The following is a 144,179-nucleotide window of genomic DNA, read 5'->3' on the forward strand; positions in this document are numbered from 1 at the left end:
AAGAGGACACAGCAACTGACGCAGGACCCAAGACTTTGGAATTCAGGCCGACTGAGGGCAACCTGCAAGCAAATTACCCAAATGTAATGACTGCAACAGTGAATACACTTGGAACATCTACATTTATGGTAAGTGTACACAACTGTACTTTACTGTTTCTCAAGTGACTACCATTGTTTGAAATGTGCATATAACTCTGCTGATGCCACTTCCAGGGTTGCTGCCACTGAAATTGTTATGAAGATTCTTTTTTTCTTGCTTCCTGAGCATGTTAAGAATGAATTCTTTCTTGGAGAAGGAGCACTGCTTTTTTTAACCTTCTGCTGCAGATGTCATTACAAAGTGTCATGAGAGAAGGTATGCGATTCAAGGGATGTCTAAGAATTTCAGCCACCTTCTCCAGGCTTTCCAAGGGATTCAATGCTTGTTCGTCAACTTTCAAAAAAAAAGAAAAATAAATGCACTCCACAGTCAGCTGGTAAGCAGGAGTTTTCAAAAGCAGTGGCAGGGAAGTTCCAAAAAAGAAAGCCTGAACCCCCTCCCCGGAACAAAGGACAGTGTAATATGTCTGAATGACTATATGACTGACTATATGAGGGGTTTCTGTCCCCCCTCCCATGCTGGCAGTCCTTTATCCTTCCAGAAAGTCTGAACCTCCATTTCTCTCTTTGGTAGTAGATTTTTTCAGAGAGAGGGGTTCTGAAATTAGTCCGTCAAGGGTGCAAGTGCTTTTTGGGGGATTTCTGTTCATCTGACTGACCAAACTTTTTTTTTTACCTCCTGTCATCCAGCATTTGTTAGCTTGGGGTGAGAAGCTATTCTCAGTTCAGAGGAGGGTTGTATTCAAGGAAGAAGATTCTTGAAGATTACTTGTGAACTTCGATTTACTGAGCCAGTTTGTGATAAGTGCCCAAGTTCAAAATATTGTTGCTTTCTAATTGCCACCCCTTATTCCCTGTTTGATTTTCCTAGTGACCTTAAATTTAACAGCTGTATATTACCACAGTCCTATTGATCCAGATTTCTGGCTTTCCAAAAGGTTTTCTTTGTCCGGATCCCATTATTAGTTCTCTGCGGGATGTTCACAAAGTATATAGCCCCTATGATAGCCTACTACAGCCTGCAAGGTGTTCACACTTTCCTTATTTATATTACTTGCTTATCTTTGCAGAGTATTTTCAAAGTGTCACTAATTTCTCACGTGGGTAAGGGATTTGTTACACAGGCTGAGATTCCAAGACAACATTCAGAAAGACTTTCTACCTCCTTTCACAATTATTTTCTTGGGATTTCTGCTGGGTACCTCTTTTCAGAGACTTTTTTTTCTTCCACCAAAAAAAAAATCTTTATTTGCATGTATTCCTGAGGTTTTCCACTTATCCTCCCTTCCCAACTAGGGAATTTTTCATGATTTTGGGTCTCTTGGCATCTGTGATGACTCTTGTAAGACTCCCAGCATCAACATCCCTTTACTTTTCAGATTTCAGTTTTGGATGTGAAAATTGAAATTATGTGTGAGACACAGCAGATTTATCAGAGTCCAGGTCTCCCATTCTCCCTTGCTGCTCCAGCACAGTCATTCACAACAGACCCCTCAGACTTTGCTTGGGGAGCAGAGTCCATGAGAATAAAAATGCAGGGACTTTGGAACAAAAAAGACGGACCAAAACACGCAGAGGTAGGAGGTGATGATGTCCGTGTTCATTTTATCCTCAACTGTTGGTTTCATATCCAAACCTTGGATGCGACTTGGTCATTACAAAAACTCGTGGTAACCAAAAAGCTTTCAACCTAATCCCTTACCCATAATGCACCAACCCCAAACATATCCCAGATCTTGTTTGCCGCTTTTCTTGAAAAGATGTGATCAGCCTTAGCTCTCGAGTTTCATTACAGATAAGTGCAGTTTTTTCTCTTTAATCTCTTAAATTCTTCTTTTATGTATTATTGCGTTACCATTTTATAGTATTGTAACTTACCATCGTTGGTAGTTTTTTTTTTTTCTTGTCTATTATACATGCTAGTGTAGTCCTAATACCACTGTTGGTATTCTTTCTTTCCTCTTTATATAAAAAAAAAAAAAGGAATTAGTCTTCTGTATCACTGTTAATTTTCTTAGTCGCCAGCATGTCTGAAAAATGACCTTCCAGTTTTAAGAAGGGTCTGAAATGTGGGCACAAATTGCCTCTTTCTGATGCTCACACACTGTGTGCATTGTTTAGGCCCACGGCATATTCTCCCCTAAATAACAAATGCAGCAGCTACTTTGCCCTAATACCCCGTCAGGGGGAATCACTGAGGGACTCTCTCTACTTCACGATTGGCCACCTGGTCTACTTTATGCTACCCATCATTTCCTCTCATTCCGAATTCCTGCAGAAAGCCACCAGGCTGAAGAGCACAGTCATCCTCATTGCACCTTACTGGCCTTGTCAGATTTGGTTCCCCTTCCTGTGGCCTCATCTTCTTTACCAACCTTGGATTCTGGATCCGATTCTAGATCTCCTGTCACATCTGACAGATATGATTCATCCGGATATCTTAAACCTCAGGCTAATAGTGTGGTTTCTCCAATTTTGTTAATAGCCAGACAACCAATGCCCTCTTTCCTGTCTGTCATATCCTTTTATATTCCCATAAATCTTAAACAAGAAAGCTTGTTACAAGTGGAAAAAGTTTGTTTACTGGGCACAACAAAACATATTGATCCAATTTCAGCTGTAATACATAACATACTTGAATTTTTAGCAGTGATCTTTAATGAAGGGCAAGTTCCTCTACCATTAAGGTTCAATTAACAGTAATATCTAATTTTCATATTGCATTTGAAAAATTTTCTGTGGCCTCTTTTAAGCTTTATAAAACATTCTTGAGAGGCATTCTTCTATTGAGACCCCCATATAAAGATCCTACTCCACCATGGGATTTGAACTGCAGGCCTTAATTCATTTCCCCTTTGAACCAGCAGCTAAATGTGACCTTAAGTTCCTGACCTGGAAAAATCTCTTTCTAGTGGCCATTACCTCAGCCAGAAGAATTTTAGAGCTTAAAGCTTTGTTGTCTAAACCTCCCTACTTGATTTTTCATAAGGATAGAGTCCCATTACGTACCAATGCGTCTTTCCTTGCCAAGGTAGTGTCTGCATCCAGTAGCAGTCAATCCATTAATTTTCCAGTATTCTTTCCTAAATTTACAAACAAAGGTGAATATAGGTTGCATTTATTCGTTGTTCACAGACAATTACGTTTTTGCTTACATAGGACAAAATAATTTGGGTTAACAGATCAATTGTTGGTTTCCTTTGCAGGTTTGAAATTGGGTAAGCCAGTTGCAAAAGGAACTAACCAGATGGTTGACTGGAATGTATTTCTTTTATCTATGACAAGTTAGATCTATCCTTGCCTAAACCTGTAAGAGCCCATTCAACTAGGTGCATGACAACTTCTTTAGTGTTTCTGTCCAGGGCTTCAATGGATGAGGTATGTGCACTGCAACCTTGGCAAATCCTCATACCTTTATCACTCAATACAAGCTGGATCTGGTCTCAAGGGGTAGAGCAGCCTTTGGCTCAACTGTGCTCAGGAATATCCTTCCTTAGAGTCCACCTGATATTTTAGGTAGCTGGAGAGACTGTCCCAGCAGTTGACGATGGAATGAAAATTGACAGCATCAGATAAAGAAGCTAGGTACTCACCATGATGTGCCATCTGTGTTGACCATTTTTATTCCTCCTCTGCTTCCTGCCCAGCAACCCCCGAACCCTTATTTCAACAAACTTCTGGAAGAATGAGATATTGTAAGGACACCACTGTCCTTTATGATTGAGCTCCAGATATAGTTCCTTCTGTAGACATGCACAAATTTGTGTCTTTGTGTGTACATTGCAGATACCACTTTAGGTAAATCAGCAAACAAGATCTGAGGTATGTTAGGGGTTGGTGCATTATGGGTAAGAGAGAAGTTTGAGAGCTTTTTGGTTACCATGAGCTTTAGTAACTGCCAAGTCAGATGCGAAGCTCAGATCTGAACCCAACAGATGAAGAATGAAAATGGACAACACAGATGGAAGATTATGGTGAGTACATAACTTCTTTTTAGCTCTCATAAATTATCTCCGCTCTGTCATCTGTGGCCTCCAGGACCTCTACAGTTGTTTATAGACAGCACCACAGTGATGTTGTACATACAAAAAAGCAAGGGAGAACCAGATCTTACCTTCTGTGCAGACTAGCCATTGTAGCCTGGAATACAGCTTTACAACACAATCGCACTTTATCTTGCATTTCGTCAGAGCAAAATTGTGTGGCAGACAAGTTGACCAGGACCAGATCCTAACGAATCTGAAACTGAATCAGATGTTCTTCCAAGATTTGATCCATCTGCAGGGAACACCACAACTAGATCTTTTTGCCTCTGCTCTAAACAATCAGTTGGCAAAATTTCTGCTCCAGAACTCCATGCAAGAGAGCCTTAAAGACAGATGCCTTTTATTTTCCTTAGACAGGAATGTTTCTCTATGCTTTTCCACCCTTTCCACAAATGTCCAGGGTGGGTACTTCCAAAAAATTAGGACTCCCCAAAGAATCATGGTGGTGACTCACTTTTGGCCCAGGCAACAGTGTTTTTTCCTTCTTCTGGAAAAGTCCAATGGCGACTGCCACAAGCTTCCTCACAGACTACAGATGTTTGATACAGCCTGACTCCATACAACTGTAACTGGCTGCCTGGATGATAGTTTTTATACTTTTTAGTCGCCCTTTTTTCTTATTAATGAAATTAAGAAATCTTGCTACTAGGAAATCATATGTTCACAAATGGAAAAGGTTTTCTAGTTGGTGCCAAGAAAATATCCATCAACCATTCAGTTTGTGTTACTGTACAATGGCCTATCTTACTCCTCAGTCGAGGTTCATTTGTCAGACATTTCAGCATGTCTGGCCAATGGATCCCCTCTTTCAGTGCTGCCTCATGTGAAAATATTTTTGAAAGGAATGTTTCATATGAAGCCTCCTAGAAAACAGCTGGCTCCTCCTTGGGATTTTAATTTTGTGTTAGAAAAACTAATTCTTGCTCCACTTGAAACAACTCGTCAGGCTTACTTGAGGTTCTTGACACGGAAAACAATTGTATTTATTGCTATGACCTCTGCAAGAAGAGTAATAGAGTTTCCAAGCTCTTATGGTGGATCAACATTATCTCATTTTCCACAAAGAGTTTCTCTGAGAACTAATTATTTTATGCTTAATTTGGTATTCGAGTTTACTGTAAGCCAAGGTATCTATCTCCCTGTCTTTTTTCAAGAACATAAAAAATAGAGAGAAAAGATGCTCCATTGCTTGGATGTCCACAGTCAACTCTGGTACTATCTTGACAGAGCATAAACTTTCTAAAATTCTGATCAGTTATTCGTATCTTTTGAAGGTAAGGAAAAAGTACAACCAGTGTCCAAACAGACAGTTTCTTAATGGTTGTCCCATGCTATTTCCTTTTGTTAGTACCACCATAGTAACTCAATTCCTGGCAGGGTGAAGGCACAGTCTATGAAGCAACCTGATTCTGTATGTGTGTGTGTGTGTATATGTATGTATGTATGTATGTATGTATGTGTGTGTGTGTGTGTGTGTGTGTGTGTGTATATATATATAGATATATATATATATGTATATATATATATATATGTATATATATATATGTATATATATATATATATATATATATATATATATATATATATATATATATATATATATGTATATATATATATATATATATATATATATATATATATATATATATATATATGTATATATATATATATATATATATATATATATATATATGTGTGTGTGTGTATGTTGCTAAGTACTACAAACAATCCTACATCCCTTCTGCTCCCATTTTCTCTCTAACCTTGGTATTTTACCTGTATAGTTTAGGTACTGCAGCAGTGATCGATGTTGAGCATAGCGCAGTTGTGTATCTAAACTTAGCTTAAGATTTTCAAATAAATTACTGCTGCACTAACCACTTCCTTTCTCCAAACCCCTTATTTTTATGATTTTTCTTTCTGTGGGTGAAGACATTGATTTTTGTATTACTAGAACTGATGTCTTTTGTTGCTCTTGTTACACTTTTTAAGTTTGCATGAAAGGTCTGAAAAGCTGCTTCTCTGTGCTTTTTCAGCATTTGTTTCTGATGGTGAGCTTCATCCAGAAGAAACCTCTAGTCATCCTTGTAGCTCATTTACTGTCTTGTGTAAAAATGGTTCCCTATTTTTTTTCTTTTTTGCCTTCTATATTGTAGCAGCCCTTGTTCTTGAGACCCACAAGAACACTGCTGATGCATCCACTGGGCATCGGTGCTTGGCTTCTCCATTTCTAGTAGCTGCTAGTAATACTTTCTTTTGTGTCACTGTGGTTATTGTCATCTCTTCTTTCCAAATACACAGCACAAGGAAAATTTACAATGACAAATGGGCATGTTTTTCAGTGTGGGGCACCGCTAAGGGCTTTGATATCTTTTCTGCAGTCCATGAATACTCTGCTCTGCAGATAGTTGTCATCTTGTTAAAGTACATTTGGCTGCCTTGTATTTTGTCAAGGCCAAGATTTTAATTAATTATCTTTCTTAAAAGTGTGAAAGGCTTTCGAAACTACAGGCGCATTTTTGTTGAGGCCTTCACTGCAAGATTCAGTACAGTAGACTCCCTGTTATTCGGTCTTGCTGGCACTGGACCTTAGGCTGGATAAATGATGAATGGCTGGTTAATCAGAAAAAGCAAATAGCATAGGTTATATATAGGTTAATATAATAGGTTATAAATCAGCTAGAATAACAGGATTTATGGTAGTATTATTTTTTCTAATGAATATGAAGTCTAAAACTCAAATGTCTGTCTTTATTTAGCCTAGAGGAGGTGAAGTGCTGTTCTTCTGTGCTGTCTTTTGCTAGGACTATGGCATAAATTTGATGGCCGTTTAAAGAGGAGGCCAGTTAGAGAGGCCAGATAAGAAGCAGCCCATTGTACATCTGTCGGACTATTTGACTAAGAACCCTTTTGAGCCTGCAAGTGCAGCAAAATTAAGGATCCTTACTTGGAGATCATTTCTTGGCAGTCATTATTCTGTCAAAAGGATTTTTGAACTTTAAACCTCTTTTTGATGAACCACTTTATTTGGATATCTCTAAGGATGGATTTTGCTTAGGGTCAGTCTCACTTTTTATGCTTGAAGTTGCAGCCTGCTTGTTTTAAAGCATTACATATATTTGCTTGTATTTTTTAGTCCTTTTCTTAGTCAGGGGAGTTCTTGCTGCACTAAGTAGGTGATGTCCTTCTAAGCTCATGTTGTAGTATTCTAAACATGAGGGGGATCCTCTGCCTGAGGCGACCCGAGCATCCGGCTCATCTACAAAAGCTTAGCCTGGCTGCTGTATGATGCGTGTGACGTCATACGTAGGTACCATAAACTGTGGGCCATAAATGTGACGTCTGCACTAACTGACCTCAGAACTTCTCTGCCACCAGTCGAACGTCATCTTGCTCGCTCAGCTCCATGCCGAGTAACTTCTGAAAGATAAATACCCCATTGAGGAATCTCTTTTCTAGCTTGGTTGCTGTTTTGTCTTTTCTATTAGTTAATTCCGTCCATGTCATCTAGGAAGGGAAAATTAAGTGCAGACATCAAATTCCACACAGACGGCCATGACCTCTGCCTCTTCTGTTTGGGGCCTACCCATGACTACAAAGCGTGTTCCATCTGCTAGTCATTTGTTCCTAAAACAGTGTGTGGCCGTCTTTCAGTCCTGAACTTATTCATTGAAAATCAGTGCCTGAAATGTCTTGCCTTAGGTATGGAAGCGACACCGTCCATCTCAGGCGAACCATTGAGAAAGAAGGCCAAAGTTTCTAGGCCAGAAAAAGCGACTGTGCCTCCAAGCTTGGACGTCCCGCCAGCTGCCGATTTAGGGGCTGAGGTATGTCCGATGACATTGACAACTTTGGCGGGTGCCTCTTTGGCTGGCAAGCATTTTCTCAGTCCGTTTTTAATGCCTTTTTGACTCTTAGGCCTACTTCCTCCCAAGCTCCTGCTACTCTACCATCTTTGAGCCCCTGGCCTCCTTCCCTGGGTCTGTTAGCCCGGCCTGATAATTAAGAGGAGGACTCTTCCTCTTCTTTTGATGAGTCCCTGTCTTATACCTCTCAACTGGCATCTCCCTTGGGATACTGTTCTCCAGAAGAGGATTCCTTAGAGGGTGATTCCCCACCTGAAGACACAACCTTTGGGGAAACAATTTTAAAAATGAGGGAATATTTTAAATGGGATTCCACACAAATGACAGAAGTGCAAAAAAAGGTATTATGAAGGAAAAATGTAAGTGCAGATGTCAAAGTCCACACAAAGACCGCCATGACCACTGCCTGTTCGGTTTAAGGCCTACTCGTGACTGCAAAGTGTGTTCCATCTACCAGTCGTTTGTTCCCAAAGCACCACATACCTGTCTTTCAGCCCTGAACTTATGCTTCTGGCCCACCTCATAAGTAAGGGTATCTCATCCAGGGGCAGGAGGTCATAACATTCCTGTCTTCTTCCCTTGTAAGGCCAATTATGGAGTACAACGCCCTGTTCGGTATATACCTTGCAAAGCCCATGCAGCAGCTGGAGAGACCACAGAGGTTCCTCACCAGGCGAATCCAGGGCCTCAAACATCTACCCTACACAGATAGGCTAAAAGCCCTGTCCCTCTACTCATTCTCATACAGACTCCGCAGAGGTGACCTCTGTCTGGCATACAAAGCAATCTCAGACCCCACTTTGATGGGACTGCTGCATATCTGCAAGTTAAGCTCCACTCGAGTAACCTGCACGCGTGACCTCAACCTGGTCTCTGTGCATCAATAGGACTTGTTGGCGGGACAGATTTGTGTCCCAGAGACTCCCTCATCTGTAGAATAGACTCCCTCTCCACGTCAAGCAGAGTACCTCATTACCCCTTTTTAAGCACAACCTGGATAACTGGATGGGAAACAGAAAATACACCCCTGGGATTCTGCTTGTGTCCCTGCTGGACAGGGGCTTTGGGTGCTTACTTGTCTAAACATGGGCTAAACTCTTGGCTAGGCTTATAAGGGCCTTAGAGCCAATAGCCTAGTAACTTCCTATGAACCTGTGCAGATGGAATCCTCCTCTCCCTCAGCCATTCCTCCAGTGATCCCAGCCTACCTGTATGCCTTTGCCTCAGCTTCAAAAGCTCCAGAATCTCAACCTCCAGCTCCAAAGAGACCAGACAGGTTCTATAAAGTTCCTAATGACTTTTTAAATTACCTCATCAAGCCTCCTATGGCAGACCCAGCCTGTCATAACAAGCAATCCGGACAGATTCCATCTTCATCCTTACTTCCATCAGACAAAGATAGTAAAATGATGGACAGACTGGACATGAAAATGTACACTTCCACCCTAGAGCCATCAATTACCAAACTCGTATGGTGAAGTAGGTTCATAGGTAGGTACTAGGCTATCTGCCCAAGGGCATTTATAAGCCTAGCCAGAATGTGTTGGCTTTCGCCTCCCTTTTAAATTAGTTTCCTGGGCCTCTGTCTAGCAGGGCCACTGAAGTGATCCAGGGGTAAATTTACGATTTCCCATCCACTCGTCAAGATTCCTCTTGAAAAGAGTCAGCGAGGGGCTCTGCCTAATATAGACTGGGATTTTGTTCCAGAGTGAGGGAAGTCTCTGGGACAGGAATCTATCCCTCCAGCATGTCCTGTTTATTGTTATGCTGAGGTTTAATTCACTAGAGCATGTGGCTCTAGGAGATTTGGTTTTCTTGAGGTGGAGCATGTCCATTAATTCTGGGTTGGACATGGCCTTATACGTCCGGCAGAGATCACGTCTGAGCAGGCAGTAAGCAACCAAGTATAGCTGGAGTTTCTTTAGTCGAGCTGCATAGGGCATCTCTCTGAGGCTCATGATCCTCTTGGTGAGGTACTTCTGAGGTCTTTCCAGTTGTTGCAGGTGTCGTGTAAGGTTCATACCAAATGGGGCATTGTACTCTATTATGGGCCTAATGAGTGATGAGTAGAGGGGCACAATGACATCTCTTGATCTAGAGGTGAACCCCTTTGTGATTAGGTGGGCTACATGGAAAGAATTTCTTACCACTTTGGCAATGTGATTATCAAAGGATATGTGGTAATTCGTGGGCACTTGTTTTTTCCAAAGGGGATGACTATGCATTTTTTGGCATTCAGCTTGAGGCCATGGCTCTGACACCAGGTATCTGTCTCTGTAAGACCCTTCTGGAGGATGTCTGAGTCAGCCAGAGAGTTGCAGTCATCTGCGAACTTGGTCAGCCATAGTCCTCTCGTGCTTGCTTGTACCTGAGAAGTATATACCGAACATGAGGGATCCCAGGACCGAGCCCTGTGGGACGCCACTTGTAACTGGTTTAGAGTTGGACATGGCACCCACTACTCTGACCATGGGTGTTCTATCCGTGAGCCAGTTGGCCACCCATCTCGTGACATAGGGGTTAATGTTCAAGCTGGTGAGCTTGTCTATGATGCCAGAGTGGGGAATGGTGTCGCAGGCCTTAGCGAGATCCAGGTAGGCTGTGTGGGACTACCTTCCCTTCATCTTTGGCCTTGGTAACTGTTTCAAAGAAGTCGACTAGGTTTAGGAGGCAGGATCTGCCTTTAACAAAGCCGAATTGGATAGGGTCCAGTGTCTGGAGTTTCCCAATGTCTTTGTTTATGAGTTCCATGAGGATTCGCTCCATAGCCTTGCAGACCAAGCTAGTCAGGCTTTATAGGGTGATAGTTTCCAGGATGTTCATCGTGCATACAGCTGCAGTCATAACAGATGGGTTCTCCTGCCGTCCGGCGGGTCCTCAGTCGGCCGAATTCCAAAGTCTAGGTCCGGCGTCGGTTGTCGTCGCTTCTTCCCTGATCTCAGTGCGACAGGGGTATAAAGGAACTAGCCGATGCCATTTTCTTCAGTCTTTCTTGCCGCGCGGTGCCCGAAGCAGAAGCAGTTTGCAAGTGCCGGTCGGCCAGCTCCTGAAATTACGAAAATTTTGAAACCGAAGTCTTCTTAAAAGCTAAGTACCCCGTTGGGGAAACTTTTCTTGCCTCAGACCGATGTCAGACAAAGTTAATAATTGTATTTCATGTGGGAAGCAAATACCGCATAAGGATTTCCATTCCCTCTGTTACCTTGTTTAGGCCCAGACCACGACGTCTCGGTCTGTCGCTTTTGTGCTACATTCAACAAACGCACCATTAAGCATTGGGCGGAGTTCGCCCAGCATTATTTTGGAAAAACATTTAACTATATTATGTCGTCGGATACTCCGACTCCAGTTTTGTCTAAAAAAACGCAAAGATAAGGACCGACACACGAGGTCCGCAGCCTCTACCGACACCACGCCAAAGCCGACTACACGTGGCCCGGTTCTCAGCGAGGTGCCTACACAGTCCCTGACTACCGACGACACTTCATTGGCGGTGTCTCCTGTGCCCGAGGTCACAGGCTCCTCGGCCCACACCCCGACTACAGATACCGAAGCCACTGTTGGCGTTGAACCTCTAAATGTGGACAGGTCTACCTCCTCTCAAGGTGTCTTCAGACCTTCCTCTTCTTTTTCCATCAAGGCTTTCACTAAGTCTAAAGCAGCCATGCATTCTAAGAGACAAGCTACACAGGGCCCATCTCCAGGCCCCATGCCTAAAAAACAGATGCTTAAAATGGCTGAGGATTTAATTACTCTTATCAGGGGTTCTCAACCCCACTGGACAAAGGCCCAGAGTGGAGGAAGAATCCTCCTCTGATCAGGGCTCCATTATTTCAGAGCACTCTGATGATCAGGAACATTCTTACTCCCCTTTTGAAGACTCTGATGCAGAGGAGTCCATTCCTTCTGTATCCCCCCCAGAAGATTACTCTTTTGGGGAAACTTTGCATACCTTAAGGGAACACTTCCACTGGGAAGGCCAAGATTATTCAGATTCCAAGAAAAGGCTTAGGGAATTTCTCCTGCTACCTCAGCACAGGCCTCTGGCTATACCTCCTGTCTTGGACATCCTAGATGATGTTTACTCGGAGGCCTGCCTTAACCCGGATTCTCTGCCTCCAGCCCCAGTCAAGCCTGATAGGTACTACAGGGTTCCTGACTCATACCAATTTCTATACAAAAGCCATGCTGCTGACCCAGAAACCATCTCACAGGGCCCCAAGGGAATTAAGGCCTCCACTGCTAAAAATCCATTACCTTCCAAGAGAGATTCCAGATCCTTAGAAAGGTGGGGAAAAAAAGTATATACCTCGGCTACCTTAACCATGAGGGCCTTAAACTGTCAGTTCCATATGCTAAAATACCAACAGTTTTTATTATCACAATTGAAAAGTAAAATGTCACAACCTGAACAACCAGACTTGAAGGAGTTGCAGGATTTGATGCATAGTGCAGAACAAGTGGGTAAGCATACCTTGCAATGTGGTTTTGATGCCCTAGAGGCCTCATGTAGAGCTGCTGTTACAGGGTCAGTCATACGTAGACATGCCTGGCTCAAGGAACAAACCTTCCTGATCATGTCAAAGCTAAATTACTAGATGCCCCTCTACAAAAGGATGTATTATTCGGTGCTAATGCTGAGAAGGTATTAAGGAAAATGGAGGAAAAGGCTAAATCAATGCAAACTGTGAAAGATTTTCTACAGGTACAACCCCCACGTTTCAGTAGAAATTGGCCTTCCAAAAATTGGTCCTTTCCAGCCACAGACAGACCCCAAAGAGGTAGATATAGGCGCCCGAGAGGCAGAGGACAATCCCAAGGATCGTTTAGAGGCAGACAATGGCAAGCTCCTACACAAAGAGGTGGTGAGGATAACTCGCAATCATTCAGAAAGCAAGCCCAATGACTTTCCCCTTTGCATGCCAAGCAAGACTCAAATGGCAGCCCCCTTAGGAGGAAAACTGACATTATTTTCAAAAAATTGGCATATTGTCACAAAAGACAAATGGATCCTGGACATTATAAACAGAGGCTACAGATTCCATTTTCACACCCTTCCAAAAATGAGAGGCATGCCAAACCTGCCACACAATCAAAGGGCAGAGGCACAAAGGCAAATTACAGATCTCATAGACATGAAAGCTATTCAAGAGGTACTTACGCGCAAACAAGGTCAAGGTTTTTATTCCAGACTATTCGTGGTACCAAGGAAGGGAAAAGATTGGAGACCTATTTTGGACCTATCCATCCTAAACACATTTCTACTCGTACCAAAATTCAAGATGTTCACTCTACAGCAACGTCTTCCCATGCTGGGCAAGGAGTCTTGGCTGGTAACATTGGACCTCAAGGAGGCATACCTGCATGTCCCAATCAGACAAAATTGCAGAAGATACCTCAGATTTCTTGCAGGTTCAACCCATTATCAATTCTCTGCATTTCCCTTTGGTTTATCTACTGCGCCCAGAGTATTCACAAAATGCCTGGCATCAGTAATTGCCTACAGCAGACTTCAAGGGATACAAATATACCCCTATTTGGATGACTGCCTGATCCAAGCGGACAGTAAGCACATTCTTCTGAAACATCTGGCTTATGTAGTAATGTTGTTGAACTCTCTGGGATACACAGTCAACCAAAAGAAATCAATGCTAATACCCTCTCGGAAGATAATTTTCCTGGGTGACAACTTGGACACAAACACCCAGATGGCCTACCTCACGCCAGAGAAGCAGGGGCAACTAACTCAATACTTCATAGCACTAGCACATTGCACCAGGCTGACTGCAAGGAAAATCCTGCAGGCTCTGGGATTCATGGCATCTTGCATCTTACTAATCACATGTGCAAAGCTGCATATGAGGAAACTTCAATGGTACCTGAAAAACCTATGGTCTCAACACAGCCACAGTTTGGAAACAATAATACCACTAATTCCATGTCTACAAAAGGAATTTCTGTGGTGGGCTCAAGCATGCCAAACAAACACAGGTCTTCCATTCAGCAAGCCTCAAGCAAATCAAGTCATCACAACAGACGCCTCGGACTACGCCTGGGGGGCGCACATGACAGATCGGTGCATTCAGGGCAAATGGTCCCAAAAAGCAAATCACCTTCACATCAATCAAAAGGAAATGCTAGCAGTAATAAATGCTATTATAGCTTTCAAAGACCTTCTGCAACCAGGTCAACTATTGATAAGAACGGACAACACCACAGTTATGTGGTACATAAACAAACAGGGAGGAACACATTCATACCCCTTATGCAGACTGGCCATGTCACTTTAGAACATAGCCATGGACTTACAAATCGAACTACAAGCACAGTATTTGCCAGGCAAGGAAAACACGCTGGCAGACAACCTAAGCAGAAATATGACCGATCCACACGAATGGAAGTTGCATCCAAAAGTTTTTACAGAAATAATCCAAGCATGGGGAAGGCCAGACCTAGATCTCTTTGCCTCCCACAAAAATCACCAATTGACAAAATTCTGCTCAAGGATTTTCCATCCAAAGGCCTGGAGAGTGGGCGCTCTCTTTCAGTTGGACATCAATGACAGTTTATGCCTTCCCACCTCTTCCTCTGCTGCCCAAAGTTCTATTGAAAACCAGAGCAGACAGACCAAAGATGATTCTCATTGCTCCAGACTGGCCAAGACAACACTGGTACCCACTCCTGAGGAGCCTAACGCATTCCCCACCATGGACCCTGCCTCTAATGCCTCTTCTCCTGACTCAGCACAGCTTCAAAACTCTTCACAGACAGCTAAAAACACTCAATGTAGCCGCATGGAAGATTCCTTAGCATCACAACAGACCCTACTCTCCAAGGAGGTGCAGGATGTCATTTTGGAGGCCAGAAGGCCATCAACTAGAAAAGCTTACTCCGCAAAATGGAAACGGTTTTGTGTCTGGAATGAGAAAAAGGGCCAGGATCCTGGAAAACTGAATTTGCCTCAAATACTACAGTATCTAGCTGAGCTGCTAAGCAGTGGACTTTCATTCTCCTCCATCAAAATCCTTGCCTCAGCCATTTCTGCAGAATACAACACTGATCCACCCTTATTCTCTCACCCTCTCTTAAGACAGTTCCTCAGAGGGGCTGAGAATCTAAGACCCCCAAGGAAACAACCAATACCTGCTTGGGATCTCAATTTCATTCTGGAAAAACTGACCTTGCCTCCCTTTGAGCCAGCTGCCTCATCAGATTTGCAATATTTGTCCTGGAAAACAACTTTCCTTCTGGCTATTACCTCAGCTCGTAGAGTTTCAGAACTACAAGCTCTCATGGCTGTGCAGCCTTTTATCATCTTCCATCAGGACAGAGTTTCCTTACGAACCAACCTGTCCTTTATGCCTAAAGTGGTATCCAGGGTAGCTTTGAATCAGGCCATACACTTACCTACCTTTTATCCTAATCCTCAAAACAAAGGGGAGAGATTACTACATTCCTTGGACATCCACAGACAACTGCGTTATTATTTGGACAGAACAAAGCCTTTCAGAAAATCAGAACAGCTCTTTGTGTCCTATGCTGTAGGAGCTCAAGGAAAGCCAATTTCCAAACAGACAATCTCAAAATGGATAGCCCACTGCATACGCTTTTGCTATTCTTTTCATGGCAAAACTGTACCTACAGGCATCGGATCTCACTCCCACAAGGGCCACAGCTACCTCTGCAGCTTTCCTCAGAGGAGTTCCTACCAAAGATATTTTGGAAGCAGCCACTTGGAGTTCTGTGCATACCTTCTCCAAGCACTACCACCTACCATTATTCACCAAAACTAGAGCAGGCTTTGCCACTGCAGTCTTGCAGGGCATCCTGGCTCCTCCTAGTTCCACCCAGTGCCTACCACCCCTTTCTTAGCTTTGGGATTCTACCCATCTGTTATGACTGCAGCTGTATGCATGATAAACATAGTACAGTTTTGTACCTACCATAAATGTAGATGTTCGAGTGCTAATACAGCTGCAGTCCAGGTTTCCCTCCCTCCTTCCCCTCATGGGACAGGCCTATTGGCTAACACCTCCTCATACAACCTGATTGGGGTATTCTTTTATGGTGTATTTGCTTGCAACTACTGTATTTTGATTATATTGCATTGCTTTATTACACAAATGTATGTATTGCCTTCCTTCTGGGGGCACCTGACATCTGGGGCAAGAAAAACTGAAGAAAATGGCGTCAGCTGGTTCCTTTATACCCCTGTCGCACTGACATCAGGGAAGAAGCGACGACAACCGACGCCGGACCTAGACTTTGGAATTCGGCCGACCGAGGACCCGCCGGACGGCAGGAGAACCCATCTGTTATAACTGCAGCTGTATTAGCACTCGAACATCTACATTTATGGTAGGTACAAAACTGTACTTTCTGTTGTGGCACCACCTTTGTGGAGCAGGATGACTGTTGCTGTACGCCATTCTTTGGGTACATAGCATGTGGTAAGGCTGAGACTGAATAGCGAATTTAGGTGAGGGTTTAATTCCTTTTGGAGCTCATGTAAGACGCAGCCTGGGACACCATCCGGTCCCATTGATGCTGTGTTCTTAGCTTTGGAGAGGGCTGCTTTTACTTGCATGTCCGTGATGTCTGGGGCTCTGCATTTTTCTGGGATGGACACGGGCCCTTTTGTGGGTGGGGGGGTAAAGTTTGCACTGAACTTTTCAGCCAGGATGTTGGCATTGTCAATTGGTTCAGTATATTTTTTGCCATTTTGCACTAGCTCAGAGCATATCTGAGAGTTGCCACCTAAGTTTTTGACATGGCTAAAGAAGGTTTTGTGGTTATCTTTAGAGTCTTTGGCAATTTTTCTTTCGAAACTGGCTTTGGATGATTTTATGAGGGCTCGTAGTTTCTTGCTAATATTGATCAATGATGCCTTTCCTTTTTGGGATTTTGCTCTGTCATGTAGTAGTTTCCTCCTTCTGTTGTATAACTTATTTATGGTCTGGGACCACCAGTCTGGTTTCCTCCTTTTGGAGGAGTGAGTCTTGGTTTTACTTGGGATGGCTCGATCCATGCATCCCTGTAGATGCTCATAGAATGCACTTGTAAAGGATTCTGCGGTTTGGGTAGCATTATCTTTTAGCAAGGGGGCTTTGAAACTTTCCACCTCAGTCTTGAAAAGTGTAAAGTTTGCTTTTGAAAAGTTTTTCACAGTGGTTTCCTTGACTGGGGGTAGAGTCGGGATGTGGATGACCAGTGTGATTAGTTTGTGATCTGATCTCACCAGCGAGGGGTTTACCTCCGGTGTGGAACACTGATCCCCCATGTCGGTGATGATCAGGTCCAGTATGTTGTCACCTCTAGTGGGCGCAGTGACTAGCTGTTCCAGGGCATTAGAGTTTATAAACTCTAGAAAGCGTTGGGCAAAGGAGTTTGTATTAGAGTAATTCTCCCGGTCAGTGTTCGGGTAGTTGAAATCTCCCAACATCATGGTGTTTGGTAGGACCTTTATATTTTCCAGTGTTCTCAGGAATGCTGAGCGGGAGTCCTGAGACAAGGTAGGTGGTCTGTAGCAGGCTACAATCTGAAAGGCAGCCTTGCCCACTGTTAGTTGCACATGGATGGTCTCTGAGGCCTCGTATTGTGCTACTAATCTGGAGGTGTGGGTATCCTTTATTAAAATGGATATGCCCCCTCCTTTTGTATTTCAGTCCGGGTTCTGGTGCCGAAAGTTATGATATGAGTTGTAGCCTGGTAGTGCTGGGGTGCTCTCTGGAGCTTTGAGCCAGGTTTCTGTTACTGCACAGATATCGATTTGCTCCATGCTAAGGAGTGCCTCGAGTGCGTGCATTTTGAGGTTTAGACTTCTGGCATTGAGTAGCATTACCCTCAGTTTTTGGTTTCTTGTGTTTTTTATGGAGGCAGGTTTGTCTTTTGAGCCTTGCCTAAAAAAGGCACTATGTGGGTGGCAAGAGCCTTGGCCAGTATTTGAAAGCCTAAGGGTGACAGGTGCAAGCCATCTCTGACAAAGCAGGGTGGCTTTTCGAGCATGTCGTCCCAGGCTAACAGACACTGGATCCCCTTTGAATGACACCAATAGCTTAGCCAGTTGTTAAAACTGATCATTTTTTCCTTGTACTGTGGCATCATTCTTGGTGAGGGCAAGATGCTACAAAGGGTCAGGGTCATACCGGCCTGGGCTACATGATCAGAGAGCTCCTCTGTCTTTTTTCATGTAGTCCAGGGAGGTACATCTCAGGTTGTTCACGCCAACATGTACAATGACAGAGTCATATTTGTACTTGTTTTGGAGTGACCTGAGTGCTTGTGTTATGTGGCGGATCCTGGCACCCGACAGGCAGCTCACAGTAACCTTCTCCTTGTTCATTCTAGTGAGTGGGACGTGGTCGTGCCTGATTATGGAGTCACCTATTATTAGTGTATTGGGTGTGTTGTTTTGCCTTATGGGCTGTGGTTGCTTGGCACACTGGCTTTGTGAAGTATGTGATACGAGTTTTTTGTTTGAGGGTGGAGGTTGCTTGGGTGTCTGCTTTGGAGGTCTCTGCTGCTTAGGCAGGTTTTTATTTAGAGCCTCAGAGTATGTTTTTGAGTATTTATGTGTGTTGTTTGCTGACTGTTTTATGTGTGACTGGAAATGTGGTGCAAGTGTTTCCCTTCTCTTCCTGACTGGCTGTTCCAGCCTTTGGTTGAGAGAGCTTGGCCTCCAGTTTGGCTGTATAGTTGCATCTCTCACATACATTTGTGTTTGTTGGAAGGAGGAGAGGGTTGTCCGTGTACATGAGGCAATTGTAACATTGCCTCAAGATTCCCAGATTCATCAGCTGGACTGGAGAGTATACCTGAAACTGCCCTTTGGACATGCCTGTATGGATAACTGAACTGTTTACTGATTTCCAGGTAGGGATGATATAGGGATCCTTGAACTTTTGTATGGTAAAGGGGGAGATGCTGTGTTAACGTTTATTAGTGCTTACTGAGAGCTTGGAGTAAGTGCTGGGCTGTAACAGGGAAGTTTGAGTGCTTAGTTTCAGAGTTTGACTAGTTCTAAGGGAAAAATTGAAGAGCAGACTTCGTGAAGCCTGGAATAGTTTAACCCTAGCTAACCGCCTCGGTGCGCAAAACCGCGCTAATGCAGGTTTTAAGGCAGGGAGAGGAAAGAGCTAGGAATTAACCCAAAACAGCCAATAAACAACAAGTTGCTGGGTTGTGACCACTCCTCCAGGGACAAATAGGCTTCTCAAAGCTCCCCACTCTCACTGGTGAACAGAGAAACTTCCTCCTTTCCAAGAAAGGATATGGGCAACACAGGAACCTTATACCACAGTCCTGAATTCAGCAGAGCCTGAAAACTGGACTAGGCTAGCTTAGAAAAGGCGGGAAACAAGAATTTTTTTTTCCTTTTTTGACAGGGATACAATAAGTATCAACAAAAAACACTTTAAATGCTTCTATCAGGCTAGCGCACTTTAGTGTGTAGCCTACAACAGTTAAAAGTAGAAAAACGACTTAATCAAGCGCTAACAGCAGAAAACAGCGCAGAAATGCCAGAAATCACTTTTGAGCGAGTCTAGCAGTCGCAGGAGAAAATGCAGAGAAAAAAATACTTATATCTGGTGAAAAGTCACTCTCGTCGCTCTGCTGCTTGCAATACTCTGCAGGACACCACGAGGAGCTTGGCTGAGTAGAATATAAGCGTACGCTTCGGATCTTGTCTCACAGGTCATAGATCACATTTCCTCCATTGCTGCTATTCTCGCTAAGACACAAGTTGCCTCCACCCTCTCCCTAGCTGCTCAAGTCACTAGATATTCAATTAAATGCAGCTATGATCCTGTAGAAGCATTATCCAAGTCTGCTGCTTTACCCTCATTGCTCCGCAGATACTCCTGGTTTAGACTTCAGCCACTGCCAGATGATTTTAAGAACAAGTTTATGGATGCTCCTCTTGACAATACATTTTTCTTTGGTAAACACTCAGCAGAATTGTTTAAAAACCTGCAAGAAAAAAAGCAGGAAGCTGACGGACCTTAAGCATCTCTTTGTCTCACCTGTGCCCAAGTTTCACAGAAACTGTCCCTCCAAACCAAGTTTTGACAGGAAGGTTTCCGCACCACCCACTTCCAAATCTAGGAAAGGTGTCAGGAAATCACCCTTTACCAGACCAGTCTCTTCACAGCCATTTCACAAACAGCCTTTTCCTGACAGGTCAACCGCTGCATGACTGCCAGTCCCCTCCAAATCACCTACCCCTTTCTGCCCACCTCTGTCACTGTCCTCCCCTGTGGCAACAGATTACTTCAGACAACTGGGCCTTGTCAATTGTGGAAAAGGACTACTTCATGACCTGGTGGGAAATCCCTCTCCAAAAAGGTATCCCACAGCCTCCAAAGAACTAAACGCATCTACTTCCACAAGTCATACAAGGCCTCATTCAGCAGGTTAGAGTACAAAGGGTTCCTCCAGGACCAAAAGGGCAAGGCTTCTACTCCAGAATCTTCCTTGTCCCAGGAAAGGATGGCCCATGGAGACTTATCCTAGACCTGTCCCTTCTAAAGGCTTTCTTGCATATACCCACCTTTCTCATGCTGTCACTCCAAACCCTTCTTCCACTTTTGACTCACAGATCATTCCTGGCCAATCTAGACCTGAAGGATGTAGATCTTCACATCCCTTTCCCATCCATCCTACAAAAGATTCCTGCGTTTTGCTGTGCAGTCCTTGCACTATCAGTTTACTGCCTTTGCCCTTTGGCTTGTCCACAGCACCAAGGGTATTTACAAAATGCCTAGTCCTGGTGGTGGCCTTTTGCAGGACGAGGGGTATTCAGATGTACCCATAAATGATGATCTCATTCAGGCAGATCAACCAAACACCCTATTAAAACACCTTCCATTCACCTGGTTTCTCCTTGAATTGCTAGGCTTCACAATCAGCCACCTGAAATCCTCCCTTACTCCTACCCAAGATCAGATTTTCCTGGGCTGCAGATTGACAGATCTGTTGAAGGCCTTCCTTCTCCGGACAAGGTCACATCACTGACCACTTACTTCTAAAAACTACTCTTGACCACCTCCATCTCACCTGGGGAATTCCTTCACCTCCTGGGTCTCATGGCAGCCACGATCCCCATGCTACCCCTAGCCAGGTTACATATGAGGAAGTTTCAGTGGTACCTGAAGAATGTTTGGTTTCAACACGCCCATCCACTAGAGTCTCTCGGGTCCCATTCCTTTCCTGTCTCAAGAAGGAAATCCAGTGGTGGATCCAGCTTTTCTGCATATACCCACCTTTCGCATGCTGTCACTCCAAACCCTTCTTCCACTTTTGACTCGCAGATCATTCCTGGCCATCTGAATCCAGGACTACCATTACAACCACTCTCAGCAGCTCAACAGATATACACGGATGCATCAGACCTGGGGTGGGGGGTGACTATGAAAGGCCTGAAGGTTCAAGGGCAGTGGGACACTTGCCTTTGGGAAAAACACATCAACATCAGGGAGATGGCCGCTCTTATCCTAGCCCTAAAAGCATTCTTTCCCCTTATTCATGCAGGACCTCTCAAAATTTTTACAGACAATACCACAGTCCTGTGGTACGTCAACAAGCAAGGGGGGGACAAAATCCTACTTGCTCTGCAGGCTAGCCATTCAGGCTCGGGAAATTGCTACCCTCTCCAAAGTGACACTGCAGGCAGTTTACACCCCCTCACTAACCAGTGTTCAGGCGAATGCCCTCATCAAGTCACTATTACATAATCATGAATGGATGTTGCACAGAGATGTCTTCCTGGGCATTGTCCACCGATGGAGTATACCACAAATAGATCTGTTTGCCTTCCCTCTGAACAGACAACTACAGTTATTCTGTACAAGAGCCCCCCCCCCCCCTTACAGGCATGGAGGGTGGATGCCTTCACAATGTCATGGAAGGTGATGTTTCTTTATCCATTTCCCCCCTTCCCCCTCATACAGAAGGTCCTGCTAAAAATTCAACAAGACAGACCAAAAATCTTGTTGGTGACCCCCTTCTGACTAAGGCAGCACTGGTTCCCCCTACTTTTTTCACTGTCTAAGGCAATTACCACAAGTTACCTCACAAGGTGGATCTCATCACACAACAAAAGGGATCCCTCATCCACCCACACTTACAAACTTTTCATCTAACCCTGTGGGTGATAAACCTTTGATCCCTTTCAGACACCTTTATTCAGAGGACATGCTTTCTGTCCTGCAGGGGGGCAGGAAACCCACTACTAAGAGATCCTGTTTAACCAAATGGAAAAGGTTCTCCATTTGTTGTCTACACTGACAACTAGATCCCTTTAGGGCAGGTGTACCTCTAGGTTTGCCTTATTTGTGTGAGCTACTTAAGTCTGAACTGTCATATTCCACAGACAACTTAGATTCTACCTAGAGAAGACCAAGCACATCAGAAAGTCAAACCAGCTGTTTGTATCCTTTCATCCCAGGGCTCTGGGAAACAGTTTCCAAGCAAACAATTTCTTCTTGGATTTCCAACACCATATCCTTCTGTTACTCCTTCACCATATCCTTCTGTTACTCCTTCCATGGCAAACAGTTGCTTATGTTGTGAGGGCTCACTCCACAAGGGCAGTGGCCTCTTCAGTACCCTTTTTCAAAAGACTGGATATAGCCTCCATTCTAGAGGCAGCCACTTGGACATCAGTCCACACATTTACTAAACGTTACAAACTGGACAACATCTCTAGGTCAGGTTTTGCTAAGGCCATCCTGCATGGTTTTCCTCCATCTCCTCCTCCCATTTTACATGTTGAGCTTTGGTATTCTCCCTCATGTTTAGAATACTGCAACATGAGAATAGAAAGACATAGAATAGTTGTGTAAAATCTTATCATAACCATAGATGTCCTTCTCTTCCATGTTGCAGTATTCCTCTCCCTCCCTTCTACCCCCCTGCTAGGACATCTTATTTCTATTCCTTATTTTTTTTCCCTCACTGGATGGCATCCTTATCAACTATTCTTAAACTCGTCTGACTGGGGCATTCAGTTCTGAGGTCAGTGTGTGCAGATGTCACATTTATGGCACCTACATGTGACGTTCCATGAACTATACAGCAGCTAGGCTAAGCTTTTGTAAATGAGACAGACGTTCAGGTTGCCTCAGGCCGAGGATCCCCTCTCATGTTTAGAATACTGCAACATGGAAGAGAAGGACATCTATGGTAATGGTAAGAGTTTACACAACTATTCTTTCTCTGCCAGTTGAGAGAAATCATAAATACGCAGAGACATGCAGCATGTTTTTTTTTTTCCCCAAAACTGTGCGTATGTAAACATACCCTTACTAGACACTGAAGTTAACAAGTCTCATTCTACTGAAGGCATTGCTACCTTGTTGGTCTTTTTTTAAATAAATGCAGTTCTTGATGATATTTGTGCAGTATCTGCATGGTTTTTCGTAATTATTTTCGAAAACACTTCAAGTCAGATCACATTTCCAGATCTAGAACTTCCTTTGGAGATACTGTTGTCAAAAAGTATATTCTACTAGGGTCCACACAGTAGGGAGAGACTGAGACTCTGCCCTATGAATTACAGGGAATAGGACCTACTCTTACTCATATCTGGAGAGGGACAGCAGTGCCATGCATTATTGGATGGGGAAGGTACTTTCTTCCTGGGAAAATTTGGTTTGTAGAGCAGTTCTAATACCTGCAGATATAATTTTGTAAGTTATTTAAGAATGCCCTTAGTCTGACATACCTGTTATTCTTAACCGGATCCAGCCCATCCACTTCAACCAGCATGACTAGCTGCTGCAGGCACTAGTCAGCTCAGTATCTTAAGACTTCCCCAGTGTTTAACATTCCCCTTCTTGCTTTATTTTATGCCTCTACTTTTCCTTCAGATGCTATTCACTGTTGAACAAGCTGCCATCATAAATATGACTGCAGGCTAGTTTGATAGTTTTAATGCTATTTTAACAGCCTTTAATTTCCAGGTTTATCAGAACTGCTCCAAAGTACTTGGGTATATTTTTCTGCTGTTTTTAAATCGGAGCTAATATTTTTGGAACGTGTGTTTCTTTCAAAACTGTTTCTGCTGTTGTGACTGGTAGGATCATCGTTTTTGCAGTTAGAGGGATTATTCTGCATAGTATTCTCCAGAAAAGCATGACATTTTGTTGTAGTTTAAGGAATTATTTAACCTAGTTTTCTCCAGGTTTGAGGTTTTGCTTTTCATTTTCTAACTGGTTGTTAAACTTGTGAAACTATTTTTTGTAGTGTGTGTTGCACTTTATTGTTTATTGTACACTGGTACATTGATAGCTATTTAGTCAATGTTTAAGAAGTGCAACAAGTGTAGTCTTAAAATTCATTTCCAGGCTGCAGTTGTCTGTGATGTGTGCTTTCGATCACAACTGCTAAAGGTCGAGTGTGATATTTGCAACTCATTCAAATAGCAAATATTGGATGAAAGGAAGGAGTTTATTCTGAAGTGCCTCTTAATATTTCAGACTGTAAAAATTATGAATAAATCTGCCACTGTCAGAACAGATATGTGAACTGCACTTAAGCCTTATAAAACATGCATCCAGTAAAGTAAAAATGTTATTGAATCTGCAATGTGTGTTTTGCATTGGCTTGAAAAGACGTGTGAACTTGTGACCTTTTCCTCTGCAGTTTATAAAAAAGTGTACAGAGATGTTTACTACAAGATCACTGTTTTTAGTAATGCAAACAAATGGAATGTATCCTGCCAAGGATACCGTACATCAGGCCAGTATGCCAAAGCTTGGATGCTTCTGTACATCTGACCTTAAATCCAGGCATGAGGGGTGCATACTGTTACAGAAGGGGTGTATGGTTGCCAAAATCCTTAGACCTTTTTTGCCACCAGTCTGGGAAGCAAAACTTTCTTGATTCTTCAGTGCATCAACCATTCAAAAGGATTCAGATTGCCACTGCAAGTAAACTCCCAAGTGCCCCTTTGAAAAACCTTTCTTTATATTCTGTTTTATATATAAAATGTTAATGTAATCGAGAGAGGTTAATGCCTCTGTGGACGGCAGTGTCCCCTATAAAGCCACAAACTCAAGTGCCTTTTTTGCTTATGGCATGAGCACATTAGGGACTGTAACAGTTATCCAGCTTTGGTCCCGAAAACCCTAAGGAGACATATTTCTTCTCTAAATATCATTTATAGAAAGATAAATATCTTAAAGCTGCTGTGTAAGACACCATGTGTGCTGAAACTCCTGTCTTGCATGTCCCCTAATAACTGAAGAAAAACAAAAAAAATCAAAGGAAGATGACTACCTTTTGACTGCCACTAAAATTGCAGCCTCAGACTGTTTAATGTAAAACACACTTTAGTTAGTCAAAATTGAAAAGGTGCCAGAAACAACTAGCTACAAGTAGTTACAAGATGATTCATAGGTAGACAAGTCAGCAATGAGTAGCATATACTTTTAAGGCAGTTTTGAAGCACACTTAACAGTCTAAAAGGAGGGCCTTCCCAGTTTTCATCTGTCAGTGCCCAGTAAGATGAATAGGGGAGGTAAGACTGGGAGGAGCTTCCAGGGCCAGGTATACAGGTGATGAGACTGGGAGGAGCTTCCTAGGCCAAAAGAAATTAGAAGAAAGAGGAGAATTATGTAGGAGTTCATACTTCTCAACTGTCCTGATTTTTGCTGTATATTTTTGGTCCATTCCTTATAAAATTTTGGTTTTCTGGCAAATCACTGAGCATTGATGCCACTAAATAATGACCTACATTTGAGTTTCAGACTTAATGTCCTTTGGAAAGTGTATGCTAACACAAATCTTTTCATTCTAGCCACTTTGTAATCTTATGAGAGTAGTGTCTGTCCCTATTTTTGGGCTTCTATCCCCCAATTATTGTATGCTTTGTCCAGACTTCTTTTGTGAAGAGGTTGAGAGGTATGCAGGAGTTTGAACAACTGTCTTTCCCATGTCCCCAAATTTCAAAGAAAGTTACCAAGCAAGTTGCAAGCCATAAGACATCTGAAAAACAAGATGACAAGAAATCTGAAAAGAAATTTTAAGCAAGCTTAAAAGTGATTTTAAGGTAGCTAAAGGACAAGCCTTCCAGATTGTGACTACATTCTGTCTCTCCCATTCCACCATCTTGCTCTCCCCCTCTTCCAGTCTTTCAGACAACTTTGTTAGTCTTTTCCATTTGGAAGAAGATTATAACAGATACCTAGGTTTTGAAAATGATTCAGAAAGGACACGTTTCATTGGAATTTAATACACCCAATCTTAACAGAAAATTTGCACCACGGAGTGATACATTATGTTCCCCAAATAAAAAAGGAATGGGTTTCTACTGTAGGTTTTCCAGATGCTAAGAAAAGAAGGCATTTGGGAGCCTGTGCTTGTTCATAGGTTCATACTAGGCTATCTGCCCTAGGGCATTTATAAGCCTAGCCAGAATGTGTTTGGCTTTCGCCACCCATTTTAAATTTATTTTGCTATGCCCTTTTTCGAAGTTAGTATACTGTGCCTCTGTCTAACAGTGACACAGAAGTGATACCCGGGGTAAACCTACGATCTCCCATCCACTCATCAACATTCCTCTTGAAGAGAGTCAGTGAGGGACTCTGCCTAACCTGGACTGGGATTTTATTGCAGAGTGAAGGGAGCCTCTGGGTTATGAATCTGTCCCTCCAGCATGTCCTATTTATTTCAGTGCTGAGGTTCAAGTCTCTCGAGCGCGTAGCTCGATGGGATTTGGATTTTCTGAGGTGCAGCATGTCCATTAATTCCGGGTTGGACATGGCTTTATACGTCAGGCACAGATTGCCTCTGAACAGGCAGTATGCCACTGAGCAGAGCTGGAGTTTCTTTAACCGGGCAGCATATGGCATCTGTTTGAGCCCTTTGATCCTCTTGGTGAGGTACTTTTGGGGTCTTTCCAGTTGCTGCAGGTGTCTGGTAAGGTACATCCCAAAAGGGGCATTGTACTCAATTATGGCCCTGATGAGGGATGAGTAAAGAGGCACGATGACCTCCCCTGATCTAGATGTGAATCCCTTCATGATTAGGTGGGCTATATAACATATTTTTCTAACCACTTTGGCCACGTGGTTGTCAAATGAGAGATTGCTATCAACTTGGGTCCCCAGGTCCCTAATTACTTCTTCTGTACTTAATGGATTACCCCTATGTGGTAATTTGTGGGCACTTTGTTTTTGCCAAAGGGATGACTATACACTTTTGGCATTTAGCTTGAGGCCATGGCTCTGGCACCAGTTGTCTGTTTCTATGAGGCCCTTTTGGAGGATGCTTGTGTCTGCTGGAGAGTCTATTATGGCATCCAGTTTGCAGTCATCTGCGAACTTGGTCAGCCACAGTCCTTCCGTGTTGGCCTGTACCTCCGAGAAATATATACCGAACAAGAGAGGTCCCAGGACTGAGCCTTGTGGGACACCACTTGTAACTGGTTTGGAGTCTGACATGGCTCCAGCAATTCTAACCATGTGGGTTCTGTCCTTGAGCCAGTTTACAATCCATCTAGTGACATAGGGGTTTATATTTAAGCTGGTGAGCTTATCTATAATGCCCGAGTGGGGTATTGTATCGAAGGCTTTTTGCGAGGTCCATGTAGGCTGTGTGGACCACCTTCCCTCGTCAATGGCCTTGGTGACTGTTTCAAAGAAATCAACCAGGTTTAAGAGGCAGGATCTGCCCTTAACAAAGCCGAACTGGGTAGGATCCAGTGTTTGTAGGTCCCGATATCTTTATTTATGAGGTCCATGATGATCCTTTCCATAGCTTTGCAGACCAAGCTAGTCAGGCTTATGGGGCGATAGTTTCCAGGATCCGTTGAGGCACCACCTTTATGGAGAGGGACCACTGTTGCTGTACGCCACTCTTTGGGTACATATCCTGTAGTAAGGCTGAGATTGAACAGTAGTTTTATGTTTGGGTTTAGCTCTTCTTGGAGTTCATGTAGGGCGCCCGGGACACCATCTGGTCCCATTGATGCTGTGTTTTTGCTTTGGAGAGGGTGGCTCTTACCTGAGCATCTGAGATGTCAGGGGCAGCACTCTTCTGGGATAGATATTTGCCCTTTGGTGGGAGAGGGGAGAAGTTTGCACTGAACCTGTCAACTAGGATGTTGACAATGTCTGTGGGTTCGTGTATTTTTGTCATTTTGGACTAATTCTGAGCATATCTGGGAATTACCACCCAGGTTCCTAACATAACTAAAGAAAGCCTTGTGATTATCCTTAGTGTCCTGTGCAATTTTTCTCTGAAGCTGGCCTTAGACAATTTTATGTGTGCCCGTAGTTTTTGCTAATACTGATCAGTGATGCCTTCCCTTTTGGGATTTTGCTCTGTCATTTAGTAGCTTCCTCCTTCTATTGTATAGTTTGTTTATGGCTGGGGTCCACCAGACAGGACGCCTGCCTTTGGAGGATTTTGTCTTGGTTTTATTTGGGATCGTGATGATCCATGCATTCCTGAAGGTGTTCATAGAATGCATTTATAAAGGATTCTGCGTCTGGGCCATTATTTTCCACAGGCCCGGGGGCTTTGAAGGATTTCACCTCAGTTTTGAGGAGTCTGAAATTTGCTTTAGAGAAGTTTTTCACTGTGGTTTTCTGGGCAGGGGGTGGGGTCGGGATGTGAATATCCAGTGAGATTAGTTTATGGTCTGATCTTACCAGTGAGGGATACACTTCTGGTCTGGAGCATAGAGTCCCCATGTTGGTGATGATCAGGTCCAGTATGTTTTCCCCTCTTGTGGGAGTGGTAACAAGTTGTTCCATAGCATTTGAGTTTATAAATTCTAGGAACCTTTGGGCTAGGGTGTTGGAGCTAGAGTAATGCTCCCAGTCTATGTTTGGGTAGTTGAAGTCGCCCAATATAATGGTGTTTGGAGAGACCTTCATATTTTCCAGTGTTCTCAGGAAGGCCCAGTGGGGTTCCTGGGTTTGGGAGGGTGGTCTGTAGCAGGCTATAAACTGGAAGGCAGTTTTACCCACTGTTAATTGCACATGGATAGTCTCTGATGCTTCGTGCTTTGCCACCAACCTGGAGGTGTGGGTATCTTTGATGAATATTGATACTCCCCCTCCTTTTGTGGTTCGGTCCAAGTTTTGGGGCCGAAAAGCATGGTATGAGGTATAACCTGGTAGTGCTGGGGTGCTCTCGGGAGCCCTGAACCAGGTTTCTGTTACTGCACAGATATCGATATTGTCCATGCTAAGGAGAGTTTTGAGTGCGTGCATCTTGAGGTTTAGACTTCTGGCGTTGAGTAGCATTACTCTTAGTTTCTTATCCCTTGTGATACCTATGGAGGTGGGTTTGTCTTTTGAGCCTTGTCTAAAAAAGGCACTATGGGGGTAGCAAGAGCCTTTGCCAATATCCGAAAGCCTAGGGGTGACATGTGCAAGCCATCCCTAGCGAAGCATCGTGGCTTGTCGAGCATATCATCCCAAGCTGACAGGCATTGGATCCCCTTTGAATGACACCAGTACTTAAGCCAGTTGTTGAAATTGATCATCTTGTCTTCATATTGTGGCATCATTCTTGGTGAGGGTAAGATGCTACTCAAGGTCAGGGTCATACAGGCCTGGGCTACATGCTCAGAGAGCTCTTTTATGTCTCTTTTCATGTAGTCCAGGGAGGTACGTCTCAGGTCATTCACACCAGCATGGACAATGACTGAGTCATATTTGTACTTGCCTTGGAGTGACCTGAGTGCTTGTGTTATGTGGCGGATCCTAGCGCCCGACAGTCTGCTCACCGTGACCTTCTCCTTGTTCAGACTGGTGAGCGGGATGTCAGTGTGCCTGACGATAGTCACCTATTACAAGTGTATCAGGTGTGTTTAGTCTTAAGGGCTGTGACTGTTTGGCACACTGGCTTTGTGAGATATGTGTTGCACGTGTTTTGTTTTGGGGTAGCGGCTGCTTGGGTGTCTGCTTTGGAGGTCTCTGCTGCTTCGGCAGATCTTTATTTAGAGCCTCCGAGTATGTTTTTGTGTGATTGTGTTTGGTTTGCTGTCGTGGTAGGTCTATGTGAGACTGGAATTGTAGTGAGTGTGGTTTCCTTCTCCTCCTGACTGGTTATGCCAGTACTGAGTTGAGAGAGCTTAGCCTCCAGTTTGGCTATATGGTTGCATCTCTCGCATGTGTTGGAATTTGTTGGGAGGAGGAGAGGGTTGTCTGTGTACATGAGGCAGTTGTAACATTGCCTCAAGATTCCCAGATTCCCCAGCTGGACCGGAGAGGAGATTGACAACTGACCTGTGGACATGCTAGAATAATATTGGGAATTCCTTAATAATTGAAAACCAGGGCCAGTGGGGAGTGAGGGTGTAGTGCTTTTAATTTTTAGTGCTGACTTATACAATTGCTTTAGTGAGCAAGTGCCGGGTAACTTAAGTGCAATGTGTTACAGGTAACTTAAATGCAAAAAAGACACAGTAACTTTCTTTCAAGTGAAACAAGGAAATAAGTACAGTAAGCAATGCAGATAACACTAGTGATCCACAGAAGCGCGGAGAAGCCGCATATTAGGTGGAATTAGCGTTCCAGGGAAATAACAAGCAAACAAGCATATAAACAAAGCTAGATTCAGCAGGCCTGGATCTAGTCTATGCTACAGCAAACAAGGTGTACCAATTTCAGTAAGATACAGTTCAAATATTCAGGCACTATAAACCTTTAACCAGAAATTCCCAGCTCAGAAGGGCAGAGTCCAGCCTCTTCTCCCACAAGAGTGCAGACCACAAACCTTCTTAATGTAAAATAACTGGCCTGAAGCCCAAGTGCTTAAACCAGAACTAATACACTTTAAGAATAACAGACACTGGGCTCTCAATCATCAGTTCCCAACTTAGAAGGATGAAAGCTACCTGTCCTGCCACCACAGTGCATGTCACAAACCTTCCTAATGTAAAACAACTGGTCTGAAGCCCAAGTGCTTAATCCAAAAGACTTAGAATGATAGCTACACTTTAATCAAGTTACTACCAAGCAGTAATAAATACAATTGAATACTTTAGAGAATGCCTGGATTAGTGCTCAAGTTACACAAACAAAGCTAGATCCAGCAGGCCCGAATCCAGTCTATGCCACAGCAAACAAGGCACCAACTTCAGTAAGAAGCAGTTCAGATATGCATGCACTATAAGCCTTCAACCAGAAATTCCCAGCTCAGAAGGGCAGAGTCCAGCCTCTCCTCCCACAAGAGTGCAGACCACGAACCCTCTTAATGTAAACTAACTGGCCTGAAAGCCCAAGTGCTTAAACCAGAATTAATACACTTTTAGAATAACAGACACTGAGCCCTCAGTCAGCAGTTCCCAACCTAGAAGGATGTAAGCTACCTGTTCTGCCACTACAGTGCAGACCACAAACCCTCTCAGTGCAAAACAACTGGTCCGAAGCCCAAGTGTTTAAACCAAAAGGCTTAGAATGAGTTACAACAAGCAGTAATAAATACAATTGAGTACTTTTAAGATGATGCAAAAGTAACAAAAAGTAGGTAGAAACACAAGTACAGTAAAAGCAGATGAAATTTTTTTTTTTTTTTCCTGAACAAGTGCTGAGATCAAAGAAACAGATTTGAGTGCTGAAACTAGAAAAATGGCTAGTTATAAGAAAAAAAAAACTAAGCTAGAAGGCTTCCCTCCAACACAGAAGGGCTTGGGGGCTCAGAAGCCTATAACAGGAAAGGCAGGAAACGAGCTTAATTTTTTTTTTTTTTTTTTTTCTGTTTCCCAGATGCTCTCTTTGTACACAGTAGGGGTGCCTGAAATCAGAATATGATCTCACTGCACTCAGTTGAGTGAGCAAATGAGATGGGCTCAGAAGGAGTATCCAAACACAAATTTACAAGAGGGGCGGGCAGTTGCAAGGCCACTAAGATTGACACCAAAACAAAAACAGGGAGGGTAGGTGGGACTAACTGAAGAGCAGAGTGAAAACTTCCAGTTCAGTTAATATTCCTTCCACACAGTTAAAATCAATTTAAATACTGTATTTTTTTGAAAAAAAGAAAAGCAGATAAAGGTACTTAAATTCTCTTATATGTCCAGTTGAATATAGCAAGTTCTTAGCCGGCCAAAGCCGAGGTTTTTAAGCAGAAAATATTTCACACTGTACCACTTAAATTGGCAAGGACAGGAAAAAAAACTCAGCTTTGGCCGGCTAAGAACTTGCTATATTCAACTGTACGTATAAGAGAATTTAAGTACCTTTATCTGCTCTTTTTTTTTTCCAAAAATACAGTATTTAAATTGATTTTAACTGTGTGGAAGGAATATTAGCTGAACTGGAAGTTAGTCAGTGTTTGCTGAATTTTGTTATTTGCTAATAATTACAGGTGTGGGGGTAGTTACATTCTTTGATTTCCTGTCTTTGCCTATTTAAGTGGTACAGTGTGAAATATTTTCTGCTTAAAAACCTCAGCTTTGGCCGGCTAAGAACTTGCTATATTCAACTGGATATACAAGAGAATTTAAGTACCTTTATCTGCTCTTTTTTTTTCAAAAAATACAGTATTTAAATTGATTTTAACTGTTTGGAAGGAATATTAGCTGAACTGGAAGTTAGTCAGTGTTTGCTGAATTTTGTTATTTGCTAGTAATTACAGGTGTGGGGGTAGTCACATTCTTTGATTTCCTGTCCTTGCCTATTTAAGTGGTACAGTGTGAAATATTTTCTGCTTTTGTCAATTCTCAACACTTTTTTTCATTCCAAAATTCAGAAGACGTTTGGGAGCCTGCTTGCATTTGTAAATTCTCAACGCTTTTTTTTCATCCCAAAATTCAAAGTGCTGACCTCTTAAAAGCATTTTTCTGCTCAATTTTTTAAAAGTGTTTTTGGCTGCCCTGGACTTCAAGGATGCTTGTAATATTCCCATCCTTCCTCTTCACTGAAAATTCACAAGAGTTTGTGTGAGCAGCAGTTTCAGTTTACTGTTTTGCCTTTTGGTCTTTCCACTGCTCCAGGAGTGTTTATAAAGTTTATATAGCCCCTATTGTGGCATTCTGCAGATGCCGGGGTATCAACATTTAACTTTACTTAGATGGTTTCATGATTCAGGCCACTTCCTATCTCAAGATTTTTCAGGACTTAGAGTCATGGGCACGATCTTCTGGGGTCTGGAATTCACTGAATTTCAGCACGTCCAGCCTTCTTCCTTCCCATTGGTAGTCTTGGATTCTAGCTTATCTGAGTGATCCACCAATGTAAGTGTCAAATTCCACCTCCTATTCTAGGTGTTTCTACATATGCACTAGACAGATTCTGGGAGGCATGCACATGATTTGGTCAGAAAAAGATTGGAAAGAACATATAAACTTTAATTGAAAACATTGATTCTGGCTTTTCAATCTGTGTATCACCTGTGGTCCCCAGGAATACTTCAGGTCCTTACAAGACAACACAACTATTGTGGTACATCAGCAAACAGGGCAGCACAAAATCATAACCCCTGCACAAGCTACCAATGATTATTTGTGACTTTGGTATTCATCACAAGCTCTCTCTCCAAGCAGTTTACATTCCCTCAGTGCAGGTTGGTAGATTACCTAAGCAGATCAAAGGCAAAATCCCATGAATGGGTGTTGAACAGTGAGGTGGTCTTACAAACTGTCCGCCAGTGGGATATTCTACTCATGGATTTGTTTGCCTCCAGTCTGAACCATTATCTGAAAACATTTTGCTCCAGGACCCCTTGTAAGAAAGGCTGGGCAATGAATGCTTTATCCTTTACCTGGAAAGGGAAATGCCTGTATGCTTTACCCTGTTCCTGTGATATAAAACGTAATCTTGAAAATGCAGAAGCAAATTCCCATAGTTGTTTTTGTTCACCCATTTTCACGATTCAGGACACTTAAGATTCTGCAGGACAATCACTCTTTTCCTCGCATTAAAGGATGGAGTTACTCGCACAAAAGAAGGACCCTTTCTTTCACCACCAACCTGAAGAAACTCGAGCTCATGGTTTGAATGACAGACTTTTGATTTCTTTTAAGCATCTTTATTCTACAGGCACTTAAGAAAGGTAGAAGATCTGCAGCCAGAATCACCTGTATTTCAACATGAAAAATATTTTCTCTTAGGAGCCAAAAGAAAGACCCGGTAGGAATTCCTTTGGCCAGTATTTGTGTGGGCTGCTTAATTTGTGTCTGGCATACACTTCTGTTAAGGTACACTTGTCCGCTATCTCAGCCTGTCTTCTACAGATCCACCTTTTATTTTATTTTCTGAGGTCAAGCAATTCTTAAAGGAGTACCGCACCCACAGACTCAAAAAACATGTTTAAAACATCATGGCATGACGTTTCCTACTCTTTAACAGCACTCTGGGATTATTTACAGGATTTTAAATATTTTTATATGTAATTCCAGACTGTGACCACCTGGAGGCTGGCATATTGACGTGGTTTGGATAAATCAGGTTGCCATCCAGTATCCCAGAAATCATTGTTTGGATCAAAAATGTTACATCATGCAGGCCTCCGTTTGCCTAAATTTCCTGTCATTTCATAGATGTTGCATGCGTACAAAGTACTGAGTAAAATAGAACAGTGTAAGTAACATTCCCTGCTGCTGGATGACCACTTAAAACAGAAACAGTGCAAATGCAATTGAACACACTCAAAGTGCTGTTTACTGCTGCCTTTTTTTTCTAATTTAGTTTAAATGGCACTAATTTGTGAGACAATGAATTCCAGTCAGTTTACTTCTCCCCGACCCCATAACACTTAGCTTCCCTAGCTGTCAAAGTCCTGAGGGTAATTTGACCTGGTAATTCCATTGTTTGGCAGATCTCAGCAGGGTGCTTGACTCATGTAATTTAATCTTTGCTGTAGCATTTCCTTTGTTAGAGGGGACATTTTTTTGCTGCACTACAGCCATGGCCTTACTTGACTGCAATCTCATCCAGTAAGGTCTTGCACCAAGGAGCTAAAGAATAAAACATTTATGCTATTAACCAGTTTAGATCTTTATTAATTTAAGTGTTAAGGAATCACTTCATGCTTCCACCTTGTTAAAAATTGAGATTTACATGTGCAAAATGTGTTGGTATGCAGTGTTTGCCTTCATATGTTTTTACTCCACTGGTTGGTTTGCAAAAAAAACCTTTTGCAGTGTCCCTGGATTTGTCTTTGTACATACAAACCACATTGCTATATTTTCCCCTTCCTTTTTATTGTGTCCAGAAGTCACTTATAACAAAGTACATTTTTTATTGATTTTTTTTTTAAATAAAGAACATCAAGGTTAACTTACCTTGAATCAGATAATGGATGCCACTGCACAAAATCACTGTTGAAATATTTGTGCATGGACAAAATCCCTTACTAAATCTATTTGTCAGCCTCCAGTTCAATTGGTGCTATGGTTTTAATATACTGGTGTGTTTGCTCATGCCTTCCAAATATCTCCACCATTACATACCAGTTTTGCAGTGTAGTAACCACCTGACATGCCCATACAGCTTTAGCCATCAATATGCAGCTACTCCTGTTCATGTGAGTATGTGAATTCATTTTCAGACTTAAGGTGTGGAAGCTGCACTGAATAATTCTAGGCGCTTGTTCAGGTTTCACATGGTGCTTACTTAGAGCTACTCTCACGTTAAGCCACTATGAATATGTTGCACTGCCACCTCTGATACCAGGTTAATGTTTTAATATTTCTATTCCCGCACTGCCGTGAAGTTGAGGAATACATTAGAGAAACCTGTTGTACTCCTTTAAAAGACATCCTATTTTTCCGGCCTCCCAGAAAATCCATCCCCCAATGAGAACTGAGCCACGTACTTGAGAAATTAGCTTTACTACTATTTGAAACTGTTTCTTTGAAGTATTGTACATGAAAAGCCATCTTTTCTCGTTGCTCTAACATCTGCTAAAAGGGTCTCTGATTTATAAGCCCTGGTGTGTGTCCTTCCTTTTCTGGTTTTCCTTAAGGATTGAGTCTTTAAAACGAATGTATCCTTTATGCCTAAGATGGTTACAGAAGTATGTCTGAACTAATGTATTCAACTTACTTCATTTTTCATAATCCTCAGAATAAGGTGAATGTGTCCTCTACTTGCTAGATGTCCACAAACTGCTAAGATGAATATTGCTTTCATTATTAAATATATTTGAAACTTTTAATTGTGACTGGTTTGTTTAGAGATATTTAGCTCATAGTGTACTGGCATATGTATTTGGTGACACTGTGTAGGCCACTCCTAAATAGCCTTCAAGTCTTGGTCACACTTACCATTTGGATAATAGTAACATTACACAGTAGGATTGATCACCCTTTAAGGGCCTTTATAGTCTGGGCAGAAGGGGGCATAGCTAGTGAACCTGTGCCAGCCTTCCCCAGGAGTGTGTGTGTGTGTGTGTTTGTATATAAATCAAATCTCAGTGTTTGTGTGGTGTATATAAATCAAATCTCAAAGTGTGTGTGTGTCAGCTACTTAAGAACTGGTTGGGCAGAGAGGGTGCTGGAGGTTTTAGCTTAACCACTTGGCTGAGATCTTAACCCTATAGCTGTGACAGTGGGGAGTCTTATTGGGGATCTGGAGAAAGAGGGAGAGACCAGCCCCAGTCTGACTGTGATCTCTGTGTGCTCTTAAGGGAAGTTGTACTTTACTGTGTGTGTACTTGTCATCCTCCCAATGTGCACATCCCTCATTGGTGCTAGTGGTGAGGATCAAGGCTCCTTGATTATTGGGCCAGTGCAGGGGATTCACAGATGTACTAGTACAATTGTGTAAGACTTTACCATGATAGTAGATGGTTAGATAGGTCACTTTTTCTGTACATGCAACCTTTCTCCACCCCATCCCCTTTTCTTCTTCTTTCTCTCTTTTGGCTAAGATGTTATTCCCTATTTGTCTACCATTCCCCTGTGTACTTAATATTGCTTTAGTGTACCCTCTTAGTAGCCAGAGTCTGTAACTTCCTGGGGCAAGAAAGCTCTGAGGAGTTTAGTACCTATACATCTGTTCTATACCAGTAGGCACCCCTTGTACCTGGGTCTAAGAGTTTGACACATGCAGAAGGAGCACCTAAGCTTTGTCCTACTGACCAGAAATATGGTATCCGTGGCAAGATGCATCTCATTTGTTAACATTACTGCAAAAGTGATTTAATAGAACCTTTACTGTTATAAGTTCTTGCACAACTGCACTTTTGTAACATAAGTATTAAGCTGCATTCTGCTGGAAAGACGAGTTAAGCATAGGATGTTAAAACACATGGTAGACGTGAAACAGAAAACTGTAATTGATATGACCTGTGGCTAAAAGGTGTGATGCTATTCCCAACTTAGGAATCTAGAGTTATGAAAATACATTTAAGAGATTTGTGAAGAGAAAGCCAACTAAATGTGAAATTAGCTTTAAGAAGTGTTTGTGGTTTCTGTATGAAAATGATATAAGCCAAATGGCTGAAGGAACTGTAAGAGAGAAGATTCAAGAACGAGCTTGTGACCTACACAACTGTGAGCTGTTTCTGCAACTGTGTCTCTGCCTATGGTATAGTCTAAAAATTCAGCCAGTTTACTTGGGGCTGCTTAATTCTTTTTTTAGTTGAGAATAGCTAGAAAAATGATTTAGCTGTAGATGGTTATTTTTCTAGTAATCTGTTAAGAATGATAATTTGCATTTCCCTGTCCAAGTTCAAATTTCCATGTATATTTAAACGTAAACAATATTGCGTCTCTCATTCTTAAGTAAATTATTTTTATTTATTCACTTTTTAAAAAGCTCATGTGTGGTCTACTGTTTACCTGTCCATTAAAAGATAAGAGGATATTTACTGCTAAGTAATGACAAACTGCTGTCATCTACAGTTAATTGGCAAAGCTGTTTTGCTACACATTATTATTTGCGTTTATAAATATGTGGCTTATTAATAACAGTAAAATAGTAAATTTGAAAGAGCTGAGATCCACAGAGAGTACTAAGAAGAGAATTGATGAGCTAGATCAAATACTGCTCTTGGTGGCATGTTTGGTACAAAACTTGTTCTTAAGTGTGCATGGCATAGGCCCATGCCATGGGTGTCTGTTCATATTGCCTGCATGATCTTGACATCAAACTACTATTAATCAAATGTTTAGTGATTTATATTTGTGAGGTTTATTTTTTTTTTGGTTTGGGTTCATCTTTGTGTGAGTGATATTGTTTAGCAGCAAACATGATCTCTAGGAAAGGAGGAGAGACGAAACATAATGGGAGAAAAGATGAGCTAAAGCCTGGGAATGACCTTACTGGCTGCCCACATTGTGCCAATTGTTGAAAAGCAGATGCACCCACCCCAGGCTTCTGTATTGACATTGACAACTCTTTCTTCATCTTCAACATCAACAGTTGCAAGCATGCAGACTTACTTGACTCTGATAATTTATTGGGCTAGAGATATTGACACCAGGGCCTCATCTTTGATCACTACACTGATATCATTGGGGTAATTGTTATGCATCATCTGAGTCTTTTAGCTTATCTCATCTACTACAGGATATAGAAGTGAGATGTCGGCACCAGCAGTGAAGCCAGATGTCAGGACTTCCTTTTTCTTCCTTATCTTCAGACGAATTCTCCATGAATGTAGACAAAAAGTACTTCAACACCCCCTTGAGAGTCTCTTACCCTGGATACTGATAATGGGATGGAGAGTATTCTCAAATTTCCCTTTGTGACCCTGAATTCACAAAACTTTTAGACTTAAGACAGAGGGAGATGCATGATCATTTGGCCCTGTATCTCCATTGAAATAGATATGTCAGGAGAATTTTCCTGTCTCTCAATCTTCTTTGGTTATTCCACAGCAAACAAAATAGCTTGTCTTGCAAAAGGCTTGGCAGGAATGAGAGTTTGATACCTGTTCAGAGGAGACCAACAAGATCCTCTGCAACCCTTCTGTTTAGTGAGATTGCTGGTCAGAGACCCTTTTTGGCTAACTTCTTTTTGGTAGCTGTGGCTTTGAAGAAGAAACCTACAGAGAAGAATCCTGCACATCATCACCTGATTAACTCATTACATCAGAGTGATGCCTACAGATGTATTTGCAGTTACCTCCTAGTGATCTCTAGGCATCAAATATAGATTGTTCACATTTGCATCAATAATTATCAAACCATGCTATGTACAAGGTTTTAAAAGATTTCATCTTCAAGCTTACACACTGGCAAACTCAATTGCATTAATATTTGACCTCTGTCTGATGCAGGTAAAGCGATATTAACTACTGATCTTCGTGTTTCACTGATGCAGTCATCAGCTGTGGGTTATCCCTGCTGTGGTAGCCCTCTGCCAGCTGGGATACCAGAGTCAATGTTTTTCTGCATCTGCTGCTGTCACTTGCTGCCTGACATCAGGTCGTCAGTGCTATAAAGGAAGGCAGCAGACACCATTACATCAGTCTTTCTTGCCGTGGAGCCCGTAGCAGAAGCAGTTCGCAAGTATGCTGGTCGGTCGCTACCAGAGTTTGAATTGCAGCTGAAAACGTCTAAACTAAGCAAAGTACCCCATTGGGGATCCTTTTTTCTTGCACTAACCGATGTCTGACAAAGGTAACAATTGTCTCACTTGTGGAAAGCAAATACCACACCGAAACTTTCATTCATACTGTCACTTGTTTGGGCCCAGGCCACGACGTCCCCCACTGCTGGTTCTGTGCCCTCTTTAACATGAGAACCATTCATCATAGAGCTCTTTTTGTAGCCAAGTATTTTCATCATCTGTCTTCCCATTCTGAAATGGCATCCATCAGCCAGCAATCTGTAAACATTCCAAAAAAATGTAAGGGTAAAGATAGAGCTCAGATGGTGTTATGTACGTTGCTTTGATTGTAGTTTACAGGACCCTAGGTTCAAGACTTGGCAAGCTCAAATTCTTAAAATGGCGGAGGGTCTTATTGCTCTTATTAAAGGTAGTCAGGTCACACCTTCTAAAAGGAAAAGAGGCCTTTCTCCTGAAATACTGACAGAACAGGATTTTGAGGAGTCTGATTATTCAGATTTTGAAGAGGAATAACAACCTCTGACTGCTTATGAGGATTCAGATGCAGAGGAATCCATTCCTTCTGCCTCCCCACCAGAAGATCTTTCCTTTGGGAAAACCCTTCACACCCTCAGTGAAAATTTCCACTGGGAATCCTAGGACTTCCCTCAGTCTAAGAAAAGACTACGAGAGTTTCTATGCCTGCCCCAGCACAGACCCCTGGCCATCCCTCCAGGTTGATGATGTTTTCCATGAATCCAGCTCCTGACGCCCTCCCACCTGCTCCCAAAAAACCTGACAGGTATTACAGAGTACCAGATTCTCACAAATACCTTTACAGAAATCCTGCTGCAGACCCGGAGATCATTACACAGGGACCAAAAGGAGCGAAGGCTAGTTCTGCAAAGAATCCTTTTCCTTCTGGCAAGGACTCCAGAGCTCTGGACAGATGGGGTAAAAAGGTATATGCCTCTGCAACCTTAGCTATCAGAGAACTCAACTGTCAGTTTCACATGTTAAAATATCAGCAACACACTTTGGAACTATTAAAACAAAAGATTTCATCTTTTCCTGACTGTGCCAATTTGAAAGAGTTAGCAGATTTTTTTGCACTCTACTTGCCAAGTGAGTTACCACTCATTACACTGTGGATATGATGGCCTAGAAGCCTCAAGCAGGGCAGCAGTGTCAGGATCTGTCATTAGGAGGACATGCATGGTTGAAGGAACAACTTCTCCCTGATCATGTCAAATCTAAATTACTTCATGCACCCTTGAATAAGGACCGCTTGTTTGGTGTAAAAGCAGAAGAGGTGCTTAAAAAGATGGAAGACTAAGCAAAATCTATGCAAACAGTAAAAGATTTCCTTCAGGTACAACCTCCTAGGTTCAGCAGGAATTTTCCCTCAAAACACTGGTCTTTTCCTGCACTTAGCAGACAGGGGCAAGGTAAGCCCCGCAGAGACAGACCACCCAGACTCCTATCCCAAGGACAGCAGGGAATTGAACAGTGGACCACTTCCACTCCAAACCACTGGCGACTAACAAAAAATAACTCTGGCAATCATTACTTGAACTGTGCAGTAAAGCCAAAAAGTATATAAAATTAGACAAATCCCTCTACTATAAATCCACCCTAAACTCTACCAACCACACTCAACTTTCCTCACTTGTCTAGAGGAAAACAGTTTTTAGTACTTAATAAATAAGCACCTGTCCAGGCATGTCTAAGGGTCAGCTCCCGGTGTTTTCTCCTGTCTACCTGATGAATCTGGGCATCTTGGGGCAATGCAGCAATTGCCTCATGTACACAGACAACCCTCTCCTCCTACCACCCAACACTACAACCTGTGAGAGATGCACGTATATAGCCAAACTGGAAGGAAAGCTCTCTTCACCCAAGACTGGACTTGACAGTCAAGAGGAGAAGGTAAACACTTGCAGCACACCACACTCATCACATAGTCTCTCAAAACCTACACCACCAAAACACACACATAGAAACTGAAAACACACATCTACATTTGTGGAGGCTCTCAAAAAAATCTACCCAAGCAACAAGGACCTCCAAAGCAGAAATCGCACGCAACCTCCACCCCCCCAACACAACCCAAATGACACATAGCCCAGAATCTCAGTGTGCCACTCAACCACAGCCCATAAGGCATAACAACATACCCAACACTCTGTCATAAGTGACTCTATAGTCAGGCACACTGATGTTCCACTCACCAGGCTAAACAAGGAGAAAGTTACTGTCAGCTGCCTGTCAGGTGCCAGGATCTGCCACATAATGCATGCACTCAGGTCACTCCACAACAAGTACAAATATGACTCTGTCATTGTCAGTGTTGGTGTGAATGACCTGACACGCACCTCCCTGGACTACATTGAGACATGGAGGAGCTGTCCGATCTTGTAGCCCAGGCAGGTATGACCCTAGCCCTGAGTAGCATCCTGCCATCACCCAGAATGATACCACAGTACAAGGACAAAATGATTGACTTCAACAATTGTCTAAGCTTCTGGTGTTCTAAGGGGATCCAGTATCTGTCTGCCTGGGATGACATGATCGACAAACCATGATGCTTTGCCAGAGATGGCCTGTACCTGTTGCCCTTGGGATTCCAGATACTGGCTAAGGCTCTTGCCACCCTTATAGTGCCTTTTTTAGGCAAGATTTAAATGTCAAATTCACCACCGTAACAGGTACAAGCAAGCAAAATCTGAGGGTAATGCTACTTAATGCTAGAAGTCTAAACCTCAAAATGCACTCACTCGAGGCACTCCTTAAAATGGAGAACATCGACATCTGTGCAGTGACAGAGACCTGGTTCAAGGCTCCAGAGAGCACCCCTGCATTACCAGGCTATAATTCATACCACACCTTTCAGCCACCTAACCTGGACCGAATCACTAAATGTGGAGGGGTGTTCATATTCATTAAGGATATCCACACCTCCAGGCTAGTTGCTCAACATAATGCATCTGAGATTATGCAAGTGCAGCTTCCTCTGGGCAATACCGCAATCCAAATTGTAGCTTGCTACAGATCCCCCACCATGCCACAGGATTCCCACTTCTCATTTCTTGATGCACTGGAAAATATTAGGGTACAACCTAACACCCTTATAATGAGTGATTTCAACTACCCCAACATTAACTGGGAAAACTACTCGTGTGCCAACTCTTGTGCTCAACGTTTTTTGGAATTCATAAATTCCAACGCCATGGATCAACTTATCCACACCCCCACCAGGGGCAGCAGTATCCTAGACTTGGTCATTGCAAACATGGGCAACCGGTGTTCCATACCAGAGGTCAGTTCCTTGTTGGTCATATCCGACCACAAGCAAATCACCCTAGGCATCCACATCCCACCCCCTATTAGGGAAACCACCATAAAAAAATTCTCCAAAGCCAACTTCATTCTTCTTAAGACAGAATTGGCAAACTTCACGACACTCATGCTAACGGACAATAGAGGTACGACTGCTGAATCCTGTAAAACTGCACTTTATAAGCACTTACACGAGTGCATGGATCGTGCAATCCCTAACAGAACCAAGATGCTATCCTCCAAAAAAAAGGAAGCCAGTCTGGTGGTCCCCTGCCATAAACTCTACAACAGAAGAAAGAAACTGTTGCAAAAAAAAAAAAAAAAAAAAAGAGTAAAATCCCATGATTGGAGGAACTCCATGGTCAGCCTCAGTAAGAAGCTGAGATCCCTCATAAAATCCTCCACAGCTAGTTACAAAAACAAAATTGCCACTGATTCTAAACACAGCCACAAAGCATTCTATAGCTATGTCAAGAATCTCAGTGGCAACACTCAGATCTGCTCTGAGTTACAGCACAATGGCACTAAATATACAGAGCCAACTGATATTGCCAACATCCTGGCAGATAGGTTCAGTGATAACTTTACCCCTCTCTCATCCCTTAAAGGGCCCATCTCTATACCGGAAGAATGCAAAGTTCCTGTAATCACGGCTGCACAGGTAAAAAAACACACTCTCCAAAGCCAAGAACACAGCATCCATGGGATCTGACAACATCCCAGGCTGCGTTCTACATGAACTACAGAACGAACTGGCACCCCACCTAAGTACCATGTTCAGTCATAGCCTCACCTCAGGCTTTGTGCCCACTGAATGGCGCACAGCAATGGTTATCCCACTCCGCAAAGGGGGAGCCACCACAGACCCCGGGAACTACCGCCCCATTAGCCTGACGAGCCTGGTCTGCAAGGCTATGGAACGTATCATCATGGAACTTATAAACAATGACATTGGTAATCTCCAAACTCTGGACCCTACCCAATTCGAGTTTGTAAAAGGCAGATCATGTCTCCTAAACCTGATCGCGGTCACCAAAGCCGTAGATGAGGATAAAGTGGTTCACACAGCCTATCTAGATCTCGCCAAGGCTTTCAACACCATCCCCCACTCTGGAATTGTAGATAAACTCAGTAAACTAGGTGTAAATCCCTATGTCACAAGATGGGTTGCCAACTGGCAAGGTGGCTCCAAACTAGGATCCATAATCAAAACTCCTAACGATGTGGACATCCTACAAAAGGGCCTCACTGAGACAGATGCCTGGTGGCAAAAGCTCAATGCCAAAAAGTGCATGGTCATCCCTTTTGGTTAAAACCTATGTGCCCATGAACTAACACATTGGCGGTAGTCTGCTTAACACTGAAAGTGTGATAAGAGACCTTGGGACGCAGGTGGACAGTAGTCTCTCCTTTGATAATTACATTGCCACAGTAGTCGGGAAATCTTTCTACGTGGCACACCTCATCACAAAAGGTTTTTCATCCAGGGGTCATTGTTCCCCTCTACTAATCACACATTAGACCCATTATAGAGTAAAACACCCCTTTTGGTATGTACCTCACAAGACATCTACAACAACTGGAAAGGCCGCAGAAATACCTCACAAAGAGGATTACCGGCCTCAAACAGATGCCCTACGCAGACCGTCTCAAGAAACTCCAGCTTTACTCTGTCGCATATCGCCTACTCAGATGCGATCTTGCCTAACATACAAAGCTATTTCAAACCCAGAGCTGTTGGACATGCTCCACTTGAAGAAATCCCAATCCCTCCGAGCTACACGCTCTAGATACCTAAACCTTGTCATCGCAATAAACAGCACATGCTGGAGTATAGATTCCTGTCCCAGAGACTTCCCATACTCTGGAACAAACTACCTAGCTATATCAAACAAAGCTCCTCATTAGCACTCTTCAAGAAAAATCTTGATGATTGGATGGAAGATGGGAAATTCACTGTGGGGATCACTTTTGTGGCTCTGCTTGACGGGCACAGGAAAATAATTTTCTTGGGTGGCAAAAGCCAGGGTACTGTTTGGCTAGGCTTATATAGGCCCTAGGGCCAATAGCCTAGTAGCTACCTATGAACCCTAAGCAGTTCTGGTTCACTATTAACATTATCCTCCACCCAGGGAAGGTTGATAACCCCCAGCCGTCCATTCCCCCCTCTTCCAGTAGTATTGCTGAATCCTTCAGCAAACACTTCACTGAAACTATGACATCTCTAAGTAAACAACACTTTCCTACAACAGCCCCCTCAACTCCTAACCCTAAACCCCCCACTCCTCTTTTCTTCACCTCAGTACCTACCTCCAATATAAAAAGACCACACAGACCCTTAGCTATCCCTCCTGTTCTGGATATTGTGGATGATGTCTTTATGGAATCCAGTCTAACTCCTGATACTCCCTGCTCCCAGGAAACCTGACCAGTACTACAGAATCCCTGACTCGCACAAATTTCTCTCCAAAAATCCTACTGCTGACCCAGAGGTCATCTCCTAAGGACCTAAAGGAATAAAATCAACTACAGCTAAGAATCCCACCCTTCGGACAGGGTTTCCCGAGCTTTAGACAGATGGGGTAAAAAAGTATATACCTCCGCAACTCTTGCAATTAGAGCATTAAATTGTCAGTTCCACATGCTGAAATACCAGCAAAATACTATGTAACTTATTAAGCAAAAATTATCTACCTTCCCTGACTGTGCAGAAAGTAAAGAATTACAGGAGCGTATGCATTCTGCAAGCCAAGTTAGCAAGCATACCCTGCAATGTGGGTTTAAAGCCCTAGAAGCTTCTTGCAGGGCAGGAGTCACAGGTTCTGTACTTAGAAAAAGGCATGCCTGGCTTAAGGAGCAGACATTGCCAGACCATGTCAAATCAAAATTATTGGATGTACTTCTGAACAAAGAGAATCTGTTTGGCACCAAAGTAGAAGAGGTTTTAAAAAAGATGGAAGAAAAGGCTAAGTCTATGCAGACAGTCAAAGATATTTTGCAAGGGCAGCCTCCAAGATTCATTAGGCATTGCCCTTCAAAACATTGGTCCTTTCCAGCCTCCTCAAGGCCACCTCAAGCTAGACCTAGGGGAAACCGACCTCCCAGACTACAGTCTCAGGGTATGCAGAGATCTAAGCAATGGAATACCTCCACCGCTAAAACAGGGAGTGCTAAGCCACCCCTATGGAAATAATTCACAATGACTTCTCAATTCCTCCCCCTCACTTCTGCCCAATTGCTCGTGCCCCTGGGAGGAAAACTTTCCCACCATGCAAAAAACTGGACCTCTATAACCAACGATCAATGGGTCCTCAACATAGTATCCCAGGGGTACAAATTTTATTTCCACACGCTGCCAACCCCAACAGGGTTCCCAGACCTTCCTCCAAACCAGTGGACAGAGTCACAAAACCAAGTTCAGTCCCTGCTGTCCATAAGGGCAAATCAGCCTGTTCCTGCAGAACAGTTAGGCCAAGGTTTTTATTCCAGACTTTTCCTGGTCCCCAGAAAAGAGGGTACCTGGCGCCCAATCATAGATCTATCCATTCTAAACACCTTCCTGGTGGTACCAAAATTCAGAATGCCTACCCTACAGCAGCTTATTCCTATGCTGTCCAAAGATGCCTGGCTAGGCACCCTAGACCTAAAGGAGGCCTATCTGCGCATCCATATCAGGGACTCCTGAAGGAAATATCTACGCATTATCAGATCTTCTTCATGTTTCACTGTTGCGGTCATCACTCTTGAGTTATCTGCCTGCAGGTATCCCTCAGTCGGTCCGAATACCAGAGACTTGGTATTTCTGCATCGGTTGCTGTCGCTTCAGTACTGACGTCCGGACGTCAAGGGTATAAAAACAGGCAGCCGACACCATTACATCAGTCTTTCTTGCCGAGGAAGCAGTTCGCACGAGTGCCGGTTGGCCGCTGCATGAGTTTTCATTTCCGAATTGAATCATCCTGAAGTCTTCTAAAGCTAAGTACCCTGTTGGGGATCCTTTTTTCTTGCTCTAACTGGCTAAGTACCCTGTTGGGGATCCTTTTTTCTTGCTCTAACCGATGTCAGAAAAAGTTAACAGTTGTCTCGCCTGTGGAAAGCAAATACCACACGGAGATTTCCATTCTTACTGCGTCACCTGTTTAGGCCCAGACAACGACTTACCTCGCTGTCTGTTTTGAGCCTTGTTCAACTTCCGAACTATCAGTCGTCGGGCCCGTATTGTCATTAAATACTTTCGTTCTCTATCTCCGTATTCCGAAATGGCTTCGTTAAGCCATCCGACTACCGATCGTCCAACAAAAGTAAGGATAAAGACAGAGACAAACTGCACAGGTCCAAAACTGCCGACAATGTTTCCGTTAAGCTAGTCGACAGTTCGCTGGTACTCAGTGAGGCGCTTTCACAGCCCCTGATGCCCATTTCTTTGGATTTGCAGGCCGCTACGTAAACCCATTCGGAGTCCTGTATGCCATGAGACTCTTCTTTGACTACAGAACCTGCCGATGTCTCTACCTTGGATGGGTCCGGAGCCACTGTGCAGGCACCGGCTTCTGAGGAAGTTATTCGCATTACCGATATTCGACACAAACAGACGACTTCTTTCGCGTCTTCAGTTCTGTCCAAAACTACCAAGTTTCTAAGGCCAAGAGTACTAGCTATGCCTAAAAAACCGATGACCCAAACTCAAGCACCTGCTTCCTTGCCACAAAATCAAATACTTAAAATGGTAGAAGACCTGATTATGCTGATGAAGGGAATCCAGCCTTCCCCTGCTAAGCGAACGAGACCTGTAACCAGCAGCTTTTACTGACCAAGAGTTCGACTCTGAAGTTTCTGATTATGAAGACATGCCTTTATCTGCTTATGAGGATTCAGATGAACAGGAATCCATTCCCTCTGCTTCCCCTCCAGAGGATTTTACTTTTGGTGAAACCCTTCATACTTTGAGAGCATTTCCACTAGGAATGCCAGGATTATCCTCAGTCCAAAAAGAGACTGAGAATTTTTAGATCTACCTCAACACAGACCTTTAGCAATCCCTCGTGTTCTGAATATTGTGGATGATGTCTTTATGGAATCCAGTCTAACTCCTGATACTTTACCCCCAGCTCCAAGGAAGACCAGACAGGTACTAGAGAGTCCCTGACTCTCACAAATTTCTTTTCAAAAATCCTACTGCTGACCCAGAGGTAATTTCTCAGGGGCCTAAAGGTATACAAGCAACTACAGCTAAGACTCCCACCCCTTCCGACAGGGATTCCCGAGCATTAGACAAATGGGGTAAAAAAGTATACACCTTGGCAACTCTCGCCATTAGGGCATTGAATTGCCACTGTCACATGCTGAAACACCAGCAGCATATTATGGAACTTAAGTGAAAATTATTTACCTTTACAGACTGTGCAGAAAATAAAGAATTACAAGAGCTTATGCATTCTGCCAGCCAAGTCAGCAAGCATACCTTGCAATGTGTTTTGACGCCTTAGAAGCTTGCAGGGCAGCAGTCCCTGGTTCTATACTGAGAAGGCATGCTTGGCTTAAGGAACAGACCTTGCCAGACCATGTCAAACCAAAATTACTAGACGCTCCTTTGAACAAGGACAATCTGTTTGGCACCAAAGCAGAAGAGGTTCTAGAAAAGATTGAAGAAAAAGCTAAGTTTATGCAGACAGTCAAATATTTTTTTGCAAATGCAGCCTCCAGGATTCAGTAGGCATTGCCCCTCGAAACATTGGGCCTTTCTAGCCCCCTCAAGGCCATCTCAAACTAGACCCAGTGGAAACGGACCCCCCGGATTACAGTCTCTGGGTATGCACAAATCTAAGCAATAGAGAGCCTCTACTTCTAAAACAGGGAGTGCTAAGCCCACCCCCTTACAGAAAGAATTCACAATGACTTCTGAACTCCACTCTTCACCTCTGCCCAATTGCTCGTGCCCTAGGAGGAAAACTTGCCTATCATTCAAAAAACTGGACCTCCATCACCAAAGACCAATGGGTCCTCAACATTGTATCCCAGGGGTACAAATTTTACTTCCACAAACTGCCAACCCAAAAAGGGTTCCCAGACCTTCCTCCAAACCAGTGGGCAGAGGCACAAAACCAAGTTCAATCCCTGCTCTCCATAAGGGCAATTCAACCTGTTCCTGCAGAACAAATAGGTCAAGGGTTTTATTCCAGACATTTTCTGGTACCCAGAAAGGAGGACACTCTGTGCCCAATCCTAGATCTTTCCATTCTATACACTTTCCTGATGGTACCAAAATTCAAAATGCTCACCCTTCAGCAGCTTCTTTTTATGCTGTCCAAAGATGCCTGGTTAGCTACCTAGACCTAAAAGAAGCCTATCTGCATATCCCTGTTAGGGACTCCTGTAGAAAATACCTATGTTTCAGGGCAGGGTCTGTGCATTATCAGTTCTCTGCACTTCCCTTTGGCTTATCCACTGCTCCCAGTGTCTTCACAAAATTCCTGGCTCCAGCCATTCCCTATTGCAGACAGAGAAAGATTCAAATTTACCCATACTTGGACGATTGCCTGATTCAGGCAGACAGTCAAGAAAAGCTGTTGCAGTACCTGACATTTGTAAAGAACCTTCTAACCTCCCTGAGGTACACTATCAACGAAAATAAATCAAAATTAGTCCCCAGTCAAAAGATTGTATTCCTGGGAGCAAGCTTAGACACAGCATCCCAGATGACATTCCTTACTCCAGAAAAACAAGCCTATCTGACAGGCTACTTCACACAAACGACCACCAGAACCCAGCTGTCCGCAAGGAAAATTCTGCAGGCCTTCGAGTTCATGACCTCTTGCATTCTGCTAATTCCATATGCCAGACTGCATATGAGGAAACTTCAGTGGTACTTAAAAAGTATTTATTGCCAACATTCTCAGGATCTGGAAACAGTATCATACCTTGTCTAAAGACAGAGTTTCTTTGGTGGGAGCAGCATGCAACCACAACAAGGGACTTCCCTTTACTCAACCCCATGCCGCCCCGACCCTAACCACAGATGCATCACACTATGCCTAGGGTGCACATCTGGACGACAAGTGCATTCAGGGCCACTGGAGCCCAAGTCAAATTCATCTGCACATCAACCAAAAAAGAGATGCTAGCTGTTCAGCACGCTCTGACACCTTTCAAATCCCTACTCTCACCAGGACCCCTGCTAATAAAAACAGACAACACTACAATTATGTGGTACATCAACAAGCAGGGGGGAACCCACTCTGCAGGCTAGCCATGGCCCTGTGGAACACAGCCTTGGACATTCATATTCATCTGCAAGCTTAATTCCTGCCAGGCAAACAAAACTCTCTGGCAGATGACTTAAGCAGAAATCTACTAGACCCACACGAGTGGCAATTAGACCCCAGCATCTTCAGCCTTCTAACCCTGAAATAGGGGACCCCAGACTTGGACCGTTTTGCCTCCCCCTACAGTCACCAGCTCAGCAAATTCTGCACCAGGACACCTCACAGCAGGGCCTGGAAAGTGGATGCACCATCTTTCCAGTAGGTAAACTTCTCAATCTATGCATTTCTCCCTCTGCCTCTTCTCACAAAAATATTACTCAAGATAAGACAGGACAAACCAAGGGCAATCCTGATTTCCCTGGACTGGCCACGTCTGCACTGGTACCCACTACTGCGCAGCCTGTCACTGGTGCCTCCCTGGCACCTACCCCTGATCCCAATGTTCCTCATCCAGCAGGAGGGACATATCCCGCATCTACAACTGCAAACCCTGAATCTTGCAGCCTGGCTTATTCCTTGAATTCGCTTCCAGTGACCAGCCTAAGCAAGCAGGTGCTGGACATCATTTGTGAAGCCAGAATGCCCAGTACAAGGAAATCCTATGCTAAGGGGAAAAGGTGTTCCTGGATTCAGTCTAAAGGAGAGGACACAGCACCGCCCTCCTTACCTCTAATCCTGGATTACCTAGCAGATCTACTCCACAGAGGCCTATCCTTCTCCTCCATTAAGATCCATGCCTCTGCCATCTCGGCTCATTACAGCACTGAGCCACCTCTCTTCTCACCTTCTCATCAAGCAGTTCCTGAGGGGGCAAACAACCTAAGGCCACCAAGGAGAGCACCCACCCCTGCATGGGACCTTAACTTTCTACTGGAAAAGCTCACTCTTACCCCCCTTTGAGCCTGCAGCGTCAGCAGAGTTTTCTTCTCTTGGAATACAGCTTTGCTTCTGGCCATCACTTCAGCTAGAAGTGTCTGATCTACAAGCACGTATGGCTGTGGATCCCTTCATTATTTTTCATGCTGACAGGGTCTCTCTCAGGACTGACCCTTCCTTTATGCCAAAAGTGGTGTCCAGTGTGGCTCTCAACCAATCTATCCATTTGCCAACCTTCTTCCCTAATCCTCAAAATAAAGGGGAAAGGATCCTGCACTCCATGGGCGTGCACAGGCAGCTCGGATTCTACCTGGATAGGACTAAAGCCATCAGGAAGTCTGACCAGTTACTAGTCAGATGTTCTTCGTGTTTCACTGTTGCAGTCATTACATTTGGGTAATCCTGCTGGCAGGCTGCCCTCAGTCGGCCTGAATTCCAAAGTAGTGTGTCCTACGTTGGCTGCTGTCGCCCCTTCCCTGACGTCAAGTCATCAGGGATATAAAAGAAGCAGCCGACGCCATTTTCTTCAGTCTTTCTTGCCGCGCGGTGCCCGAAGCAGAAGCAGTTCGCAAGTGCCGGTTGGCCAACTCCTGAGATTTATGTGTTCGAATTTCAGATCCGAAGTCTTCAATAAAGCTAAGTACCTCGTTGGGGAAACTTTTTTCTTGCTCTAGACCGATGTCAGAAAAAGTAAATAATTGTATTTCTTGTGGAAAGCAAATACCTCACAAGGACTTTCATTCTTACTGTATTCCTTGCCTAGGCCCTGATCACAACTTTTCTGGTTGTCGGTTTTGTGCTAGATTTAACCAATGCACTATTAAGCGTCTGTATGATTTTGCTTTAGACTATTTTGGACGCTGGTTTAATTATCCAGAAATGTCGTTGGATAGCCATCCGATTACCGGAGTTCACAAAAATGCAAAAAAAAGGAGAGAGATAAACAACCGAGGCCCAAAACCGATGACGAAGCTTCTTCTAAGCCAGTCGCCGGTTCTCAGTGAGGTGCTTTTGCATCCCCTGATGCCCGCAACTTTAGAGTTGCAGGCCGCTACCGACTCCCACGTGGAGTCTGCCATGCTGCCGGAAACTCAAGGTACTGGAGCCTCGGATACTTTTCCCTCAGATGTATCCGGAGCTGCTGAGCAGGCACCGGCTTCTGAGGGTGTATTCAGACCTAAACATCTTTACATTAAACCGACTTCAGCTTCAAAGGCAAAGACTAAAGCACCTTCTAAAGCAAAGAAACAAACTCAAGAGCCACGTGGACAGGCCTGTATGCCCAAAAAACAGATGCTCAAAATGGCCGAAGACTTGATTACCTTGATCAGGGGTTCCCATCCCCCTCCTGATAAGAGGCCTAGGCAAGAGACTGACTATGAATCTTCAGATCAGATTTCTATTTCTTCTGATTCCTCTTCTGATCAGGAATATTCTCTTCCCCCCTATGAGGATTCTGATACTGAAGAATCTATACCTTCAGCATCTCCTCCAGAGGACTATTCTTTTGGGGAAACCTTGCATACCATGAGGGAGCATTTCCACTGGGAGAGCCAAGATTTCTCAGAATCTAAAAAGAGGCTCAGAGATTTCCTTTTACTTCAACACAGGCCTCTAGCCATCGTTTGTTAGACATTGTAGATGTGTTTTCGAAGTCTAGTCTTACCCCTGTCTCCTTGCCTCCGGCTCCTGTTAAGCCTGATAGATATTACAGGGTTCCTGACTCATAAATTCCTTTTTAAAAACCCTGCTGCAGACCCAGAGACTATTTCACAGGGTCCCAAAGGAGTTAAGGCTTCCGCTGCAAAAAAATCTACCCCCTCTGACAGAGATTCTAGGGCACTGGATAGATGGGGAAAAAAGGTTTACACATCTGCTACCTTGGCTATAAGGGCCTTAAACTGTCAGTTTCATATGCTCAAATATCAGCAACATATCATGGCATTGCTTAAACAGAAAATGTTGTTAAACTCTGAATGTGCAGAAAACAAGGAAATGCAGGATTTATTGCATGCAGCTGAACAAGTTGGAAAGCATAATTTGCAATGTGGTTTTGATTCTTTGGAGGCCTCCTGCAGGGCTGCAGTTACGGGTTCTGTAATTAGGAGGCATGCTTGATTAAAGGAACAAAATCTGCCTGATCATGGGAAAGTTAAATTATTAGATGCACCTTTACAGCATGATAGTTTGTTTGGTGTTAAGGCAGAAGAGGTGTTAAAGAAATTGGATGACAAAGCTAAATCTATACAAACTGTCAAAGATTATTTACAAGTACAGCCACCTAGGTTTAGTAGACACTGGCCTACAAAGAATTGGTCCTTTCCTGTGTCAGACAGACCTGAAAGGGGCAGATCCAGACGCCCTAGAGGCAGATCCTAGGCGCAAGGTTCATACAGGTCAAAGCAATGGGGTGCTTCTGCCTCCAAAGTTGGAGAAGACAAATCGCAACCTTACAGGAAACAGTCCCAATGACTTCCCCCTGTCTGCACCAAGCACTTATCTCCTGGCAGCACCTTTAGGGGGAAAATTGGCACATTATAACCCAGGACAAGTGGGTTCTAAACATAGTGTCACAAGGTTACAAGTTCCATTTCCATGCACTGCCAAAGGCAAACAGCTGGCCAGATCTGCCAAAAAGTCAATGGGCAAAGGCACAAAAACAAGTCTCATCTCTCATAGACATGGGGGCCATTCAACAAGTGCCAGAGCAAGAGCAGGGACAAGGATTTTTCTCGACTGTTCTTGGTACCCAGAAAGGACAAAGTCTGGAGACCAATACTGGACCTATCTATTCTGAACACATTCCTGGATATACCAAAATTCAAAATGTTAACTTTGCAGTAGCTTCTGCCCATGCTGGGCAAGAATGCTAGGCTTCTGACTTTAGACCTAAAAGAGGCATACCTGCATGTCCCAGTCAGACAATCATGCAGAAGATACCTCAGATTCAAGGCTGGCTAAATGCATTACCAATTCTCTGCACTGCCCTTTGGCTTATCTACTGCACCCAGGGTCCTTACAAAGTGCCTGGCACCAGTAATTGCATTCTGCAACCAAAGAGGAATACAAATATATCCTTACTTGGATGACTGTCTAATTCAAGCAGAGAACAAGGACGTTCTACAGCATCTGGTGTTTGTGAAAAGACTTCTAACATGCCTGCGGTACACAGTCAACGCAAAGAAATCAAAACTAGTACTCTCTCGAGATAATATTCCTGGGTGCAAGCTTAACTCATTCACTCCAATGGAGCTCAGAAAGTCTGCATTGTAATTTTCAATGGGCAGAGCCTAAGCCTTTAGACAGAATCAAATTATATTCTCACATTTCTAACAAATGTTCATATTTCTGGAACCATAGGGGTTATGACAGAAGTATAAATGGCACACCCTTCAGCACAAACTATTTTTAGTGGTAGTATTATTTAGGTACTAAGTCTTATTCTGAATTGTATAAGTCAAAGTAAATACAGTAACTATTACATTTGTAATATTTTGTAAACGACTAACATCTCAGCAATCACTCTAGCTACACACATACTGTCAGCAGCTTTTTATTCATCTGGATGAGAGCTTTCATATGAGGCTAAGAAGTTCTGTCTGTGTTACTTGGTTGTTGAGGTATTTAGAAAAATGTGAAAATTATATCTATATAAATTAATATCATAAAAACAGCAGTTAATTTCTCACTACTTGCATTAGAGATCAAATATTAATGCAGCTGAATTTGACAATGTGTGAATCTTTTAAAACCTTGTACATAGCATGGTTTTGGAGTTACTGATGCAAATATGGACAAGCAATATTCGACACCTACAGGTGTCGGTGGGAGTTAACTGCAGATGCACCTGGAGGCGTCACTTGGATGTAATGAGTTACAACTGCCCAGATGGCTTATCTCACGCCAGACAAACAAAGGCAACTGACTACCTATTTCAAGATGTTGGCGACAAAGGCCCAGTTATCTGCAAGAAAAATTCTGTGGACTTTGGGCTTCATGGCATCCTGCATCCTACTAATTCTATATGCAAGACTGCATATGAGGAAACTTCAATGGTATTTAAAAAGTGTTTGGACTCAACATTGCCACAGCCTGGAGACAATTTGTTTGTGGGTTTCGGCTTTTTCCCGGTTAGGGGTCGCCACAGCGGAACTCCGATCCGCTAATGATTGGCAGATTTTTACATGCTGGCTTGCTGGGCCTAACGCACAACCTTCAACAAAGGAATGCCCATTCACACATGTCGCCACACAGAAGACGCTCTAACTGAGAATCGAACGGGCAACGTCTAGCTGTGAGGTGACAACGGTAATTCCCTGCCTGCAACAGGAGTTACGATGGTCGGCCAAGGCTTGTCACCAGAACAAGGAACAGCCATTCACATTACCCCCAGTCAGGCAGACACTAACAACGGATGCATCAGATTATGCCTGGGGGGGGGGGCCCACATGGCAGAAAGATGCATTCAAGGCACATCGTCCTCAAACCAAATGAATCTACATATCAATCAAAAAGAGATGCTAGCTGTTCAAAATGCCCTGACAGCCTTCAAGGACCTACTTCATCCGGGACAACTACTGATAGACAGACAACACCACAGTCATGTGGTATATAAACAAGCAGGGGGGCACACATTCTTACCCCCTTTGCAGATTAGCCATGACTTTGTGGGACACAGCATTGACTTACCAAGTACATCTGCAGGCACAATTCCTGCTAGGAAAGGAAAATACTCTGGCAGACAAACTAAGCAAAGACCTCGTGGATCCCCACGAGTGGCAGCTGGATCCACAAGTCTTCAGCATGATAACAAGGAAATGCGGATGCCCAGACATAGATCTATTTGCCTCCCCTCACAACTACCAACTAAAAAGATTCTGCACAAGGACTTATCACAGACAAGCATGGAAAATGGATGTCCTATCTTTCAGCTGGAAAAACCTATCAGTATATGTCTTTCCTCCACTGCCACGTCTCCTCAAGGTACTCCTAAAAGTCAGACAGGAGAAGCCAAAGATGATACTGATTGCCCCAGACTTGCCCTGCCAGTACTGGTATCCAATCCTAAGGAATTTGTCTCAATGCCCAGCTTGGACCTTACCTCAAATACCCCATCTACTGTCCCAGCAAAACAATCCGATCTTAAACAGCCAACTCAGGACTTTAAACCTGGCAGCATGGTGGATAATGTAATCATACAAAACACACCTCTCAGTAAAGCTGTGATGGATGTCATTTTGGAAGCCAGAAGGCCTAGTACTAGAAAATCCTATGCTGGAAAATGGAAGAGAGTCTGTGCTTGGAACCAGGCACAAGGAACTGATACAGCTGTACCAAATATTCCTCAGATTTTGCAATACTTAACTGAGATGGTGGACAAAGACCTATCTTTTTCATCAATTAAAATTCATGCCTCTGCCATTTCGGCTCATTAAATACAGAGCCACCACTCTTTTCTCATCCCTTATTAAAGCAGTACCTCAGAGGAGCCAAAAATTTAAGGCCTCCAAGGAGATCACCAGTACCTGCGTGGAACCTCAGCTATGTCTTGGAAAAACTCTCCGTGCCTCCTTTTGAGCCAGCGGCTACTGCTGATATAAAGTTTTTATCTTGGAAAACAACTCTGCTCCTAGCAATAACTTCTGCAAGACTAGTTTCAGAGCTACAGGCACTCATGGCTGTGGAACCTTATATCATGTTTTATCCAGACAGGGTTTCTCTGAGGACAAACAGACATTTATGCCTGAAGTGGTGTCCAGTGTGGCTCTTCACTAGACTATTCATCTGCCAACTTTTTATCCAAATCCGCAGAACAAGGGGGAGAGAACTCTGCATTCCTTGGACGTACACAGACGGATTAGATTCTACTTGGACAGAACCAAAGTTTTCAGGAAGACAGAGCAATTACTAGTGGCATATGCTGCAGGAGCATATGCTGCAGGATTACAAGGAAAGGCCATCTCAAAGCAGACTATTTCAAAGTGGATAGGCCACTGCATTCGTTTCTGCTATTTTCAACATGGCAAGCCAGTGCCTAAGGGCATTAGGCCACACTCAACCAGAGCTGCAGCCACTTCAGCAGCCTTTCTCAGGGGAGTACCAACCAAAGACATTTTAGAGGCTGCTACTTGGAGTTCAGTGCACACCTTTACAAAGCACTATCATCTGCCACTCTACTCTAAATCCAGGGCAGACTTTGCCACTGCAGTTCCGCAGGGCCTCATAGTCGCTCCTAATGCGGTTTAACTCCAGCCTCCCAACCATAGCTTTGGGACTCTACCCAAATGTAATGACTGCAACAGTGAAACATGAACATAGTACAGTTGTGTACACTTACCATAAATGTAGATGTTCGAGTGTATTCACTGTTGCAGTCCAGGTTACCCACCCGCCATCCCCCTTTTTTCTGATGGAACTTATCTTTCCTTCTCTGATTTATACAACCTATGTGGTGTATTTGCTTGTAGATGAAGGTAGTTTATACTGGTGCATGTATTTTTATGTACATAAATTTTGGCTACCCTTTTAGGGGGCATCTGATATCTGGGGCAAGAAAAACTGAAGAAAATGGTGTCTGCTGCTTCTTTTATATCCCTGACGGTCTGACTTCAGGGAAGGGGCGACAGCAGCCGACGCAGGATCCATGACTTTGGAATTCAGGCCGACTGAGGGCAACCTGCCAGCAGGATTACCCAAATGTAATGACTGCAACAGTGAATACACTCTAACATCTACATTTATGGTAAGTGTACACAACTGTACTTTTTGCACCAGGGGCAGAGGGCAATGCCATTTCAAAACAATTTCCAAATGGATAGCCCACTGTATACCTTTCTGCTACAAACACCATGGGAAACCAACCCTTTAGGGGGTCACAACGCATTCCACTAGTTCAACTTCTGCCTCTACAGCATTCCTCAGGGGAGTCCCTACCAGGAACATTCTGGAAGCTGCTACCTGGAGTTCTGTACACACCTTCACCAAGTATTGCAACCTACCTATCTTTTCCAAATCCAGGGCAGCAGGTTTTGCAACAGCAGTCCTGCAGGGCATACTAGCCAGCCCCAACTCTTCTTGACTGCTTCCACCCTTTCTTCAGCTTTGGGAATCCACACAAGTGTGATGACTGCAACATTGAAACACGAAGAACATAGTACAGTTGTGTACACTTACCATAAATATAGATGTTGGAGTGTATTCACTGTTGCAGTCCTGGTTTCCCACCCTCCAGCCCCCTTGTCTCTCTGTCCTCTCTGTGCCTATTACTCACCCCTTACTGGGTTATTGGTATTTACTTCTTACTGGTTGTGTTTTTCCCACCATAACTTTGCTCCCTATTTGGGGGGCTCCAGACATTTGGGGCAAGAGAAACTGATGTAATGGCGTTGGCTGCCTGTTTTTATTCCCCTGATGACCTGACGTCAGTACTGAAGCGACGACAACCGACGCAGAAATACTAAGTCTCTGGTATTTGGGGTGACCTGCATGCAGATAACCTAAGTGTGATGACTGCAACAGTGACTACACTCTAACATCTACATTTATTATAAGTGTACGCAACTGTACTTTCTTTGCACTTACCTTTGTCTTATTCACTGCTCCCAGAGTTTTCACAAAATGCCTGTCTGCAGCCATTGCCTATTGCAGACAGAGAAATATTCAAATTTACCCCTACTTGGATGATTCCCTGAGTCAGGCAGACAGTCAGGAAAAGCTGTTGCAGCACCTGACATTTGTAAAGGACCTTCTAACCTCCTTGGGGTACACTGTCAATGAAAAGAAATCCCTGTCAAAAAATTTTATTTCTGGGAGCAAGCTTGAACACAGCATCCCAGATGGTATTCCTTACTCCAGAAAAACAAGCCTGACAGGCTACTTCTCTCAAATGGCCACCAGAACCCAGTTATCCGCAAGGAAAATCCTGCAAGCTCTAGGGTTCATGGCCTCCTGCATTCTACTAATTCCATATGAGGAAACTTCAGTGGTACTTATAAAGTCTTTGGTACCAACATTCTCAAGACGTGGAAGCTATCATACCTTGTCTAAGGAAAGAGTTCCTTTGGTGGGCAGCAGCGTGCTACCACAAGGGACTTCCCTTTACACATTCCCACTCCACCCAGATCCTAACCACAGATGCATCCGACTATGCCTGGAGTGCTCATCTTGATGGCAGGTGCATTCAGGGCCACTGGACCACAAACCAAATTCATCTGCACATCAACGAAAAAGAGATGCTAGCTGTTCAGATCACTTCTCTCTCCAGCATCTCTACTAATCAAAACGACAACACCACCGTAATTTGGTATATCAACAAGCAGGAAGAAACCCACTCTGTTAGACTAGCCATGACCATGTGGGACACTGCCTCCGCCATACATATTCACCTGCAAGCTCAATTCCTGCCAGGCAACCAAAACTCTCTGGCAAACAAATTGAGCAGAAATCTCCTAGACCTACATGAGTGGCAATTAAACCACAACACCTTCAGCCTTGTGACCCAGAAATCAGATACCCCTAAGGTGGACCTATTTGCCTCCCCCTACAACCACCAGCTCATCAAATTCTGCACCAGGGAACCTCACAGCAAGGCCTGGAAAGTGGATGCCCTATCCTTCCAGTGGACAAACCTCTCAATCTATGCATTTCTCCCTCTACCTCTTCTTACAAGAGTATTACTCAAGATAAGGGAGGAAAGACCAAGGGCATTCCTGATTGCCCCAGACTGGCCACGCCAACACTGATACCCACTACTCTGCAGTCTGTCACTGTTGCTGCCATGGCACCTCTCCCAGATACCAAATCTCCTGACACAGCAGGAGTGACAATTCTTGCATCTGCAATTGCAGACCCTGAATCTTGCACCCTGGCTTATTCCATGACTTGTCCTCAAGTGGCCAGCCTAAGCTAGCAAGTACTGGAGGTCATACTTGAAGCCAGACAACCCAGTACAAGAAAATCCTATGCTAACAAGTGGAAAAGGGATTGCTCCTGGATCTATACTAAAGGAGCGGATCCAGCACTGCCCTCCTTACCTCTCATCCTGGATTACCTAGCAGACCTACTCCACGGGGGCCTTTCCTTCTCTTCCATTAAGATCCATGCCTCTGCCATCTCTGCTCATTACAGCACTGAGCCACCTGTCTTCTCACACCCTCTCATCAAGCAGTTCCTGAGAGGGGTTAACAACTTAAGGCCACCAAGTAGAGCCCCTACTGCTGCTTGGGACCTTAACTTTGTGTTGGAAAAGCTCAAGCTGCCCCCTTTGAGCCTGCAGCATCAGCAGAGTTAAAATTCCTATCTTGGAAAACAGCCTTGCTTCTGGCCATCACTTCAGCTAGAGGAGTGTCTGAGCTACAAGCACTTATGGCTGTGAAAACCTTCATTATTTTTCATGCTGACAGGGTCTCCCTCAGGACTAACCCAACTTTCAGGCCTAAAGTGGTGTCCAGTGTGGCACTCAACCAATCTATCCATTTGTCCACCTTTCTCCCTATTCCTCAAAATAAGGGGGAAAGGATCCTGCACTCTTTAGATGTACACAGACAGCTCAGATTCTACCATGATAGGACTAAGCCCTTTAGGAAATCTGACCAGTTATTAGTCAGCTTTGCACCAGGGGCAGAGGGCAAGGCCATATAAAAAAAAAAAAAAACCTCTCCAAATGGATAGCACACTGTATCCACTTCTGTTATAGACACCATGGGAAACCACCCCCTCAGGGGGTCAGAACTCATTCCACTAGGGCAACTTCTACCTCTACAGCCTTTCTTAGAGGAGTCCCTACCAGGGACATTCTGGAAGTTGCAACTTGGAGTTCTGTTAATACCTTCACCAAGCATTACCACCTGCCTATCTTTTCGAAATCCAGGGCGGGCTTTGCAACAGTAGTGGGCTTACTAGCCAGCCCCAATTCTTCTGACCGCCTCCACCCATTCTTCAGCTTTGGGAATCAACCTGGTTGTGATGACTGCAATAGTGAAACACAAAGAACATAGTACAGTTGTGTGCACTTACCATAAATATAGATGTTCGAGTGTATTCACTGTTGCAGTCCTGGTTTCCCACCCTCCAGCCCCCTCGTCTGTCTTTCTCTTCCTCACTCCTTACAGGGCTATTTGTATTTACTTTTTACTGGTGGTGTTTTTCCACCATAACTTATCTCCCTGTTTGGGGTCTCCTGACATTTGGGGCAAGAAAAACTGATGTAATGGCGTCTGCTGCATGTTTTTATACCACTGACTACATTCCTGAAGCGACAGGAACTGACGCAGGAAATTCTAAGCCTCTGGTATTCGGGCCTACTGAGGGCTACCCCTGGCAGGATAACCCAACTGTGATGACTGCTACAGTGAATGCACTTCTACATTTATACACAACTGTACTTTCTCCCTTTGATTAAACGATTCCTCAGAGGGGCTTCAAATATCAGACCTCCCAGAAGGCCACCCACTCTAGCCTGGGACCTGAATTATGATTTGGAAAAAATAATTTTACCACCCTTCGAACCTGCTTCTTCAGCAGAACTAAGATGTCTCTCTTGGAAGACTGCTTTTTTCCTAGCTATCACCTCAGCCAGAAGGGTTTCAGAACATCAGGCACTGATGGCCATTGAATCCCTTCATCATCTTCCATGTAGACAGGGTCTCCCTGAGGACTAATATCTCCTTTATCCCCAAGGTGGTATCTAATGTAACTCAACCAGGCCATACGTCTGCAGCTTCTTTCCTAACCCTCAAAACAAGGGGGAAAGAATTCTGCACTCACTAGACGTGCACAGACAGCTCAGATACTATCTGGACCGTACTAAACCCTTCAGGAAAACAGACCAACTACTTGTCAGCTTTGCCCCAGGGGCAGATGGGGAAGCCCATTTCCAAATGGATGTCACAGTGTATCCATTTCTGCTACAGATCGCATGGGACCCCCCCCAAGTCTGTTCGAACCCATTCCACTAGGGCAGCCTCCACTTCCACAGCATTCCTCAGAGGAGTTCCCACCAGGGACATCCTGGAAGCTGCCACCTGGACTTCTGTCCATACCTTTACCAAGCATTACCACCTACCTCTAATTTCTAAGGCTAGGCCAGGGTTTGCATCTGCAGTTCTGCAGGGCATGCTGACCCATTCCTAGGTCTCTTACTAATCCTACCACCCCTCTCCTCAGCTTTGGGAATCCTCCCACAGGTGATGATTGCAACAGTGAAACACGAAGAACATAATACAGTTGTGTGCACTTACCATAAGTGTAGATGCTCGAGTGTATTCACTGTTGCAGTCCTGGTTTCCCACCCTCCTTCCGCCTTATATCATCTTTCTTTAGGAAGACATAAGTTTCTAACGGTGGACCACTTTACCGTATTTACTTGGGCCTCTGACTGGTTAGGGCAAGAAAAACTAATGTAGTGGAGTTGGTTGTCTTCCTTTATAGCACTGTTGACCTGACATCAGGCAGCAAGCGACAGCAGCCGACGCAGAAAAACATTGACTCTGGTATTCGGGCTGGCCAAGGGCTACTACAGCAGGGATAACTGCAACAGTGAATACACACAAGCATCTGCATTTGTGGTAATTGTACTTTGTTTTTATGAAATTAATTTATATAGATATCATTTTCACATTTTTCTAAATATCTCAACAACCAAGTAACACAGACAGAACTCCTTAGCTTCATATGAAAACTCTCAGCAAGATGAATAAAATGCAGCTGACAGTCTGTGTAACTTGAGTAGTTGTTGAGGTAATGTAAGAACCAGGGGGATGTTCTTAGTGTTTCACTGTTGCAGTCATCACACTTGGGTTATCTGCTTGCAGGTAGCCCTCCGTCGGCTCGAATACCAGAGTCTTGGGATTTCTGTGTCGGATGCTGTCGCCTCTTCCATGATGTCAGTTCGCCAGGGGTATAAAACATGCAGCTGACGTCATTACATCCGTCTTTCTTGCCGTGAATGAGCCTGAAGCAGAAGCAGTTCGCAAGTGCCGGTCGGCCGCTTCCTGAAATTTTCATTTTTCGAGTTTCAAACCCGAAGTCTTCTAAGGCTAAGTATCCCATTGGGGATCCTTTTTTCTTGCTCTAACTGATGTCAGAAAAAGTTAACAATTGTCTTGCTTGTGGAAAGCAAATACCTCACAGAGATTTTCATTCTTACTGCGTCACCTGTTTAGGCCCAGACCACGATGTCCCTTGCTGTCGGTTTTGTGCCTTGTTCAACGCCCGAACAATTAGTCATCGGGCTGTCTTTGTCGCTAAATTCTTTCGCTCTTGTTCTCCATATTCCAAAATGGCTTCAATAAGCCATCCATCTACCGATCCTCCGAAAAAAACGCAAGGATAAAGACAGAGACAGACCGCATGGGTCCAAAACCGCCAACAACGCTTCCGTTAAGCTAATTGCCAGTCCGCCGGTACTTAGTGAGGCGCCTTCGCAGCCCCTGATACCCACTTCTGCAGATTCGCAGGTCTCTACTGAGACCCATTCGGAGTCCGGTATGCTGCGAGATGCTTCTTCAACTATGGAGCCTGCGGATGTCTCTACCTTGAATGGGTCCGGAGCCGCTGTGCAGGCACCGGCTTCTGAGGGTGTATTCCATACCTACCGATATTCGTATTAAACCAAAAACTTCATTTTTAACTAAAACTGCCAAGTTTCTCAGGCCCAGAGTTCGCTCTATGCCTAGAAAACCGATGTCCAAAGTGCATGCTCAAGCTCCCATGCCACAAAAACAAATGCTTAGAATGGCTGAAGACCTTATTACTCTAATTACGGGAAGCCAGCCTTCCCCTGCTAAGAATTGAATTTCCTTCTGATTCTACAGACCGGGAGTCCGATGACTCTGACCCTTCTGATTACCAGGACATACCCTTATCTACCTATGAGGATTCAGATGCAGAGGGATCCATTCCCTCTGCCTCCCCACCAGAGGATTTTTTTTTTTTGGTGAAACCTTTTATACCTTAAGACAGCATTTCCGCTCAGAATGCCAGGACTATCCTCAGTCCAAAAAGAGACTTGAGGAATTTTTAGATTTTCCTCAGCACAGGCCTCTAGCTATATACTCTGTCCTGGATATTGTAGATGATGTCTTCATGGAATCCAGTCTTACTCCTGACACTTTACCACCAGCTCCTAGAATACCTGACAGGTACTACAGAGTACCTGACTCTCTCAAATTTCTCTTTAAGAATCCTACTGCGGATCCAGAGACCATTTCCCAGAGACCTAAAGGCATTAAGGCTACTACAGCCTAAAACCCTACCCCTTCAGACAGGGATTCTAGAGCTTTAGACAGATATGGTAAGAAGGTATATACCTCTGCAACTCTTGCCATCACGGCTTTGAATTGCCAGTTTCAGATGTTGAAGTACCAGCAACATATTATGGAACTAATTAAACAAAAAAATGGTGTTACTTCCAGATTGTGCAGAAAATAGATTTACAAGAGTTAATGCATTCTGCAAACCAAGTTAGTAAACCTACTTTGCAGTGTGGGTTTGATGCCTTAGAAGCATCTTGCTGGTCTGCTGTCACTGGGTCTGTACAGAGAAGGCATGCTTGGCTGAAGGAACAAGTCTTGCCAGACCATGCCAAAGCAAAATTACTAGATGCTCCATTTAATCAAGATAGTTTGTTTGGCACAAAAGCCGAAGAAGTTCTTAAAAAGATGGAAGAAAAAGCTAAATCTATGCAAACTGTCAAATATTTCTTACAGGTGCAGCCACCTATATTCAGTAGGCATTGGCCTTCAAAAAACTGGTCCTGTCCAGTCCCTCCCAGGCCCTCTAGTCCAAACCCCGGGGAAACAGACCACCAAGACTACAGTCTCAGGGTATGCAGAGATTTAAACAATGGAGTGATGTTTTTCGTGTTTCACTGTTGCAGTCATTACATTTGAACAATAAAGCCCTGAGCAGGGCAAGGTTAGAAAATTGTGAAAAAACCCACAGACTGCTCAGCACACTTCAGTTCACTTTATTCTGTGTTTCTGTGGATTAAAGTGAACTGAAGTGTGCTGAGCCGTCTGTGGGTTTTTTCACAATTTTCTAAGCTTGCCCTGCTCAGGGCTTTATTGTTTTGCCTGAAAAGCTGCTTCATTTTGTGGATTACAAGTTTTATTTGGAAGCTGCTGTGAATTTTGTTTTGTTTTTTCTTAGTTATTACATTTGGGTAATCTGCTTGCAGTAGCCCTCAGTCGGCCTGATTAACAAAATCTTAGGTCCTACGTCGCCTGCTGTCTCCTCTTCCGTGACGTCAGGTCGTCAGGGGTATAAAACATGCAGCTGACGTCATTACATCAGTCTTTCTTGCCGTGCGGTGCCCAAAGCAGAAGCAGTTCGCAAGTGCTGGTCGTCCAACTCCTGAATTTTTCATTTTAGAGTTTCAGAACCAAAGTCTTCAACTAAAAGCTAAGTACCCCATTGGGAAAACTTTTTTCTTGCTCTAATCCGATGTCAGTAAAAGGAAGTAATTGCATTTTTTGTGGAAAGCAAATACCTCATAAAGATTTTCATTCGTTCTGTATTCCTTGCCTAGGCCCTGACCACGACGTACCTCGCTGTCATTTTTTTGCCTTATTTAAACCACGAACTATCCGTTGGCGGTATATTTGCGCTTCTAAATATTTTGGTGCTCGGTTCAATTATCCTGATATGTCTTTCGTAAGCCATCCGTCTACAGACATTCCGAAAAAACACAAAGATAAAGATATAGACAGGCCGCCCAGTTTGCCAGTACTCAGGTGCTTTTGCAGCCCCTGATTACCCGCTACTTCAGATTTGCAGGCCTCAACTGAGACCCATTTGGAGTCCGGTATGCTGTGAGATGCTTCAACTGTGGAACCTGCGGATGTCTCTACCTTGGATGGGTCTGGAGCCGCTGTGCAGGCACCGACTTCTGAGGGTGTATTCAGGCCTACTGACTTGCATATTAAACCAACGCCATCTTCTGCTTCAATGCCTAAAACTCGAACCATGCCTAGAAAACTGACACCCAGACTGCATGGTCGGGACTCTATGCCTAAAAATCAAATGATAAGAATGGCTGAATACCTTATTAATCAGGGGAAGCCAACCTTTCCCCCTCTAAGAGACCTAGGACTGAGGTTGCTTATGATACTTCTGACCAGGATAAGTTTTCTGTTTCCTCGGATGACCAGGATTTACCCTTATCTACCTATGAGGATTCTGATGCTGAGGACTGTATTCCCTCTGCATCCCCCCCCCAGAGGATTTATTTTTTGGTGAAATCTTGCATACCCTCAGGGAGCATTTTCGTTGGGAAAGTCAGGATTTCTCTGATTCTAAAAAGAGGCTTAGGGATTTCTTACTCCTGCCCCAGCACAGGCCTTTTGCCATACCTCCTGTAGTACACATTGTTGGTGATGCCTTTTCAGAACCTAGCTTGGCCCCTCTTTACCTCCAGCTCCCAGAAAACGTGATAGATATTACAGGGTATCTGACTCTCACAAGTTCCTTTTCAAAAATTCTACTGCGGATCCTGAGACTATTTCACAGGGACCCAGGGCATTAAACCAACTACTGCCAAAAAATCCTACCACCTCTTATAGAGACTCCAGGGCGCTGGATAGATGGGGTAAGTAGGTATACACTTCTGCAACTTTGGCCATTATTGCCTTAAACTGCCAGTTTCATATGTTAAAGTATCAGCAGCATATTATCGGATTGCTTAAACAGAAAATGATGTAGATTCCTGATTGTGCTGAAAATAAGGATTTACAGGATTTACTGCATTCATTTGAACAAGTTGGAAAACATACTTTGCAGTGTGGTTTTGATTCACTAGAGGCATCTTGCAGGGCTGCTGTAACTGGGTCTGTAGTTAGAAGGCATGCTTGGCTTAAGGAGCAATCCTTGCCAGATCATGTTAAAGCAAAATTACTAGATGCTCCCTTAAATCAGGGCTGCCTGTTTGGCAACAAGGCAGAAGAAGTTCTTAAAAAGATGGAGGAAATAGCAAAATCTATGCAAACTGTTTTTTACAAGTACAACTTCCAAGATATAGTAGGCATTGGCCTTCTAAGAATTGATCCTTTCCTGCCTCTTCCAGACCTTCTCAGTACAAACCCAGCTCCAGCAGAGCACCCAGGCTTCAGTCCCAGGTTACGCACAGGACTAAGCAGTGGGGTACCTCCACTTCCAAATCGAGGAGTAATAAAACTCCCCCTATGGTAAACTGCCTCAATTACTTCTTTTTAAAACTTAGAAGCACTTCTCAACTGACCGCCCCTTTGGGGGGAAAGATTGCTCTTCATGCAAACAGCTGGGAACTCATTACCCAGGACAAATGGGTTTTAAATATAGTGTCCCAAGGATAAATATTTCACTTCCACACGTTACCAACAACAAGCGGGTGGCCAGACCTACCCCCAAATCATTGAGCAGAGGCCCAAAAGCAAGTACTTTCTCTCTTAAGCATAGGGGCTATTCAGTTGGTACCAGAAGAGGAAAAGGGACAAGGTTTCTACTCTAGACTTTTCCTGGTACCCAGAAAAGACAATTTATGGTGTCCTATCCTGGACCTGTCTACTCCAAACACCTTTTTGGTGATTCCAAAATTCAAGATGCTGACTCTTCACCAGTTGCTTCCTATGCTAGGCAAAGATGCCTGGTTGGCAGCACTAGATTTAAAGGGTGTATACCTGCACATCCCAATCAGGGAATCTTGCAGAAGATACCTACTCTTCAAAGCAGGCTGCACACACTCAGTTCTCTGCACTGCCCTTTGGCTTATCTACTGCGTCCAGAGTATTCACAAAATGCCTAGCTCCAGTCATTGCATTTTGCAGGCAAAGAAATATTCAAATATACCCATGCCTGGACGATTGTCTAATTCAAGCAGAATGTAAGGACATACTTTTGAATAATCTGGCCTTTGTACAAAGGGTGCTAACTTAAACGAACGAAATCACACCTGGTACCATGTCAACAAATTATATTCCTGGGAGCAAGCTTGAATACAACTTAGATGGCTTTTGTCACGCCAGAGAAACAAATTCATTTGACGACCTGCTTCAAACAAGTGGCCACAAAAACCCTGCTATCTGCAAGGCAAATACTACAAGCCTCGGGGTTCATGGCTTCCTGCATTCTTCTAATTCCATATGCAAGACTGCATATGAGGAAACTACAATGGTATCTAAAAAGCCTATGGTCTCAACATTATCAGGATCTGGAAGCAATGATTCCTATCATACCTTGCCTATGCCTAGAGTTCCTTTGGTGGGCAGTGGCCTGCCATCATAACAAGGGACTGCCAATCACTCTACCCCCTGCCTCCCAAACCCTAACAACAGAAGCATCAGACTATGCATGGGGGGGCTCACCTGACAGGGAAGTGCATTCAGGGCAAATGGACCCCAAGTCAAATGCAGCTGCATATCAATCAAAAAGAAATGTTAGCTGTACAGAATGCTCTGACAACCTTAAAGGACCACATTCTTCCAGGACAATTAATGATAAAGACGGACAACACCACTGTTATGTGGTACATATGTTATATATAATGTTAATGTATTAAAGACTCTGTTAGGTTAGGCAAGCTTCCCAGTCAGGTTAGCCAGCAGCCAACCCCTCATTTATCACTTATTTCAAATAACCCTTACTTCCAGCTTATATAATCTCTATCACTAACTGGATTATCTCCCCCTCTCCCTTAACCTGCTATCCCCTGTAGGAGACCTATTTGTTGCAATAAAGGGACTGGCTACTAGGTGGCACCTCAATATAAGCTTTCTGTTTATTAATTCCCTCTCCTATTCTTAACCATACCTCCCCAACTCTGTTCTCAGTTTTCTACGGACTTACTCTTTCACCATCTCTCCTGTGTCCTAAGGTATCTTTAATTACATTCTACTCCTCTTACATCCTGACTCTCTTCTTACTAGCCTCTCAACTTTCTTCTACATTCTCTCACTTTCAGACTTACCTGCTGAATTCTCATACTTCACAGATCGTCATCCTCGACATTCTACTCTCTAGTCTCTACCCACTCTGTTCGCCCTTCAGGCTCACTCTGCTCCCCCTACCCTGCCCCAAATTCTCACCCGCCCCCAGTGCTCCTACATTTATTCCTCTAAAGACACACCCCCATTACACCTATTCCAATCAGACAATTCACATCATTAGCACTCCCAGCCCCCATTCTCACAACACACCCACTGATATCTCACCTCTCATCCCTCCTTGGTTTAACACCCCACTTACTGTCATATCTCCTACCTGCTTATAAAACCTAACTCCCATTTCTTTCCCACCTCACAAACCAATATAATGTCTATGTCAATCATCCCATACCAATTACAACTATTAATCTTGGTCTCACTCTTACCTCCTCTAACCACTACCTGTCTCTTAACCTCCTATGAACAACCTTTTTACTATACCCTTCTCTTCCCCAGCAAGCACACTTCAACACCAACACTACCTTTCTCTCCAAACTTCCTAAACTTCATTTGCAAACCCAGCTACCTACTAGCCAAATATCACAGACTAGTACACATTAAGTACACCAACCTAAAAACTAGAAAATTATTTGACTATTATTGTAAGCCTCTCCAGCCTAAACACTCCTCCACTCCTTACTAGACGGGGACATTCATCTTAACCCTGGCCCAAACTGTACCCTTACCACTGCAAACAATACAAAACTAGTACCCTACCACCTATCAAACCTTCCAACTCACTTTCCATAGCACATCTTAATATACACAGTATTTGCAATAAAATCACTCAAGTTCATGCCCTCCTAGATGTCCACCTATTTGATATCCTATGTTTATCAGAAACATGGCTAAAACCTACCATTAAAGACAATGAAATCACCCCACCTGGTTACAATATCATTAGACTAGACCGCACAGCCAAAAAGGGAGGAGGGGTAGCAATCCTCCATAAAGCAGAGCTACAAGTCAGCACTGTAAATCTTAACCTACCTTTGGACAATAGTGCTGAAATAATTATCTCCAAACTTCAGATCAATACACTTAAAGCCATAAATATCTGTATATATCTTCCCCCAGAAAATAACATCAGTACACTTGAGTATATCCTTAACTGGCTTTAATCTCCCACAAGAAACCATCGTCCTAGGGGACTTTAATATCGATTGGAATTCCTATAGTAGTACAAACCCCCACCACCCATATTAACTTGTATGTCTTCTCACAAACTAAAAACTCCCCTATCAGAACTAATAGACTCTACAACAAAGAAAGTACCTTGGACTGGATACTTACTAATACTCCTCAACAAACCTGTATAGCAGAAATCCTTCCAGATGACCTAAGTGACCATTCACTAATTTATATTATTAGACATAAAACCAACCTAACTTTCCCTAACACTTTCAGAACAGTGCGCTCCAAAAAGCAATTTAACCCAGAACTTTTCCAAACAGAACTTAAACAATGTAATTGGTCACCATTAAAATCTCTCCCTCTAAATGAAGCAGTAGAATACTTCAATTCCACATTCTTAACCATCCTGGACCACCACGCCTTAATACGCTCTGTTAGGAATAAAGCTAAACCAGCCCCTTGGCTCTCTAATAATACTAGGCAAAAAATCCTTCTCAGAAACAAATCCTGGGCAAAATGGCATACTACTAAGAATCCTACAGATCACCATACCTTTAGGGAACATAGAAATAATACAAAAAAAGCCATCCTGTTAGACAAAAAGAACTTTTATCTCCAATTACAGCAAACCTCCCACAAGGAACCTCGAAAATTTTGGACTAGCATTAACAAACTTCTATACCCAGGCCAATCTATCAAACCCAACCCATAAGGCTCAATCCCTGAGAATCCCACACAAACAGCTAATGCCTTCAATTCTTTCTTCACAGACGCCATCCAAACTCTTGCTAGCCACCTATCTCCTGATACCTCAAATCTGCCTACTTCTACTACAAACCCACCCCCATCATTTCATTTACAACCAGTGTTTACTTCCTTTATTTGCTCTCTTCTCCAAAAATTAAAACCTACCACCCCCTCAGCTGACAAACTCCCAGCAGAATTCCTGAAAAAAGGAGATAAAGCCATTGCCTATCCCATTTCCATTCTGATAAATAGAACCATAATTAAAGGCGCTATCCCATCCATCTGGAAAATTTCAGGGGTAACTCCAATGACTTTAACTTTCGTCCCATAGCTCTACTATCCCGTCTTGCAAAAATTATGGAAAAGTGCATCCATAAGCAACTACTTAACCACCTTCTCCATAACAACCTACTTGCCAACTGTCAGCCTGGATTCAGACCTTTCCACAGTACCACCACTGCCCTGCTATCCTTCACAAACTGTATCAACAAAAAACGCAACAAAAATATTCTTTCCTCTGCAGTCTAAGTTGACTTATCTAAAGCATTTGACATGGTTAATCACCAACTCCTTCTACACATACTGAAATCTCTTTCACTCGATCCTCTATCTATGAATTGGTTCACATCTTACCTAGAAAACCGACAGCAGGCTGTACTCTGGCAAAATAAGCTATCTAATCACCTTCCTATCTCCCTCAGGGTCCCACAGGGCTCCATATTAGGCCCACTCCTATTTTCCATTTATATTAATGACCTGCAGTCAGCTATTCCACACACCACCTATGTTCAATATGCAGATGACTCTACTATAATCTGTGTAGCCACTTCTCAAACTGAACTTCAGTCTCTTACCCAAAAAGCTTTCAATACTGTAGAACAATGGTTCTCACACCGCTGCCTCCTCCTAAACCCTAGAAAAACTAAACTGTTACTCTTCACACCAACCCGAAAGTCCACCCCTTTACATTTCACTCACACATCCAACAACGGTACTCTTATTTCTCTTGACCCAACCACTAAACTCTTAGGAATAACAATTGACAACAACCTTAACTTTGATACTCACATAAACATCACAATAAAAATAGTTAACAAAAAACTAGGATCCCTTTACAGAATCAAACCCTTTCTTACACCAGTAGCTAGGACCGCTATAGCCAGAACCCACTTAATCTCCACTCTGCTCTGAGTCTCGTATATACACCAATCTCTCTAAAAACAACCTCAACAAATTAGCAACATCCTATAATAATATTGCTAGATTTGCTACAAGCTCTCCTTTCAGAACCCATCACTGTTTGAATCTAAAACAACTAGACTGGCTAGAATTTCTTAACCAGCTTCAGTTTCACCAGCTTACAATAGCCCACAAGACCCTGTATCAACCCAGCAACACTCCAATACTCTTTAGCCTCGTTACACCTTATAATAATCTCAAGAATCTACGCTCCTCAAACAAACTGCTGATCAGTACTACCATATCCAACAACTCAGCAGGTGACTCCTTGTTCTCTAACTCTGTTGGAAAATTATGGAATAAACTACCCTCTGAAATCACATCTCAGATTTCTCTCTCACTTTTTAAAAGGAATCTAAAACTATTTCTCAATAAACACTGGCTATGCTCCTGTACTAACCCTGACTAACTTTCTTCCTTTACACTAATTTTCACCCTACATCCTTTATAATCTTCCCTTTAAAGTTTCAATATACTATATTATTGCATATAAAATGTATGTATATATGTATATTGTACCTTCTCACGTAATCACTATGAGTATTATAATTTGTACTTCTTTTAAAAAAAAAAAGAAAATTACACACTAATGTTTTTATGTAACAAACAATTGCTGTTTTTATAATATCTGTCATAACTTCTATATTAATTTTTTATGTTTCTCCCTGGGCCTCTATTGAAAATGGACATGTATCCAGCTAGACTAGCCTGGTCAACAAATGTAAAATAAATAAATAAATAAACAAGCAGGGGGGTACACATTCTTACCCCCTTTGCAGACTAGCCATGGCATTGTGGAATACAGCCTTGAGCTACCAAGTGCATCTACAAGCTCAATTCCTGCCAGGAAAACTAAATACACTGGCAGACGGACTAAGCAGAAACCTCATGGACTCACACGAGTGGAAACTAGAACCAAGGATTTTCAACATGTTGACAAGTAAATGGGGGAGCCCAGATACAGACCTGTTTGCCTCCCCTCAGAATTATCAATTGGACAAATTTTGCACAAGGACTTCCCACAAACAAGCCTGGAAAATGGATGCTCTGTCTTTCAGCTGGAAAAACCTATCAGTTTATGCCTTCTCCTCTGCCTCTGCTCTCCAAAGTACTACTAAAGATCATACAAGACAAACCAAGGACGATTTTGATTGTACCAGCCTGGCCACGCCAACACTGGTATCCCTTGTTGCGCAGTGTGTCACTGTTGGCCCCATGGCACCTGCCTCAGACTCCTACCCTGTTGTCTCAGCAGGAGAACCAGATTCTGCACCCCCAGCTTCAAACACTGAACCCAGCAGCCTGGCTATTTACCTAATCTCTCCTTTACCATCCCTCAGTAAACCAGTGATGGATATCATTTTAGAGGCAAGGAGGCCTGATACTAGGAAATCATATGCTGAAAAATGGAAAATGTGTCTGGAACCAATCTCATGGGATGAGCACAGCAGTGCCCATTTTACCTCAGATTTTACAATACTTAACTGAGATGCTTCACAAGGGCTTGTCTTTCTCCTCCATCAAAATTCACGCCTCAGCCATTTCAGCTCATTATAACACAGAACCTCTCCTCTTCTCTCATCCACTGCTCAAGCAGTTCCTCACAGGGGCCAGAAATTTAAGACCACACAGGACAGCTCCAACTCCAGCCTGGGACCTTAATTTTGTATTGGAGAAACTCACTCTTCCTCCTTTTGAGCCAGCTGCTACTGCAGATTTAAAATTCCTTTCTTGGAAAACAGCTTTCCTTTTAGCAATCACTTCAGCAAGAAGGATATCTGAATTACAGGCCCTTATGGCAGTGGAGCCTTTCATCATCTTTCATGCGGACAGGGTGTCAGGACCAATCCCTCTTTCATGCCCAAGGGTGGTATCCAGTGTGGCCCTTAATCAGTCCATTCATCTGCCAACATTCTTTCCTAATCCACAGAACAAAGGGGAACTGATACTGCACTCTTTAGATGTGTACAGACAACTTAGATTCTACTTGGACAGGACTAAACCTCAAAGGAAATCTGAACAACTGCTGGTGGCATTTGCTGCAGGGGCAGAAGGGAAGGCTATTTCAAAGCAAACTATTTCTAAATGGATAGGCCATTGCATTCATTTCTGCTATAAGCACCATGGAAAACCTATTCCACAGGGGATCAGACCCCACTCAACTAGGGCTGCATCTGCCTTTACAGCCTTTTCTCAGAGGCGTCCCTACCAGGGACATCCTAGAAGCTGCTTCGTGAAGTTCTGTACATACTTTCACCAAGCATTACCATCTGCCAATTTTCTCTAAATCCAGACCTGGCTTTGCCACTGCAGTCTTGCAGGACCTTATTGGCAGTCCTAATGTTATCTAAATTCCTCCTCCCATCCTTAGCTTTGGGAATCTACTCAAATGTGATGACTGCAACAGTGAAACATGAAGAACATAATACAGTTGTGTACATTTACCATAAATGTAGATGCTCGAGTGTATTCACTGTTGCAGTCCTGGTTACCCTTCCTCCAACCTCCTTACTTCTTTTGGCTATACCTCTACTCTCTTTTACTATGCTTAAAAGCTTTTTGGTGTATTTGCTTTTTTGTTGGTGGTATAACCTTGTATATTTATAGATTAAATTGCTTCTCATTAGGGCAGTACCTGACATCTGGAGCAAAAAAACTGATATAATGGCGTTGGCTGCATGTTTTATACCCCTGACGACCTGATGTCACGGAAGAAGAGACAGCAACCGATGCAGGACCCAAGACTTTGTTAATCAGGCCGACTGAGGGCTACTGCAACCAGTTAATCAAAATATGATGACTGCAACAGTGAATAAACTCGAACATCTATATTTATGGTAAGTGTACACAACTGTACTTTTTGCACCTTTCTGTTCGACTTTCTCACAGACGGTAAGGTGCACTTTATTATTTTGATTGAAAACCCTGTCCTTCATATTAGGCCTCCCAGGAAGTTTACTCTGCCTTCTTGGGACCTCAGTTATGTACTTGAAAACTTGACCCAGACTCCTTTTGAGCCTACTTTTTCAGCTTCCTTACAGCATTGTACTTAAAAGACTGTTACTTTTGTGGTTATTACTTTTGCCATGAGAATGTCTGAACTTTGGGCTGTCCTGACAATTCCTCCTTTTTTGTTTTTATAGAGACTCTTCATACAAATGCTTCTTGCATGTCCAAGGTGGTCAATGAGTTGTCTCTTAATCAGTCTATTCATCTCCCTTCCTTTTTTCCTTCTCTGCAGTTTGCCAGTGCGAAGGTTCTTCACACTTTGGACTTGCATAAACAGTTTGGGTATTTAGGTAAGACTGAAATTATTTGCAAATCTGAACAGCTTTTTTCCTAAGATCATTTATATTTGTTATTTTCATGACAGATGTCTTCAATGTAAAAACAAATTCTACTGAGGCAGTTTCCTCCTATGGTGCTTTTTTTCAAGGGTTTGAATAACGATTCCATTCTTGCGGCTGCTACTTGGTCCTCTGTTCATATCATTAAACATTACAAGTTGGATGCTATTCCCAGGACCAGTGCAGGCTTTGCCAGGGTTATCCTGTGTGAGTTTGTAGAGGGCTCTTATGTGTCTTCCTTCTGCTAGGTTTCCTCTAACGCTGTCATCCTATTTTTAGGAGAGGAATACTGCAACAGTGATATGGAAGTACATAATACAGTTGTGTAAAATCTTACAGTAACTGTACATGGCGTTCTCTTCATTGTTGCACTATTCATTCCCTCCCTCCCTCCTACCCCCTCTGTGTCCTAGATCTTTCCCTGTATTTTGTTGCCCTCCTGGCCAAGGGGTCCGTCTTCCTTTTGGATGCATATGTTGTTTTTGTCCCTGAGGGTTTTCTGTTCTTCTTGGGGCTTTTTCAGTTCTGAGTATGTGTCTCCTTATGTCACCTTTATACCCTACACCTTGTGTGGGGAGCATATGTGTGACGTACATTGCCTGTAATAACTAAAGCCAGATGTTGGCTGTCATTGGCAGGAGATCCCTTAGGTGAAGAATACTACACCATTGAAGAGGGCATCTACTGTTATGGTAAGATTTACACAACTGTACTTTATGCATGTACTGTAATGAGAGATCTTTGTGATTTACATCCTGCGCTTTGGCATTCCCTCCCACATTCTACCAACTTTGGCAGAAAGGGCTTGGAGGAATGTTGGGTGATATCTTTGTGTTTTGCATTTCATCTAGATGCTTGCTCTTAAGTGCCATCTGAGATCTGGAGGAAAGGTAGAGATGCATAACATGAAAGAAAAGGAAGATTTAATAGGGGGAAGTCTTAATTGCCATACTGACTAATGCCTGCAGTAGTGAAGTCTTGCTGGTTGAAGTGGATGGACAAGGATGACAAAGATTAATATATATTTCATTTGTTTTATCAAAAATTTAACCATTTCTAAAGAGAGGACCATGAAAGTGAATTTGAGGTTTTACTGTACTTAACTACATCTGACAAAAGTTTCAAACTGGATAATTGTTTGGCCTCTTTCTTTAGTTTTCTTTTGTAACTTTCCAGTTTTTCCTTTAAGACCCACTTTTATCACACGTGCCTGCAAAGATGTGCATTTCACTGCAGATTTATTTGTCCCCATTTTTGACTCCTTGACTGCCAGCTTCTCTTAACCTGTTGTTTTTATCCATCTTTTATTAGTTTATTTTTTCATTGGTTTGCTTTATCACTGGTATCCTTCTATAGATTGTGTTTACAGCTGGCAGACTTTGTAAAGTGTTGTTTTATCCATCTTTTAGACTTTGTAAAGTGTGCTTTATCTTCATATACTAACCAGTTTTATCATGTACCTCAGTGCACATCATTATACATTGCTTTCATTTGATTTGCCTGCATTTAGTCTTATTGTCTTATTTTGGATTTATCTGTTAATTTACCATTTTGTCATATTACTACATAGCCCTGGACTTTATCATTTTTAGTGTATTCTGTTTACGCTTTGCCTTTTTCCTTTCTGATGTACTTGACTAATTTAATTGTTGTATTGTGTGCATTTAGCTAATCTGCTGCATTTAATTTGTCTGCCATCAATCTGATCATCTAATTTCATTTTTCCTGTTAATTTACACATTTATTGTTTTACTGCCTTGTCTTGCATTTCTGTGTGTGTGTGTGTGTGTGTGTGTGTGTGTGTGTGTGTGTTTCCAGTTCATTGATGCTGATTTTCTATGTCCCATTTGCTATTTATGAGCTTTAAATCAGACTTTCTCATGCCTACCTACCCCCTGCACCATGTCCATTGCCAGAGGCAGAATTTCATTGTCTGCTGAAGAAGTCACAATTTCAGAAAGGATTGGGAAGGTCTCCTTGTCTTTTAACGCTGATGGGCTCCAAGTTGGTGGCATGGCCTTGGCTTCTTTCCACGGTCATGGGACGAAGCATCCTCGTATACTCAAAAATTCCCAGTAACATTCTTGGCTAGAAGATAGGGATGTAGCCTTCCTTCCTTCCTTTTTGTACTTTGGTGATATGCAGTATACAAAATAAGTCATCAGTTTTCTTAAACTTACTATGGCCCTGTGGCTTATCATTTATAGTAGAGACTGTGATTAATGATAGCTTAGGTCATTTTCTATCAAGTGTTCTGCTTCTCCTGTTCGCCTTTATCAAGTGCCTGCAGCCAGACAATATTAGAATTGGAGTTGTGATGCTCTTATTGCTTGTCCTTGTCCCAGGTGCCCTGCTTATCGTGCAACCTGTGATTGTGTCATTGCTACAGGAGCAGACTACATCCTCATCTGCTGGCCACCTGCTTGAGTAAGAACATTCCTTTTGGAGTTTATGGACTTCCTCAATGTCTATTTGCTGGTGACCCTAAATTATGTTGGACCTAATCATTTGTCCCAGTAAGAATTGTGTAGCTCTTGTTTAATTCCTGTGTGTTGTAGGATTTCAGGTTTGCTCAAGTTATTACTCTTGATACCCATTAATTTGGGTATATTTTGGACTTGGCATTCCATTTTAGTTTGTCTGCTGTTTTCCTGAATGTGGAGCTGGTCGTATGGTGCCAAGTTTATGTTGCAGTTGTGCTCCCTTGCTTGAGTTCCCCAATCATAAACTGGTGCTCTACAGAGATTTCTGGTTAACTACCATGATGTTCTGTGTTGAGCCCTCTCCCTTTTTTTGTGGAGACCAGTGCAAAAATGCAGATGGTATTAGTCCCTGCTTTTATAGTACAGTTTTAATGCATGTCTTCTTGGAGCACATCTCTTACTAGCCTTCTTGAGTGTCTCACCTTCTAGCTCATGATCCTTGATGCTAACATGCCTTCCAAAGTCTAGTTAGGGCTAGGTAATGGCTTGATTGCCAGTGGCACTAACTCTTATTTGCTGCAGAACAAACTTTGACTGGATGAGAGTTATTCCTTATAGTAGTCCAGGATCCATAAAAAGATAGCATTTCTGTGTAGGGAAATCTCCACTTAGGTTAGCTGATACACGCAGCACTCTTTGGGGTGGATGAGAGACTTTGCAGCCCAACCTGTCTATTAGGTGAGGATTGTGAACTTAGTTCTACATTTTTCTCAACTAAGCTTGCTATTTTTCATAGTAAAGAAAGATTGGCAGCATATTCATTGTTAGAACTTCAGCATTAATGCAAAAATCTAAGGTAAATTAATTCATGCATTGTCTGGCATGCTTCCAGAAGAGGAAGGTGGGCTGTTTTGTGTTGCTATCAAATGTTGAACTGAGCTTATGCTGTCTAGTTTTGATTATTTATTTTTTTCTTAATTTCAAGTATTCACCAGACAGCATGCTGTCTTGATGCCCATCCCCATCTTATTGGTTAATTATTACATGGAGGGCTCATTTTTTTTCTGTACAGTATCATCATGTCTGCTTTGAATTCTAACATCTTTTCATCACTTCTAATGGAGGGCTTTTTGATCTGGATTCTAAAGAGGACCACCTTGGGCACTGATGTTATTTGCCACCCCATGTCAAACCTTCCCTGTCTGGGTGAGGTATTGGAAAAGGTTGTATATGTAAAATAACTTGGCTCAGTCTGAGGACCCCCCCCCCCAGAAGTCTTGCTTCAGCTTGTGACAAGGTTGATCATGGTATCTTGTTGAGAATTATTACTGAGAGCTCTCTAGAGCCATCTTGAGTTGTTATATGTATTAGCTCTTCCCGACCTAACCTTTTGACTTTGGTGTGCAGCAAGGTTCCATTTGGAGCTGTATTCTTGTCACTGTTTATCTTTTGCATTTGAGTGGTCATATATGGAGAAGTCTTGAGTATCCTTGCTGTGCTGACAAAGTGCATCTTTTGCTTCTGAGTTCTTTAATTATGAAATTTCATCATATTCATCACTAGCCTTATCTATGTGGGTTATGTCCTGCCATGGATATAATAGCTCTCTTTATGTGGAGAATTTTTGTTTATTTTACATATTGGGGGCTGACAAAGTGTTGTAAAGTGGTTTTACTGTGTTTTTTTGTGTGAAAAAAAGTGAGTTTAACATTTTACCTGCTTTTGCTGTTTATTTTCCCCAGGAAAGAGACTTAATTTTTGGTGTAACCATGGAACAGAGTAGCAGTCTTATGGTCGGATCAGTCCTTCTTCCACCCACAAAAAGAAAAGGTTAAGCAAACGGCTTTTGTTAACAGCAGGCCATCGATTTACCTCAGCCACAGATGGGTGACTCTGCTATGGCCATAGCTCACTCCTCAGACTACTCATCTTTTACCCCAGATCTGTCTGCTGTAGCGCCTGCAGCCTAGGCAGATCCTCTGCAGCTGCTGCTGCAGTGCCCTTAGTGGGCAAGGGAGAGCCATTCTTGTCTGTCCTGGAAGAAGAAACAAGGAAGGTTTCCCTGTTTAGTCGTAATGATGTGCCCATACCTAGCGAAGCTGCTGCTACCATTAATAATACTGTTGGCCCCATTTTTTTGCTGTCAAAAAGAAACCGAAAAGTAAATGTAGATCTACTCCTGCTAAGATTTCCTTAGACAAAAGTAAATGTTCATCGTGCATACAGCTGCAGTCATAACAGATGGGTTCTCCTGCCGTCAGGCGGGTCCTCGGTTGGCCGAATTCCAAAGTCTAGGTCCGGCGTCGGTTGTCGTCACCTCTTCCCTGACGTCAGTGCGACAAGGGTATAAAGGAACCAGCCGACGCCATTTTCTTCAGTCTTTCTTGCCGCGCAGTGCCCGAAGCAGAAGCAGTTCGCAAGTGCCGGTCGGCCAGCTCCTGAGATTATGAAAATTTGAAAACCGAAGTCATCTTAAAAGCTAAGTACCCCGTTGAAACTTTTCTTGCCTCAGACCGATGTCAGACAAAGTTAATAATTGTATTTCTTGTGGGAAGCAAATACCGCATAAGGATTTCCATTCCCTCTGTATACCTTGTTTAGGCCCAGACCACGACGTCTCGGTCTGTCGCTTTTGTGCTACATTCAACAAACACACTATTAAGCGTCGGGCGGAGTTCGCCCAGCATTATTTTGGGAAAGCATTTAACTATACTATGTCGTTGGATACTCCGACTCCGGTTTTGTCTAAAAACGCAAAGACAAGGACCGACACACGAGGTCCGCGGCCTCTACTGACACCATGCCAAAGCCGACTACACGTGGTCCGGTTCTCAGCGAGGCGCCTACGCAGCCCCTGATTACCGACGACACATCTTTGACGGTGTCTCCTGTGCCCGAGGTTGCAGGCTCCTCGGCCCACACCCTGACTACAGATAACGAAGCCACTCTTGGCGTTGAAATTCAGAATGTGGACAGGTCCTCCACTCAAGGTGTCTTCAGACCTTCCTCTTCTTTCTCCATCAAGGCTTTCACAAAGTCTAAAGCAACCATGCACTCTAAGAGACCAGCTGCACAGGGGTCATCTCCAGGCCCCATGCCTAAGAAACAGATGCTTAAAATGGCTGAGGATTTAATTACTCTAATCAGAGGTTCTCAGCCCCCACTGGACAAAAGGCCCAGAGTGGAGGAAGATTCCCACTCCTCTGATCAGGGCTCCATTATTTCAGAGCACTCTGATGATCAGGAACATTCTTACTCCCCTTTTGAAGACTCTGATGCGGAGGAGTCCATCCTTCTGTATCCCCACCTGAGGATTACTCATTTGGGGAAACTTTGCATACCTTAAGGGAACACTTCCACTGGGAAGGCCAGGATTATTCAGATTCCAAGAAAAGGCTCAGGGAATTTCTCTTGTTACCCCAGCACAGGCCTCTGGCTATACCTCCTGTCTTGGACATCCTAGATGATGTTTACTCGGAGGCCTGCCTTAACCCAGACTCTCTACCTCCAGCTCCAGTTAAGCCTGACAGGTACTACAGGGTTCCTGACTCACACCAATTTCTATACAAAAGCCATGCTGCTGATCCAGAAACCATCTCACATGGCCCCAAGGGAATTAAGGCCTCCATTGCCAAAAATCCATTGCCTTCCAAGAGAGATTCCAGATCCTTAGAAAGGTGGGGAAAAAGGTATATACCTCTGCTACCTTATCCATGAGGGCCTTAAACTGTCAGTTTCATATGCTAAAATACCAACAGTTTTTGTTATCACAATTGAAAAGTAAAATGTCACAACCTGAACAACCAGACTTGAAGGAGTTGCAGGATTTGATGCATAGTGCAGAACAAGTGGGTAAGCATACCTTACAATGTGGTTTTGATGCTCTAGAGGCCTCATGTAGAGCTGCTGTTACAGGATCAGTCATATGTAGGCATGCCTGGCTCAAGGAACAAGCCTTGCCTGATCATGTCAAAGCTAAATTACTAGACACCCCTCTTCAAAAGGATGTACTATTTGGTGCTAATGCTGAGGAAGTATTAAGGAAAATGGAGGAAAAGGCTAAATCAATGCAAACTGTGAAAGAATTTCTACAGGTTCAACCCCCACGCTTTTAGTAGAAATTGGCCTTCCAAAACTGGTCCTTTCCTGCCACAGACAGACCCCAAAGAGGCAGATACAGGCGCCCGATGGGCAGAGGACAATCCCAAGGATTGTATAGAGGCAGACAATGGCAAGCTCCTACACAAAGAGGTGGTGAGGACAACTTACAATCTTTCAGAAAGCAAACCCAATGACTTTCCCCTTTGCATGCCAACCAGGTCTCAAATGGCAGCCCCCTTAGGAGGAAAGCTGGCATTATTCTCAAAAAATTGGCATGTTGTCACAAAGGACAAATGGATCCTGGACATTATAAACAGAGGCTACAAGTTCCATTTTCACACCCTTCCAAAAATGAGAGGCATGCCAAACCTGCCACACAATCAAAGGGCAGAGGCACAAAGGCAAATTTCAGATCTCATAAACATGAAAGCTATTCAAGAGGTACCTACGCACGAACAAGGTCAAGGTTTTTATTCCAGGCTATTTCTGGTGCCAAGGAAGGGAAAAGATTGGAGACCTATTTTGGATCTATCCATCCTAAACACATTTCTACTGCACCAAAATTCAAGATGCTCACTCTACAGCAACTTCTTCCCATGCTGGGCAAGGAGTCTTGGCTGGTAACATTGGACCTCAAGGAGGCATACCTGCATGTCCCAATCAGACAAAATTGCAGAAGGTACCTCAGATTTCTTGCAGGTTCAACCCATTATCAATTCTCTGCATTGCCCTTTGGCTTATCTATTGCCCGGAGAGTATTCACGAAATGCCTGGCATCAGTAATTGCCTACTGCAGACTTCAAGGGATACAAATATACCCCTATTTGGACGACTGCCTGATCCAAGCGGACAGCAAGCACATTCTTCTGAAACATCTGGCTTATGTAATAATGTTATTGAACTCTCTGGGATACACAGTCAACAAAAAGAAATCAAGGCTAATACCCTCTCGGAAGATAATTTTCCTGGGTGCCAATTTGGACACAAACACCCAGATGGCCTACCTCACGCCAGAGAAGCAGGGCAACTAATTCAATACTTCAGAACACTAGCAAATTGCACCAGGCTGACTGCAAGGAAAATCCTGCAGGCTCTGGGATTCATGGCATCTTGCATCTTACTAATCCCATGTGCAAAGCTGCATATGAGGAAACTACAATGGTACCTGAAAAACATATGGTCTCAACACAGCCACAGTTTGGAAACAATAATACCACTAATTCCATGTCTGCAAAAGGAATTTCTGTGGTGGGCTCAAGCATGTCAAACAAACACAGGTCTTCCATTCAGCAAGCCTCAAGCAAATCAAGTCATCACAACAGACGTTTCGGACTACGCCTGGGGGGCGCACATGACAGACCGGTGTATTCAGGGCAAATGGTCCCAAAAAGAAAAGCACCTTCACATCAATCAAAAAGAAATGCTAGCAGTAATAAATGCTATTATAGCTTTCAAGGACCTTCTACAACCAGGTCAACTATTGATAAGAACGGACAACACCACAGTTATGTGGTACATAAACAAACAGGGAGGAACACATTCTTACCCCATATGCAGACTGGCCATGTCACGTTGGAACTTTTAGTTTGCATTTTTTGATCTTTAAAGCTTTTCGACTACTGTTTGTGCCTTTATTACTGTTTTATTGCCTTATTTTCCTGTGTTTGTGAGCTTATATTGTTGATTGCACCTGTGGGCTAAAGTATTGCTTAAAAGTAACAAACAGTCTAATACACTCAAGTGTACCAGCCTTTGATAGCAATTTAGTCGAAAACAAAGCATTTACTGCTTTTTTTCCTGTCTGTTAGAAAAAAAACAAAAAAAAAAATACAAAAAAATATTTCTCCTTTCCTAAACTTTACTTGCTAGTTGTTCCAGTGATCAGATTTTGCTGATCCGGTTTCTGTGTTCCTCCATTTTCTTGTGTGGCCAGAGGTAGTTTCTTTACTCACCAGTGGGAGTGGGGAGTACTGAGCTGCTTGTTTGTCCTCAGAGGAGTGGTTAGAAGCAGCAACTGGTATAGATTGGCCATTCTGGGTCATTTCCTGTTTTTCCAGCCCCTGCTATAAAGCAGCGTTAGCTAGCTGCTTGCTGCTAAACACACATTAGGCGCCCGGTTAAGCAGATTTAAACTATTAGGGCTACCTAAAGTTCACTCTTCAAATTTTCCCTTAAAACTACCTTCCTCAAAGTATACTACTGTTCTATTTAGTGTATCCTACAACTATAAATTATCTCTACTTGACTCCCAAGTAGACTATTCACAGCACTTATCACCTCGATACAGCACTCTTGTTATAGAAAGTACCTAAAAAGCAAACCCCTGTCTATTCCTTCTAGCATGTCGAGGGATCAGTTGCTAATGTCCTCTCCTGCTCAGCTGGTGAACCTGGGATTATTGAGGCAATGTTACAATTGCCTCATGAACCCTCTCCTCCTCCCACAAAACACAAATACATCAAACTGGAGGCTGAGCTCTCTCAACATAGGACTGGCAAGATCAGACAGGAGGAGAAGGTAACCACACACACTATAGACCCAGTCTCACATAATACCATCACAACCTCAAATCATACACATAAACACACAAAGAAGGCTCTGATCAAAAATCTACCAAAACAGCAGAGGCCACCAAAGCAGACACCCAAACAACTACCACCTCAGAACACAACACCTGCAACACATAGACCACACAGTCAGAGTGTCAAGCAGTCACAGCCCTTAAGGCCAAACACTATGCCAGACACACTAGTCATTGGTGACTCCATAGTCAGACACACTGACCCCGCCTCACCAGATCTGAGTAAGGAGAAGGTCCAGTAAGCTGCCTGTCGGGTGCTACTAACCACATAACGCATGCACTCAGGTCTCTCAACAGCAGGTACAAATGCGACTCAATCATTGTCCACGCTGGGTGTAAACGACCCTGAGACGCACCTCCCTGGACTACATGAAAAGAGACATAGAGGAGCTCTCTGATTATGTAGCCCAGGCAGGTATGACCCTGACCTTGAGCAGTATCCTACCTTCACCAAGAATGATGCCACAATACAGAGATAAGATGATCAGCTTTAACAATTGGCTTAAACTTTGGTGTCATTCAAAGGAGATCCAATGTCTGTCTGCCTGGGATGACATGCTGGACAGCCCACGCGCTCGCAAGGGGCGGCTTGCACTTGTCACCCTGTTTTGGCAAAGGCTCTTGCCACCCCCATAGTGCCTTTTTTAGGCAAGGCTCAAATTCTAAACCTACCACCCTAGAAAAAAACAAAGAAAAAAAACTAAGGGTAATGCTGCTCAATGCCAGAAGTCTCAACCTCAAAATGCACTTCGAGAGGCCCTTCTCAGTATGGAGAACATCGATGTCTGTGCTGTGACAGAAACCTGAGCACTATCAGGTTTTACGGACAATACCAAGAAAGGAGGAGGGGTATCCATATTCATCAAGGACACCCACACCTCAAGATTGGTGGCAAAACCATCCAGGTGCAATTAACCATAGGCAAGACTGCTCTGCAAATTGTAGCATGTTACAGGCCACAACTCAGGAACCTCATATGGCCTTCCTGAAAACACTGGAGGGATAAATGTATCTCCAACACCATCATACTAGGTGACTTCAACTACCCTAATATAGACTGGGAACACTACTCAAGCCCAAACACTCTAGCCCAAAAGTTCCTGGAATTCATAAACTCAAATGCCATGGAACAACTAGTCACCATCCCACAAGAGGAGAGAACATACTTGATCTCATCATCACGAACATGGGAGCACAATGTTCGTATACCCTCACTGGTGAGATCTGATCACAAACTAATCTCACTGGAGGTCAAATGAAAAAGACCACAGTAAAGAACTGCCGACTTCACACTTCTAAAGACTAGTGTGGTCTCCTTCTACCAGCACCTGCAGGGCTGCATGGATCAGGCAATCCCAAGCAAAACAAAGACTCTTTGTACCAAAAGGCAGCGTCCAGTCTGGTGGACCCCAGCCATAAACAAACTCTACAACAAAAGGAGAAAGCTACTACAAGATAGAGCAAAATCCTTAAAGCTGATCACTATAAGTAAAAAGCTAAGAGCTCTCATAAAGTCATCCAAAGCTAATTTTGAGAAAAAAATAGCAAAGGACTCTAAAGACAACCATAAGGCATTCTTTAGCTATGTCAGAAACCTAGGAGGAAACTCCCAGATATGCTCAGAATTAGTTCAAAATGATGTGAAGATTACTGATCCTACAGACATTGCCAACATACTGGCTGACAGGTTCAGTGCAAACTTCTCCCCCTCCCTCACCTAAAGAAGAGATATCTATACCAAATGATTGTAGCCCCCAAACATCTCTAACGCTCAGGTGAGAACTGCTCTCTCAAGGCAAAGAACACAGCATCCATGGGACCTGATGGTGTTCCCTGTGTGCTCCATGAACTCAAATTAAACCCACAGTTAGGACAGCTGTTTAATCTTAGTCTCACCTCTGGATATGCCCCAGGGGTGGCGCACAGCGACTGTGGTCCCACTCCAAGGCGTGCCCTCACCCGACCCTGGAAATTACCGTCCCATTAGCTTGACAAGCCTGATCTGCAAAGCCATGGAAAGGATCATAATGGATCTCATAAATAAGGACATAGGGAATTTGCAGACTTTGGATCCAACCCAGTTTGGCTTTGTCAAGGGCAGATCATGCCTTTTAAACTTGGTTGACTTTAAACAGTCACCAAGGCCATTGACGAGGGAAAGGCAGTCCATACAGCCTACCTAGACCTGGCGAGGCTTCGATACAATACCCTATCATTGAAAAACTCATCAACTTAAATGTAAACCCATACATTACAAGATGGGACAGAACCCACAGGGTCAGAGTTGCTGGCATGTCAGACTCTAAGCCTGTCACAAGTGGTGTCCCACAGGGCTCAGTCCTGGGCCCACTCTTGTTTGGCATCTACTTTTCTGAAGTACAAGCAAACACAGGAGGGTTATGGCTGACAAAGTTCGCAGATGACTGCAAACTGCGCGTAGTTGAAAACACATCCGACACAGATATCCTTCAGAAGGGTCTCACAGAAACGGATAACTGGTGCCAGAGCCATGGCCTCAAGTTAAATGCCAAGAAATGCATAGTCTTATACTTCGGGAAAAATAATGTTACCCCTAGCTACCATATAGGTGGCAATCCCTGAACACAGAAGAAGTTATTAGGGACCTGGGAACCCAGGTTGACAGTAGCCTTTCATTCGACACTCATATTGCTAAGGTAGTTAGGAAGACCTTCTACATTGCCCACCTTGTCATGAAGGGATTCACATCTAGATCAAGGGAAGTCATAGTCTCCCTATACTCATCACTCATCAGACCAATGATAGAGTACAATGCCCCATTCGGAATGTATCTGACCCGACACTTGCAGCAGCTGGAGAGGCCACAAAAGTTCCTCACCAAAAGGATAAAGGGTCTCAAAAATCTATCTTATGCTGCCCGACTGAAAGAACTCCAGTTATATTCAGTTGCGTACCGCTTGCTCAGAGGTGACCTATGCCTGACATACAAGGCCATGTCAGACCCAGATTTGATGAATATGCTTCATCTCAAAAAATCTAGATCCCTCAGCGCCACAAGGGCGGGTGACTTAAACCTCAACACGGTTATTAATAGGACGTGCTGGAGGGATAGATCACCCAAAGTCTCCCTATGCTGTGGAACAAAATCCCGGTTTATGTGAGGCAGAGCAGGCCTTGTTCAAGAGGAATCTTGACCAATGGATGGGAGATCGCAGATACACCCCAGGGGTTACCTCAGTGTCACTGCTCGACAGAGGCACAGCTAAATAATGGGCATAGTTTCTCCAACAGATAGCCTAGTATGAACCTATGAACCTATGAACATGTCCATGGACTTACAAATGGAACTACAAGCACAGTACTTGCCAGGCAAGGGAAAACACGCTGGCAGACAACCTAAGCAGGAATATGACAGATCCACACAAATGGAAATTGCATCCAAAAGTTTTTACAAAAATAATCCAAGAATGGGGAAGGCCAGACATAGATCTCTTTGCCTCCCACAAGAATCAATTGACAAAATTCTGCTCAAGGATCTTCCATCCAAAGGCCTGGAGAGTGGACACTCTTCTTTCAGTTGGACATCAATGACAGTTTATGCCTTCCCTCCTCTTTCTCTGCTGCCCAAAGTTCTATTAAAGACCAAAGCAGACAGACCAAAGATGATCCTCATTGCTCCGGACTGGCCAAGGCAACACTGGTACCCACTTCTGAGGAGCCTGACGCATTCCCCACCATGGATCCTGCCTCTAATGCCTCCTCTTCTGACTCAGCACAGTTTCAAAACTCTTCATAGCCAGCTAAAAACACTCATTCTAGCCACATGGAAGATTCCTTAGCATCATAACAGGCCCTACTCTCCAAGGAGGTGCAGGATGTCAATTTGGAGGCCAGAAGGCCATCAATTAGAAAAGCTTACTCCGCAAAATGGAAATGTTTTTGTGTCTGGAATGAGAAAAAAGGCCAGGATCCTGGAAAACTGAATTTACCTCAAATACTACAATATTTGGCTGAACTGCTAAGCAGTGGACTTTTTCTCCTCCATCAAAATCCATGCCTCAGCCATTTCTGCAGAATACAACACTGATCCACCTTTATTCTCTCACCCTCTCTTAAGACAGTTCCTCAGAGGGGCTAAGAATTTAAGGCCTCCAAGGAAACAACCAATACCTGCTTGGGATCTTAATTTCATTCTGGAAAAACTGACCTTGCCTCCCTTTGAGCCAGCTGCCTCATCAGATTTGCAATATTTGTCTGGAAAACAGCTTTCCTTCTGGCTATCACCTCAGCTCATAGAGTTTCAGAACTACAGGCTCTCATGGCTGTCCAGCCTTTTATCATCTTCCAGCAGGACAGAGTTTCCTTACAAACCAACCCGTCCTTTATGCCTAAAGTGGTATCCAGGGTAGCTTTAAATCAGGCCATACATTTACCTACTTTTTATCCTAATCTTCAAAACAAAGGGGAGAGATTACTACATTCCTTGGACATCCACAGACAACTGCGTTATTATTTGGACAGAACAAAGCCTTTCAGAGAATCAGAACAGCTCTTTGTGGCTTATGCTGTAGGAGCTCAAGGGAAGCCAATTTCCAAACAGACAGTCTCAAAATGGATAGCCCACTGCATATGCTTTTGCTATTCCTTTCATGGCAAAACTGTTCCTACAGGCATTAGAACTCATTCCACCAGGGCCACAGCCACCTCTGCAGCCTTCCTCAGAGGAGTTCCTACCTAGGATATTTTGGAAGCAGCCACTTGGAGTTCTGTACATACCTTCTCCAAGCACTACAACCTACCATTATACTCAAAATCTAGAGCAGGCTTTGCCACTGCAGACTTGCAGGGCATTTTGGCTTTTCCTAGTTCCACCTAGTGCCTACCACCCCTTTCTTAGCTTTGGGATTCTACCCATCTGTTATGACTGCAGCTGTATGCACGATGAACATAGTACAGTTTTGTACCTACCATAAATGTAGATGTTCGAGTGCTAATACAGCTGCAGTCCAGGTTTCCCTCCCTCCTTCCCCTCTTGGGACAGGCCTATAGGCTAACACATCCTCATACAACCTGATTGGGATTTTCATTTATGATGTATTTGCTTGCAACTACTGTATTTTGATTATATTGCACTGCATTATCACACAAATTTATGTATTGCCTTCCTTCTGGGGGCACCCGACATCTGGGGCAAGAAAAACTGAAGAAAATGGCGTTGGCTGGTTCCTTTATACCCCTGTCGCACTGACGTCAGGGAAGAGGCGTTGACAACCGATGCCGGACCTAGACTTTGGAATTCAGCCGACCGAGGACCCGCCTGACAGCAGGAGAACCCATCTGTTATGACTGCAGCTGTATTAGCACTCGAACATCTACATTTATGATAGGTACAAAACTGTACTTTTACTGTATCTTGTTTCAGGGTTTAGTTCAGGCTACTGATCCTTCTAAGGTGGTTTCTGGTTAAAGAAAGAGGAATACCTCTTCCTAAAGAGATTTAAGATTCTGAGTGTAGACAGGAAGATGAAGGGACGCATACAGGGTTTTCTTCGTTTTCTGATTCAGAGATCTCATTTCTGATGCTCCCAGCGGGGGTGGGGGGGTCACTTTCTTTTGAGAGTATTTACAGAATGTGCTGCTACTTTCAGCAGGAGAATACTGAGGCTTCTCAAGTCCCTCAGAACATACTATGAAATTTTACAGGACAAATTTCCAGAACCTTCACTCATTCCTCCAGTTCCATCAGATCTGAAGGATGTGTGTATTACTACTTGCAATTTTTGTAATATTCAGCCTACTGCCTCTAAAAAGGCAGATGGTGTATAAAGCTCCTCAGCCTTTTATGGTTTTATACACACTTCCCAAATCTGACCCAGCAGATATAGCTTTAGTTAATCCTACTGCTGCTAAACATTTGATTAATTCCAATCATACTCTTTACGACAACGATATGAAGCTTACTGTTAAGTATGGGAAAATGTATGCTTCTGCAGCTGTGATTTTTTTCAGAATTTTTGTCAGTCTCAAGTTGAAGTTTACTGTGGCTACTTGTGATAATATGAAGAATCTTTTGCCTGCCGTTTCATCTTGCGAGGAAAACTCTACTTTAAATTAGTTTCTTCCTTTGTACATGTCACTACTCATTGCTTACAGTGTTGTGTGTGTATGACTCAGCTGATACTTCAAGAGCTATGGCCACTGGCTCTGTTTTGAGGAGGTTTGCTTGGCTGCTTTGTCAGAACTTCTCAGATTATATGAAAATTCTATTTCCAATTCTCCTTTGGATAGAGATGGTTTCTGGCTCATCTGTTGAAGAGGTTATCAAAAAGTGTGAGGAAAGGGTTAAGTTGATAGAGAATCTCAAGATTTTCAGCCCTCCTTTTCCAAATTTCCTTTATCCAGTTTTGGCAAAATGAACAGTCTCTACAAAATGCTGGTAAACAGATGCTTAAGAACAACTAGTGTGGGGGGGGTTCAAAATGAATTTAAAGCATCCCTCATAACTAAGGACAGTCCAAGTCAGGTTGACTACTTAAGGAACCTTGTTCTCCCTTGCCATCCGGGCAGACCCTTTCCCTTTGAGAAAGTGTGAATCTCCACTTTTCTCCTTGGCAGCAGATAGCTTCAGACAAATGGGCTCCGAAGATCGTTCATCAAGGTTGCAGATGGCAGTGAGATGAAATCCTGCCTTTTCAGGATTCCTCATCCACCAGACCAGACTCTCTCATTTCCCCCTGGCCTTCAACACATGCTGTGTCAGGGAGTGGTAGAACCAGTTCCTCCTTTCCAGGTTGGGAAAGGTGTTTATTCAAGGATGTTTATAGTGCCAAAGAAAGAAAATACTTGGGGATAAGTTCTGGATCTTTCTTTCCTAAACCATTTTGTGATAATGCCAAAGTTCAAAGTGATATCACTTCAGAACCTGTTACCTCTTCTTCCTTATTTAAGTTTCTTGGTAACACTAGATTTAAAAGATTCTTATCACATCCCTACTAATCTAGGCATTTCTTAAGGTTTTGTGTGTCTAGATCACATTATCAGATGTTCTTAGTATTTCACTGTTGCAGTCTTGACTAGTGGAATTTGCCACCATGGAAGCCCTTGGCCAGCCTGACTACCAGAGAAGAAATATCCTTCCTCTGACAGCTGGCAGATTCCCTGACCAATATCACTACGCTCTGGTAAAAGGGGAGTCAGCTGTCATGATCCCAGTTCTTTCTTGCCGCTGAAGCCCAAAGCAGAGTTCCAGTCAGTGCATTGGTTGATCCACACCAGAGAGAAGACTTCAGAAAGTCAAGTAGCTCATTGAGAAATCCTTTCTACACTTTTTAGCTATAGTCAGAGAAAAACAAGAATTGTCTCTGTTGTGGTAAACAGATCCCACATAGAGACTTCATTCCTTCTTTTATTTGCTTGGTTCCAGATAACTACATTCCCAACAGTTGTTTCTGCGACCGTTTTACTACTAGAACCATTAGATGTAGGGCTGAGATTTTAGCTAGGCACATCAGTGAATCTTCAGGTAGTCCACATGTTATGTCATTTGCGAGTCTATCTGAAGCCGATTTTCCTGAGAGTAAAAGGGGAGAAGGAAAAATGTCTCAGGCTTAGGACGATGCCCACTTGCCATCATCCAGTCCTCCCAGGCTTATCACCGAGGAATTTGAGGTGCTTTCGCAACCCCCTTCCACAACCGAGGTGGTGGCACAGGCCTCTATGTTTGGAGACAGATATACTGTTGTGTCCCTCCATCTTCTCAAGCCTTAGGATTCAGTTCGTCGGTTGGGTCCAGGACCATTTTGTAGGCCTATGCTTCTGATGACCGCAGTACAGCCGATGACACATTTGCATGGTGCCAGTCCATGGCAGTGATCAGTCTACTGAGGGAGATGGGCATCCATGCTTCAGATGTCATCAGGCCTAAACCGAGAGTTTACTCCTAAGAAATGTCATCCTTTCAGCCCCAGTCTAGGCCTACTGGTTCCCACTCATTCAGCAGGACCTTGTAAGATTGGCTGAGGACCTTATTTCCCTTGTTAGAGGCAGGCAATTCCCAGCTGAATCCTCTCCAGGAAAAAGAAAAAGGATCCCCTTCCAGAAGTATTTTGTGGCCCTTTTGAATTAGATGGGGATTCTGACCAGGAGGATTCTGTTTTTGAAGAGGACCCTGCCATGTCATCCTTTGAAGACTCGGACTCTGAGGAGAACCTGGCTTCTGGTCCCCCTCCTGAGGATTTATCTGTTGGGGAAACCCTGCACACCTTGAGGGAAAATTTCCAGTGGGAAGCACAAGATTAAACCCAGTCCAAGAAAAGGGTAATTGCTTTTCTCAGCCTCCCAGAACATAAACCCCTCACCATTCCACCTGTTTTGGAGATTGTGGATGATGTCTTTCAAGACTCTTCATTGAAGCTAGACTCCCTCCCTTCTGCCCCTAAAAAGCCTGACAGGTTTTATAGGGTTTTGAATTCTCATAAGCATCTCTTCAAGAATCCTACAGCTGACCCAGGGGGTCATGAACCCAGCCCCAAAGGATCCAGAGCTAACTCCTCCAAAAACCACTTGTCCACAAATGAAAGAAGGGCCCTGGATAGATTTGGCAAAAAAAAAAGTTTACACTTCTGCCACCTTATCTATGGCAGCAATAAGCTGTCAGTTCTACATGATCAAATGCCAGGAGACTTTACTGGATCAGATGAAACAAAAGCTTGTGACTTTAGAGAACATAGGTGTAGTAACTCCTTAGAGAGACCCTTGCAATTCCATCTGGATATGATGCTATGGAAGCCTCTAACATGGCTGCACCTACAGGCTGTGTCATTACAAGACACGCTTGGTTAAAGGAACAGTCTCTCTCAGAGCATGTCATATCTAGTCTCTTGGATGCCCCCTTGGACAAGGGCTTCATTTTTGCCCCCAAAGCAAAGGCTGTGCTCAAAAAGATGCCAGATACGGCCAAGTCTGTGAAGACTGTTAAGACTTTCTGCAGGTGCATCTCCCATATTTCAGTTTAAACTACCCTTCTAAGTACTGGTCTTTTCCCTTCCAGTCTAAGGCTAGGCAAATAAAGCCATGTAGGGAAAGGAGCCAGAGACAGCACCAAAGACCCCAGGCAATGGCATTCAGAAAACCTTAGACCAGGGAGTTCTAGACCTCAGTTCCCTGACTGGAAACGACAATGACTCATCCATGGTAGTTCCCCCTCCCTTCTCTCCCCTCCCTCTCCCAGATTTGGAGGAAGGCTAGCATTATTCGAAGGGAACTGGTCATTCGTTACTTCAGACTACTGGGTACTAAACATGTTATCAAGGAGCTACAGACTCAAATTCAGCCAGCCTTTGAAACACTCAGGTTTTCCAGACATTCCCCCAAACCAAAGACCAGAGGCTTTGATCCAGTTACAAATGCCCTGTGCCCAGGGCTTGATAGAAAATGTCCCAGAACGCCAAAAGAGAAGGGATTTTTATTTCAGGCTTTTCCTAGTTCCCAGGAAGGAAGGTACATGGCGGCGTATTCTGGACCTGTCTACCCTCAACCAATTCCTACAGGTTCCAGAATTCAAGATGTTGACTCTTTAGAAACTTTTGCACATGATGTCTCTAAAGGTTTTTGTGGTTACCCTACATCTAAAGAACACGTACCTCCATGTTACAGTAGAGACATCATACAGAAGCTTCTTCCACTTCAGAGGAGGTACCAGGCACTGTCAGTTTTGTGCTAAGGTTTTCACAAAGTGCTTACCCCTCTAATTGCCTTCTGAAGAACAAAGGAGGTGCAGACTTATCCCTGTCTGGATGATTGCCTTATCAGAGTTACAAGCCTGACAAAGCTCAGCTCAGACTTTATGTTCACCCAGAGCCTCTTAACCTCCCTGGGATTCACCATAAATCATGAGAAATCCCATACAGACCCCTCAACAAGGATGGTGTTCCTGGGAGCCCTACTGGATTTTACTCTCCAAAAGAATTTCTTGCCTCTGGACAAGGGCTCTTTTCTGACTCGGTACTTCCAAAAAATCATGGTCAAAGATTTCCTCACAGCCATAGAATACCTCAGGGCATTGGGATACATAGCCTGTTGTATCATCATGATCCCCTTGGTCAGGCTACACATGAGGGAACTCCAGTCGTACCTCAAAAATGTGTGGTGCTGATGTGCACAACCACTCTCAGCCAAAATCAAACTGATTCCTTGCCTCAAGAAGGAATTCGTGATTGCTTCCTCAATCCGGGTCTCCCCTTCAGATTCACCCCACCAGCAGCAAACACTGACCACAGATGCCTCAGAGGTAGCCTGGGGAGTACACTTCAGCCACTACCCAGACCCAAGGGAAATGGGTCCACAAGCTCAGACGACAAGCACATAAATTTAAAAGAACTTATGGCAGTCTAAAAAAGACTAGTATCCTTCATAGAGAAATGGAAACCAGGGGTGCTAGTAGTGAAAACAGACAATGCCACAGTCATGTGGTACATAAACATTCAGGGGGAACTCTCTTTACCCTCTCTGCCGCCTAGCAGTGTTTTTTTTGGGGCAAACAACACACTCCCTGGGGTTACACCTGTTGGCACAATACCTGCCAGGTGTGCACAACCAACTAGCAGATCACCTCAGCAGAAGTCTTTCCCCATGAGTGGCAACTGCAGTTTTCTTATCTTTGTAGAGTCTTTATCAAAGTGTCAGGAATCTGTCTTTTGGGTGAGAGATCTCGTGCATAAGCTGGGATTCCAAGAGAACATTCAGAAGTCTTTTCTGACTCCTTCACATAGGATTGTATTCCTGAAGTGTAAGCCGGACACCTCAGTTCAAAGAGCTTTTTTCCACAGGAAAAATTAGATCTATATCTATTTCTAAGGTTTTCTACTCAGACTTTGGTTACTGGAAAGGGATACCTTAGGATTTTGAGTTTCATGGCTCTGATTCTCATGATACCCCTGGAAAGACTCCCCATGAGAAATATAAATGGCATCTGAAGCGTCTTTGGCCCAGGTACCAACATTCTATGTCTTTTCAAATCCAAATGCTGGGGTTTATTAGAAAGGAAGTCACTTAGTGGAGACAGCAAATTTTCCTAAATCCAGGTCTTCCCTTCTCCCACCCTGCTCCAAAAGAGTAGTCACTACAAGATGTCTTGGACTTTGCTTGCAGCTTCAGGAGAGATTAAATTGCAAGGTGTATGGGACACCAAGGATAAGACGGAAGCTCATAACTACAAAAGAGGTGCTTGCCCTGATCAAGGCACTCAACTCTGTTAATCCTGTTTGGTCTCCTGGACCTCTTCAATTTGTTATCTTGTAGTATGCCAACAAGCAAGGGAACCAGGTTGCACTTCCTATTCAGACAGCTGTGTTAGCTTGGGATATAGTTTCACAGCAAAGTTTCATGCTACAGTCGTCCTACATCCCATTAGAGTAAAATTGTGTGGCAGACAAGATGAACAGGACAAGGGCAGACTCTCAGGAATGGAAACTTGATCAGTGTGTCTTTCAAGATTTGCTCCATCTGTGGGGAGTTCCTCAAGTAAACCTGTTTGCCTCTGCTCTGAGCAGTCAGCTGGCAAAATTCTGCTTCCAGGTCTGGAAGACAGATGATTTTTTCCTTTCCTTGGACTGTAATGTCCCTGTATGTTTTTCCATCCTTTTCATTAATGTCTAGAGTACTTCTGTATATTCAGAAGGAATTTCCCAAATCGTTGTAGTGACTCCCTTGTGACCCTGGTAGCATTGGTTCACCCTTGTTTTGGAAATGGCCAAAGAGAGTTTACACAAGCTTCCTCATAGATACACCTCGACCAAGGTCAACTTCAACTGACTGCCTGGCCGATAAGGCCTTACTTTCCTTTAGGTACCTGTTTACTGAGGATGTGTAGCTGGTACTAATGGAGGCAAGAAAGCTTGCTACTCAAAAATCATTTATTAGCAAATGGAAAAGTCCACTGTTACGGTAAATTTAGTTGTGCAAGTGTACTTTCCATTGCTAACAGTCTTGATGGTACCTATCACTAACTGTGAATAAGTTGGTTGCTGTGAGCAAACATTTTATATTCAGGTACAAAAATCTTTTGAAGCTGAGCACGTATTGTTTATGGTGGTGAGATGCATGAATTGTTCACTGTGTGCATTCCTGGAGTAATCTTTGGTGACAAGTTTTGTATTAATGGAGCATATAGTCAATAAGAGCTCCTATTTCCATTGTGAGAATATTGCTCAAACCTAGCGAATATTAATTGATGGTGGTTACCCTGTTGTCCTCATGTCCTGACTGTTGCCAACTCCATGTATCTGGGGCTTCCACACTAAATTAGATTGTCTACAGCTAGTCAGAACTTTGCTACTCAGGAGTTTGTGGTATAACTCCTTACCAGCACGTTACGGCAGTGCTCCTCAGGCCTTCACTGACTGTTGGTTGACTCTGAAATCATTTACAGCATTCTTATCATATTTGTTTTCCTATATGGCTTTTTGTTTTAATGCTGAATTCTCCTGTTCATGTTTTGTAATGCTAAAACAATACATTTAACCTTTCTGTGAATTAAGTGCTCCATTTGTTACCAGTTTATACTACATTATATTAGAAACTGTTCTCCATTTAAGTTTTGGGCTTTGATCACCAGTCATAGCGTAAGGCATTACTTGACACTTCTTATCTTACAGAGAGATAATTTGATGATGGGTGTAGGAAACTCACAGAAAAAATGTTTAGGTGTTTGCCATTCTTAAGGGGATTGCACAAGGTAGATTAGTGCTAAGTAGAGCATGAATAATTTTGGGTGAAGGGCTTCAGGCCTGGCTCCTGTGCTAAGTCTTGTTTATCGCCTCTGCTCTTTCATCAGTATTTTCCTTTACTCTGATATTAACCATTGAGTTGGCAGTTTGATGGTTAAATGATGTATAGGAGCTGTAGCAAAGAAGTTTATTCCCCCCTCCCCCAGATTCAAATCCAGGGTAAAACTTGTAGCCAGAACTGCTTGCTGCACTTGAGCCAAGATAATGTTGATGGTCCTGGCTGACGATAAGAGGTGTAATCCCCTGCTGTTAAAAAAAAAAAAAAAAGTCTGATTCTGGCTTCCTAGAGTTTTCTGTGTGGGTTATCTCCCCTCAGGCATTATTAGAGCCACGCTGATTAGTAAAATCTGAGCATGTAGACACTTTGTTGTATCTCAGTTTTGGTGTTATTCTCACCTGTAGCAGATCTTTTCATGATCAACATTTCTGTTTGTTGGCATATGATTAAGTATGTGATCACCATATAGCGGACAGCTGGAGAAGGAATTTGTCTCACTAGGCATGTGCCTTTTTTCAGGGGAGACCTAAGGTGGTATTTATACATATTATGGAAATTTTGGCTAGGACACCAGGGAAATGCCACCTACTCTTTAGAATGTTGGGAGATTCAAAGATGAGATGGCCACCAGATCTGAGAGAGGCTGGGAGGAGGAAGAAGAGGTGGACATGTTGGAGAGAGAAGACATGTTAATTATGAATAAATTGGACCCTGAGGGACTGGAAAATATTTCTGTAATTGTAAGAACCTGATAATTATTTCCCCATTAAGCCAGATTGCAGACAAGATAGCTGGAGATCAAGCAGCTATGGAGGTTTGAATGACTTGCACACCAGTGCATTCTTCCTTTCTCAAAAAATGGCACTAGTTTGGTAAACCTGATGGAGGAACAACCTTCCCTGCTAGAGGAGCATGCTCCCATCAACAGAGCTTCAGGAGCAAAACAGTCTTGTCTGGAAGTGGCCAGTAGCCGAGTCTCTCTCCGGAAATCTGTTCAGAATATGCTTTTTGATGCAGCTATTAAGTCTCTCTGCCTTTAAGCCATATATCTCAAACATTTATTAATGTGGGAAAGAAAACTTGGGCAGTGTATAAACTTCATAACTTTGAAATCAACAGAAAAAGGACATTTATTTTGCTTTGTTTTCTTAAGTTTGAGGGAGACATCAAGCAAGACTTAATAAATACCTGGAATTGGCTGCAACACCACATGGTTCTTATGCCTTTAAGTCCCACCACACCTTTTAATTTGTCTGATGAACGTGGTAGAGAGTTTGGTGATAAATTTCAGCTGCACATCAGTGTACCCTTGCTTGGATGCAGACACTTTTGAAAGGGACGAAATAAAACAGAGTATTTGAAAAACAAAAATAAGAATACCCATTCTAAACTTAAGGAACAATTATCATAGTCACAAATCCAACAAATCTTGAAAGAGGATGATGATAAGATTAAAAAAGTTAAACAAGTGCTTAATTTGCAAAGGAATTAATGATGATAAACAGAATAAGGCATTTTTGTTGAAACATGATAGTCAGTATTCCCAAAATGATCCACAGTGTAATCGGTGTTCATCTGCTGAGTCACTCACTTAATTCAGTTCCATTGGTTCTCATAGTGAAGTTCCTTTTGCATCGTGATTATGGTAGACAGTGGACTGAGAATGCAGTGAATTCAAATAATGGGACAAATTAGTTTTGATGTAATAGAGGCAAAAAGAGATAATTTAATTCCAGTTGAGGGAAGGCAAGTACCAACCATCAAATAAGAATATAGAGTATTGGTAAAACTGTTCATTTTTTGGCCACTGCATTAGTCTTTTCCTTTCTTGTATTTGTTTATACCATATTCTGAAACAGAGTCATTAATAATGAGAGACAAATTATTAATATTTCTGTGTGACAGTTATCTGAAATGGCTCAATGTTTTAAACTTAGTTTGAAATTTGGCCCTACAGTGCTTCCTTTTTTACATGTGTTGCACATAGATGTTTTTAAAGTTTGTTGAAAATTGCATTTAAAATGTTATTGGGATATAAGGAATATGATTTTATTAGCATGATACTAATGAAAGTTATTACTCAGTTGAATGTTCTTTTTTCTGATTCATATGAGGTTATAATTTTTATACTTTGTTAGACATCATTGCTGTTATTTCTAAAAATAATCTTACTCCTCTTCTTAACAATAATTTTAAGAACTTTGTTCCTATGCTGAATTTTAAAATTCGCCAGTTATGGGATACTTAAAAAAATAAATATAAAATTAATTATAACTTTACTTAACAGGGATGGTAGACTAAAGTGGAATTGAAAAACAAAAAAAAAAGATATAATTATATAACATGCTGATAAGGGTAAACATTGTTTTCTTAGAGGGCAGTAGTACAAAGTGCCTGTGAATCACTTGCGATATGTACATACTTATCAAGTTGTTCCTTTTTCGTTTTTTCATTAGTTATTAGTGAGATTGCTCTTTTACTCGATAATGATCTTGGAGTATTTTTTTAAGAGAAAAACATTTCTTAAAAGATTAATATTGAATAGTTCAGAATGCCTGTTTTGTTGCATTCCAAAAATTCATAAGAATATTTTAAATTCCCTGGATGCTCTATATTGTCTAATTGTGGAAGTTGTTTGGATACATTGGGGTGTGGTATTAACATTCATTTAATAAAGTATTTCAGCTTTTGTCCTTCAGTATTACACTGAGTTATTAAAAGTGCAACGTATTAATTGGAGTTCTGATAGCTGACTGTGAAGGTTAAAGATTATATACCAGTATTAAGCATAATCATAGTATAGAATCCTTACATTATTTTTGGAAGCTTCCCGTTTGTTTCATACTGTTGAGTCAACAAATTTTTTTGTCTGACAATTTTTTTTTTTTACTTTTAATAGAACTATTTTTTGTCAGTTAGTTGATATGGCTATGGGAGCTTCTTTTGCCCTCGTCTGTGCCAGTCTTTTGATGGTTCTTTTTGAAAGGTCTATATTAGAACATCGAAGTTTCACAACTTTAAATATTCTAACATCGACCCCTATTCAACGAACGCTGAAAATAGCGAAGCTGCAGAAAACCAATTTTTTTCTTAAGGAAAGAATTTGGTTGTCCGTTTCTGTTGCTTAGCTATTTTCAGCACTGTGGTGGAAATTTACGGGTCGGGTTCAGGTAAGTGTGCGATTGTGTGAACGTGAGGATTAGGGCGGTTTAGGTGAGTGTGCGATTGTGTGGACGGGTGGGTTAGGTGAGTTAGGGTTAGGGCGTGGGTGAGGTGAGTGTGTGATGGACCTTAGGGTTAGGGTTTGGGTTAAGGTAAGTGGATAGTTAATGGTGTATGTACAGTTTAGTGTTGGGTTAGATATAAAATTTTAGGTTTGTGTGTGGATTGCTGTTTGGTGTGCTTGTGTTTTGTGTATGTGTTTCGGAACAGCAAATTTTTTCCCTAGGAAAAAATTTGCTGTTTTTGCATGTTAGATGTTGTCAGCGTTCGCCGAATAGGGGTCAATATTAGAACATTCAAAATTATATTCTTGGCAGATTGGTAGATATCATTAAATAGTTGATTTCATTTTTATATGTCATAGAAGTTTAGATGTGGTTAGCTTATTTGAATAACAATCTGTTTGATTTCAAGTGTGGGAGGTTGAATAATGCTAAAATACATTTCTTAAATGCAGCTTTTTATTACTTCTGATTGTATTAATTCAAGATTATTCAGAAAACCTACTGACACTATTGATTAATTACATGCTAGTAGTTTCCGTACTCCCCATTTGATTTATTTATTTATCTATACTTTGTTGATCGAGTAGCCTCTTTTCAGGAGAGACCCAGAGTGGTATTTATATTTCTAGGGGAAATGTAATCATTGCATTGGGGAAGCTCCCTTACTCTTTTCAGTAGGTGCCATAAAATCTTTAGATTCTCTCCCTTTTAGAGAAATCTTGCATGAAAGGAAAACTTATTATAGAAGAGAGAATGTTTTCTTTGAGTCTCAAAGTTATAACTGCATTTTCTAATTGTGTTTATTCTGATTGCATTGTTTATAAGGCTTCCAGTAAAGTTTGACAGTCTTATGCCCTATTGTTCATCTTTGAAAAAAAATATTTAAATATTAATACCCACTATTTTAAGTTTGGTGGTGATGAGATTTTATGCATCAAACAACCATTTTTATGGAATATAATATTTTGATAATCTTACAGACATGGTTAAAAAAACTTCAATCATTTTGTTACAAGATACTTTTTTAAATATAATTTGTGCAATTTTCTTTAATTTTTTTCATTGTTATTTTTTAATCTCCTGGTGTTGGTAGTAATTGTTATTATGGCACAACCCCTTATGATAGTTCTTTTTGTCCTATAGTGGTTCCTAGGTTTAAAAAAATAAGTTTGATGTGCAGTGTAGTGTGACACTACAACTGTTTAGGCTTTAGATGCCCTGCAGTATGTTTTTTTGTAGTGGTTACAGAAAGGAACATATGAGAGCGGTATTAGACTTTCCAGAATTGATAGCCCTTTGGGGAACTTTTTTTATTGCATCATGATAGATTGTTCTTTAATGTTTGCCCCTATTGTCAGGTTACTGTTAATCCATTTCATTCTAACATACCTATATATATAAATTGCTACAAAAGGAGAAGAGTGTGTCTATTTTAGAATATGGCACTTTAAGACCTGCTGGTTTGAACAAAGGAGTTAGTAGGATGCGCACACATTGATTATTTTGTTTTTTGATAGGCTGTGTTTTACTATTTATGGTTATTTTTTTGGTGTTCTTTAATTCCTTGAATGCTGTTTAAACTGAGGTGCTAAATGTGTTTGTTTGGATTTTATGCTTTATTAAAATAATGTTTTTACCACCTTTGCTGTCTTCATTCAAAAATTTTTGTTTCTGTTTGCTTGTTTGATTCTGTGAGCTGTTTAAAAAAATGTATTCTAACCTTATGTATAATGGGAAATTGAATGCTTCTTTGCATGCTAAAGATATTATTTTGCATGCATTTGTAATGCATCATTAATTGTAAGATCTCTGCACTACTATGAGTAGCCAAAACAATGTCACTGTTGTAGGGGATTAGAACATGTATGTGAGTACAAAAGAAGAAGAAGACTATGTGAACACTGTGGAAAAGTTTGCCACAGTGAATAAATCTGTAAGCCATGATGTAAAAATGTCAAAGGGCGAGACACTTTTTGTTTGTTTGCAGTGTGCCTGAAGTACAGTGGAAATGATGGTATCTGTCCAGACACATACAACAACTGGAATGCCCACAGAGATACCTTACTAAAAGGATACAAAGCCTGATGTGACCTGTGTCTGGCATACAAGGCATCCTCCGACCCAATACTGATGGATTTACTGCACATCAGCAAGTCAGATGCCAAAGGAGATACTTGGTCTTGCAATCTAAAACTTTTCTGTAATATGAATAGAATGGTTGCAATGGATGGGTACATTTTGCAGAGTATACTGCTATGGAACAGATTCCCCATCCTTATAAAACTAAGATGTTGTTCTGTATCACTGTTGCAGTATTCTTTACATAAAGGATCTCCTGCCAAGACTAGCTCAACGTCCGGCCAGTATACCAAAGCGTTTGGACTTTATAGATGTCGTACATCACACGTGTAGTCCTCATTGCAAGGTGTAGGGCATGAAGGTGACATACAGACATACATACTTCAGAACTTTTTTACTGCCAGGCTGAATACCATAATTGACTGTCAGTCTGAACCTTGCTTTTGTGCTGGTTACCAGGTCATGTTTCAGGTAAGTGCCCTTTTGGGCCTTCTTAACTATTTCTATTTTTATTTTGGTGTGTTTACATGCTATCTAGAAAAGGGAGAATGTCGGTGTGGGAGGCAGATTCCCCATAAAGGTCACCATAAGCAGTGTCTCTTGTTTAGGTAGTTCTCATGACCATACGCAGTGTTTTATCTGCTAAGCATTTGTCCCCAAAACCCTACATAGTCATCTTTCCTCCTGGACAATTTAGCTAGAGACTCAGCATCTTAAATTGTTGGCACATTGTGCTATGGTGAACTCTTCCCATCTGAAGGTCAGCCACCTGCCAAGAAAAAGGAAAAAAAACTCAGGTCTGATTCGGCTGCTGTCCCACCTCCCCTGGACATCTCTCTTGACGCTGGTGAAAGCCCTGAGAATCGTCCTGTTATTGTCTTAGATTTCTCGTGACCCTTTTGGGGGCTGGCAAGGATCTGACTTTTCATATGTCCTGTGCTTTGCAAACATCCACTCTGGACATTGAGGTGGAATTTTGACTGATTATATCTGAGGGACTAAGGGGGATACTGCAAATCCTTGCTTGGGAGAAATTTCCTACTACATTGGTTGAGGACCAGCAAGGATCTGAACCTCCTAGGGTTTTTCAGGCAGACATCCCTCAAAAGAAAAAAACATGCATATTTCCCTTGCTGTTAAAAATCCCTAATGTGAATGACAGGATTTTACCCAGGGATTGTTTAATGCCTTAATAACCTTAAAGCCTCCTCAAGGAGTGTGTGCATACTTCTCCCTGGTCATCTACTCTTCTTAAGAGGCCCAGAGAGCAGGACTTCTCTGAATAGCATATGGATTCTGGGGAAGTATCTTTGACATGTTCCTTTCAAATCCTTCTCCCTTGGATTATAGATCTGAGGACGACGATTCAATTTATCTAGACTCTCCCTTTGAAGAACTCTTCTCTGGGGACACTATTTCTCACATGATGAAATATTTCATATGCAACTTTTCTCAGGTTAGTAATCTTCAAAAGAAGTATTGTGAACTCCTCCAGATGGAATCTCCCAAACCTCTGCTGTACCTCCAGTGTTGGCTGCCCTCTTAGATACCTTTTCTGCAGCCACTGTTGCCTCTCCTTCCCAACTTCCAGACCCTAAGAAACCTAACAGATTTTACAAAATGGCTGCTGATTATAATTTTTTGTACAAATGTCTTTCTGCTGATCCGTCTGTAGCGTCTGTCTCTTCTGAAAAAACGTCTAAACTTTTGCCATCCACTAAACTATTACTACTTTCAGATAAGGACAGTAGAGCCATGGAACCTTTAGGCAAAAAGGTGCATACTGCTGTCACCCTGGCTTTTAGGGATATTAATTACCAAACTCATATGACCAGGTATGTTTAAACCCTTCTTTCTCAAACTTCTTTGGCAGTTTCAGATGTCCCTGATTCAGAGGGTAAGGTCTTAGCCTATTCTTTACTGGGTTCTACTTCATAAGTGGCTTGCCACTCTATTAAATGTAGTTATGCTGTAGTTGATACTTCCTTTAGGGCTGCTGCATTTGCTTCTGTTTTGAACAGTTACTCTTAGCTTCGTCTTCAGCCCTTACCTGATAATATTAAGACTAAATTGTTGGATGCTCTTGTTAAGAAACTTTTTGGTTCTGCTGCTTCTGAGCTTTTCAAGTCCCTCCAGGATGAAGGCAAGGCCTTGCAGAAATTGAAACACATTTTTGTGTCTCCTATCCCTAAATTCCAGAGAAATTGTCCATCCAAATCTGCTTTTGTATGCAGCTAGCCTTGCCTTCCTTGTAAAGGTAAAAATGGTTCTAGTCGTGTACCCCCTGCTAAGTCTACTTAGACTCCTACTTCTTAGAAGACTCCTTTTCAAGATAAGCCAGATTCTATCTGACAGTTTGCTTCCCTTTTCCCGAGGCCAGGTTCCCTTGGCTGTTTTTCTTTCCCTGTCAATTTCAAATTAGTTAAGGATTACTCAGTACTCTCAGGTTTTGTCTGCCATCTGCCAGGGATATTTCATGATGTGGAAATCCTTTCTTCCTTTTCTGGGTATCCCCCAGCTTCCTCAGGAACATCTTTTCTTTCCATAACTGCTTCAGGACCTTTTGGCTCAGGGCACTCCAAGTTGTGCCCCCTGCCCAGGAAAGGAACGTTTTTTTTTTTTCCAGGATGTTTTTGGTTCGAAGGAAGGAAGGGACCTTGAGACCCATTTTGGACCTTTTTTCAGCTTAGCACCTTTCTAAAGGTCCCTTCAAAACCCTTTTCCTCTTCTTCCCCAGCCCTTTTTGATATTCCTCAAGGATGTCCATCTTCACATTCCTATCCATTCCTGTTTAGGAAGTGTTTGCATTTATCTGTTTCTTACTTGAATTTTCAGTTCTGTTGTTTGCCCTTTGGCGTCTCTATTGCCTCAGTGGTATTCACAAAATGCTTCTCTGCTGTTATTGCCTTCTGCAAGATGAGAGGGTTCAGATTTTTCCTTATAATGGCTGACCTGCGTCCCATGAGGTCCTGTTTCAGCACCTCCCCATTACTGTTTATCTGCTACAAAGCCTAGGGTTTGCAATACATTTTCAGACATAAGTCTTGTTTCCTTTTCAGGATCATTTTTTTTCCTCGGCTGCAGGATCCAGACCATTTTGATGCTGGCATCTCTGCCTCCTCCCAAGGCCTTCTGCCTGATTAGCCTCTTTCATTCTCTTCTTCCTCTAGTTTCAGTCGCAGCCAGGGATTTTCTCAGGGTTCTAGGATTCATGGCTTCCACCATTCCTATTCTGCCTCTAGCCAGGCTTCATATGAGAAAACTACAGTGGTTCCTCAAGTCACTGTGGCTCCAACACTGCATCCACTGGATTTCTTAGTTTCCTTTCTTCCATGTCTCAAACTTGATCTTTAGTGGAGGATTCATCATCTTTGTCTCGATCCAGGACTTCCTTTCCAACCTCCAGTGAACTCTCTTCAGCTGCCTTGGACAATGGGTGAGGGGGGCCTCATTTGGTTCCATCAAGGTCCAGGGTCTTTGGTCTCCCCTGCAGAGGTCAGATCACAACAACGTCAAGGAGATGAGAGCTCTTCTTGTAGCTCTTCAGGCTTTTTATTCTCTCTCTTTCTTCCAGGGCATCTTAATGTTTTCACAGATACCACAGTGATGTGGTATATAAAAAGAAAGGGAGGACATGATCTTACTTTCTTTGCAGACTTGCTGGTTAGGTCTGGGGTCTAGCTGTCTAGTATCAAGTGACACTTCAGGCTGTTTGCTAGTATATTGTGCTGTGTAGGAATGGAGACACTCTGAGCAGGTCTAGTATAGAAATGAATGGACATTGGCCATTAGTGGGGAATTCCACAGGTAGATCTTTTTTGCCTTCCTCTGAAAAGACAACTTCCTCTTTTCTGTGCCAGAGTCACAAGTCATCTGGCTTGGAAGGTGGACACCTTCTCTTTTCCTTGGAAGTGGGTATTTCTCTCTGCCTTCTCTCCCCTTAATTCCGAGGCTGCTGCTCAAGTTCAAGCAAGACTCACCCAAAATCTTGCTGATGACTTCCTTTTGGCCCAGATACATTAGTTCCCCCTTCTTCACTTACCCAGGGGAAGTGTTCACAAATTACTTTACTAGGTGGACCTTCTCACACAAGACAAGGGGTCTCTTATCCATTCTTACTTGTCTGCTCTTCATCTGACGCTATGGGTGATAGGGTTTTGATCCCTTTTAGGCACCTGTTTTCTGAGGACATGACTAGAGTTCTGCAGGAGGCCAGGAAATCATGTTTGTCCAAATGAAAAAGATTTTCTGTCTGGTTCCTCTGTTTTAAGCAGGATCCCTTTTCAGTAGGAATCTCTCTGGTTCTCTGCTGTTTGTGTGAATTACTGCATGCTGGTTTGTCATATTCTTCAGTTAAGCTTACCCATCAACAATTTCTGTTTTCCTGTCCTTGACTTCTCCTCTAGCCTTTAGGTTTGAGGTCTTAAAGACGTCCTTCATATCAGGCCTCCCAGGAAGCCTATTCCATCTTCTTAGGACCTTAAATCTGTTCTTGAAAAAATGATTCTGGCTCCTTTTGAGCCTGCAGCTTCCTCCTTGCAACACTGTACTTGGAAGACTGTTCTTCTTTGGCCTTGAGTATCTGAAATTCAGGCTCTTATGGCTGTTCCTCCTTTCCTAGTTTTTCATAAGGACAGGGTGCCTCTTCATTGCTAATGCTTCTTTTTTGTTGTTTCTTAATTTACCCTTGTTTTTTCCTTTTCCTAAGACTATTAAGAAAGTTCTTCACACCTTTGATTTACATAGACAGCTCAGATATTTGGAAAAGACTAAGGCCATTTGTAAAATCTGAGCAACTTTTTGTTTCCTTTTATCCCAGGTCTTTGGGTTTAACAGTTTCTAAACAAACTTTATCTTCCTGGCTCTGTAAGTCCATTTCTTTTTGTTATTCCCATCATGATAAATATATTTCTATCTCTGTAAAGGCTCATTCTGCCAGAGCTGTTGCTTCCTCTAGTGCCTTTTTCAAAGGACTAAACACAGATTCCATCCTTGAGGCTGCTATCTGGACTTTTGCCCATACCTTCATTAAATATTACATTTTGGATGTTGTTTCTAGAGCAAGAGCTGGCTTTCCCAGAGCTATACCACATAGGTTTCTAGAGGGCTTTTCTGTGCCTTCCTATTGACTTTTGTACTCACCCTTATGTAAAGAATGCTACAGCAGTGATATGGAAAGACACAGTACAATTGTATAAACACTTGCCATAATAGTAGATGCCTTTCTAATCACTGTTGCAGTGTTCACTCCTTCCCTTCTCCCCTTTCTGCTCAGCATTATTTCTTTTGCCTTCTGGGCAAGGGATTGTTTGTATTTTTCTCCTTCTGGATGCACATGTTCCTCCTAGTTCCTAGGGACAGTTTTTTCATACTGGGACTTTTCATTTCTGAAGTATGTACATCTGCACGTCACTTTTTGTCCTGTGCCTTGTGCAGGAAGAATGTATGTGACGTAAGATGTCTATAAATACCAAAGGATTTACTATAATGGCCAGATGCTGGGCTACCCTTGATAGGAGATCCCTTATGTAAACAGTATAGCAGCAGAGAAGAGTAGGGCATCTACTGTTGTAGTAAGATTTTACACAACTGTAGTTTTATTCCTGTCCATTTTCAAGAGTAAATTAGATCTATGGATGGAGAGCAAAAACTTACCTCAGGATTGCCCCCTGTATTACTGGTAGACAGATTAAGCTCCTAAATGCTTTATCCCATGCATGGGTCCCCTCAAATTATCTATGGTATCACAGTTATTCTTATTAAGGGTGCTATTTACGTATCGACCATGGGATGGGTAGAGCCATTTGGTAACCAAATGGGATAGGTTATATTTCGAGCCCAAAATTAGCAAGGTTAAAATGACCTACAAGAGCAGCTAGCCTTGTACTTGCCTACAAACCTATGTAGATAACAAACAAGTAAGGCAAATGAAGAAAATGGAATGGAATAATTTTTCTAAGATATCAGATTTAAAACATATTTTTGAAAAACCATTAACGTACATATATCGTAGAGGGAACACTATTAAGAACATGCTGGACAAAGGCACCCATAATATCAACTATGACAAAACAACAAGAACTAGAAAAGGTTTATATAAATGTGGTTGTTGTATCTATTGTTCATATTTAAAAACTGGAGATTCCTTTTTTTTTACAAGCAAGGAAAAGGAAATTAAGTTTGGATATTTGTTAACTGTAATACAAAAGGCATAATATACCTAGCTATGTGTAAAGAATGCGATTTGTACTATGTGGGTAAAAGTGAAAGAAAATTCAAACAAAGAATATATGAACATATGTATGATATCAGAAATAAATGTGAAAACAATGCACTTTACAAACATAGCATGGTATGTAAAACATCAGTATTTCAATTTTTTGTGTTGGAAGTAGTTCATGTGGATCCCAGGGGAGGTATGTGGGAGACACTAGTAGAATATAGGGAACTATACTGGCAGCTATCACTAGAAGCCAGTAGACCTCCGGGTCTTAATGACATGATATCTTTAGCTCCAGTTTTAAAATTGAGATCAGCCAAGCTTTAAATTTATAGAAAAAACTGCTATCATTAAGAACATAAATTATAAAAAGTTTTATTTGACTTGTGATGTTATGTGTGATTTGGGCCACATGAGGGAGCCAAAGACAACAACATAAGTTCATTCTGTATATATACCTTTTGTATTTTTAAATGAATTTTATAGTTTAAATAAATTTTATTTAAATGTAAGTTATTTATGACAATTTAAAAAAATGTTTTTAAATCAATTTTAAGAATATGATGTGTTTTTTAATATATGAAAGTGGTTTTTATCAACTTAAAGCAAAATGGATTTTAAAATAACACTGACATGACCATATAAGGACAGTTTTTAATGACATCCTGTTTACATTAATTGATTAATTGATTTATTTGGTTTAATTGTAATTAGTGTGTCTATATAAAAGGAATTATGGGATTGTGAAATTTATCTGATGAAGTTGATGACGAAAACGTTACTTTTACAGCGTTAAGTGTGGGTCTTTTCACTTTGTGTTCGGTGCTTGGAACTGAATAAACTGTTGCCTATATCCAGCTCGACTGTGGTGCTTTCTACTTGGTTAAAATGAGGAGGAGAAGTCACCTTGAAGTTTGAAGATGAAAATAGATATTCACTTTTACAGTTTGGATTTTTGGAGGACCGTATAGAGGAAGAGCATGAGGAGGAAAGGTACATTAGGTAAAATAGTAACTTGTAAAAAGGCACACTTCCATCTAGTCTCCGGCAATATACATAAGTTTCCCAAAAGGCAAAAAAGTGGGTATCCTGACTTTTTTGCCTTTTGGGAAACTTATGTATATTGCCGGACACTAGCTGGAAGTGTGCCTTTTTACAGCTTCAATATCTAGGAGGTGTTGAGGAGATGGGAAATTATTTCTCTTTGTTGACTGGGAAAGTCCGACTGAACAAAGCCCTTTTTCACAAGTACCTTTTTATTAAATGAATTGCAGAAAAAACAACAGTTGCAGTTCTCATGAAAAAACAAGCTACAAGGCAGGTGTATACAGTAAAGTGTTTACATTAGTAGTTACAAGTCTGTACAGTTATTGTAACTCCAAAATCTTGCAGGAAGTACATAGATTGATACTGCAGAAGAGAGACATTGTAAATAAGTTTATTGTTCTTATATTTCATTAAAGAGGAAATGTGTGCAAAAGTTCAAAATATGTAATAAAGTAAGTTATACAGGTAAAGAGTTCAAGAGATGTAATGAAGTAATTTATAAAATTATGTAGGAGAAGAGGGATGATAGTATACAGTAGGATAGTGGCAATAGCTCATAAATGAGAGAGCATGATATAGGATTGGTTCTGTTTAGGCTGCCTGTTCTAAATTGGTGTATCTAGAAGGCTTATAACTTGGGTATAAAGGAGATGCATGAGAGGGGTAAAGTGATGGAGGGGTAGTTAGAAAAAGAGAAAAATTAGAAGTGTTGTTTGAGCTGGGTGAAAAGTGATGTATTGATTCAAATGCAGGAGAAAAAATTGTTAGGGGTGCAACGATTCAAATGGGGAAGGGCAAAAAGTTGACAAGTAGTAAGAAGTTTGTGCCTTCACTAGAGGTCTCAGCCTGGTGAGGAACATGGGCATGATTGGGATTGGGTAGGGTATGGTTTGTGCTGGATTTTATAACTTGGGAGTTTGTTAGTCGTTTTACTTGTGTAGGGATGGTATAACAGGAGTATAGTGAATCCCCCAGTGAATTATTTGCCTTAGTAGTGCTTAGCAGGAATTTATCATCAGAATGGGGGTCCCTTGTGAGGGTGTAGGCCAATAGTGTTTTTAATACAGGCCATTGTTCATCGTAATATATCGGTCTGTGTGCCATAACTAGCTGAGAGTATGTTGTGTAGTTATGTTCTAGCCAGTTTAGCTGCTTGGCAGTGGTGAATTTGGTTTGCAGTATTGGTAACAAATTTAGCTACTTTGTTGTAACAAAAAGCTAGTTTGGGTTGTAGGGTAGAGCTTAGAGTTGTAAGGTTGAGTGAAGCATGTAAGAGGACTTGAAACAAATAAGATGAAGTTAGGATTTTTCTTGCTGAGTCTGTAAGTTACTTTTTTTGCCCTGTAAAGGGAGCAAAGTTTCTGGTGGGTCTTTTTAATTGTTTGAAGGATATGTTGATCACATTTTTGATTATCACTGCGGTGGTGGTGCTGCGGTAGCGTTGTCGCCTCACAGTAAGATGTTGTCCTGTTCGATTCTCAGCTAGAGCGTCTTGTGTGTGGAGACCTGCGTGAATGGGCGTACCTTCATTGACGGTTGTGCGTCAGGGCCGGCAACTTGGCACGTAAAAATCTACTGCCAATCATTAGCGGACCGGAGTTCCGCTGTGGAGACCCCTAACTGGGAAAAGCCGAAAGGCAACAACATATTATAACGCCCTGAAGTTTAGTATATGGTACTTCTCAGTTTTGATATTTGCAGACCAACCTATTAATGGTCTACCTACAATACATAAGAATAATCGGAACCCACCAATGTGCCCCGTAGTATCTGGTGGAGGATGGCTCACCGAACCTGTCTCTATTTTTGTGGAACATAAACTGAAGTTAGCGATCCCCAAAGCAGTCACTGTATTTACTGGCACTTTGTACTTTCTTAGAACATGATCTGACTGTTACAAGTCTTTGGATAAGATAACTTCTATAAGAATGGTGATGATGGACATTAAAAGCCTTTTCACTGTGATCCCTGATGATTTTGGGGTTGAGGCTGTCTGACAGTTCTTAAGAAGTGAAAAGATCTTTGACTACAGCACTATTGTATTGATTGGCTCTCTATTGGAGCTAATTTTGGAGAACAATGTTTTTACATATGATAAATACTATCTGCAGAAATGAGGAGTTGCAGTGGGCACACCATATGCCAACAGGTTACTGTAATATAGTTCTTGCCCAATGGGAATCCCCTTATGTGTTCAATACGACAAATCAGTGGTTGAAGTATATACCTTATTACAAGAGATTTGTGGATCATATATTTTTTTCTGTGGAGTGGTGATACACAAGAACTTACCAAGTTCATAGACTACTTGAACAATACAACATCTTTTCTACAGTTTGAGGTTAATAGCTCTAGCAGAAAAATTAACCTTTTGAATGTTACCCTTCAGATAGGCACAGATGCTAACCCTGATTCATCTTTACACAAAAAAGATTGCTGGAGGAACCACTTGTTACAAAAACAAGGATGCTATTCTATCAAAGGGCAATTGTTAAGAATCTCCAGGATCTGCACCAATGAGCAGGATTATGAAGAAGAGATAGAACAACAGAGAAGAGATTTCAAACGAGGATACAAGGATGAGGAAATTCAGGAAAAAGTCTTGGAAAGTAGGGCACTTAGGCATACAAGTGACATGCCCTATTTTCACTAATGGCACTAGGCAAGATGAAACTGAGAAAACAGGAATAAAGGCTTATGCTGGAGGATTAAGATGCTTAATGACTTACAACATTGATGTAAAACAGGTGTGTCAAGTTATAAGGAGCAATTTGGAAGATTCTCACAGCGGATGAGAATATCAAACTTATCGCTGGTGACAAACCCTGGTTTTGTTTTAAGAACAGAAGAAATCTGAAACAGATATGTCATAAGAAAGCCAACAAAAGATCCACCCTAACTGCATTACGCAAAGGCACATTTCCTTGCAGAAGATGCAAAGTCTGTTCGTACATTGACTCTAGTAATCACTTCTTACATCCAACTGGGAGAAAATATATGCTTGACCACATGCAGATTGCAACACCAAAAACTTTATGTACATCGCATGCTGTAATACATGCATTTATTTTTATGCTGGAAAACTAACAGACCCCTCAAGGACAGAATTTTACACCACCTAAGTGTTAGAAGGCTCCAAAATAAAACCAGTGCCTTAAGTCCGCATATCTCTGCTCATAAATTATGTTTTATGGTGCTGGGCATAAGAGTCCAAGAGGTGGTGATAGTTAGTAGTAGTGAGATAAACGAATTAAGAGGGACTGCAGACTTGCAGGCTGATAGAACACCAGGACTGAATGGTATGGCTCCTTTAAAACCCCTATTAATGGGGCGGAAACTAAGAAGAAGTCTTTAACCTCATTGATTGTTTAAAATATCCGAGCACTTCTCAGTTATTTAAATGCAGCTGTCTCTTATATTCCAGAAAATCTGAGGAAGGCGTAAAGCCGAAAGCACTTATCTTAGAGCTGTTATACATATATTTTATCATGTGGTGTTTGTGATTTTTGCGACTTTTGTATTTGCTATTGAAGTTTACATCTGATTTTAGTTGTATACCATCCTGTCTGTGGTTGCAGCATTTGATTTTACATTTGTTAGACTTCTCTTTTAATGAAAATCCTCAAAACAAGTATACCCCAGACCCTTTTAAGTAATTAAACACACACACAACTATGTACATATTTAAATAATGAAGTTTAACCCTTCTAATAGGAACAGTGCTCCAGACTGACTGCTACACTGCTTTAGTTAACCAATAATTAAGGTTATCCATGCTAAGACGCATGGTACAGCCTGTGGATGTTCGTGTTTCACTGTTGCAGTCATTACACTTGGGTTATCCTGCTGGCAGGCTACCCGCAGTCGGCCAGAATTCCAAAGTCTAGGTCCGGCGTCTGTTGCTGTCGCCTCTTCCCTGACGTTAGTGCGCCAGGGGTATAAAAGATGCAGCCTACACCATTTTCTTCAGTCTTTCTTGCTGCGCGGTGCCTGAAGCAAAAGCAGTTCGCAAGTGCCGGTCGGCCGACTCCTGAGATTTTCAAAATTGAATTTCAGAACCGAAGTTTTCAATAAAGCTAAGTACCCCGTTGGGGAAACTTTTTCTTGCTCCAGTCCGATGTCAGTAAAAGTTAACAATTGTATTTCTTGTGGGAAGCAAATACCTCATAAGGATTTTCACTCTTACTGTATTCCTTGCCTAGGCCCTGACCACAACGTTGCTAGTTGTCAGTTTTGTGCTAGATCCAACCAATGCACTATTAAGCATTGGTTTGATTTTGCTTTACATTACTTTGGCCGAAGATTTAACTACATAATGCCGTTGGAACAACCGACAACCGGAATTCATAAAAAACACAAAGACAAAGAAAAGGACAGGCATCCGAGGTCCAAAACCGACGAAGCCTCTTCTAGGCCAGTCGCTGGTTCTCAGTGAGGTGCTTTCGCAGCCCCTGACACCCGCTACCTCAGAGCCACAGGCCGCATCTGACTGCCACGTGGAGACCCCTAGGCTTCTGGAAACTCAAGGTAGTGGGCCTGCGGAAACTATTCCCTCAGATGGGTCCGGAGTTGCTGAGCAGGCATCGGCTTCTGAGGGTGTTTTCAGACCTTCACAGCTTACAATTAAGTCCACTACAGCAGCCAAGGCAAAGTCAAAAACACCATTAAAGACAAGGAAACAAGTACAGCATTCCTCTGGACAGTCATCCATGCCAAAGAAACAGATGCTTAAAATGGCTGAGGACCTAATTACTTTGATCAGGGGTTCCCATTCCCCTCCTGATAAAAGGCCTAGGCAAGACGCTGACTATGACTCCTCTGACCAGGTTTCTATTTCCTCTGATTCCTCTTCAGATCAGGGATATTCTCTCCCTCCCTATGAGGAATCTAATGCAGAAGAATCTATACCTTCAGTCTCTCCGCCTGAGGATTACTCTTTTGGGGAAACCTTGCACACCATAAGGCAGCATTTCCATTGGGAGAGCCAGGATTATTCAGAATCCAAGAAAAGGCTCAGAGACTTTCTTTTATTGCTTCAGCACAGGCCCCTGGCTATCCCCCCTGTGCTTGATATTGTTGATGATGTATTCTCTGAATCCAGTTTGTCTCCTGATTCTTTACCCCCTGCACCAGTCAAGCCAGACAGGTACTACAGGGTCCCAGACTCTCATAAATTTCTTTACAGAAACCCTGCTGCTGACCCAGAAACAATTTCTCAGGGTCCCAAAGGGGTTAAAGCTTCCACTGCAAAAAACCCTGTTCCCTCTGATAGGGATTCCAGAGCTCTGGATAGATGGGGGAAAAAAGTTTACATTTCTGCTACTTTACCTGTAAGGGCTTTAAACTGCCAGTTTCACATGCTTAAATATCAACAATATCTAATGTCTTTGTTAAAACAGAAAATGCTTACAAACTCTGAATGTCCTGACTAAGGAAATGCAGGATTTATTGCATGCAGCTGAACAAGTGGGAAAGCATACTCTGCAATGTGGTTTTGATTCATTAGAGGCTTCTTGAAGAGCCGCTGTTACATGCTGTGTCATTCGAAGGCATGCTTGGTTAAAAGAACAAAGTTTACCTGAACCTGATCATGTTAAAGTAAAATTATTGGATGCTCCTCTTCAGCATGATACTTTGGTGTTAAGGCATTAGAGGTGTTAAAGAAAATGGAGGATAAAGCAAAGCTCAATGCAGAGACAGTAAAGGATTTCTTACAGGTTCAGCCACCTAAATTTAGCAGAAACTGGCCTTCTAAAAATTGGTAAAAAAGAAAAAAGCAACTGGAAAAACACACCAATCCTGGACCAATAATAGTGGATCAAACAGCAAATTGACGTTAGTACAAGCCAAATACCACTGCAAAAATCTTTCCGATACTTGAATAATGTCAAGTCAGCCAAAAATCTTCCTTAAATTGTACAGGAATGACAAACCAGGTAGTTCGACCGAAAGTCTTTAATTCACAACTACGAAAATCAAGAGAACACTCCAAAAATACACCAAGCGCTTTCGCCTGGACAATTCCAGGCTTTTTCAAGATAGAAATGCAAGTGTGGCCACACCGTTTAAATACACTAGTTGATCGGCCAATTTAACAATTAAGTTAACAATTAGAGTAGAATGCAATCAACTTTTAAAGTGCTAAAGTGCTTTAGTTTGCTATTATACATGACAAATACAATTTATTGTTGTCGGTAAATATATCGTAGTGCCGAAACACGTTATAGTGTTCTTAACAACTATTAAATCCTTTCAAAATTCATTTACTATAATTGACTTTTTAAATATAATGCATTAATAAATAATCACTATTGAGTTTAAACAACAGTTTAAAATCTTTGTAAGATAATGAATTAAAAACACATTATAAAAATATTATCTTAAATAAAAATGTAAATGTTATACTAAGTAAATACTACAATACGTGTAGTTAATGATACACAAATGTTTGTATAACATTTATCCAAGTTCTAAAAGTAATTCATATATATATTTAAAAAGTATTTCCAATATTATTTACCAATATTATGACCATGTACATAAAAATATTACATTTTCTATCCTATTAAAAACTTTTCTAAATAATTAAGTATAGGACATAGATAGAACTTAAAGGTCAATGAGAAACTAAAAAATCTACAGTTTGTTCCTTTTCATTTTCAATATACTGTTAATGCTAATACTCTCATTCATTCCTGGATACCTTGAGGCATCTAATTTAAGCTGCCAAATTAACTCTCTGGTTTCCAGATAGTTTTCCCAGTCACCTCCTCTAGGGTCATTGGTGACTCGTTCCAAAACAAAAAATTTTAAAGACATGCTGTTACACATAAGAGAGTGCTTGTAAAAAGCATTAGTAGTTTTCTTTTTCTCAATTTCATATACATGCTTATAAATCCGTTTTTTGAGCATTCTGGTCGTCTTTCCTACATAAAAACCGTGACAGAATGTACATAAACCCAGATAAACTACCCCCATTGTACTGCAATTGTGGTGTCCCGATGTCCTCAAAAAGCAATTCCTTGCTGGAAGAAATATTTCATCAGAATTAAGTATATACTTGCATTGTTTACATACACCACATTTGTATGTCCCATTCTTTCTGTGGGGGGCCACGGTGTTGTTTATGTTCCGTGTACTGGTGCTCTGCTCAGACATACCCTTCAAGTTTATGTCACGTTTCCTAGTGAAAGACAATGTTCCTGGTAAATAATTTTTGATGTCTTCTTGTAAAGTAAGCATAGACCAAAAAGCCCGTAAAGTGTTCTCAATGAAAGTTGCATCTTTAGTGTATGTATAGGTGAAACTTTTCCTTGCATCTTTATTTCCTTCACTATTGTTCTTAGATAGTGGGAGGCCTTTGCTCAGCAGAGGTGGAAACTTAGAGTCCCTATTTTTTAATATTTCTTCTGTAATTGTGTTAATCAATTGGTAAGGATAACCTCTTTCCAACCACATATTGGTTAAAAATGTAACCATCTAAAAAGGCATTTAAAGTACTGCAGATTCTCGATGCTCGGATAAGTTGACCTCTAATAATTCCCTTTTTAGTGTAAAAGGGATGCGAACTGTCATAGTGTAAGAATGTGTTAGAGTATAAGGGCTTCCTATAAATAGTTGATTCAAAATGTTCTCCTTTACTGTCCTTGGTGAGAAGGATGTCCAAGTAATGTAATGAGTTGTTACTGAGCTCATAAGTAAAAGACAAAAAATCAGTGGTGGTGTTAATGTAACTAAAAAATTCCAAAAAAGATTCTTTGGACCCCTTCCACAATAAACAGATATCATCCAGATATTGTTTATAAAATAAAATCTGTTGTTTCCATTTTGAAGAATAAATAAAAGTTTGCTCCCATTTACATAAAACAATGTTTGCATAAGATGAAGCACAAGGGGAACCCATGGCTACACCCTTTCTCTGCCTGAAGAATTCTCCATCAAAGAATATGTAGTTATTGTTAAGGATGATTCCCATAAATTCAATAAGTAAGTTGATCTGGTTGTTACTTAAGTTACTCAAACTTATTAAGATGTCAGAAAACCAGTCTATTCCTATGTCGTGTGGTATACTTGGGAACAGTTCTACTACATCTATTGTGATCATCAAAACATCCTTATTGCAGATATTAAGTGGAATGCTAGCCAGGAATTCCCAGGAATCCTTGCAAACGTTAGGGAGCTTGGAAACCAAAGATTTAATGCTGTATTCAACAAATTTGCCTAAAGGTTCCGTGATGCTGTTAGCTCCAGCAACAATAGGTCTAAATTTCAAAGGCATAATTCCTTTGTGAACCTTAGGTATACCAAATAATATAGGGGTCTTAGGATGTGGTACATTCAAATAATTAAAAAGTTCTTCATTAAACACACCTTGAAGCAGGTGGTCATTCAGAATGTATTTAATGTTGGCTTGTGCCACATTTAACTCATTGATAGAGGCCTGTTCATATGTGTTAAAATCTTGCAAGATGTTATGCATTGCGTTGTCATAGTCCAGAGCAGTCATAAGTACCATACCTCCCCCTTTATCCGGTTTCATGACCCTAATATTCTGCTCTCTTAACAAGTTCATAATTTCTACCAAATGTGTATGAAAGTTGGGTGAAGGGTCCTGTCTATTAGACAGATTAGTTCTCAATGTATTTTCAATGAGTTCTTCAAATATTTTTAAACTCGGATGCAGGGGTGGGTTGAACAGACTGGACCTGGTTATGCTATTATTTAAAGTGTCTTGCCCCTTAAAGAAAAGAGAAAGGTTAAGGTTTCTAACAAATAACTTTAATTCAATCAATAACTTGGGAACATAAGCAGGTCTAGCTGGGACATAATTCAGTCCTTTAGTAAACAATTCAAAGTAGACCGGAGTAATTTCCAAGTCAGTGTAGTTATAAATATTGAAATCATTTAAAGAAACCACAATACTATTAGTGTTAGAAGTAGGACCTGAAATGACATGATTGTTAATGTCAATGTTTAGTTGCGTGTCCTCCCCCAAGCCTGCTGGTAAGGGGTATTCAAATTCCTCCCCATTGGTCTGCCCTGGGGGAAGTGAAAACCCTGTGGTGAGTTGTTGTTACCTTTCTGCGCTAACCTTTCACTTCTTCGCAAGGGTTCAGAATAGGGTACATTTATGTTATTTTGGACCCCTGTTCTTTTTTCATATTCTTCCTCATTGGTTCCTGCAACTTGAGTGTGTTTTAACCCCGTAGGGTAGGCCCTTCCTTCTCTATACTCTGTAAGGTCTCTAATTTTTTGATTTTTCTGTCGATGACTTTTTGGCAATGCTGATCTACTTCAGAAAATATTTCATCATATTTCTTTTTGTGCCTAAGAAAATTTTTATGCTGCACAATGTTGTCATTTAAAACAGTAAGTTCATCCAAAATCCCATTACATTTATTCTGGTAATCCTTCACCATTAAATCTAACATTTCTAATCCAGTTCGATTAAAAAGTTCTAATAATTCTGTGTGTAAAACAGAACCAGCAGTAGCATTATTCGGAAATTTGTAACACCTAAGCCCTTTCGGCACTCTTTTTACATTAATACATTCCTTAAGGTAATTAATTTCAAGTTGACAATTCTTGTACAAATACAATTTGTTACTGAAGAAATCAAAATCTAAGTCCAGTTGCTGTGTGTTATGTTGGAAAGTACCTTGTTTAAACTCCGGCTGGAGTTCTGTCCATTTTTTAAAATTGAACTGTTTGTCCGTAACTCCACCGTTCGGTGCCCTGCTGTTACAGCTCACTTCATGTGCGGTTGCCAAACCAGTTCTTGAATTACTGTTCGTACTAGCGGTGCCATTCGGCTCCTGCGCCGTGACGAGTCTCTGTTCAAGCAGCATTGCTTGTTGCTGGTTTCCCGGAAAAAAAGGAGAGTCCGGAACATCAGGATTTAATTGTCCTGTAAGCGCTTTGTTAATGAACAAGTGGGAAAGCATACTCTGCAATGTGGTTTTGATTCATTAGAGGCTTCTTGAAGAGCCGCTGTTACACGCTGTGTCATTCGAAGGCATGCTTGGTTAAAAGAACTAAGTTTACCTGAACCTGATCATGTTAAAGTAAAATTATTGGATGCTCCTCTTCAGCATGATACTTTGGTGTTAAGGCATTAGAGGTGTTAAAGAAAATGGAGGATAAAGCAAAGCTCAATGCAGAGACAGTAAAGGATTTCTTACAGGTTCAGCCACCTAAATTTAGCAAAAACTGGCCTTCTAAAAATTGGTCCTTTCCGGTGTCAGACAGGCCACAAAGAGGCAGATACAGATGCCCAGAGGCAGATCTCAGCCCCAAGGCTCATACAGACCTAAACAATGGAGTGCTTCAGCCCCCAAAGGAGGAGAAGACAAATCGCAACCTTATAGGAAACAGTCCCAATGACTTCTCTCTACAAATGCCAAGCACTTACCTTTTGGCAGCTCCCTTAGGGGGAAAGCTAGCACTTTTCTCACAAAATTGGCACATGATCACCCAGGACAAATGGGTACTGAATATTGTTTCTCAGGGTTACAGGTTCCACTTTCACACCCTTCCAAAATCAAAAGGTATGCCAGACCTGCCACAAAACCAATGGGCAGAGGCACAAAAACCAAATTTCTGCTCTCATGGACATGAGAGCTATTCAAAGAGTACCACAACAAGAACAGGGACAAGGATTTTACTCAAGACCTTTCCTGGTACCCAGAAAGGATAAAGCCTGGAGACCAATACTGGACCTGTCAATACTAAACACTTTCCTGGATATTCCGAAATTCAAGACGTTAACACTGCAGCAACTTCTACCCATGCTGGGCAAGAAGGCTTGGTTAGTTACTTTGGACCTCAAGGAGGCATACCTGCATGTCCCAATCAGACAAACTTGCAGAAGATACCTCAGATTCATAGCTGGCTCAATGCATTACCAATTCTCTGCACTGCCCTTTGGCTTATCTACTGCACCCAGGGTCTTCACAAAATGCCTGGCACCAGTAATTGCATTCTGCAGACAAAAAGGAATTCAGATATATCCCTACTTGGATGACTGCCTTATTCAAGCAGAGAGCAAGGACATTCTACTAAAGCATCTGGCATTTGTAAAAAGATTACTAATTTGCCTAGGGTACACAGTAAACGAAAAGAAGTCAAAACTAGTGCCCTCTTAAGAGATAATATTTCTGGGTACAAGCTTAAATACAGCTGCCCAGATGGCTTATCTCACACCAGACAAGCAAAGGCAACTGACTCATTACTTTCAAATGATGGCAACAAAGACCCAGCTCCCTGCAAGAAAAATTCTACAGGCTCTCGGCTTCATGGCATCCTGCATTCTACTAATTCCATATGCAAGACTGCATATGAGGAAACTACATTGGTATCTAAAAAGTGTTTGGACTCTACATTGCCATAGCCTGGAAACAATAATAACTCTTATTCCCTGCCTACAACAGGAGTTTCGGTGGTGGGCACTGGCCTGTCACCATAACAAGGGACAGCCTTTCACCTTACCCACAGCCAGGCAGACAATAACAGATGCATCGGATTATGCCTGGGGGGCACACATAGCAGGAAAATATATTCAGGGCACGTGGCCCAAGGAACAAATGCATCTTCACATCAATCAAAAAGAGATGCTTAGCTGTACAGCATGCCCTAACAGCCTTCAAGAATCTACTACATCCAGGATAACTATTACTAAAGACGGACAATACCACAGTTATGTGGTACATAAGCAAGGGGGCACACATTCATACCCCCTCTGCAGGCAAGCCATGACTTTGTGGAACACAGCACTGACCTATCAAGTACATCTGCAGGCACAATTCCTGCCAGGAAAGAAAAATACTCTGGCAGACGAACTAAGCAGAAATTCTCATGGATCCTCACGAATGGAAACTAAATCCACAGGCCTTCAGCATGATAACAAGGAAATTGGGACGCCCAGACATAGATCTTTTTGCCTCCCCTCACAACTGCCAACTACAGAGATTCTATCCAAGACCTTATCACTCACAAGCATGGAAAGTGGATGCTCTATCCTTCAGCTGGAAAATACTGACAGTTTATGCCTTTCCTCCATTGCCTCTTCTTCCCAAGGTGCTCCTAAAAGTCAGACAAGAGAAGTCAAAAATGATTCTGATTGCCCCAGACTGGCCATGCCAGCACTGGTACCCAATCCTAAAGAGCTTGTCTCAAGGCCCAGCCTGGCCTTTACCTCAAATACCTAATTTTCTGACTCAACAAAACAATCAGATTCTGCACAGTCAACTCAGAACCTTAAATCTGGTTGCATGACCACACCTCTCTCTAAAGCTGTTATGGATGTCATTTTAGAAGCCAGGAGGCCCAGCACTAGGAAATCTTATGCAGAAAAATGGAAGAGATTCTGTGCTTGGAACCAGGCACAAGGACTCGAACCACTTGTTCCAAATATACCTCAGATTTTGCAATACCTTACTGAGATGCTGGACAAAGGCCTATCCTCATCTATTAAGATCCATGCCTCTGCCATTTCAGCTCATTACAATACGGAGCCTCCTATTTTCTCTCATCCACTACTAAGACACTACCTCAGAGGGGCTAAAAACATAAGACCCCCAAGGAGAGCACCAATACCTACATTGGACCTCAATTTTGTTTTAGAAAAGCTCACACTGCCTCCTTTTGAGCCAGCCACTATAGCTGATATAAAATTCTTATCGAAAACTGCTCTGCTCCTATCAATAACTTCAGCAAGAAGAGTCTCGGAGTTACAGGCATTAATGACAGTGGAACCTTTCATCATTTTTCATCAGGACAGGGTTTCTCTAAGAACAAACCCAACATTTATGCCAAAGGTAGTTTCCAGTGTGGCTCTTAACCAAACCATTCATTTGCCAACATTCTATCCAAATACCCAGAATAAAGGGGAGAGACTTCTGCATGCTTTGGACATACACAGACAGCTACGCTTCTATTTTGACAAAACAAAAGCTTTCAGAAAAACTGAGCAACTGTTTGTAGCTTATGCTGCAAGATCACAAGGAAAGCCTGTCTCAAAGCAAACTATTTCAAAAATGGATAGGACACTGCATTTGTTTCTGCTATTCACAGCATGGCAAATCAGTGCCTAAGGGCATTAGGTCTCATTCAACCAGAGCAGCAGCCACTTCAACAGCCTTCCTCAGAGGAGTACCAACCAAAGACATTGTAGAGACTGCAACCTGGAGTTCAGTGCACACTTTCACCAAGCACTACCACTTACCTCTCTACTCCAAATTCAGAGCAGGCTTTGCCACTGCAGTTCTGCAGGGCCTTGTAGTCTCTCCTAATCCTATTTAGGCCCAGCCACTCAACCTCAGCTTTGGGATTCAACCCAAGTGTAATGACTGCAACAGAGAAACACGAGCATAGTACAGTTGTGTACCTACCATAAATGTAGATGTTCGAGTGTATTCACTGTTATAGTCCAGGTTACCCACTCACCATCCCCCTTTTATTGCCGGGACTTTTCTGTACTTCTCTATTCTATACAACCTATGTGGTGTATTTGCTTGTAGATGAAGGAAATGTTTATTTTAGTACATGCATGCTTCTTGGCATAATTTTTTAGCCTACCTATTTGGGGGTACCTGACATCTGGGACAAGAAAAACTGAAGAAAATGGCGTCGGCTGCATCTTTTATACCCCTGGCGCAGTGACGTCAGGGAAGAGGCGACAGCAACCGACGCCGGACCTAGACTTTGGAATTCTGGCCAACTGTGGGTAGCCTGCCAGCAGGATAACCCAAGTGTAATGACAGCAACAGTTAATACACTCTAACATCTACATTTATGGTGGGTACACAACTGTACTTTCTCCTTACCCTAAGTGCTTTCTTTTTGGTGTTATCTTTATTCCTGTCCTAGATGTAGAAGACAACTTGAATGCATTCAGAAAACATTATCCTTTAGCCATTGAAAGAAAAAAAGTATTCTGTGTTTATTGCCCTTTTTATCAGCTTTTCTGCATAGAAGCATTAGAACCAGATACAAAGTTGCCTTCAGATACAAGCTTCTCCATGTTGCACTGTGAATATTTGTTTGCTAAAGGAAAGAATTCTCATTGCATTCATTATTCTTTCATTTACTTGCTTCCACTTAAAACTTGTTAGTACAACACACAGATGATTCAATCCATTTGCTTTGTGTATGGCAGCATGAAACTTGTTTATAAAATTATTAAAAGAGAAGAGGGTGTATTATTAAAGAGAAATTTGAATGAGAGGGTCAGGACTAGAATCATAGGTTCCGCATGTGACAAAGTATACAAAAAATGATGCAGCTGTTTTTTCTGTTTGACACAGAAACCTGGGCAGTTAAAGCAGTGAAGCTGAGGAAGCTTAAGGTGATAGAGATGAAGTGCTTGAGATGAGTCGTATGATGCACACTGTGGAACAGATGGTGGAATTAAGTTATCCGAGCAAAAGTCAAAGCAGCCTCACTTGGAGAGAAGATCAAGAAGAACAGAGTACTGTGATTTGGTCATGTGTACAAGGAAGCAAAAGACAGTCTAGCAATGGAAGATTTGAGAAAGAAAGAAGATGAGAACATCCAGCAATGATACTGATGGACTGAATAAGGGAAGACCTGCAAAGAAGGGAGGAAAGTGGCTTTGAAATGAGGCAGGTGGTGACTTTTGATGGGGCACCCCTAACCCCATATAAAAATGGAGAAAGTGATTACTTTTTGAAGGTGCATACTACATGTGATATAATGGGTATGTTAATATTGAGGAAGAGGAGAAAGTTAAACTGACTGTGAAAATCTGAGCTATATTTTTGTTGAAGGTAAAGGATATCCAGGTAGGAGCCCTCAGTTGTATATTGTAAAGGAAAAGTCAAGATTCTAGAAGCAAGAATGCAAGTTCTGGAAGTAATAAGGAAGGTTGGCATGGACATTTTTTATGAAGTTCTTACATCAGGGAAAGGAGAGAGCCAACACAAATTGTGTGATGTATAGTACTAGTAGTTTGAAAGTGAAGAAAGGTAAAATGGTGATATAAGGCCATACAAGTAGAAGGTAGCATGGAAGAAAGGATTGTTCTGGATAAATGAAGTTTTAAAGTATCTTGTTGTACCTCTTGGAGCAGTTGGTGAGCTATTTAAAATAAAGCGAGAAATGAATATTTCTACAAACAAAGTGAGAAAAAGACAATGTGATTGAAAGTATATTTGGAAAATATTTGCAAATTTAGAGAGAAGTTTTTTTTTAAATAATGAGAAATGAAGTATTTTTAAGAGAGAAGCGTATGAGGGGAAAAAATGGAAAGAATTATGGAGTAACACAACTGCAGAAGTTTCTCCACTGTTAGCTAAAGTAATATAAAGTATTGACGGAAACATTAAAAAAATCAACAAATTCACACAGTAAAACATTGTTATTGGATGGGTGGGGATGTTTAAAAACATTTAATGGAGAGAAATAGCATAGTACAGAAAATCTGACTTATTGGGAAGGTGTGAGAAAAGGCAAGGAAGAATTAAAGAAAGGGATACTACCACTGCACATAAAATGTTTTAGGGTGAAGGAAAATTGGCAGCTAGTGTGGATGGAATGTAATTAGTTATGTAAAGCTGTGGTAGATAGCTTGTTTCATAGAATTCTTGAGATTTGGCTAGCGAGAAAAGTAATACATAATGCATTTGTGTTTTCCAATTTATATGGAAAAAAGATAAGAGAATTTAAAAATTGAGGGGATTGACTTGAAAAAGATTTTAGAAAAATGTGTTTGTGAGGAAAGACTGTTCTGAAGACTTAAGAATTAACTCATTACATCTGAGGGACACCTCCAGGTGCATCTACAGTTAACTCCTACTGACGCCTCTAGCTGTCAAATATTGCTTGTTCATGTTAGCATGGTTTTGGAATTATTGATGCAATGTACGAAGCTTTAAAAGGTTTCATCTTAAAGCTTACACAATGGAAAACTCAACTGCATCAATGTTTGACCTCTCTCTAAAGCAAGTAAAGAGATATTAACTGTTGTTTTTTATATTAATTTATACAGATATAATTTTCACGTTTTTCTAAATATCTCAACAACCAAGTAACACAGACAGAACTCCCTAGTTTCACATGAAAGTTTTCAGCTAGATGAATAAAATGCTGCTGACAGCAAGTGTGTAACTTGAGTGGTTGCTGAGATATTATAAGTTGTTTACAAAATATTACAAACATAATAGTTACTGTGACTTATATAATTCAGATTAAGTACTAGAACCTAAAGAATACTGCCACTATAAAAATAGTTTATGTTGAAGGGTTTGCCATTTATACTTCTTTCATAACCCCTGTGGTTCCAGAGATATGAACATTTGTTTGAAATGTGGGGACATAATTTGATTCTGTCAAATGGATTAGGATTCACCCATTGGAAGTTACAGTGCAAACTTCCTGAGCTCCATTGGAGTGAATGCGTTAATAAAGGAAATGAAGGGTTTATACCCAGGAAAGTGGTATCAGAGATATAGTGAATATATTTTGACCATGTAAGACTTGAGCAGGTGATACAGCTGTTAGAAAATTATTGATTTGGAAAAAGATTTAGGAAGCTTAAGACAGCCTATAACCAATAGTAAATGAATTGATGGGGAATAAAGGGAAGATTAAAATGGAATGAGGTAGGGATGTGGACGAAGTTGTGCTTAGTTTATTCAGTCATATCTGTAGTAGTTGCAGAGGTTGAAAAGATTAACTCCACAATGGCAGTGGGTATAGGAGAAGGATATACATTATCATTAATTCTTACACATTCTGTTGATATGGTAATATTGATAGATGGAGAATTGGTGAGAAGAGCATCAAAATACTGAATGGTCCTGCAGTTGTGCGATTAGAGTTTAAAATGGCAGAATGTAAGGTATTTGGAGGGTCAGTTCTAAGTAAGGGAATATATTTTTCACAAAAGAATATTTATATGCTTGGAGGAAAATATGCTAAGGCAGACATTAGGAAAATGAAAGTTATTGCCAGAGTTAAAAGGTAGTATATAGATGTGGAAAGTATGTATCTTGTCCATTACAGAACCAAGTATACCAGATTGATTCAGCATTTTTATGAAAGAAATGGAAGGAAATTGAGAGTTTTCTTTACAGTAGTATGGGGAAAAGAGCAAAATCAGTTTAAAAGATTGTGTTATTTAACAAAGTGGAAAACAAAGGTGTTGGATTGATGATTTGATGATTTGTCATTGGCTCATTAAAGGAAAGCAATAGATTTGATGGAAAAAGATATCGATAAGGTGAACTTTATCTTGAAGAAACACTGCTGATGTTTAAAAGTAGTGGATAGTAGTAAAGGAAAGAGGCAGTGAGAAATGTCAGTTATTTTAGAATAATAAAAACATGCTGCTGAGGAAAAATACTGAAAGATACAGAAAATATAAAAATAGTGTGCTGGAAACCTTTTTAAAAAAAGTATTGGGAGACGTTAGAAAGATATGGAAATAAAGCCATCAAGAATAGGAAATAGAGAGTAATGATTTATTCTGTGTTATACGATTTTTCCAATGCATATACATATAAGTTCATTATATATATTTATAAAATAATGCCAGTAAGAGTGAAAATAAAATAAAGGTGTGGAGTAGATGGTGTATAATTTTCTTGTGCAGGCAAGAGATAGTTGGACATAATTTTGTTTAAACTGAAAGAGGTTAGAAGGTTTGTGTGGCAGAATGAAGAGTCAAGGGTGCATTTAAGAAGGTTAAAATGGAAAGTATTCTATTTAGTGGTTATATGATTGGACAGAAGTCCAGGAAGTCATCAAAAGCAAGAAAGGGTGCAGGAAAAAGAAGGTAGAAAAGATGGACCACCCGTAGATTGAGTACTGATTGGCCAACAAAAAGACTAAAAGAGGAGTTGCAGTAGCAAAGAACAAGGCATCATTGGAATTCTACCACTTTCTGGAAAGCGACTCAGTAGATGGCACAAAGAAATCTGTCTGATTGCAAGGCAAAGACTAAAAGAAAAAGGTGGGCCATCAAGCACCTTTCTTAAGGAATGCCAGCAACAACCTTCTCACCAGTCCACAGGACATCAAACGCGAATGGAAGGAGTACTTCCAGCAGCTTCTGGATGAAGAAAACAAAACAGAAGCTGCACTGCCTTAGATAGAGCAAATGATGAAAGAAGAAGAGGAGTCCACCCTAGAAGAAGCAAGAACAATGCAAAGGAGAATGAAGTCAGGGGAAAAAGTAGCAGGCTTAGATGAGGTAATAGCAGATAGGATCAAGATGTCAAGTGAGTTACAGGAGAAATGGCTCCTGAGGGTACTCGGAGCAATATGGAAAGAAAGGCACATCTATAACTGGAGAGTAAGCTTATTAGTGCCAGTGTACAAGAACAAAGAGTGGGTATTCACAACTGTGGGCAGTACAGAGGTATCAAACTCCTGTCACACTGTATGAATGCTTTAGAATTAGTGCAGGCTATGTACAAGGACCCAGTGGCTCATGAACAGTGTTCAGTCTCATAGAGGGGTTCCCAGTGGGAGTGGGTGTACATTTGTGTGTTCATACTTGTGGTGGACTGCATTAGCAAACAGGTTGGTTGGGACAGATCAGCAAATTTGCTGTATGCAGATGATGTGGCATTACAGGAACACTTTGAGTAAGAAGCTCACCAAAGGATAGGGGAATGCAATGCAAAACTGAAAGCAGTACAGTTAAGACAGTTGTAATGGCACCACATGAGGAAAATCAGAAGAAGCTGTTAATTGAGATAGAAGTGAAAATAGTGGAACACAATGACCGCTTCAAGTATCTGGGAGAGGTGGAAGTCTGAATAAAGAGGTCAAAGCTAGAATCAGAGGGCCTGCAGCTAACTGGCACAGTGTGCAGCGGTAATGTTTGAAAGAAGAATGCCAAAAAGTTGAAAAGTAAGGTGTAAAAAAACAGTGGTCCTGCCAGTGCTACTATATGATACAGAAAACTGGGCAGTCTAGGCAGAGCAGATGAGGAAGCTAGAAGTGATGGAGGTGAAGTTGTTGAGACAGGTGGGTAGGATGCATGCTGTGGGACAGATAATGAAATGAAGACATCAGAGCAGAAACCCTAGTAGCCTTAATTGCAGAGAAGGTCAAAGAGAACAGGTTATGGTGGTTCGGGCACATGTGCAGGAAAGCAGAAGGCAATCTGGTGAAGATGATTTGGAACAAACTGGTAGAAAGCAAGAGGAAACAAGGGCATGCATCAAAGAGATGGATTGTGTGAGGAAAAAACTACGACAGGCACGACTGTTGAAGGTAGCAGTGAATAAAGAGAGGTGGTTGATGTGCCATCCCAACCCCTTGTAAAAAATGAGAAATTGAAGCCCATTTTAAAGGAGACTTTAATTGCCTCATAAAATAAGTTTCACAGTTATATTTTTATATTGTCTATTTATGAAGTCAACATAAGCGAATACATTTACTATGTTGTTTCTTTCACATTAACTTAAACAAATCTACAGCATTTGCAAATGGTGCTTAGTTTTGCATTACTGGAGTTGAGGTCTTTTTTCACAGACTCCATAGAATAATGTTTTAACATAACTTATTAGACTGACATAGCATTAGTTTATTTAATTTTAATTGTACTGAACTTATGATATGGGTTTTGCATTCACATAGTTTAAGGTGATAGAAAAACAGTTGATAAAAAATATATATCTATACCATCAGTTAAATAATTAAATACATGTAATCTAACTCAGCATTAAGTCCTGCAGAACAAAGGATTTGAAATTTAAAAGGAAAAGAAGAATTTCTCGTAATAAAATCTGATTACTTGCTTACTTTTTGCATTATTTATACATGTATTTCCAGTGTGCTAGGTGATATGATAGAATCTGATGATGTTAGTCTTCTTTCCATTCATCACTGATGGGTTCGGTTCCGAGCCCTCGGAACCCAGTCAGCCTTTTTACCAAGCTTGCGCCAGCCAAAAACTCTCGAGCTAAGCTTCTACCCAGAATTCCCTTCTCTCTGTTACCCCAGATCTCGTTTGCCGCATAGCAGTAAAGCTGCGTTTCAGCTGAGCTCTCAGCTAAGTGGAACTTTATTTGATATTTTCTGTGAAAAACTTGATATTTTTTCTTTTCCAGAGTGATTAGTATCTCTAGTGTGTTTTTCTTCTGTCAGACCTTGATCTTTCTTCTCTGCTCTACCCTTTGTTACTGTTGGTAAACTTTCAAGTACCATTGTTGGTACGGCCTTTCCTTCAGTACCATGGATAGTATTTTCCTTTCTTTCCTAGACTGTTGTTTCTGTTTTACTTACATATCACCATAGTGATACAAATGTTTGGCTTTTTTGAACTGTGTTTGGCTTTAGTTCTCACTGGTTATACTGTTTGCCTGTGGTGTCTCTATCAAGATATCTGATGAGAAAGGTACTTCAGGTTTTAAGCATTGTGCTTCATGTAATGGCAAGTTACCTAATAGTGATTCTCACAATGATTGTGTATAATATTTGGGGGTGCCCCATCTTTCGGTGCAACGTCCTTGTGACACTTGTCAGAGTTTCAGTCAGCGCACTCTTAATGACCGCAAAAATAAACCGATACTGAAAGGGTTACTTAAGTCTCCCTTTTCAGAGGCCATTTCTGCGATGGAGGTCTCAACCCCTCCCACAAAAGGCAAAAAGAGGTCCCACTCTCTTCTCTCCTCACCATCGGGTGATCAGAGTAAGCCTGTGAAATTAAAGGTCCCAAAGTTGTTTTTGGAGCATAAATCTGCCTCTATGGCTCTGTCCTTGTCAGCTCCGAGCATCTTGAAACCTCCAATACTGGCGACAGCTTCGACACCGATGATGGACCTCACAACACGTGCTACGACTTCGCACCTGTGGCCACAATGGCTCAGGGCATGCCGTCGATACCTTCGTCAGTTACAATTTAGGAATCGACCATTTCAGATCTGAGTGCCACTTCGGCACCAAGCGTTTTTCCGACCAAGTTGGATTTGACCCCATTACTCCTGGTCTCTAAGCTTGAGACTTCTTTGCCGACAGACCTTGCACTACAGACCCGATACTCCCCTTCCATAGATCTGTTTCTGGGCCAGATGTATAGTCCGTTCATTGACCGATCTGACTCTCCGTTCGGGATATCTACGAGATCGACCAGGAGCCTGTTAGAACATGATGTGGTGAGTCTTGTGGACCAGCTGTTGGAAGCCAGGACCCCCACACTTTCTAAAACCCATCCGCCTGCAGGACTTGGGTTGGATTCTCCACGGACTACGACCATTTTGGTTCTAAAGCCTTCTGCTCTGACTTTCTTCTCAGAACCCATCTCCTCGGCGCCTATAGTGGACCTCACTCAGGCTCCAGGTTTGTCCTTTGGTCTTCGGTTCCGGCGGAACTGGTCCTTCCTTAATCTGGGGATTGGGGGGCGGGCGCCTCGGCTCAGGACACGGAGCCGTGTTTGTCTTTGGTTATGTCCTCTGTGCCGATAGCCACTTCCGCACTGATCCTGCTTGAGGCTCCATCCATGGGGGTGGGTTCATCGGAGCGGGGTGTGACCCCTCTTCGGGTGGACCTGCTTTCCACATGATGTAGATGGCTCTCGCTTCTGGAAGCAGTCCTTTAATGTCAGAACCCCAGTTTTCACCCCCTGAGCTACAGCTGCCACAGACCACCGTCCCTGACACTGGGCAGAGAAGCCACAGGACACCCCTGTTCAGGGTACGCGCTCTTCCGAGTCCTCCTCAGAGACCCCCCACTGAGGAGCCCCCTCAAAAGATGACGTGCAAGAGGAAGCACATGGACTCACCCGAGGAGACCTTATCGGAAGACATGGATTACGATGATGGTGAAGGGTCCCCACGGTCACCTCCTGATGATGTCTACTTTGGAGACATCCTGGAAATGCTAAAACAGAGAGGTGACTGGAAACCTTCAAACCCTTAGTCTGAGGAGTCCGTGTTCCTGCAGGCTTTCAGCACCCAGCCTCTTGGGTGACCCTGCCTGCTGATGAGCTCTTCCAGCTTGTCGTGCAGTACGGTTGGAAGAACCCTGAATCCATTGAGGCGATCCCTTGGAGACCTGACAAAATTCTTTCCCCTCCTGAGGAGAACCTGCATTGGTCCAGAGGGTTACCAGTCGATGCTATGGTGGTGCCGGTGGCCACAAAAAAGGACCTGGCTGAGGAAAGTCCCGCTGTCCACCTGCCCAGCATTGAATCCCGGGCGGTGGACAGACTTTAGAAGAGAGTTTTTGCATTAGGGACCTTTGCTATGCAGTCCCTGAACTATTTGGCATATTTTACGAGACTCCAGAGGGACTTGATCTTCAAACTCTCTGGGACACTTGCAGGACAGCTGTCTGATGAGATCAGGGATAATGTGACCTCACAGCTCGCAACCCCGGAATCGATATCCAACTCGTCCATGAGGTTGCTTTCACATGCGACTGAAGGGGTGGCTAGAGCAGCTGGTTCGGGCATTGTCATGAGGTGTCATGCCTGGATGCGCATTTGTGACCATGCAGACCCCTTCAGGTCTTCCTTTTTGAATGCTCCCATCGAAGTATAGTCCCTTTTTGGCTTCAAATTAAGGGACACACTAGCCAGGTGCGAGCAAGATGGAAAGACCCTGTCTGCCGTAGGCCTACAATTTTCCAGTCCTCAACATACCTTCTCCAGGAATCAGAGGACTGGGAAAATGTGGCACAAAAAATCTCAGAGTCCTTTCCGTGCCGCACATGGTGATGATACCCCCAGGGGCAGAGGGGGTGACAATTCCAGAAGATGCCCCTACCGAGGCAGAGGGGGGTCCTTGTAACCAAGGCTCCAGGGACTCCTCCTCTGGACAGCCTTATCAGTGCTCCTGAGGAGCAGCCCGATTGTTTACCTCTGGAATCAGTCAGGGGTCGTGTTTTTCTGCACCAGGCTGCCTGGCAATCTATTATCACTGATCATTGGGTGCAGAGAATAATCACCAGAGGTTACACCATTCCCCTTTCCTGTCAACCAAATCTTCAAAAACAAAGCTATCCGACGTTCCACCCAGTCAAGGGAATAAGCAGCTTCAGATATATTAAAGCTGTCTCAAAAGAGAGTCATCCAACCAGTCCCACCAGACCAACATAGATCCGGATTCTACTCAAGATTCTTTTTGGTGCCAAAAAAGACAGAGGACTGAAGACCCATTTTGGATCTCAGCAGCTTAAACACGTCTGTCACCCAAACCAAATTCCAGATGGTTACGGTTCAGTCCATTCTCCCTTTTTAAGGGAAGGCGATTGGATGTGCTCGATAGATCTCTGGGATGCGTATTGCCACATCAAAATGGACAAACGCTTTAGGAATCTGCTTTGCTTCTGGCTAGGGCCAGTCATTATCAATTTCATGCCCTGCCGTTCAGTCTTTCTACAGCTCCCAGTGTGTTCATGAAGTGCATGGCAGTGGTCACAGCTCACTTGAGACTACAAGAATTCTGGGTGTTTCCATATTTGGACGACTGGTTCTTCACCGCCCCCACCAAGCGTCTTCTGGTAACAGCACTGCATTATACACTCTGGCAAAAATTTGGGAAACAACAATACATTGAGAGAAATCAAACCTTACTCCTACACAACAGATAGAATTTATTGGAGCAGTGTTCAATACCCGGTCCTGTCTAGTGTCACTCCCAAATCACAGACTCCAGCGATTGAGGCTCCAGCTCTGAGTGATACTCTGTCAAACAAAAGTTTCAGCAAGAGAAGTTCTTCAGGCCCTAGGATCTATGGCAGCTTCAGTTCCAATAGTACCCCTAGTGAAGTTACACATGCGGATCCTACAATGGCTCCTTTGTCAGTGGTTCCCGAACCATCACCCCCTCAGTTACCAGATTCAAATAACCAACTCCTGCAAGCAGGACCTCCTTACGTGGATGAGGCCAGACACAGAACTTTGGAGTCGTCCATTGCAATCCCCTCAGCCCAGGGCCATTGTGACCATGGATGCATCCCTGATCGGGTGGGGGGGGGTCATTTTCAGGGAAAGACGGTCCAAGGTGCATGGTCCACCTCAGAGGCCCACCTGCATATCAGCGTTCTGGAACTGAGAGCGGTGCTGTTAGCGTTGCAGGCTTTTCACTCATTTCTCCCTTCTGAGACCGTTGCAATTCAGTCGGACAACATGTCACTGGTCTGGTATGTCAACAAGCAAGGAGGAACCAAGTCCTACCTCCTGTGTCGAGAGGCCATGAGAATTTGGCAGTGGGCGATAGCTTCCAACCGCTTTCTGATAGCAATGCATATCCATGGAAGCTCCAGTGTAATTGCAGACAAACTGAGCAGATGCATCCTCCTGTCTCACGAGTGGTCCCTCAGTCCCAAGGTGGCGACAGAAATCTTCAGCCACTGGGGCCAGCCTTGCTGCAATCTTTTCACCTCCCCATCGAACAACAAGTGCAGCAGCTATTTTGTCCTGTTTCCCCCAGAGGGGGAGTCCCCGAGGGGATGCTCTAATCCATGATTGGCCCATGGGGCTTATGCTCCTATTCCCCTGATTCCACAATTTTTAAAGAAAGCTCTTTGGTTGAGATGCAAGGTGATCCTCATAGCTCCGTTCTGGCCTTGACAAGTTTGGTTACCCTTCCTTCGGCCTCACCTGGTATACCCGCCGTGGATTCTGGACCCTCTTCCAGATCTGATTACTCACCCCAAGGGTTGAGCCATCCGAATCTGTCCAGTCTCAAGCTGACAGCTTGGTTTTGCCACTTCCGTTAGTTGCTAGGCAAGCTAATCTCACCTCACCTGTTCGAGACATCATTCTGGCCTCTCATAAACCATCCACCAGAAGATTATATCAGGATAAATGAAAAAGGTTCTCCATCTGGTCTAAGGATAACATGCTAGACCTCTATTTGGCTCCAGTGACTGTGGTGCTGCAATACTTGGCTAAGTTTTTTGATAATGGAGCCTCTGCCTCTACCATACGAGTACACCTGGCAGCAATTTCTAATTTCTACAATGGTACAGATGGCACCCCTCTCATCTGTTTACGTCTATGCAAAGGCTTTCTCAAAGGAACCTCTCATATCAGGCCTCCTGTCAGACAACCTGTGGAACCATGGAACCTCACTTTAGTCCTTCAGTCTTTGAATCAAAAACCGTTTGAACCCGCAGCAAAGTGTGACCTAAAGTTCTTGTCCTGGAAATCCTTGTTCTTAGTAGATTCACGTCAGCCAGACGTGTCTTAAAGCTGCAAGCATTGTGTATCAAGAGGCCCTATCCGGTCTTCCATAAAGACAGAGAATTACTTCGGATGAATCCATCCTTCCTTCCCGAAGTTGTTTTTGAATTTTCCATTAACCAGACCATTGACCTACCAATGTTCTTTCTGAATTTTTCAAATAAAGGAGAGCACTGCCTACACTCTTTGGATGAACATAGGCAATTGAGATTTTACCTACACAAGGCCAAACCTGTCTGTAAGTCTGAACAGCTTTTCATCTCTTTTTCTGGGCCTAGAATGGGAAATGCAGTTTCCAAGGTTACGTTATCAAAATGGCTAAGGGATTGTATATGTTTCATCTATTCCCTCATAAGAGAATCTATGCCAAAAGTTAAAGCTCACTTCACTAGATCTATGGCAACATCTGCAGTTTTCCATTCCAGGACTTCCATAGATGACATTTGTGCAGCAGCCACTTGGGCTAAGCCTCATACCTTTATCAATCATTACAAATTGGACTTGGTCTCCAGAGGGAGAGCTGCCTTCGGCTCAGTGGTATTCAGGAATGTTCTTCCATAAGGGCAACCCATGGACCTCAAGGTAGATTGGGATTCTGTCCCATCAGTGATGAATGGAAAGAAGATTAACAACATCAGATAAAGAAGTTATATCTTACCATAACATTCCCTCTGTGTTATTCATCTTCTTTCATTCATCACTTCCCACCCTCTTTCCCCCTCCAAAGGCTCCTGGGGGGATGCTTTGGGTTCAAGTGGTGTCCTAGGGTATTTGCGCAGAAGTGGCCTCTGCTTTACTTCTGTATCTCTAGCAAACTCGATGTGAGGTAACAGGGAGAAGGGCATTCTGGGTTGAAGCTTAGCTCGAGAGTTTTGGCTGGCACGAGCTTGATAAAAAGGCCGACTCGGTTCCGAGGGCTCAGAACCAAACCCATCAGTGATGAATGAAAGAAGATGAACAACACAGATGGAATGTTATGGTAAGACGTAACTTCTTTTTTTAACGTTTTTACATGACTATTATGCTTCTGATATGTATAGCCAGTGAGCCTTTCCAGTTTGTTTTGTTCTACTTTAATCTGATCTTACCCCTTATTCTGGGAAGTTATGAAAGTTTGAGAGTGGGCAATGTCCACTGTCCAACATCCTTTTTAACCAATCATATAACTGGAAAGTCCAGTTCTTGTTAGATATGCCAACTGCTATACTACAAGTGGTTGCTCAGCTCCTCTGTGACAAGATTTTACCTTCCTTGAACCCATCTTCTCTGAGAACTAATAAAACGAATATTCTAAAAGAAGCATATAGACTTGCCACCAGATACTTCCACCCAATATGTGGATGACCGAGAGACCATGTATTTACTTATCCTCCCAGATGACTGTATATTTAGGGAGGTGCTGGAAATGGTGAAACAGAGAGAGGGATGAACCACAGGCCCCGTAACCTCTTTGTGAAAGATTCTGCATGTGGATTTCTAAACCTTCCAGATGTCTTTCTAGGTGGTCTCACCTGAAGGCAAAAATTGTTTGGCTGGTACTTAAGTCTGCAAGGCACCAGGCCAGAGCAGGCTTTTAAAATGAGCCAGTCACTTGAAGAGTTGCAGTATGAATGGCTTAAACCTATAGTCACAGGTGGCAACTGTATCATACATCAGCAATCACAGGAGGCGACAGTGTCTTTAATTGTCAATACCACATCGTTGTGAGACATGTACATTTCAAGGGGTACTGTTCTCTTTTGGGAGGGATGAACAGCAATAGAATTTCAGAGACCTTGCCCAAATGTTGAACTGTGGAGGCAGTCTAGGATTGTCATTCTGTCCCCTTGCAGGCCAAGCTGACTATCGTGTAGGACAAATCAATATGGATAGTGATTTCCAGAGGCTTATACAGTTCTTTCCACACCTTTCCCCAATGTCACTGCTTCTCCTATTGTCTCACCCTATCCAAAGACTGTGGCAAAAAAGGTCCTAAAACTCAGAAAGAAAAGAGTCAAGAGGCATCATCAGAGTTGAAAGGATTAGTTCGTTATTTTGTCTTTTCTTTTGTTTCCAGAAAGATGCAAGACCACTTGAATAGCCTAAATACATTTATTCCCAAAGAAACCTTTCAGAAAGTTGTAGTGTAATGCATCCTTCCTGATTGTCAGTAGGAGACTAGATACGTTGTTTTGACACCTTCATGATACCTGAATCTTCTTCAAGATTACCAAGAAGTCCAGAAAGTCTGTGTGTATATGGGTGGAGCCAATCATCAATTCTAGACTCACTCATTCTTACTTTAGCCCCCACGGTGTTTGCCAAATGTCTATAGTTGCAGTGAAAAGAGGTTGCAAGGGCTGAAGGTATTTCCTTACCTAAACATCCCGCACCTAGCTGCTCCTGCATGGAAGAGGTTAATTTCTGTTTAGTGGCCCCCCCTCTTAGCTTCTTCAGTCTTTGAGAATAACAGTAAGCACTGCAAAGTGTCAGTTTGCAAATACTGACCATTATAGAATGCACCATGGATAGTTTGTCCTGCAGAGCTTGTCCTACCACTGACAGGATTGCCCATTGTACAGTGCAGTCTCTCAGATTGCTCAGTTTCATACAGTCACAGCATTCATATGTCTTAGAGCACTGGGTTTAATGGCAGCAGCCATTTACATGATTCCGTCTTTTTTTTTTTTTTTTATTTATTTTGTCTTTGTTAACTGGGTAAGTGGGCTAGTCCAAGGATCCTTTTCAAGCCGAAACCATAAAGGCTAGACAAGGCAGTATGAAATTGTTACAAGAACACATGAATTACAGTGGACCAGTGTCAGGGCAACATAAGCAACAATGCAAACTGAAGTTGCTAGGTCATGCTACCATGCACAATAAGTATTCTATCTACACAGATGTACAGTTTTATTTGTTAAATTATCAAGTTAACATTTAATGTAGATTATATGTGAGAGTTCTTCAGTCAACCTTGAAAGTTCAGTTGTGGCAGTAAGCAGGTCCTGTGACGTTATACACCGGCACTTTCAGGTTGTATCTCAGATGGTGGCTTGAAACACCAGAATTTACTCGGGGCAGTCCTTTTCCAAGTCTACATTCCTGTAGTGATAGTTGCCACTAATACTTCTTCCATACGGTCAGAGGCATTATAGAGGGCAGATTGTGCAAAGTGCAGGGTCCCAGTCTGAGGCCAGGTTGCACATCATTGTTCTGGAGGAGAGAGTAGTCCAACTAGCGATGCAGGACTTTCAGTACACCCTGCCTGGTAGGTAATATAGTTATCTACACAGAAAGCATGGCAGTGACTCCTTATCTAAACAGGCAAGAAGAAACTCACTTCTACCCTCTGTCAAGAAGTAGTGAGTATGTGGGAATGGGTGGTATAAAACAACTGATGTTATGTTGTCCCTCTCACCTTCTTTCTTATTGGATGGGTTCAGAGTCGATACTCTGCTCCAATTCAGCCAATACACTAGCTCAAAGTCTTTGACTTGGCTCATTGCTCAATACATATTCCATAATGCGTTGGAGTAACCCCCAGATCTCATTTGCCACTTGAGTTCGGATGCATTCTTCTTGGCCGTGGCAAAGTGTTTTTCAATTACATTATTGATAGCTGTTTTTGACAAATTCTCATTATTAGTTATTGTAGATCTTAGTTTAATCCTATAGGTTTTTGGTGTGATTCATTTATCGCCTGTTGTGTTGTTGTTTATTGGCCATCGTTTTCACGCTAAGCATGTCCTATCCCAGTTAGTCTTGTGTTTTTTTTGTGTATTTCCCTTTTAGCTTCTTTACGTTAGAGAGCTCAAAGTAACCCATTTTAATTAGAGGGTTTGTGTTGTGCATTTCCCGTCAGCTCGGATAGGTTCGTTTAAGTTAGAGGGCCTAGCACCCGTTTAATTTAAATGGTAGGGCTGTGTGTGTTCCCTGTGCTGTTTTTTGCTGTGTGTTTATATTTAGATTAATTTTGGTGCAATATTTTTGTTGCAGTTTTTATTTCTTGCTCTTCAGCATGTCTGAAGAGTCCAGAGATAAAGAACCCAAGATGTTCTTAGTGTTTCACTGTTGCAGTCATCACACTTGGGTTATCTGCCTGCAGGTAGCCCTCAGTCGGCCCGAATACCATGGGATTCTACGTCGGATGCTGTTGCCTCATCCATGACGTCAGGCATATAAAACATGCATCCGACGCCATTACATCAGCTTTTCTTGCCGCACTGGAGCCTGAAGCAGAAGCAGTTCACAAGTGCTTGTCGGCAGCTACCTGAAAATTTCATTTTTCGAGTTTCAAACCTGAAGTCTTCTAAAGCTAAGTACCCCGTTGGGGATCCTTTTTTCTTGCTCTAACCACTGTCAGAAAAAGTTAACAATTGTCTTGCCTGTGGAAAGCAAATACCTCACGGAGATTTTCATTCTTACTGCGTCACCTGTTTGCCCAGACCATGATGTCCCTCGCTGTTGGTTTCGTGTCTTGTTCAACTCCCGAACTATTTGTTGTCAGGCTATTTTTGTCTCTAAATTCTTTCGCTCTCATTCTCCGTATTCCGAAATGGCTTCGGTAAGCCATCCGACTACCGATCTTCCGAAAAAACACAAAGATATAGACAAAGACAAACTGCATGGGTCCAAAACTACCGACGACGCTTCCGTTTATAAACTAGTCGCCAGTCCACCGGTACTCACTGAGGTGCTTTCGCAGCCCCTGTTACCCGCTTCTACATATTCGCAGGCCTGTACTGAGACCCATTTGGAGTCCAGTATGTCGCAAGATGCTTCTTCGACTATAGAACCTGTGGATGTCTCTACCTTGGCTGGGTCCTGAGCCGCTGTGCAGGCACCGGCTTCTGAGGGTGTATTCAGACCTTCCCATGTTTGTATCAAACTGACTGCTTCGTTAATGACTAAATCTACTGAATTTCTCAGGTCCAGAGTTCGCACTACACGTAGGAAACAGACGACCAAAGCACATTCTCAAGCACCTATGCCACAGAAACAAATGCTTAGAATGGTTGAAGAACTTATTACTTTAATTAGGGGAAGCCAGCCTTCCCCCTCTAAAAGACAAATAATTGATTTTCCTTCTGATTCTTCAGACCATGAGTCTGATGACTGACCACTGTGATTACCAGGACATACCTTTATGTACCTATCCAGAGGATTCAATTCCCTCAGCCCCCCCCCCCCCCCGAGGACCTTTCTTTCGGTGAAACCTTGCATACCTTAAGAGACCATTTCCGCTGGGAATGCCAGGACTACCCACAGTCCAAAAAGAGACTCAGGGAATTTTTAAACTTGCCTCAGCATAGGCCTCTAGCTATTCCCCCTTTCCTGGATATTGTAGATGATGTCTTCATGGAATCAAGCCTTACCCCTGATACTTTAACACCTGCTCCTAGAAAGCCTGGCAGATATTAGAGTACCTGACTGTCACAAATTTCTCTTTAAAAATTCCACTGCGGATCCAGAGACCATTTCCCAGGGACCTAAATGTATTAAGGCTACTACAGCCAAAAGCCCTACCCCCTTCGGACAGGGATTCTAGGGCTCTAGACAGATGGGGTAAGAAGGTATATACCTCTGCAACTCTTGCTATCAGGGCTTTAAATTGCCAGTTTCACGTGTTGAAATACCAGCAGCATATTATTGATCTAATTAAACAACAAAATGTTGTTGATTCCTGATTGTGCAGAAAATAAGGACTAACCAGACTCAATGCATTCTGCAAACCAAGGTGGTAAACATACTTTGCAGTGTGGTTTTGATGCCTTAGAAGCATCTTGCAGGGCTGTTGTCACTGGGTCTGTTCTGAAAAGGCATGCTTGGCTGAAGGAACAATTCTTGCCAGACCATGTCAAGGCAAAATTACTTGATGCTCCATTAAACCAAGAATGAATGTTTGGCTCTAAAGCAGAAGTTGTTCTTAAAAAGATGGAGAAAAAAGCTAAATCCATGCAAACTGTTAGATTTCTTACAGGTACAGCCACCTAGATTCAGTAGGCATTAGAAACTGGTCTTTTCCAGTCCCTTCCAGCCCTTTTCAGCCCAAACCCAGGGGCAACAGACCACAAAGAGTACAGTCTCAGGGTATGCACAGATCTAAACAATGGAGTGCTCCCTACTCAAAAACTGGGAGTGGTAAGCCACCCCCTATGGAAAAAGTTCACAATGACTTGTCCTTAATTCTTCCCAGCCATGCCCAAGTACTTGCACTCCGAGGAGGAAAACTCGCACTGCATGCAAAAAACTGGGGAGTATATTACCTACGGCCAATGGGTATTAAAGATTGTATCCCAGGGATACAGATTCTATTTCCACTCTCTGCCATCCCCAGAGAGATTGCCAGACCTTCCTCTAAACCAGTGGACAGAGGCCCAAAAGCAAGTACTTTCTCTTGTCAGTATCAGGGCTATTCAACCTGTGCCAACAGAGCAAAGGGGACAGGGTTTCTACTCCAGGCTGTTCCTGGTGCCCAGGAAAGAGAATTCTTGGTGCCCTATTCTGGATCTGTTGAACCTAAACACCTTCCTGGTGGTACCAAAATTCAAAATGCTTACACTCCAGCAGCTCCTTCCTATGCGAGCCAAGGACTCTTGGCTAGTCATCCTACACTTAAAAGAAGCTTATCTGCACATCCCCATAAGGGAATCTTGCAGGAAATATCTATGTTTCGGGGCAGGCTGTATGCACTGTCAGTTCTCTGCACTTCCCTTTGGCTTATCTACTGCGCCCAGGATATTCACAAAGTGCCTGGCTCTAGCCGTTGCTTACTGCGGGCAGAGAAATATTCAAATTTATCGATACTTGGACGATTGCCTGATTCAGGCAGACAGTCAGGAATTGCAACTTCAACCCGAGTTTCTTCAGTTCCGAGTCTGCCCCTCGGTGCATTGGCGTAGGTGAGTTTGGCTCCTATATCAACCTTGGAACCAATCTCCTTAGGGCCGGGGATTTCCTCCGTTGCCTCGGAACCTGGGGTGTGCTCCGAACTGGAGGGATCGATCTTCGAGGTGATGAGAAGTGTGCTGTCCCCTCCTACAGCTGTACTCATGGATATTGGCATTCTTCCCCCTCAGGCACTGGCGTCTGCTTCGGCACCATCCCATCCATAGGACAGCAGAGATTTAGGGCCTCAGGAAGCCCCATCGGGTGTGCCCCCCCCCTCATCCGAGACCTCCCCAGACTACCCGTCTGAGGAGCCACATCTGAAGAGGACATGCAAGAGGAAACATATAGACTCCCCTGATGAGTCCATCACTTCTGACACTGACCTTGAGGAAGCAAAAGGGTCCCTATGGTCATCCACTGAAGATATCTCATTCTCGGATATCCTAGAGATCCTAAAACAGAGAGGTGGCTGGAAACCCATTAACCCTTCTGATGAGGAGTCAGTGTACCTAAAAGCCTTCAGATTTCAACCTTCAGCCTTCTGGATTTGTATGCCTTTCGATGAGCTTATGGATTTGGTTAGTCGAAAGGCGTGGGAGTCACCAGACACTATGGAGCAAGTCCTCCAGAGACCAAATAAGTTCCAGTCAGCTCCCTTGGATAAGGATTTTCTCTCAGAAGGTGTACCTGTAGATGCTATGGTGGTGGCAGCAGCCACCAAGAAGGAACTCTCTGAGACACCCTCATCTGTCCGTCCGCCGAATAAGGAATGTGGAATGATGGACGGATATGGGAAGCGTGTTTTCATCCCCAGATCACTGAACTATCTCACACATTTTGCAAGACTTCAAAAAGACCTCCTGAAGGAGTTAGGAGATAATCTGCAAGGTTCATTAGCTGCGGTGGTCTCAGAAAAAGTGACCTCTCAGCTGTTCACCTTAAATTCCATAGTCACCTCCTCCATGAGACTGATTTCCTTTGCAGCCAATGGAGCAAGTAGAGCTGCGTGTTCAGGAGTTTCCCTTAGGAGACTGTTCTGGATGCGTTTGTGCAATTTTGCAGAACCTTTCAAGTCTACCTTTACCAATGCTCCTTTTGATGGTTCCTCTCTTTTGGTCCAAAAGTCAAGGAGACACACATCAGATGCTAGCAGGAAGGGAAAACTCTCTCTACCGTTGGAGTACGTTTTTCCGTACCTTCAAAACCTTATCCTAAAGGCTGTAAGAGTGGAAAAATGTGGTTCAAAAGATCCCAGGGAGTTTTTCAAGACACACGCGATGAACCCTTCCCCAGGGGCAGAGGGGGAGGCAATAATGGTAGATGTCACCCACGTGGCAGGAGGGCCCCGAAAAACCAGGGTGACCGCGATTCCTTTCGTGGCCGACCCTATCAGCGTTCCTGAAAGGAGGCCCATTTGCTGTTCTCTGGAGGCAGTCGGGGGGGGGGGGTGATTAACTTTGTACCCAGAAGCCTGGCAAAATTTCACAAGAGATAGTTGGGTACAAAGTATAATATCCAGAGGATATTCCATTCTTTTTTGCCAGCCCATTCCACGGTTCAGAGGAATCCGGGATTTTCCACCCAGTCAGAGGGAACGAGCAACCATAGCAATCCAAGAGTTGCTAAACAAGAGTCATCCAAGAAGTCCCCGCAGACCAAATAGGATTCGGAACTTACTCAAGATTCTTTTTAGTTCCAAAAAGAACAGGGGGCTTGAGACCCATTTTGGATCTCAGCAAGTTAAACGAATCTGTAAAGAAGTCCAAGTACCAAATGATGACACTGCAGTCAATTCTTCCCTTTTTAGGGTAAGACGATTGGATGTGCTCAGTAGACCTCCAAGATGCGTACTACCATATAAAAATGTACAGAGCATCAATGAGTCATCTACACTTCTGGCTGGGAGCCAGTCATTGTCAGTTTCAGGCTCTGCCCATTGATCTCACTACAGCCCCCAGAGTGTTCACCAAATGCATGGCAGTAGTAACGGCTCACCTGAGACGCCTGAGATTCCAAGTATTTCCATACCTGGACGACTGGCTCTTAACTGCCAACACCAAGCATCTACGTATACAGGCCAGGGACACTACACTGGAACTTTGTGCTCAGTTAGGCATAACAATGAATTTTCAAAAATCTAGACACCATTTCCATGATGGCTCGCCTCCCATCCGATAGAGTCTCTGTCCTCAGACAGCAAATAGTAGACCTTCTTCCCAGGAGCAAGGTAAAAGCAAAAGTAGTCCTAACACTTCTTAGAACCATGGCGTCAACTATTAGTCTAGTCCTTCTAGCCAGGATGCACATGAGAATCCTTCAGTGGCTTCTGTTTGCTCAGT

The sequence above is a fragment of the Protopterus annectens genome, chromosome 3.part1, assembly GCF_019279795.1.
Source record: "Protopterus annectens isolate FY-2018-M chromosome 3.part1, PAN1.0, whole genome shotgun sequence".
Classification (NCBI taxonomy): domain Eukaryota; kingdom Metazoa; phylum Chordata; order Ceratodontiformes; family Protopteridae; genus Protopterus; species Protopterus annectens.